This window comes from Myotis nattereri (genome assembly GCF_964212035.1).
Source record: "Myotis nattereri genome assembly, chromosome: 14".
Taxonomy (NCBI): domain Eukaryota; kingdom Metazoa; phylum Chordata; class Mammalia; order Chiroptera; family Vespertilionidae; genus Myotis; species Myotis nattereri.
This window is the reverse complement of record NC_138089.1, coordinates 32,009,225-32,129,949: the sequence shown is the minus strand read 5'-3', so window position 1 is coordinate 32,129,949 and position 120,725 is coordinate 32,009,225. Positions and strand designations below refer to the sequence as shown.

The 120,725-nt window shown below is 46.1% G+C and overlaps 2 protein-coding genes across 5 annotated transcripts; one reads left to right on the top strand and one right to left on the bottom strand.

Annotated features, from left to right (window-relative positions):
• Nucleotides 1–14,768: 14,768 nt before the first annotated feature.
• Nucleotides 14,769–55,919, top strand: ESYT3 (extended synaptotagmin 3; the record flags this gene model as incomplete). Its single annotated transcript, XM_081106165.1, has 23 exons — nt 14,769–15,158; nt 28,169–28,210; nt 30,708–30,842; nt 36,420–36,496; nt 37,985–38,051; nt 38,717–38,806; nt 39,208–39,263; nt 40,493–40,613; nt 42,457–42,627; nt 43,288–43,370; nt 45,029–45,077; nt 45,520–45,609; nt 46,211–46,273; nt 46,368–46,430; nt 46,946–47,014; nt 47,528–47,614; nt 48,266–48,415; nt 50,227–50,723; nt 51,337–51,435; nt 51,897–52,028; nt 54,648–54,753; nt 55,532–55,581; nt 55,883–55,919. The coding sequence occupies 23 exons, from the start codon at nt 14,769–14,771 to the stop codon at nt 55,917–55,919; spliced, it is 2,724 nt and encodes a 907-aa protein (XP_080962291.1).
• A 7,879-nt stretch (nt 55,920–63,798) lies between these two features.
• Nucleotides 63,799–117,927, bottom strand: CEP70 (centrosomal protein 70). Of its 4 annotated transcripts, XM_081106161.1 has the most exons (19): nt 117,853–117,927; nt 115,813–115,896; nt 107,985–108,073; nt 105,564–105,689; nt 98,977–99,067; nt 98,726–98,849; nt 98,122–98,302; nt 96,581–96,750; nt 94,683–94,739; nt 93,136–93,217; nt 92,956–93,044; nt 91,419–91,493; nt 83,298–83,400; nt 76,332–76,502; nt 71,312–71,458; nt 70,639–70,807; nt 69,841–69,955; nt 67,607–67,686; nt 63,799–65,307 (listed from the first exon to the last, which is right to left on the bottom strand). In XM_081106161.1, exons 4-19 carry the CDS (start codon nt 105,576–105,578, stop codon nt 65,246–65,248), a joined length of 1,731 nt encoding a protein of 576 aa, XP_080962287.1. In that variant the 5' UTR covers nt 105,579–105,689; nt 107,985–108,073; nt 115,813–115,896; nt 117,853–117,927; the 3' UTR covers nt 63,799–65,245. The 4 variants fall into 4 exon arrangements, with proteins under 4 accessions (XP_080962287.1, XP_080962288.1, XP_080962289.1 ...); XM_081106162.1 differs by lacking the exon at nt 115,813–115,896 and having other exon boundaries at nt 117,853–117,919; XM_081106163.1 differs by lacking the exons at nt 107,985–108,073; nt 115,813–115,896 and having other exon boundaries at nt 117,853–117,913.
• Between the last annotated feature and the right edge of the window lie 2,798 nt (nt 117,928–120,725).

Here is a 120,725-nt window from a genome sequence, read left to right as displayed (position 1 = left end):
AGAGTCTCGGAAGCAGATAAGCTGACCTCGAGTGAAGCCCTTGGCTGTGAAGATAACAAAGGGGTTCCAACCGCTCCCGGGCCCCCCCACCCAACGGGCAGTGCATCTGCTCTGCCTGACCCCATCTTCCAGGGCATCCATCCTGCACCCAGCCCACAGCTCCACTCCTCAGTGCCCGATAGGGAACCTGGGTCAGGGATGGCTTTCACGGCCTCTGCCGTGGAGCCGGTGGTCAGCCTCCATCTCCCATGACCTCCTCCTTTTCCTCCAGGTGCGATGGGTAAATAACACTTTTAAAAGACAGGTCTTTGGGTTTGAGAGAACCGTGAGCCCACCTGGCCGCGAAGGCTGCCAGATAGGCCAGAGTGGCGTGTGCCCTGGGGCAGCCCCAGCACAACATTTTCTCCATGGCCTCCTGGCAGGTCCGTCTTGGAACCAGCTGGCCCTGTTACCAGGTCGGTGACTGAGGAGCCCAACGGGACTTGTGTCTTTTGTGACATCCCGGTGTTTCCACTGTTTTTCCAGACGAGCTGCATAGCACAGCCCCTGAGCACACCCTTCCTGAAACCCCACCCTATGCCTTCGCCACTGTGTGCTCTCAGCCTTCCTTCTAAAATCGACACCCTCCCCCTGCAAGGGCTCCTTTCTCCCCCACTGGTAATCCTGGCCGCTCTCCCACCCCCACCGCCTGGGGCCCGGCCACGGACTTCCCCTGCACTTTGCCACGCAGGGGACGTTTGGATGGTTTTTCTTAGGACTTTGCCTCCCGCCTCGCTGTGGAGCGTGGCTGGTGGCCTGTCTCGCTAACACGTGGCAGCTCTGACTCAAAGGACCTTCACGTGTGACGACAGTCAACCCAGAGCCATAGACGGGCTGCCTCCATTCGCAGCCCATTGGATTAGAAACCCCATGTCGGTTTACTGAGAACGAAAGATACTTGAATAACGGAGCGCCCGTGCGCGCCCCGCTTCTGTTACGCAGTATTAACAGGTGGCCGTTGTCGTGAGACGAGAGCGATGCCTGGAGATCTCGACGATGCGTGAGCCTTTTATGTAACTTTTTATTAAGTCTTTGTGTATCTCAACTCATTAATAAAGAAATGAAGAGGAACACGTGTCATATTTCCTCTTATTCGAACATTCCTGAAGTTTTGCTGACAACACTGTCCGTTGACAGTGTCTGGCTCAGAACACCCATCTCTCACGGGCGAACCTGAAGTAAGGAGACCCCTGGGGGCCTGGGAGGCGTCTCCTTCCTCACGGAGCCCGAGGAGGAAGGCAGGTGTGCGGAGACACAGCCCCTTGATGTTCGGCAGCCCTGGATTGGAGCTTTGCCCCCGGCCTGTCTGGGCCCCTGAGCACGGTTCCTGCTTCAGTGCTCAGCTGCCCGCCTGGGAATGGGGCAGGAGTGTGCTCCTCCGAAGTAGGCGGAGGGAGCTCACAGCAAGGAGCCCAGGAGTGGCGCTCTCTGTAAGGCCACCTGCGGGGTTGTCTGACGTGCTTTCCATGGAAACTGCCCCCGGCCCTGTGATTTCATTTTTCTATTGATTGCACCTGGTGGGCACTTGACCAAGCTGCTCCTCTCTCTCCTGTATCATCGGAGCCCTCTCTCCATGGGATCTTTCCCATCTTAACACAAACAAGAACAAAACCTTCCTTTGACCCACGTCCTCTGCCAGATACGACCCGCTGCTTCTCTGCCATCTTTTGTAGAAAGGGATCTTAAAAGAGTAGCCTGTGCTTACTCTCAGGAACCCCCTCATTCCTTTCTCTTTAAACTGCTCCAAAGAGGCGTCCACCCCTCGTCCTCCCACCGCCTTTGTCAAGGTCTCCAGTGGCTCCCATCACGTGGAATTCAGTGGCGGGCTCAGTCTTCTCATCATTGATCTGCTTACCGCGTTGGCACAGCTGACGATCCCTCTTCCTGGTTAAACTGTCTCCCTCTGGCCTCTGGGGTGCCGCCATATCTGGTGGTTCTTCCTTGCGGTCCCTCCCTAACCTCCTTTGCTGGTTCCCCCTCTTCCACCACCTACGGATAGAAGCCAGGGGGTGCCCCCAGTCAGCACCGCAGCGTCAGCATCACTCAGAATGCTGGAAACCCATGCTCGTGGGCTCTGTCCCGACCTTCTCAACCAGCATCTGCATTTTCGGGAGAACCCCAGGTGACTCAGGTACACTGAAGTGTGAGTGCCACTGGCCTAACTTCAGCTCAGCATCAGTGGAACCCAGCCCCGACTCCCTGTGCTCCGCGGCCCCGTTCAACCACGTGCAACCAGAAGAAGCCGCCTGGGCATCCATCGCAACAATTCGAGTTTGCGCCTCTGTCTGCCACAGCGGCAAGATTCTGCCTGGCGAAGGCAGCGAGCTCGGAAGCGTCCCGCAGTCAGCACGTGGTTCCCTTAACTGTGGGAAGCTTTTCTGCAAAGGCATGTGGGCTCCAGGTTTGCTTCTCAAACCCTCTAGCGTTTTTCTTAAAATGTGGACAACTGCCCACCTGGGGACATGGTTCCTCGACCTAGGAACCATGAGGTCACGGTTCGATTCCCGGTCAGGGCACATGCCGGGGTTGCCGGCTCGATCCCCAGGGTGGGGTGTGCAGGAGGCAGCCAATCAGTGAGTCTCTCTCATCACTGATGTGTCTATCTACCTCTTTCTCCCTTCCTCTCTGAAATCAATTTTTAAAAATAATTTTTTTTTAAAAAAAAAAGGGGAGGAAAAAATGTGGACAAGGATGCTCACTGTAAAGAACAAGAGAACACGAACAATCGGAGCTGGAAACGGGTAAAGGCCCTGTTCTTCGGGCACACGGAGGTGAGCTGCTCTGTGCCAACCACTCTCGTGCCCCGGGACTTGCACTTTCTAGGCTCGAACAGCGAACATCGTGCCAAATAGCTCATTACATGTTAATGTGGGAAGTAAGGAAAAGAAGGCTGAGTTAGCAGGGATCCAAGAACTGATGGGTGCTCTCAGGAGAATGTGCACCCGGCAGCGATGCGTAAGCCGTGCACTCTGGCTCACGCCAGCTTCCTGGCCAGGCGGGCACCGGCGCCTGCGCTGAGGGACGGAGGGGAAACACCTGGATGAGTGGTTCTCCAGGTCTGGTCCCCAGTCAGCAGCTTCAGCGTCACTGAGAACTTATAGGAAAAACAAATGACCTGGCCCCGCCGCAGGCCCCCCGAGGGTTGGTCAGCCCTGCAGGAGATTCCGGTGCTCCCTCGGGTCTGAGAGCCCCCGAGTTACAATGAAAACCCCATCGCACGCAGGTCAATGGCAGCTGGTTCGTTCTCCCCTGCAAGGCAGCAGCTGGCTGTCTGGACCAAGTGGCCCAGGTCCTGCCTGCATCTGAACCCCAGGGGCCCCCGCACATGCGGAATGGTGTGTTTCCTGGGGGGACAATCATTTTCTCGGTCCTCACTGTGCCACCCACCGTGTGTTACCCAGAGGAACGATGAGCTGACCCCTTGACCCTCCTTTTCCAACTTTAGGCCCTGCCGGTAGTTTCAACGGCCGCTGAGAGAGGGAAGAGGAAATGAAAGGAGTGGAGATCCGTCTCCCCTTCTAAGGAGCCGGACAGAGCTCTTCACTTGGTTGACACATCCCTGCACACGCCCCCACGGCATCCTGAGGGAGGGGCCCGCCTCCCTTCTCCCAGTTCCCCCGGGTGACTCAGTGTGCGACCCACGCATGACTCACCCACCGCCTCCCTGCCGTGGTTAGCAGCACCTGCCACTCAGAATTGACAAAAGAGGAGAGGAAATTGGATGCTGTGGCAGCCGGGGAAGACTTGGTTGGGTCCGGAACCCTGCTGGGAAACACAGGCAGGTGAGGGGTGTGAGGCAGGGAGCAGAGCCGCCTCAAGTCCGACGCCATCACCTGGGATTCCTAACCACCTATGCCAGTGGCTCGGAAAGGACTGTGTGTTAGTATTAGGGTCACTCGGGAGGTTTCGGGGGGGAATCTCGAGGTCCAGGTCACACCCCCAGAGAATCTGGAGCCATTGGCCTGGGTAGAGGCCCGGGTATGAAGACTTGTTGAAGCTCCCCAGGTGACTCGGCGGCACAGCCAGCGTCCGTGGGGTTCAGGCCCCTTGAATACTGTGCTTCTCAGTGATGATTGGTTAACACCAGAAGCAGCTGCCTGCGGGAGCCCGTGCCTGAGGGTTACGCAGGACGCCGGTTTCCCGCCTTTGTAAACACACCTACCACGGGCATCTTCTCTCCTCACTGGTGCTCCCAGAGCCTGGCTTGACCTGCCGACTCATCTGCTCACAGTCCGCCCCAACGCCTCATTCCTCACGTCCCTTCCAAGTTTATGGAAGGCCTGGCGGCACAAAGTTCACACGTGTCTACTAAAGGAGTGGATAATTACTACAGATACCAGCAGGGGCCTCCAGCCTTAACACCTCAGTCAGACAGGCTCCTACCGCCCTTCTCCGCTCGCAGCCCCATGGCCCATGGCTCCCCAAGGCCAGGTGCAGACTTCAGATCGTTCCCAAGGGTCAGGTGCTCAGGGATGTCCACGTCTGTCTGTTCCACAGCCCCCCCTGCCTCAGTTTCCACAAAGAAACCCCACTCTCAGTCACCATCCCTGCGCTTTGCTGAGGACTCCGGGGTCCCAGGCCTGGTCCCTCTGCTGTCTGGGCCTCTCAATTGGCCACCAGCCCATGCTCCACAAGACCCTCCACCACCCCCTGTGCTCCCCCACCGCCAGCCCCCTCCCTCAGATCCGCTCACCTTCCTTTGCTGTGATCCCATAATCCCTTCCTGGGCTCAAGTGCGGTTCTGGTTGTTACTAGGTGACCAAGGTTTCCAGTTTGCTCAGGACTGAGGGCTTTTCTGGGATATGGATCTTCAGTGCTAACACCAGCACAGTCCCGGCAAAACAATACTCATATAACAGCTTCTCCCTTCTCCCCTCCCCCAAAATAAGTCCAATAGGTGGTCACCCTACTAGTAAGAATAAAACTTTCACCTTGTTCTAGAGCAGTGGTTCTCAACCTTCTGGCCCTTTAAATACAGTTCCTCATGTTGTGACCCAACCATAAAATTATTTTCGTTGCTACTTCATAACTGTAATGTTGCTACTGTTATGAATCGTAATGTAAACATCTGATATGCAGGATGGTCTTAGGCGACCCCTGTGAAAGGGTTGTTCGACCGCCAAAGGGGTCGCGACCCACAGGTTGAGAACCACTGATCTAGAACAATATGAATCAGGATAAATTAGGTGGCAGTTCTCAAACTTTATCAACCATCACCATCATCTAGGACAGTGGTTCTCAACCTCCCTAATGCCGCAACCCTTTAATACAGTTCCTCATGCTGTGGTGGCCCCCAATTTCATTGTTACAAATGGAACATAATTAAAGCATAGTGATTAATCACAAAAACAATATGTAATTATATATGTGTTTTCCAATGGTCTTAGGCGACCCCTGTGAAAGGGTCGTTTGACCCCCAAAGGGGTCTCGACCCACAGGTTGAGAACCGCTGATCTAGGAGCTGGATAAAATGCAGGCTTTTCTTCTGAATCAGCCGGCCTGGGGTGGGGCCCCAGAATTTGTCCTTACGGCAGCGTCTTGCGAATGCGATGCCGCTGGTCTGGTACCACACGTTGTGCGCCCTGAATTAGCGCATGCATGTCACACATTCACAACGCGCACTGCAGGCACTAGTGACAGCGAACATTTTGCTGAGCCCCTCCTGTGAGCCGGCACTGTGCTACTGATACGCAGCATCTCGTGTAATCCCCGCGGGGGGACCCTGTGGTGGGTGATGTGGCGCTTGTTTCATCGAGAGGAACCCTGTAGTCCAGGGAAACCCAGGAGTGACTGAGCCTGAACTTGCACCCAGTTCCCTCCTTCTCGATTTGCCACCACCCCCGCCATGTGGAGCACGAGCTCGTCCCAGCTGGCTACCCCACCCTTTCCATTTTCACTTGTTTCAGGAAAATCTCTCGATGCATCTCCCACATCCCCGCCTTCTTCCGAGTGAACTGAATGCAGCTCAACTTCCCCTGGTGACTCAGCAGCAGCACTCTGAACCTAGTTAGGTCACTGCCACTTTCCTGAGCATCTGCACCGGGCTTCCTCCCAGGGCCCAGCCGCAAGTCCTTGATGCAGGGCACTACAATGTTAATAGAACACCCCGCTCCCAAAAAATAAGTCCAGGTTTTTTGTTTTGCCTTCGTGGTTGGCATTGCTGAGCTTCTGACGTGTTTGGTGCACAGAGGGTGTGTGGGGCAGTGCCCAGGTCTAGCCCAGCTTTGCTGTGGCCCAGCCTCTCTATGCCTCAACTTCCTCATCTGTCAAATGGGGTTGATGATAATAATTGTACTTTTAGTGCGATTGGACTATTGTTGGGTTTGAATTAGAGATATACTTCCTGAAGAAATGGCTGGCATATAGAATCTCTAATTCAATGTTAGCCAAGATCCCAGAATCAGATCATTAAATGCTTTGGGAGTGCCTACCAGTAAGTACAGCCACCACTTATTGAACACTTGGCAAGTACCAGTCGTTGTGCTTTGCAAGGGTCACCTCACTTAAGGTTTGGAGGAGCTGGGTGCCTTGCCCAAGCACTCGGCCCAGTAAGTGGGGTGCCAGGATCCCACCCAGGCCAATATAGCATCCCCTCTGCCACCCTTGCAGGGCGGTCCTAGGCCAGGCATGAGCAAGGAGGCTCAGCCTCACTCCATCACCACTCTCCCTTGGATCACCGGCCTGGAAGGCTCTGCCCTGCACCCCCATCCTCTGGCCACAGCTCCCGGCCCCCAGCCACTCCCCTGTTTGCCTCACCCCCGTGCCTCAATGCGCTTCCCCTGAAAGGCAGCCTCCACACTCCACTCGCTCTGCCTGTTGCCCTCTCTTCTCGTGGGACCCAGGGCTACTCGGAGCTTTGCTTTCACCAGGCTCCTCTTGTCAAACAATACAGTCCACCCACATGGCAGGCAGGTTGGCATCAGGCATCAAGAGGCTTAAAATTCTCTATCCTAAAAATTCCACTCTCCTACAGATATCATCAAAGATGCACAGAATGATGGACAAAGCTGATCTCTGCATTCATAAGACAAACAATTGGAAATGATCTAAGTGAACAATAATTGGGGAAGGTTAAGGAAATAATGTTATACCCATAAAGTGGGATGTTGTCCAGCTATTAAGAGAAGATGTGTGAATCAGCAGAGGAACTCTACATTTCCTGTACTTTCATGATCCCTGGGTGTTATAATCATTTCTTAAATCCTCACTTAGTGGAAATGTGGAGAAAATGGCATCAACTTCTATTTATTTTCATTATTTGACCAGTAAGACTGGACTCTTTATGGTTTGTCCAGTTTTACTCCTTATGGGATGCCTATGTATGCCCTCTCTTCAATTGCCATTGAGGATTTTCTTTTTCTTATTTATTAGCTTTTACATATTAAGTTTACTGACCACTTATATTTATCCTCAAATTTCCCAATGTAATTTCTTTCTTAATTTTATTTATAATTTATTTTTACACTATATATTTTTTATTTTAAATATTCAAAGCTCTCATTTTATCATTTATGGTTTTTGTCTTTGGTGTAATGCTAATGAGGTCTTTTCATATATATAATACCTTTATACCTTTTTCCCCCAGATAACTTTCTAGCCATTAAATAATACAATGGAATTGTTCACACTCCATACCTTTATAGTGAAGATTAAATGTGTGAATTCTTGAAAGCTCTGGAAACAATCACTGGCACATAGTAGGTGCTGTATTATTAATGTAAACATTCATTCATTGGAGATTTATTCTGGAGTCAGATGGGAAATAGGTTTTAGCTTTGCGTTAAGCCAGTTGTCCCAACATTATTTATTCATAATGCACCCTGTCCTCATCAAAAAGCTTGTGCTGGCCTCGCTGGCATGGCTCAGGGATTGAGCATCAACCTATGAACCAGAAGGTCATGGTTCGATTCCTGGTCAGAGCGCATGCCCGGGTTGCAGGCTCAGTCCCCAGTGTGGGGCCTGCAGGAGGCAGCCAGTCAATGATTCTCTCTCATCATTGATGTTTCTCTCTCTCTCTCCCTCTCCCTTCCTCTCGGAAATCAATAAAAATATATATATTTTAAAAAGCTTGTGCTGGAATGGGCCGAGCTCTGAGCTGGGGGAGAGGCTACTCCAAACTCCCTGCTCACTTCTCCCGGTGCCAAGTTCAAGAGCTTTGCCCCAAGAGGTTTCCTAAGGATGGGGTGCAGAACCCCTGCTGGCTCCATTCCCAGCCCAGGTGCAGTGCCTCTTAGCCTCAGTCTGTCTACAGGTCCTTCCCTTTGACCTCTGGAGGCAGCGAGAGTCCCGTTTTCTCTAACATCCCTCCCCCCGCCCCCTCCAGCCCACTGAACCTTCTCGGCCAAGGTCCCCAACTGCCCCCCAACCTAGTCAGCATGGCCAGGCAGAGCCCTTTGTTTTGCACGGGACAGTAGTGAGGGGTGAGGGGTTCTCTATCCACTGGGGGTCACCCAGCCAGGCTATCTGGCCATTGCTGGTTCCTGGGTCCAATAAGGGCCAGATTTCCATGGTCTGAAGCGCAAAAATGTTCATTGCTCTTCCCTCTTCTTCTTCACCCCTGTGAGGAAGTTTTTCAGAAGCGACACATCTTCTCTGAGGGCCATGGTATCAAAGGTTAGGGAGGAGATGGAGCTAGTGGCAGAGATGCCTCTTTGTTAGGCTAAGCGCTGAAGGTCACTTCTGAGGGCCCCTCTGTGCTGGCCCGGCCTATCTGGCACTATGCACAGAGCATTCGTGCCAGTGGCGCCCCCTGGCCCGCACAGCTGCCAAGACACGTGCCAGGAGTTTTCCTCAAGTCACTTCTCATGGAGTCTGAGGAGGAGCGAACCGCCCCTCAGGTGAGCGAACTGAGCTTCGCAGAAGTTAAATACAGTGGGGCCTTGACTTACAAGTGTCCCGACTAACGAGTTTTTTGAGATACCAGCTGCCTCTTGCTGATTTTTTGCATTGAGTTGACGGAGTAATTTGAGTTAACGAGCTCCTTAATGAGCTCGGTCTCCGAACGAATTAAACTCGTAAGTCAAGGCCCCACTGTAACTCCCCCAGGTCTCACAGGCCTGAGGGGGCACAGCGGGGACTCTGCCAGAGCTCCCACCTGAAAAACAGGGCTCATGCGAGCACTTACCTCTGTGTTGGTTGTGAGGATGCAATGAGCTGATGCATTCAAAGAGCTTAGAAATACTGCCTGTCAGACACACAGAAAGTTCTCAATGCCCGGGAGTTGCCATTTCAGCATTATTACTGCAGCAGCTGCAGCTGGTATTGTTACCCCCATTTGAGGTTCCCCGCCCTGCAGCCGGCTGGGCGTCCGGCTGGGAAGTGTGACGCGTGTCATTCTTGTCCACCAGGTGGCAGCACTGCAGAGCCAGCGGGTCCATTTCCAGCCTCTCAGTGTGGTTCCCAGGGAAGCCCTGCGCTCCCAGAGGCCCCGGGAGATCAAAGGCCAGACCCTTCTGCTCCCTGCCCCAGCTCCACCTCCACCCTCTGGGGCAGTGGTTCTCAACCTTCTGCCCCTTTAAATACAGTTCCTCATGTTGTGACCCAACCATAAAATTATTTTCGTTGCTACTTCATAACTGTAATGTTGCTACTGTTATGAATCGTAATGTAAATATCTGATAGGCAGGATGGTCTTAGGCGACCCCTGTGAAAGGGTCGTTGGACCACCAAAGGGGTCGCGACCCACAGGTTGAGAACCGCTGCTCTGGGGCTTCCTGCCCTCCAGGTCTGCTTGTACCCAGATAAACGTGCACCCTGGGGACTCAGAGTCTGGACCGAAACACGTTCACAGTATAGGCTGCCAGTGGTTCACACAGGGGCAGGAAGCCCTCTGGGTCTCAGCTCTCCCGCAGGCCAGGCTGGTTCCTTGTGGACACTCCAAACCCTTACGGCTGATCTCAATTGTCTTCTGGGGCTGGATGGCTCCACCTGCTTCAAGCTTCCCAGGTCAATACAAGGAAACGTGGGTCCCAGGAAGGAGTTTCAGACAGGCTCCACACACATTCACCGTTCCACCCTGCAAACACCTCAAACACCTCGGGAGACCCCAGTCCCTGCCCCCTGGCCTGTGTGACCACCTCGGGAGACCCCAGTCCCTGCCCCCTGGCCTGTTCGCTGGGCAGCCAGCATTTCACAGCACGTTGTGGGAGGGCCTCAGTCACAGATGGAGCCTATTAACAGGCAGATTCCAAAGCCCCACTTTGGCCAGTGGTTCTCCAGGTGAGGTCCCAGGACCACTGCTACACATCACCTGGGAACTTGTAAAAAATGCAAATTCTGCCCAATCAGAAACTGGGACGGGGGCAGCAATCTGTGGCTAACAAGCCCTCCGGGGACTGGGCAGCATTAAGGTTTGAGGCACACTGGCCTGCACTTCCCCCTCGTCTGTGGCTGCAGGAACCTGCTCCACAGACACCGCCAAGTCGCTCTCGCCAGAGGTCCGGTAGGTCTAATTCATTATTTCTACGGGGCCAAGTGTTGTGTCAATAGTGCGGTTAGTGGGCTGTGTGGTATGCCACCAGGCATGGTTGTGATGGATATTTTCCCATATGAAGGTGCTCAAAGCTATTGCGGTTTTAGTTTTTATCTTGATGAAAATGTGTAATGTTTTCATTACAGTTGCTTAGCAAACAGAACTCTGACTTGTGACAGGGGACTTCACAGATGATCAGATTTCATGGTCTATCTTGTTTCCGACAGCTTTACAATTTTCCTCCCTGAGGCAAGGGGAGGTGGCCCGAGGCATTGATGCGTTACCGTGTGAAGGGGAGGAGATGCAGGCTCAGGCCCCGCACCCCCCCTCCCCCCATAATGTTGATGAGAGCCCCTGGCCCTGGGAGGGACCAGGCTTGGGATGGGGCAGCATGGTTCCTGGAGGAGCGAGAGGTGCCAGCCCCACACACAAGCTCCCAATCTCAAGTAGATGATAGACGTTTGACAGGAAGTGTGACCTGTTCATTCCTTTCCCTGCCCGTCACCTCCCAGAGAGGCACTTCATAGAACTCAGCATTGCCATCCAGATCACCCGACACATGCAGTGAGAGAGAAAAGATGGACGCGTTTCCTCTGAAAATGGAGCTGGTAGCATCATGTAAACAAGGCTCTCTCAGTGATGCTGGAAGCTGTCAGAACGTAGATTTTTATTTTCTAATTACAAATAAACGTGTATGTTTCTCAGAAACCCTCAACCCACTTCTTATGATTCTATGGAGAGAAGTGTAGTGAGTCGAATAGTGGCCCCCCAAAAATAACCCCCAGTCCTAACCCCCAGAACCTATGAATGCAACTTTATTTGGAATTCGGATCTTTGGAAATATGATTCAGTTAAAGATCTCATGATAAGGTTCTCATGAGCTTTAGAGTGGGTCCTGAGTCCATTGTCTGAAGGCTAACAAGAATGTGTATTAGGTTCATGGCACAGATTCAGATCGCTAGCCCCCTAAAAATGTCTCATTTTCCCCATCAGAGACACCGATCATTGGCTTTAGCTTTTTCTTCTTTCTAACATAAGCATTTAAAGCTGGACTTTTCCTTTTAGCATTGCTTTAGCTGCATCTCACAAAATGTGATGTGTTGTATTTTATCATTAGAAAAATATTTTCCATTTTTTCTTGTGTTTTTTTTTTTTATTTTGACCCATGGAGTAGATAGAAGTGTTTTAATTTCCAAATATTTCAGGTTTTTCTAGTTATCTTATTATTGAGCTCTAATTCAATATCACTGTGGTAGGAGGATTTACTCTGTATAATTTCAATCCTTTTACTTTAATGGCTTAGCATATGGGGCACCATGTACACTTGAAAAGTAGAGTTGGCCATTTGTGGTACAGTCCTCCTATAAGTGTCATTTAAGTCAGTGTGATGGTGTCATTCAGATTTTCTAAATCTTTGTTGATTTTATGTCCAGGTCTACCTATACTGAGGAAGAAGTGTTAAAACCCCCAATTATGATGGGAGAATTGTTGGTCCTCCCTTTGCTTGATTTTTTTTAATGGTAGAAGGAGGAAAAGGAAACAGCAGATGGAACAAAGAGCAGACAGCAGAGTTAAACCCCAATATGCCACTTGCTACCTTAAATACAAGAGGATTAAACATGACAATTAAAGACAGAAATGGTCTGACTAGTTTTTAAAAATACCCAACTTTATGCATACGAGACACTTTAATATAAGAACACAGATGAGTTGACAATAAAAGGATGGAAAGAGATATTGTCATACACACAGTAAGCACCAAAAAGCTGGAGTGATTATATTCAGATCTGGCAAAATAGACGTCAAGACAAGGAGAACTATCAGAGATAAGCAGTGACATTTTATATAAATGGTGAATTTAGTAGGGAAACATTCTATAAATGTGTATGCGCCCAATTTCTGCTTTAAAACACACGAAGCAATATTTGACAGAACTAAAAGAAGAAACAGACAAATCAAACCCTGTTCTTAGTAAGTTGTAGAATAGCTAGTCCAAAAAATGTGAAACTATGTGGAAATTCTGAACAATACTATCAATCTTCTTGATCTAAATGGCACATAAAATATTATACCCAACAACTACAGACTACACCATTTTTAAATTTTTTTCTTGATTGTTGACAGTATTACAGTAGTCTCCCATTTTCTCCCCTTTACCTCCCTCCACCCAACCCCCACCCCACCCCAGGCCTTCCCCATACTATTGTCTGTGTCCATGGGTTATGCACATACACATATATGTTTTTGGGTAATCTCTTCCTATTCCTCCCCACCCCCCACCCCCACTGAGATCTGTTATTCTGTTCCATGCATCCATACTTCTGGCCCTATTTTGTCATTTTATTTTGTTCATTAGATTGACATGTAAGTGAGATCATGTGATACTTGTCTTTCTCTAACTGGCTTACTTCACTTAGCATAATAGTCTCCAGGTCCATCCATGCTGTTTCAAAGGGTGAGAGAGCCTTCTCTCTTTTTTTAACAGCTGCATAGTATTCCATTGTGAAAGGCACCACAGCGTTTTTATCCACTCATCTATTGATGAGCACTTGGGTTGTTTCCAGATCTCAGCTATTGTAATAATGCTGCTATGAGCATATGGTGCGGATATCCTTTCTGATTGGTGTTTTGGGATTCTTGGGATATATTCCTAGAAGTGGGATTGCTGGGTCAAATGGGAGTTCCATTTTTAATTTTTTGAGGAACGTCCATACTGTTTTCCACAGTGGCTGCACAGCCTGCATTCCCACCAACAATACACTAGCGTTCTCTTTTTTCCACATCCTTACCAGCGCCTGTTGTTTGTTGGTTTATTGACATAGCCATTCTGGCAGGCGTGAAGTGATACTTCATTGTTGTTTTATTTATTTTATTTTTATTTTTGTAATCCTCACCCAAGGATATTTTTCCATTGATTTTTAGAGAGAGTGGAAGAGAGAGGGAAAGACAGAGAAAAATATCCATGTGAGAAAAACACATTGATTGTTGCCTCCTGCATGAGCCCTGGCCTGGGTCCGCTCTGGGGAGGAGCCTGCAACTGAGGTACATACCCTTGACTGGAACCGAACCCCAACCCTTCAATCTGCAGGCACTCTATCCACTGAGCAAAATGGTTAGACCCTTATCGTAGTTTTAATTTGCATTTCTCTGATGGTTAGTGATGTTGCGCATTTTTTTATATGTCCACTAGTACCCTGCGCACTAATCCCTGCTCAGTAGCTTGCTGCTGCCCCACCCCCCCCTCATAGCTTGCTGCCCTGCCCACTCCTGTAGCTCTCCCCTGCCGGCTTGTAGCTCGCTGCCCCACCCTCCTGCTGATCCATGATCCGGTCATTACCTGTCATGGCGTAATGACCATTTGCATATTACATCTCTATTATATAGGATATTATATAGGATTGGCCATCAATCATGTGTCCTCTTTGGAGAAGTGTTTATTCAGGTCCTTTGCCCATTTTTAAATTGGATTGTTTGTCTTCCTGGTGTTGAGTTGTATGAGTTCTTTATATATTTTGGAAATTAACTTTTTATCAGTCAATAAGGGTGTTGTGGTCACAGGAGGATCTCTGAGCTCGGCCAGGTGGGCTGGGGGCTAGGTCTAAGCTTTATAGATGCTAGAAAAGGGGATGCAGGGTTCTAGGGGCCACTTGGAGGGCTCAGACACAAGCTCAGGTCCGCGCTGGGCCGGGAGGCCCTGGAATGCCCAACCAAGAGTCTACACTAGAGTGGATAGATGGGGTGTAGGAGACAGCTCTTAGGTGATGTTTATCTATGACAAGACATTTGTCCACGTGTCTCGGTGAGTCATATACTGCCCCGGGCAGCACCTGGTCCACCCAGGGTGTTCTAATCGGGTGTTGCAACTGCACCCGCCTCTGACGCCTGCGCGGGGTGTTGATGTTGGAGGAAGCCCTTGCAAAAAAAAAAAAAAAAAAAAAAAAAAAGGATCATTTTTACACCCAGGCCAACTCCCGACCCCGCCCCCTCCGCCTGGACCCGCCCCTGGAGGCGGAGCCATCCTCGGCGGCGGGCTAGGAACCGAGAGGCGCTGGCCGGCGCGCACTCCCAGGCCCGGCGCGAGTGCCGCCGCCGGGAACCGCGAGCTCCGAGCGCCCAGACGGCGCCGGCCAGTCCCGCAGGGCAGGTGAGGCTTGGCAGTCCGGTTCCTGCGCCTGGAGGACAGATGTGTCCGGGCGTCGGCGCTCACGGACCTGAGCCCAAGTGAAGCTTTCGGAAAAGGCAAGACGGCGGCCGGGAGATGTCCGCGGAGAACCCCTGCGCCTCCGGCGCGCCCGATGCTCCCTGCGCCCCCGGCGCGTCCGATGCTCCCTGCGCCCCCGGCGCGCCCGATGCTCCCTGTGCCCAGGGACCGCCGCGCGCGCCCGGCCCGGAGCCGCGCCTGGCCCGCCAGCTGCTGCCCGAGCTCTACAGCTTCCTGGCACGCGTGCTGTTCTACCTGGCGCCCGTCTACCTGGCCGGCTACCTGGGGCTCAGCATCACCTGGCTGCTGCTCGGCGCGCTGCTGTGGCTGTGGTGGCGCAGGAACCGCCGCGGGAAGCTCGGGCGCCTGGCGGCCGCCTTCGAGTTCCTCGACAACGAGCGCCAGTTCATCAGCCGCGAGCTGCTGGGCCAGCACCTGCCGGCCTGGGTGAGCCGACCTGGCGGGCAGGGGTCAGGGTGGGGTGGAGGCCCTGGGAGGTTCGGAAGGAGCCTGCGGGGCGCCGGGGAGCCGGGACGCGGGGACCCGAGGGAGGGCAGGAGCCAGGTGGCCCCGCACGCCTAGTCCCCCACGGGCCCGGCTCGGATGCCCTGGGGGCGGGACCGTGCCCCTCGCCCTCCTCATGCTCATCCCCACCTCTGTTTCGGCTGCGCTGGGAGAGGGACCTGGATTTCATGTAAGGGCCCAGAGCCTGGGAGAGAAGTCACGGGCGGGCCACACCCAGGAGGAAAACAAGGGCGGCCGCGCCTCCGCAGTTACTCAGGAGGGAATCAGCCCGCCTGTTGAGTCAAAGAGGGAACGCGGGGCGCCGCGCTGATGGGCAAATGCAGTGACAAACTGCGGACTAGCTGCCTTCGGCTGAGGTCGGGACAGAGCGGGAGGCAGGGCCAGAGATGGCTGTGCGGGGAGGGGGCTGAGAGGGCCGGGGAGAGGCTGGCGGGGCTGGGTCAGGCCTCCTCCTCCCTCTGCCTGGCAGCGAGGCTTCTGATTGGGGTAGTTGGGCGCCCGTTCCTGGGATTAGGAATCCGGATGAGAAGCAGGTCTGCATGAACACCGGTGAAGAGTATGCAAATAGATGTAGATGTGAACCCCTGTGAAGAGTTTGCAAATAGATGTAGATATGAACCCCTGTGAAGAGTATGCAACTAGATGTAAATGTGAACTCCTGTGAAGAGTATGCAAATAGATGTAGATGTGAACCCCTGTGAAGAGTTTGCAAATAGTTGTAAATGTGAACTCCTGTGAAGAGTATGCAAATAGATGTAGATGTGGGCTTTCTGACCCGACTCGGGAAGGTTTACTAGCTGGGGGGAGAGGCGAAATGTGGAAAACCTGGGAACTACTCCGTCGAATATTCTTCTCCCTCTACCTCCTGAGGAGCTCGTACTGTTTATGAAGACGGAGAGACAGGGCTCTGGGAACGGTGCGGGCAGCGTGCCCCTTGCCCGCGGTGCTGGAGCAAAAGTGCCTCTATCTTTACCTGCTGCCGGCACCGTGCCTGCCGCCTTGCCCATCTTGAGACCTGGTCTCCTCGCATGGAAGTGGGGCTGATGGCTTAGGGCCCCGTTGATATCAAGACATATTTTCCAAATTAACACGGCAAACCCGTAGCTGGAGTTTGAAGAAAAGCTGAGGGTCTCGGTGGCCTTGGATGTGGCTGCCACCTGGTCCCGTAGAGGGGCACCCAGGGAGTGCGATGGGTGCCCGCCCGCTGCTGCTCTCACCTCCTCTGACTTACACCCGCCCTGTGAGGGGTAGAGGCCAAGGCCAGGTGGGGCTGAGCAGACACCGTCCCTCTCCCCTGCCGGGACTTGGAGCTCAGTTCTCAATCCAGCAGCCTTTCCTGCCTGTGAGACACCTCACCACCGGGCTCCGGGTGACCTCAGTCATTGTTCGCCCTGTGGGGCTCTGGGCTCATTGTCCCCACCTGTGAAAACTTCCGCCAGCCCCCTGGGCCTCGCCTGGTTCCCTTCCCTGGAGGATACAGAGCGAAGGGCTGCTTCTGCCTGAGAAGGGTTGAGTGAAGAACCTGTGGACCCCTTGTCTTGTGACTGTGGCCGGGGCACAGGGAGAGAGCAGGCGGGGGCTCCCTGGCTCAGCCCCTGGACAGGAGTGGCTGCCGTGTGGACGTGTGAGTGCTCCTCGCACAGCTTTTAGGGCTGTTTTTGGAGGAATGGAGAGCTGCCTCGGTCAGCCCTCCCTGCCAGGCTGCGGACTGGGGGACAGCGGAGTGACAGGAGTGGGGTCCTTGGTGCTGCAGAGCTGGTGACAGCCAGCGCACCCTCATGCAGCTGCAGCCTGGAACGCGTTTCCGCAGCAGTTGTGTGAGCCGAGTGTCTGAAAGCTGCCTGTTCAGAGCCAGCAGTGAGGGCTCGTGGGGGCTGTCGTGTATTCTCAATCTCCCTGGCCTCCTGACCCTACCTTCCTAATAGGAAACTCGTTCCCAAGGGTCCGAGCAGCACATGAGCTGGGTGACCGCAGCGGGTGGAGCAGTAGGAGGGATGTGCAGAGTGGGGCTGTCCAGGCTCCCCCTGCTCCCGGCTCTGCTGGGCCCGGCCTGTAGGTTCAGGGACTCCAGCATCCACCTCCCTTCTGCTCCTCAGTGTCTCTCCTTCATGCTCTGGGCTCCTCAAGACCCACCTGGGGGAACCTTGGCTGCTGCTCTGCTCCCCCCCAACCCCCACCTCCCTTGGCAGGATCCTGGTGGGAGCTGGCCAGGCCGAACTCCTGGGTTCATGCAGGGGGCCCCTCCGCAGCTGCGAGCAATGATGCTTATTCATCCAGCCCTTGCCCAGAGCTCAGGTGGTTTGATACTTGTTTTGCTCCTTCCATGATGGGCCAGTGTGAGGAGGGAGGTGTTTGGGGGATGAGGGCCTGAGGCCAGGTGGAGAGAGGAAAAAACTGTCAGAAAACATGGCAGTTTGTCCGCCTGTGGTCTCAGGCCTGGCCGGGCTAGCTCTTCTGCCGGCTGATAGCAACCAGTTGGCAGCCTTGTTAGGCACAGTGCACCCTGTGTACCTGCTGGGGTGGGGCGAGCTGATGTGATTGGTGGCAGGTCTGGACTTGTCTCTGCTCATTCATTGGGGGCCTTGCGGAGGTCCCCTGTCTTCTCTGGGTCCCCGACTTCTCTCTGGACATGATGAGGACTTAGGAGCCTGCCATGATTAATCCACCCTCAGTTGGCTTTTCTCTGGTGCCCCCTGCCCACAGGACCCTGTTCCCCAAACTTTCTGCCTACCTCCCCCCCCCCCCCCCCACCTAATTGGGTGCATCTGATGGATGACGGCTGGCAGGTGAGCCATTCCCCTAAAGTGGTGAGCGTCCCAAGGCTCACGGTAGCATCCCTGGGATGTTGGTCCCCTGGGATGGTCCCTCGAAGCCCCGGTGCCAGCCGCCCAGGCAGACAACCAAGCTGAGTGCTTCTCTTTCCTGGGAGCTCGGCATTCCTCCTTCGGGTGGAGCCCCAGTTTTCCAGGGCCCAGGCTCTCACGGTCCCGTCCGTCCTGCACTGAGACTTTTGTTAATTAGGGAAGAAAATGCGATGACAGCTCTGAGCTTAGGCCGGGCGCTCTCAGATTACATTGCAAAGCTCACTTCTTGGAGCTCATGTGTGGAACCTGGTTTTGAACATCAGGACTGGCTGGGGGCCACTTGGAACTGGGGGACTTCCTACCCATGAGGCCCCCGAAGGCCCGGCGAGGTCATTCATGTGGCTTGGAGTCAGGCCTGCCCTCAGGAAGCAGGAGGCAGGCAGGTTGGTTTAGCCATGCCCCAGGGTCTCTGCCCCATGTCTTCGCGATGCTTCATGGACTTCCCAGGCCCTGGGCCAGGATTGGGCAAGAGAGGAGCAGAATGTGGGCCTCCCTCCTTCCAAGCCCCGCACAGGGATCCAAGGCATCCTTTACTCAGTTGGCAAACATCTACTGTGGGCTTGCAGGATGCCAGGCTCGGTGCCACAGGCTGGCCCACAGCACGAGTGACACAAGGTCCCGCCCTTGAGGAAGCCTGGGCTAGAGGGGTGTCAGAGCCCCGAGAACAGCCTTTCCTGATACAGGGTGAGGAGTCTACAAGGCAGCTGTGCAAGGACTCGGGGAGGGGCTCCAGCCCAGGCCGGAAGTGGCCCAGGCAGCCTCCTTGGAGGAAGTGGCACTGAGGTGCTCCTGGCTGCCGTAGGGGTGGGAGTGGCTCCGCTGTCAGGGGGAAGGGCAGTCCCTAGAGCTCAGTGGAATCATGATGTTACGGGGGTTTTTTCTGCCTGCTCGCTCTTTCCTCCCCTTTCTTGTAGTGGCACAAATGATAATAACCCCTTGGTAAAAGAATTGGGGTCGATAGGCTACTGGTAAGAATTTGTACTCCCAGGAGTGACAGCTGTGACTTCCGAGCCCAGCCAGGAACCCCCTGGGGCACAGGAGCCACATTCTTCCAGGGCCTGAGCAGGTCGTCCAGCCTGGAGCCCCGCGCACGCATCTCCCACACTTTCCTCCTCCAAGATCAGAACCGCCTGGGAGCTTGTTAAACATGCAGGTTTCCAGGCCCTGCCCCAGTCCTGACGCAACATTTCTGGGGCTCTAACCAAGAACCCATGCTTCTCTGAGCTCGCCAGGAGGTGGTTTTATGCAGAAAAGTTTGAGAGCCACTGCCCGCGTCTAGCCCTTTGCATTGCCAGGTGCTGTGGGTGTCTCCCCGTCAGCCTCGTGGGCAATTGGAGCAAAAGCTCAGTGACGTTGGGGCTCAGCCCGAGAGCGAGGCACCTGTCTTCTGCTGCCTTCCCTTCAGTGGCCTGGTGAGGGGAAGACACAAGACAGAGGCCCTGGCCGGGCCCCTTTGCCGCACCTCACTGTGGAGCGCCCCTCGTGGGCAGACTTTCTCAGGGCGCCTCACAGGCTTTGGGCCCACTGTCCGTGGCCGCTTTGGGGGCACAGCTCCCTCAGCCAGTCAGCCGAGGCCAGGGAAACAAGTCAGCTGTGGTCCCTCCTCTGTGGCCTCAACCCAGGTGACTGAACTTTCGCTGTGTCAGCCTCTCCCCACGTGTTACTCTCCCATCTCGGTGGCCTCTCACCGTGCAGAGCTGGAGGCACCGAGAGCCCCGGTAGAGAACTCGCTGGGCTTTGGGTGAAGCAGAAATGGGCACAGAGCCCGGTGACCTAATTCTTGGCATGCACCTGAGCTCAGAGGTGTCTGCGCCTCCAGGGTCTGTACAACTTCCAACAAGTGACCACGTCTGAGCCAGGAAGGGTACGGAGCACCTTACATGCACCGTCGAGTCGCATTTAGTTTTCTCGGGAAGTCTGTAGAGTGGGCAGTGCTGTGCCCATCTTGTGGATGAGGAAACTGAGGTTAACAGAGGCTAACTTTTAAATGTGCCAAGAATAGGTTAGCAAGACACTAATAAATGGACTTTAAGTGCTGACGTCTCAGGTGGAAGAGGGGGAGAGGAAAGCAACGAGAAAAATATGTGAAGGCTGGGCTCCAATCAAATGCAGGTGGGAAGGTCTGAGTTCTGATCTTGGCAAGTGCACACCAGTCCCTTAGTCTTTTATCTGTAAAATGGGCACAATTGTATTTTTGCTGTTCACCTCATACAGCTCTAGGAAGCACAAATAAAAATGTCTGAGGGCAGGCCCTCTGCTAGATTAGACTTTCTATCTAAGTCAGTGGTTCTCCACCTTCCTAATGCTGCGACCCTTTAATACAGTTCCTCATGTTGTGGTGGCCCCCAATGTCATTGTTACAAATTGGACATAATTAGAGCATAGTGATTAATCACAAAAACAGTATGTAATTATGTATGTGTTTTCCAATGGTCTTAGGCGGCCCCTGTGAAAGGGTCGTTCGACCCCCAAAGGGGTCGCGGCCCACAGGTTGAGAACCGCTGCTCTAAGAGGAAACAGTGTGTAAAGTAAAGACGAGGAGCGAGTGGGTGCGGGGCCACAGCACAGCCCGCACGCGGCTCCGGCGCTCCACAGCTGGCGATTTTAAGTAGCCACTGAGACTTAGTTTCCGTATCTATAAAATGGAACTTGTTAACCTAAAAATAAAAGGCCTCTCAAAGGAAGAGGCATCAGGCATTTATTTGAGATCAGAGAGTAGCTTTTGGGAAGCACTGATTCAGGCAGAAGCCCAAAGCATGTGTGGACGAGGAGACAAAGCCAGTAGCACCTATGAGAAGGGGAAGGGGAACCGTTACATCGACAGGCGGCCTTTCCGTGGGTGCAGGTAACAGCACAGTGACGCTAATTCTAAATAAGGTTTTGAATTTTCAGTCTGGTAGTCATCAGTTCGCTAGTCATAATATCTACTTTCTTGTTATCTTTGCAAACAGTTTTTGGGGTCATACTGTTGCTTTAGACCAGGGGTCCTCAAACTTTTTAAACAGGGGGCCAGTTCACTGTCCCTCAGACCGTTGGAGGGCCGGACTATAGTTTAAAAAAAACTATGAACAAATTCCTATGCACACTGCACATATCTTATTTTGAAGTAAAAAAACAAAACGGGAACAAATACAATATTTGTATTTGCATGTGGCCCGCAGGCCGTAGTTTGAGGACCCCTGCTTTAGGCCAAGTCCAACGGTGATTTTTGCCCGTTTTAACGTTCCAAAGGTTTGAGGTATAAGGTGTGCAAGGCCATTCCTCTGGAATGGCAGCTCTGGCTCCATTTACTTATTTAATTAATTTTTATAATCTAATAAGGAATTAAGGTGAGTATTAAATAACATGAGATAACAGGAACTCAAAAAGGTTGAAAACAGGATTGGAGAAAGATATAACTGGGCAATTTTGAAACAAAAAAAGCAATTTCATATTAGATAAAATAGAATATAACTCAAATATATCATAAAGACAAAGAAAGATATTATCTATAATAATAAAAGTGCAATATGCTAATTAGACCAGACAGCCGAACAACCTTCTGGACATCATTCTGAATGTCCTTCCGGATGAAGGAGCGGGGGCCAAGGCAGAGGCAGTTAGGGGCAATCAGGCAGGCAGGCAGAGTGGTTAGGGGCAATCAGACAGGCAGGCAGACAAGTGGTTAGGAGCCAGCGGTCCCAGGTTGTGAGAGGGACAGCCCCCGAGGGGTCCCAGATTGCGAGAGGGTGCAGGCAGGGCTGAGAGACCATCCCCCCCACCCCGTGCATGAATTTCGTGCACCAGGCCTCTAGTAGTCTCATAAGAGTAGCCATAACTAAGAAGATATAATCATGGCCATATATATTGTATAAAATAAACTTGAAATATAAACCAACAACTGACAGACTGCATGGAGGAGATAAGTCAATAGTTGGGTTTAAAAGTTTTCACACATTCTGCTCTGAAAATAAAAAAAGTAGACAAAGAGGAAATAAGAATAAAGAATATTAAAAGGACATGATTAATAACTTGGTCACACATGGAACAGTCATAGGAATTAATCACGCACTAAGCCACAAGGGCATTATCAATATATTCCAATGAATTGTCACCCTATGGACTGTCCAGACCACAAAGACATGAAATTAGAAAACAATAATGAATGGATTGCTGTAGAAATCTCATGTTTAGATTTCTAAAAACATTACTATTTTAAAAAGTCATTGTTTAAGAGGAAGTGATAGTGGAAATTATAAAAGAAAAACAATGAAACCACTATGTCAAAAATTTTAGGGGAATTTATAACGAATTATTCAACTCTAAGATTCATAGAGTTCTACTCTAAGAACATAGAAAAACAACAGTTTTATTTTTTAAATTACAGTTTACATTCAATATTAATTTGTATTAGTTTCCAGTGTACAGCCCAGTGGTCAGATAGTCATACACTCCACAAAGTAAGATTTAGATCAAATAAGAAGGAAGGAAATAAAAAAGATAAGGATGAAAATAGAAAATTTAAAATAAAGGAAAAGGGGACAAAATTAACAAAAGTTAGTTTTCTGAAAAGATAAATACAATAGGCAAAATATTTGTCAGAGTTTGATTATGAAAAAGAAAAGATGAAAATATGGAATGAAAAAGGAATAAATACAGACATAACATAACGATACAGATTTACTAGTAAAATAATAAAATATTATAAACAACTACATATCAATACATTTGAAAACCTAGATGAAACACACTTCTAGAAAAAAATGTGAATACCTCAATTACCGCGATAAGAGATAAGGAGACCTTGAATACATTGCTAAGCACTAAAGAGAACAGTGGTAACTTACCACCCCCTGAGGCGAAGATGGTTTTCTGGGTAAGACATCCTAAACTTCATGGATCAGTTAGTTTCTATAGTTTTAAATTGTTCCAGAAAAGAGAAAGATAAGGAAACAGCTATCTCACTCATTTTCCGATTTATAGTAAAATCTTTATATCAAAACCAGATATGAACTGAACCAGAACAGAAGTTGTAGGTATCATTTCAAATCCTGAGTGTATCAAACCTCAGCGAACTATCAGCCGACTAAACATACTACGAAAAGGGGGGTTAACCCAGGAACTTGAGATGGTCCTGCTTTGGAAAGAAACGCCAGGTAAGCTGACCACATTAGTGAACAAAAGGGAAAAAATAATGCATCTCACTAGATATGAGAAAATGTTGAATGGAGCTCAAACCCTTAAATAATGAAGCTCTCGGGAGCATAGGATTTGAAGGAACTTCCTCCTCCTGACAGGCCGTCCTCTAAAAATGTTCAGCAAAAATCGTGCTCAACACCTTGCGGACGGGTCACGAGAATTCTCGTGTTTTCTGTTCGAAGGCTTGTGGCCAATCACGAGAATTCTTTAAAAAGCTATAAGCTTGTAAGAACATGCGATAACTTCAAAATGCAATAGGTGTTTAATTTTAAATCGTGCCTTTAACATTTATGTAAACGTTTTTTTGTACTCACTCGTTCAGTAGAAACTGGCCACTGGGTAAAGCTAGCAATAAAACGACCGGCCCGCAGTGTGTTAGAAAGTTCTCTTTGAGGTCAGGGACAAGGTAGAGATGCTCGCTACCACCCTGCTAGTCACCCAAGAGAAACAAATAATAAAGATAAGGGCAGGGAGCAAAGAACAACAGTTGTTATTTTTGGAGATTATAAATGTATGTAAATAACCTCTGAGAATCAGTGAGTGATTACAGCTAGTAACAGGTTTCAACCAAGTAGCCCAGAAAATGAAATTTCTAATAACCGTAAAACCGGCAAAGTCAGCTAACAAAAATGTCCAGGACTTTCATAGAATGCAGTTTGTGATCCTGTGTGAATACAGCCATGTGAATTAATAAAGGGAGATATTCTGTTCATGGATGCAGACTTAATATTGTAAAGATGTCAGTTCTCTTACAATTTATCTATAAATTAAAAAATAGAGCAATCAAAATCCCAGGAGGATTTTTTTTTTTTTTGAGACTGATAAGATGATGCTAAGGTTCATATGGAAGTATAAATACCTACAGTTTTCGGAATCAGCCTAAAAAAGAAAAGCAAAAAGAGGGGCTTCACCCTACCCAGGTGATACTGCAAAGCCAGGGAGATTAAAACAGAATGGTAATGGCGCAGGAGCAGACCATGCTAAGTTCAGCACCAAGTTCAGCAACACATGAAAATGCACACGACTTATGAGGGAAGTAGCCTCACAAGTTAGGAGAAAAGTGGACTTTTTTTTTTTTTTAGTATGTGATGTTAGAAAATTGCCTGAGAGTGTAGAGAGAAATGAAATGATAAGCCTATCTCACCCACTATTTAAAAATTCCAGATTGTAGAGGTAGATGTAAGTGCAACAGCTAAAAAATAAAGCCAGTAGATAAAAACAGAGAGTAACTGAGAATTTGGAGTAGAGAAAGATCCCCTAAAGACCAATGATAATGAAAAAATAGACTAATTTGTCTACGTCGGGCTGAGTCCTGGGTACTAGGAGCTGCTCCATAAACGTCAGTCTCTTCATTTCATTTCCTGGTCCAGTCCTAGTCAGGGGCAAAGAAGGCAGCCCGACTGATGTATGGCTCCCTGGGGAGAGATGGCAGGGCCGAGTGGCCGAGGAGGGCCTTGAGAGTGCCCGAGGCAGAACCTGAGGGTCTCTTCTTTTCTCGGTCTGAATTGCTGCTCTGTCTGGGGGTTCAGGCGCGCTGTCTGGAGGAATGTCTTAGCAAGAAGCCTCCAGTGCAGCCGTGGGCGGCCCAGAGACACCAGGCACAAGTCATCAGTGCGGGTCCTGGGCATCCCGTGGCCGTCCTCACCGTCAGGGTGAGCGTGGGTCACGCTAAAGCAAGAGATGGGCTGGCCACTGGCACCTCCCAGCCACCCCTGCTGAACTCCAGAGTCATGCCAGGAGCTTGTTAAAAATAAAATGGAAGGCCCCACCCTGCCGCACCGATCCAGCAGCTGTGGGGCAGCTCAGGATCTTTGACTTAGTTCCCAAGTGTGGCCAATCTGGGTCACCTCTCCAGGGTCCAGGAGATGAGAATGGCTCAGCTCCCAGGGGTGCAGAACTGCCTGGGGAGAAAGGGGTATACATCTGTGTAAGTTTGCCTGGGGCAGGATGAGTGGGAAGTGCAGTGGTTAGGATGGGAGGAGCGTGAGGAGTCCAGCCTGAAGGTGCCAGTGAGAGCCCAGCTGTAAACAAACTCTCCTCTGTGATGCCCCCTCCGCCTGCCCCCTCGGTTCTGAATCCTGACTTGCCTGCTTCCTTCACTAGCCTGGGAGCCCCTTGAAGGCAAGCACATTGCATTCATTCATTCATTCATTCATTCATTCCTCAAATATGTATGAAGACATTCGCATGCCAGGGGCAGGCCCATTATAATGGGGACCCAGGCTGAGTCAGCCCACTAGAACTTCCAGTCCGGTCAGGAGGCAGGCAGGGAGAGCGAGCAGTCCCAACGTGTGCTAAATGCTGCGGGGGAGAATCAGCAGCCACGCAATAGGGACACTCATCCCCCACTTGCGAGGGCTGGATGGTGATGAACGGGGTAATTAAAGGAGAACAGGGAAGTGCTGCAGACCCACAGAGAGGTATATGCGGCCTTGGCTGGAGACAGAAAAGGTCAAGGTGACTGCACTTCACATGGGAGGGCTGATCTGGGGGCTGAGGCCAGGGTATGGGCTGGGGCCCTCGCAGAGCCCTCGTGCAGGCGTTGTTACTTCAGTGCCGGGCCTTGTGGTAGGGACAGGGAGAGGTCCCCCCCTCCACTCCCCAGGTACCCAGCGTGGGACCTGCCCGGGACAGCTGCCGGGAATGTGTGGTGAACAGGCTGCTCTTCTCCATGCAGACTGGGGAGCCCGACCCCAGCTCCTGCCACTTCCTCCCCGTCATCCCCTTCTGTTCTGGGGCCTGGGCCAGCTCTCCTTCTGGGAACCAGGAAGTATTCCTTCAGCACCTGAGCCTCAGGAGGACTGGGCTCCCCTGACCTCGCACGTTAAGAGCTGTGTCCGCTGTGTCCGAGAGAAGCCAGTGCTCCGCCTCCCGGGGACTGGCTCTCCCCTGGGCAGGTGGTCTGCCAGGGTCTGGGCCTTGAGGGCATCCTGGGGCTTGGTGGGTGTGCACTGGTGTGAGGGCTGCATGGGCCCCTCTGCTCAGCCCCTGGACAGTGAGCCTCGAGCTCTGATGGAAGGGCAGGCCCTTTCTCCACCTGGGGAGGCCGCGGGCCCTGGTGGGTCTGTCCGAGCCGGCCTCGCGCTCTGGGACTCGGGGCGTGGAGACAGCAGTGGCCATGTTATCGATCCGTGTTTTGTGCCGGCCGCCCCGTACACTCTGCCCTCTGTCCATCCCAGAAACCCCGGGGGAGGGGGTGAGAAGCTCAGCAGATACACGTGGAGACAGACCCCTGTGGGAGGGTAGTAAGCTCCCTGCTTCCCAGCAGGTCGGTAAAGGTTAGCCAACAGGATTTTCACTTCATCTTGGGGACCTGCCCTCTCCCGGGATGTGCAGGACTCAGCAGCAGGCACTGGCTGGGGCTGTGACCCGGAGAGAGCTCTGCTGTGGGACGGCCGCCCCCCCGCCCCCCTGCCCTCGCCACCCCCCCCACCAGCCCCCGTGGGGGGCCTCCTTCCTGGGGAAGGGGTGGGGCTCCTGGAAGCTGAGGGTGGTCCCCCTCAGCAGCCCATCCCCCACTTGCTAGTGTAATAAGCAACAGGATGCCCTTTCTGGCTTTTCAAATTGGTAGCAGTTACCATTAGAGTCTGCACCATCAGAATACATGGTTAAGTGAAAAAAAGCCCTGTGACCTCCATTTCTGTGAAAACTGCGCATACTTGCTTCTGGAAAAGACTGAAAGGAAATGTATCAACCTGCTAAGGCGACTGCGGCCTTACCACTGGTGGCATTCTCTGATAAAATATTTTCCCTTTTGCTTAGCTGTATCTTCTAGTTTTTCTACCGAGTATTGGGCCATTAAAAGGAACAGGGGGACAGTATTTGCCAGGAGCAAACTCAGTGTTACGTGGGGAGAGGCTCAGGTGGGGGCTCCTGGCTTCACCAGGAGGGTGGGCCTTGTTTGCACAAGTGAATGAGGGGGTTCCAGCCTGTGGGCCAAGGGGAGGCGGGGGAGAAGAGGGAGGGGTCTCCCCAGAGCCACCCAGGAGGGCACCCCAGCCTGGGACTGGCAGAGCTGGTGTCTGGTGCCCGGTCAGTGTCAGCCGTGCGTGGGCGCTGCCTGGTTCTCGCAGCCTGCCCCACTGGCCGGGCTGCCCCACTGGCCGGGCTGCCCCACTGGCCGGGCTGCCCACTGGCCGGGCTGCCCCACTGGCCGGCCTGCCCCACTGGCCGGGCTGCCCACTGGCTGGGCTGCCCCACTGGCCGGCCTGCCCCACTGCCCAGGCTGCCCCACTGGCCGGGCTGCCCCACTGACCAGCCTGCCCCACTGGCCGGCCTGCCCCACTGGCCGGCCTGCCCCACTGGCCGGGCTGCCCCACTGGCCGGCCTGCCCCACTGGCCGGGCTGCCCCACTGGCCGGCCTGTCCCACTGGCCGGCCTGCCCCACTGCCCGGGCTGCCCCACTGGCCGGGCTGCCCCACTGGCCGGGCTGCCCCACTGCCCGGGCTGCCCCACTGGCCGGCCTGCCCCACTGGCCGGCCTGCCCCACTGGCCGGCCTGCCCCACTGCCCGGGCTGCCCCACTGGCCGGGCTGCCCCACTGGCCGGCCTGCCCCACTGGCCGGGCTGCCCCACTGGCCGGGCTGCCCCACTGCCCGGACTGCCCCACTGGCCGGGCTGCCCCACTGGCCGGGCTGCCCCACTGGCCGGGCTGCCCCACTGCCCGGGCTGCCCCACTGGCCGGCCTGCCCCACTGCCCGGGCTGCCCCACTGGCCGGGCTGCCCCACTGGCCAGGCTGCCCCACTGGCCGGGCTGCTCCTTGAGGGCAGGGCCGGCTGAGTCGCTGGCCAGGCGCCTGCGGGAGGGAGGGGACCTGCCCAGGCAGCCTGTCCGGTTCCAGGAGCGTGCAGGTCTCCAGTCTAACTTCCCCTCGGGCCTTCTTTTTTCTAGATCCACTTCCCAGACGTGGAGCGGGTCGAGTGGGCCAACAAGGTAAGGCCAGGGCACCGTGCGTGGGACTGACCTCACTCCAGGGCCGCCCCTGCCCTCTGCTGAGTCACCTGCAGGGATGGGGCGGAGGGAGGGGCGGGCAGCATGTGGGCCAAGGCCCTGCCTGCCCCAGGGGTGGTGGCCTTCTCCTGTCTCTCCCCTTAGCCCTTACCTCCCTCCCGGTTCTTCTCGTCACCAACGACTTGCTTTTCTTTGAAAAACCATGCTTTTCCCTGTGTCAGTCATGCATGGGTGCAGCGGGAAAGTTAGGAAATACAGAGCAGACAGAAAAGTGCCGCCTCCAGAGGCCCTGCTTCCCCGGAGAGGAGGGGGCTGATTGCGCAGCTGCCTCTGGCTTTGGCCGGGTTCCCAGCCCAGATCTGCCAACACTGGCCGGGTGAGCTCGGGCAGGTTGCTGAGCGCCTCAGAGCTGGCTCCCTCCTCTGTGCAATGGAGTGATTATGGTCCCTGCCCGTGCGCTTGGTGCGAGGATTAGTGAGGCGATTAATGCACCACAGTGCCTGGCGCATTGTGGGTGCTGGGTGCCAGGATGGCTGTCATCACAGGTGTGACTGCTGCAGGGTCGCAGGGAGCGCCTGTGGGCTCGGCTGCAGGTGCCCAGGGTGGGCTCTGAGGCTCCCTCCCCTTACAGTGAGAAATCAGACTCTGTTCCTCCCTGGCCTGCCCAAAGCTGTCCCTGTATGTGAAGGCGCGTGCAGTCACCCTTGAGACTTTAACACAAACCTCGCCTCTGTTCTGGACAGGAATGACTTGGGTTAAATATAAAAAAGGATTTCCTGATTGTGTTTTTTGTTAATCCTCACCTGAGGATATTTTCCCCTTGATTTTTAGGGAGAGAGGAAGAGAGAGGGAGAGACAAAAAGAAACGTCAATGTGAGAAAAACACATTGATTGGTTGCCTCCTGCACACGCCCCAACCAGACCGGGGAGGAGCCTGCAACCTAGGTACATACCCTTGACTGGAATCGAACCAGAAATCCTTTGGTTCGCAGGCTGACGCTCTGTCCACTGAGCCAAACCACGTAGGGCCCGATTGTTTTTTATCTAAGGCTGCCATTCTCATATTACCCCAATGTCTTTGCCGAGTTTTCCGCCCAGCCAGCGTGGCTCAGTGGTTGAGCGTTGACCTATGAACCAGGAGGCCACTGTTCGACTCCCGGTCAGGGCACATGCCTGGGTTGCAGGCTCGATCCCCAGTGTCGGGTGTGCAGGAGGCAGCCAATCAATGATTCTCTCTCATTACTGATGTTTCTCTCTCTCTCCCTCTCCCTCCCTCTCTGAAATCAATAAAAATATATTTTTTAAAAAAAACCTGGGTAAAATTTGGAGAAAGTAGTTTGCTGCTTTAGGAGGAGGGAACAGATTTCTGCGGATTAATTTCTGTAAATTAATTAATTTCTGTGGGCCCAGGGCCTCTGGGACAAACCGTGTCCTATGCCCCCCGGTAGTGTGTTTCTGTGTGCTTGCGAGTCCACAGGCCCTGCATGCACGGTATCTTCTTGCATCAACACACACAGACCAGAGGAGTAAGGCTCCCGGATGGGAAACAGTTTCGTAGACGAACCACACACTAGGGCAGCAAGTGCATCCCAAAGAGCTTAGTGCTCCAGAGGCACTTGGCAAAGGACAGAGCAGTGAGACGGGAGGATGGGACCAGCCCCTAGAGAAGCCCCTGAAAGAAGGGGGGACAAGCCTCCCACCTCCAGGCTGGGGAGGCGCATCTGTAAACGGAGGCCCCAGCCTGAGAGAAGGAAGAGGAAGACGCCTTTGCGAGGAGCCTACAGCTGCCTGGCCCTCCCTCCGCTCTCCTCTCTGATCACCCTCTCCGGGCACCAGGCCCGTCTCTGCTGCCTTCCCCTCCCCGGCCCTGCACGGGGTGCCCAGACCAGCCGTGGGTCATTCTGCATAGAAATCTGCCAGAGAAGGCAGCCTGTTCTGATAGAAAAAGCCTAAACCCACAGGAAACAATTTGATTCTCTTCTGTGATTTTTTTTCCTTAAACTTCTAGCCAGCTGCTACTCACTTATCCCACAGTGAGGATTCAGATCATTTATGTGTTAGCACAGGACCAGAGGGCTTCACATCATTGGGTGTAGCGCATGCCTGTGTGTCTCACGGGGTTCTGCAAACAGCACCAGATCGTGGGGGCCTGCTGCCTGCACCAGAGTGAGAACCAGTGCTGCTGTTACCCGCTGTGCGGCGCACAGACGGCGGCTGGGCGGGCAGATGGGCGGGCAGGCAGATGGGCAGTGCAGAGTAAGGAGCCCGTGGCCCTTATATGCATATATTTAAAATAGAATTTTAAAATATAAAATTTTGTTACATTTTGGAAGTGAAACTTCAAGTTAGGTTTTTAGTGCGGGCTGGGATTAGACCAGAGAGGGCCAGCTCCAAGGCCTGAAAGCGTCATTCAGGCAGCCGAGGGTCTGGGGTGGGGGACACAGACCTGACCACCGAGGGCCTCTTCCTGTCCCCACAGATCATCTCCCAGATCTGGCCCTACCTGAGCTTAATTATGGAAAACAAGGTCCGGGAGAAACTCGAGCCCAAGATCCGGGAGAAGAGCGTCCACCTGAGGACCTTCACCTTCACCAAGCTCGACTTCGGACGGAAGGTCAGTGCTGTCTCGGGAAGGGCGGCCTGGGCCTTTTCTCTGTCCCCCGCCCCCGTCACGGCTGGCAGAAAGGATCCCACTGGGCTTTACCGGGGCCCGGCCCCCACCGGCATGCCCAGTCCCTGGGCCTCCGTCTAGACCCCTGGCTCCGGGTCCCAGCACCATCTATGCAGATCTGAGCAAGCCCCACTCGGATCAGAGCTGGGGTGGGAAACAATTCCAGATTTCTTCAGCCAAAGTTTGAAAGGATGTCATGCAGGGTGGAAACCAGCCAGATACAAGATGTCCAAGTCACACTGGCTACCCCCGGGCACCAGCTGGGGAGAACACGGCCTCTGGGAGTGGATAGCGCCTTGGAGCAGGGCGTGATGCTGTACCAGTCCATTGATTCTGACGGTCGGTGTCCAGAGCGCAGACTCGGGGTGAAAGAAGCTTCTGTTTAACATACCTAACACCACATCCCTATTCTCGACTGCACTTCCGATGCCGCCTCCTGCCCCACCCCTCCTGCCCCAAAGGGCCCCTGGATGTGAGTCTTACTTTGGTCACCTGAAAACGCATCCTCAGGCAGAGGACGGTGGGGTGTCATCGCCCAGTAAACCGGAGGCCTGGGCCTCTAATCTGCTCTGGAATAAGCAGGTGTCTGAGTGAGGCCAGTCTGCTAAGAGCTGTCTGCCAGCCCCAGGGCAAGGACCCAGCTTGGATGCCCCCCCCCCCGCCCCCCCGAGTGGGGGCTGGATCAGGCTTGCCTGAGCCCTGGAGATTCTGGCTCATGCCACTCAGACTCTGCCAGGCCTGGCTCGTCCCAGAATCTGGTGGTTCATTTGTTCATTCCGTGTTCACTCACGTATGACATGGAGCATGGCTGTGTGCGAGGCACCCACTGTAGACAGAGGTGGGTGTGGCTGTGTCCCTGCCTTCAGGAAGGTCCCATATACAGGTGGGTGACGGCATGGCAGCGTACGCACCGTGGTGGAGGAATGCGTGAGTTCAGGAGTGGGGGCCGTGGTAGTCAGGGAAGGCTTCCCGGAGGGGTGATAGCTCAGTTGGCATTTGAAGAATTCAGCAGGCGGAGAGAACCTGCTCAGCCAGGTGGGTAGTCTGGTGGTGCCAGTGGGATGCGGCACTGCTGGAGAGCGCCCCCTGCTGGCAGCAGGAGCAGGCCTAGAGCTGGCTGATCCCGAGGATGCTTTTTAGCACCTCAGGGGAACCTGGCCAGGGACCTGCAGGAGAAGTACCTGACTCCTGGTATTCCAAGCCCTTCCCTTCCCGTCTCCTCCCCGACCTAGCTTCTTCCCCCCCCCCCCGGCCCCCCCTAACTCCTCTCCGTTTGGGGGCTCACAGAGGACTCGTCAGTGACCCTCGTGGGCTCGGCCAGGACCAGTGCACTCACCACAGCCCCTCCTCATGCCCCTGAGTGTTTACAGCTCCTCCGATTCCTGTGTCCACGCCCAACTGCGCTCTGTGCTGTGAGGACCTTGGGTCAGTGGCGTAACCTCTCTGAGCTTGTTTCCTCATCTGTAAGGAAAGGGCCTGCCTCTAAGGGTGGTTGTGAGTGAGGCTGAGGGGCCTGGCCTCACACTCTGCCTGGCTGTGTGCGTGGTAGTGCTTAGGCCCCTGGAGAGAACGCCAGGGGGGCCCAACCCAGCCTTGAGCCCTCGCCTGCTGTGAGCCCTGGGCTAGGACCGCCCTGCAGCGCAGAGCAGATGCGCACAGGATGGCTCTCCTTCCTCCCTGTGGGGGGGGGGGGGGGGCTCAGGAGGGCAGCCGTCCTCAGACGGGGTTCTGGGGCTGCTGAGCTTTCACAGGTGTCCGCACACCGACCTGCTGGGAGCAGCAGGCTCCAGGCTGTGGGAAGTCAGTTATGTCGCCCCCCCTCCCCCCCCCGCCCCTCCCTCCCCCTACAGCCCAGGCTTCCACTGGCTGTTCTGGTCTTTAACCCCAAAGCCCTGGAGGCCAGGGTAGAGCCAGGGGCTGAGTGCCTGAAACTTCTACAATTCTGGGAACTCCCTTAAAGAAAAAGAATGTAAAATGAGGACAAAAATGAATGTTAAATAAATACGAGAATGAGAAAATAAACCACAGCAACTTATACATTTGACATATCACGCAAATCAAACACTCCGGAAAAACTACATAATTTTAATTAACTGCTCAACGTGGCCCTATAGTCCTGTTTTCCCTGCATGTTTGGCTCTGTGCTCTTTGATAACTTTTCATGGGACAGTGCATATGTAAACATCACTTTCTAGGAGAATAGAGAGATGATGAAGTATTTCCTCTAGTCTGATCACATTTTTTCTTTAATATTTTATTATGAAACTTTTCAAAAACAAAATTGAGAGAACCATCTGGATGACACAGTGAGCCGTTTGCTGTGATGCTTTAGCACATGCCCATGCCTCTGTCCCTCTTGTCATCTTTTCTAAAGCGCATTTCACACTAAATTCCAGACATCAGTGAGTCTCACACCATCTGCTTCAGTATGTGTATCAAATTCAAATGAAATTTATTTTTGATTCTTTTTAAAAAATCTTTATTCGGATTATTATGGATGTTCCTCTCCATCCCCTCCCCCCCCCCGCCATAGCTCCCCTCCACCCGGTTCCCACCCCACCCCAGGCCCTCGCCCCTCCACTGTCCTCGTCCATAGGTGTAAGATCTTCGTCCAATCTCTTCCTGCACCCCCCACCCCCTTCCCCCTGAGAATTGTCAGTCCGCTCCCTCTCTATGCCCCTGATTCCATTACATTCACCAGTTTATTCTGTTCATGGGATTTTTTATTCGTTTGATTTTTAGATTCACTTGTTGATAGATATGTATTTGTTGTCACTTTGTTGTTCATAGTTTTTTCTTTACCTTTTTCTTCTTCTTCCTCTTCTTAAAGAATACCCTTCAGCCTTTCATATAATACTGGTTTGGTGGTGATGAACTCCTTTAGCTTCTTCTTGTCTGTGAAACTCTTTATCTGACCTTCAATTCTGAATGATAGTTTTGCTGGGTAGAGTAATCTTGGTTGTAGGTTCTTGCTATTCATCACTTTGAATATTTCTTGCCACTTCCTTCTGGCCTGCATAGTTTCTGTTGAGAAATCAGCTGACTGTCATATGGGTACCTTGTAGGTAACTGAGTTTCTTTCTCTTGCTGCTTTTAAGATTCTCTCTTTGTCTTTTGCTCTTGGCATTTTAATTATGATGTGTCTTGGTGTGGTCCTCTTTGGATTCCTCTTGTTTGGGGTTCTCTGCGATTCCTGGACATGTAAGTCTATTTATTTCACCAGGTGGGGGAAGTTATCTGTCATTATTTATTCAAATAGATTTTCAATATCTTGCTCTCTCTCTTCTTCTGGCACCCCTATAATTCTGATGTTGGTACGCTTGAAGCTGTCCCAGAGGCTCCTTACACTATCTTTGTATTTTTGGATTCTTTTTTCTTTTTGCTTTTCTGGTTGGGTGTGTTTTTTTTTTGCTTCCTCATATTTTAAATCTTTGAATTGATTCTTGGAATCCTCTAATCTACTGTTGAATCTCCGTATATTAGTCTTTATTTCAGTCAGTGTATGCTTAATTTCTGATTGGTCCTTTTCCACTTTTTTGGCATTCTCACTAAGATCCTTGAAGATCTCAATAAGTTTCTTGGAGGTTTCTAGAAGATGTTTGAGTAATAACTGTGGTTTTGAACTCTATATCCAGTATTTTGCTTTCTTCCATTTCTTTCATTTATGACATGTTTCTTTGTCTCTGCATTTTGGCTGCTTCCCTGTGTTTTTTTCTATGTATTGGGTAGAGCTGCTAAGTCTCCTTGAGTTGATAGAGTGGCCTTGTGTGGTAGGTGTCCTATAGGGCCCAGTAGCTCAGCCTCCCCAGTCACCTGAGGTGGACACTCTTGGTGCACCCCTTTGTGGGCTGTGTGCACCGTCTTGTTGTAGTTAAGACTTGATTGCTGTTGGTATCACTGGGAGGAATTGACCTCCAGGCCAATTGGCTGTGTCTACAATGGAAGAGCTGCTGTGCAGGAAATACCCTTATGGGGCAGGACTTGCTTCAGTGGGGCTTTGGTGCTCACTGAGTCTGCCCCTTGAGTGTGTTGCTTATGGATGTCTAGAGTTGTCTGGTATGGTCTCACACTGACCACTGGGTACACTGGCTCTTGGGTCCGCAGGGAGGTGCAAAGTCAGCCACTGCCTGGGGCCTCCCAGCAGGAGCTACAGAGAGATCTGCAGATTCCTCCTCTTTGTATTGGGTTTGGAAGTGCCCAGACAAGGCCCAGCTGTGAAGCAAGGCAGGCTGCTGCTGCCGGCCTTGGGCCTTCTTTTATTAGCTTTGGGGCTCCCTGATCCCGCTGCTGCCTGTTTGACAGGTTTTAGGCTGATAAAGGACAGGCCATTCATATGCAAAAGCAACTGTGCACAGCTTGGGTGGAGTTGTAAATTGGGTGGGGCAGGGTCTCAGGGAATCACCAGGGTGGAGCAAATGGCTGCCAGTCAGCCCTGCACCAGAGAGGTCCCAGCGCAGGAACAATGACTGCTGTGAGCACCTCCATCTGAAAGAAAGCTGCCCTCGCATTCCTGCCCTAATTCCAGACAGTCCAGTTTCTCTCCATGTGTGTCTGGGTCCCCCAGAGTCTCACCCGGAACTAGAGTTCAAAGCAAGCGGGAGCTTCTATCTCTCTCCTGATTAAAAAAACAGTGCACCTGGGTGCCAGCCCATTCCGCACCTCTGCACCTCCTACCAGTCTCAATGCGCTTTCTTCTTTACCTCTCTAGTGGTAGTACTTCCACTCAGCCAGCCTTCCCGTGGTTCTGGATGATAGTTGCTCTGTCTTTTAGTTGTAATTTTGATGTGATTGTGAGAAGCAGCAGGTACAAGTGTTTACCTGTGCCGCCATCTTGGTTCTCCTATTTTTGATTCTTGCTAAATAATAACCAGACCCTCCTCCAGTGCCACTGACAGGAGGAGGAGAGTGGGCAGAGGGGGAAGAAAGGTGATCTAGGAGCTCAGCCCTTGGCCCAGAGCCTGGGGACTGTGGTCCTGGCGTGGGGCTCTTACATTCCGAGGGTCAGATCACTTAGCCGGGGACCCTGCATCTTCCTTTGCCCTTAGGGGCCAACTCCTACTCATCTGCCCAAACTGCTTAAATGCCACCTCCAGGAAGCCTTCTCTAACCTCTGCCCACCCCAAGCTGGGTTGGGAGGTGCTCCTGAAGTCTCCAGATGGCGACGTGACAGCACAGGCTGCACCTCACCTCCCTCCCCACATCCCTCCCACCACCACCGTCTCCTCTGCTGGGCTGTGAGGACAGGCCTGGCCACCTTACTTTTCACCTGCTCCCAGGCCAGCGCCTGTTGCAGCGCGGGTGCTCAATAAATATCTGTGGAGGAGAGAGAGAAACAAGGGTGCACATTCTAGGGAGGGAAGTATCAGGGTGACCACGGCAGATGGGACCATGGGGAGGGTTTCTGTGTTTATGCCTCAGGAGAGCAGTGGTCATGTTATTTTGGGCAAAACCCGGTGCCGGGAGGGGAACAGCCTCCCTGCTGCAAGACCTCTGCTGACCCAGCCCCGGCCTCTCTTCCAGTGCCCCAGGGTCAACGGGGTCCAGGCGCACATCAGCAAGCACAACCGGAGGCAGGTGGTCCTGGACCTGCAGATCTGGTGAGCCTCTTGCCTGGGGGCAGGGGTGGGTCCGGGGCACATTCTGTGGGAACAGCAGTTTGAAGATGGGGTAGCATATAGACACTCATTTGCCCCTCAGAGCAGATATACCTCCAACTGCCCTGGGCTGGAGCCTGGGCTGGAGCCTGGGATGGGGAACAGTTTCAGCAGAAGGGTGATCCTGGGGAGCCACCACCATCTGACCCCTCAGCCCAGGCCTGGCTTCTCCATCAGACCAGGCACTAGGCATGTTCTGGGTACCAAGGCCCAGGAGCTGAGCTTTCCTAGAGGCAAGGGCCAGGTCTGACCTCGAGGGTCAGAGCAGCTGCCTCAGAGAGGATGTAGCAAGAGGGAGCATGGGTGACAAGATGCTGGGACGTGGGGTGAGTCCCAGGGTGCTCCGCATAGGCTGTGAGACGCCAGCAGGAGAGCTGGGCCCTGCGGCTCCTCGGAAAACGAAAGGATGCAAAGACACACGAGCGACTAGCTGAGCGGGAGGGGCAAAGGCACTGTTTTTGAATGAGGTTTGTAATAGGCTTGAGTTGGTGAGAAGGGAGATTGAACCCAGGAAGTCTTCCTGGAGGTGGTGAGATTGGAATTGTGTTTTAAAGGAACCAGGATTGTCTCCTGAGGTCCAGAATGTTGCTTTTCCTTTTCAGTGTCCTTATCCCAGAGGCTGCACTGAGGGCACATTGGGAAGACAGGGTCAGCTCTGGGAATGCCCTTCCCCAGTTGGGGGCTGTTCTCAAGTGTGTTGGGATGGTGACAGCTTTGGGGTCTGGCCCCAGAGCACTGCTGCAGAGCCTTGTGTGAACAGTTAGGGCCCATCAGGATCATCAAGCTCCCCCACCCAGCTTCCTGGGCAGCTCCCGGAGTCCCCAGGCTTTACCCTGACCTTCCAGGGGATACTAGCTCCCCTGCCTGTGCCCTGCAGATATTTGATGGCCACCGCCTCGCTCCCCTTAGTCTCGAGTCCTTTCACAGGGTCTCCGGACCGTTAGCCTCTGAGGCACTCATTCTGAGCTCCCTGTGCCCATCACTTGGCAGGAGCCACCAGCAGGACTCAGCTCCTGAGAACATTGCCTTTTCCCTCCACCACCCCCAGCAACTGCCTGGTGAGGGCTGGATGTAGGCAGTGTGGCTGCTCTGTCCATGGGGAAGACACCTGGGCGGGGGGGGGGAGCATAGTCGAGGCAGAGGGCTGGGCCCTGTGTTCCCCAAAAGCCCCTCCTTCACATCCATGGGGTCATGGGACAAGGTGATACTCAGAGTCATGGTCATCATGGGCAGAGGTGGGGATATGCATGGGACTCCTGGGTGCAGGGGCCTGGGTCAGTGTCTGTGCAGAGCCGAGAAAAGCCGAGGCTGTGAGGGTGACCCTATCTGGGTGAGGCGGGGCTCGGGCTGGGTGGCGCTGGGCAAGTTTCCCACCCCTCTGAGAGGTGGGCCTACCCCTCTTCCCGACCTTCCTTCTCCCTCCCCTTTCAGCTACATCGGGGACTGCGAGATCAGCGTGGAGCTGCAGAAGATACAGGCTGGTGTGAACGGGATCCAGGTGAGTGGGGCCCGATGGTACTGCCCCCACTCCTGTCCCTAGGGTGGGGTGGGAGGGTCAGGGCGGGGAAAAACAGGCTCATACTGGAGCAGGCTGCAAAAGGGGGTGGTGACACCAAACAGGCAGGTCACGATTGAGGGATTCCGTGCCCAAGGTCACACGGCCAGGAAGTGACTGCTGGGCCCCCAACCTGCGGCTCAGCCCGGGAGCCCCTCAGCCCATGCCTGTCTCTGTCTGTAAAGTCCCCCAGAGAGACGTCCGTGGCTCAGGGAAGCAGAGGTTCTGTAGATGGGGCGATGCAGACCCCGTGCTTGCAAACGGGCAGATGGAGGAGGAGGCGGCGAGGAGGGAGTGGGAGCGGCGCCTGGGCCCCGCTGGCTGGGCCGGCCGGGAATGTGGGCAGCTGCAGGCCCTCAGCCCAGCGCCCCCCTGGAAGGCCGTGGGGGCCAGCTCATGGCCCCTGGGGAGCTGGCCGAAGGTGGCAGGTTTCTGTTTCTGAGCGTGGTCCCCGTGGTGACCACACTCCCCGCAGGTCGGGGGCAGCTGCCCACGCCGGGCGAGCCAGCGGTGCGTGCCCTGGGCATCTGTGTGTGGCATGGGCTCAGTGAGACAGCGGGTGTGGGAAGAAGGGAGGCATCCCTCATGGAGCCCTCGGTGCCATCCAGTTGCAGGGCACGCTGCGGGTCATCCTGGACCCCCTCCTGGTGGACAAGCCCTTCGTGGGAGCTGTGACTGTGTTCTTCCTTCAGAAGCCGGTGAGCCCCGGGATGCAGGCCTGCCCCTCCCCGGGCGGGAGCTCGTGCCTGCCGGGCCCCAGGCGCTGGGCTTGAGCCACGGACGGAGATGCCTAAGCCCGCCTAGGCCCAGGCACTCCACATGCCCGTCCCGTGAAGTCTAAGGCAGCCTGAGGTACCCGGCTCCGCTCTCCCCCAGACCAGAAGCAGCTCGGGGAAGCTGCAGGGCCACTCAGGGCCCACGTGCCCTGGCCACGCCTGCGTGATCCTGGCAGGAAGCAGCAGGCCTGACAGCCTGCCCATCCCGAGCGGGCGCCCTCAGCAGGCTGGGTTCTCCCTGTGGTGGGTGTGGGGCGCTGGGCAGAGGGCTCTCGGTCCTGGGCTTCTGGCTTCTTCCAGACTAGCAGCCCCTCTGCCCGCAGCACCTGCAGATCAACTGGACGGGCCTGACCAACCTGCTGGACGCGCCGGGAATCAAGTGAGTGCCTGCGAGAGCCGCCCGCAGAGCCAGGCGGGGCCTGGGGCTGTGGTCAGTGCCGGGCGCACAGTGGTTGCCCTCCCTCCTGGCTCCCTGTGAGGAGTGGGGCAGGCACCGAGCTCCCCTCCCTCTGGGGGAAACGTTGGGGTGTGGGAGTGGGAGGCTGACAGCATTGTTTGGCCTCTGCGGGCAGGCACTGTGCTCAGAACACACACACACACACATCACGTATGTGCACACACACGTGTGTGAGAGCAGGGAGAGTGGCTCTGATCCGATGGGATGTCCTAGAGGAGGCGTGTGGACTGAGGCTCCTGGCGCTGTTGGGTAGCAACTGTGACTTTAGACAAATTACGTCACCTCTCTGGGCTCCTCCTCAGTAAAAGTGGAGCCCAGTTCCTCTATCGTGGGGCCCCTGGGAGCACACAGGTGTGCGTGGTGGTGGCCGAGTGGGTGTGGACGCACTTGAGTGGTGAGAAGTGTGTGGAGAGAAGCCCATGAGGCCGCCCCCACCATGGCCACAAGACAGGCTGGGCGCGGGCGGTGCTTAAAGGGGCACCAGTGAGGAGGAGCTGGTCTGGGAAATCCCTCCTTCCCGGGGCCGGCAGGGAGGGTGCTGCACCCAGAGCCGCAGGCCCCCCCAGCAGGGAAGGGCTCCAGCCCTGTGTGGACACAGCCCCAGCAGGGAGGGCCAGCTGGGCCGGCCAGGGCACGCACCCTGGCTCGCCAGGCGTGGGCAGCTGCCCCCCACCTGCGGGGAGGAATCCTCTTCTAGGGACCGTCCCTGCTCCCTCTCTGGGGGAGGGAGTCAGCCAGCAGAGGAAGAGAATGTGGATGTGATGTCAGGGACCAGAGGGCTAAGGTAGCGACCACTCACCCAGCATTTACTGGGCGCCAGGCACTGTCCTCAGCCCTTCACACATGTAAGTCATCCTCGTAAAATGCTAAGGGGCAGGTGGAATTATCCTCGGGTTAGGGATGAGGAAACTGAGGTTCAGAGAGGTTAGCAGGTTCCCCAAGGTCACACAGCCCCTGCGATGCCAACACGGCGTCAGGTCGGCACTCTTAGCTACCATGCTGGGGCGGCAGGCCGGGCTCAGGCTGCCCGCTCCCGGGCAGGGCCCACCCTGGCGCTCTGCTCCCGTGCCGGCTCCGGGGATGGGTGGAGGGACAGGCGGCCTGGGGGAGGCAGTGCCACCTCTCACAGCTGGCCGTGCCCCCTGTCCCAGTGAGATGTCAGACAGCCTGCTGGAGGACCTCATCGCCGCCCACCTGGTGCTGCCCAACCGCGTGACTGTGCCCGTGAAGAAGGGCTTGGATGTGACCAACCTGCGCTTCCCTCTGCCCTGCGTGAGTACCCGCACCAGCCAGGGCCCAGGGCCCAGAGCTGGGGACAGATGGCTGGAGGGGAATGCATTCTCACGGGGGTGGGGGGCGCGTGGCACCTCCAGTTTACAGGGCGAAGACTGAGTCTTGGGATTGACTTGTCCAGTCACCCATCCAGGGTCGGGCGAAGCCCAGGGGGCTTCCTTCCCGGATCCTGGTACCGTGCGGCCTGGGCTGGGGCTGGGCAGTCAGCCCGGCCCCAGGAGCCTCCAGGAGCTCCCAGCCTCCTTCAGGGACATGAGGCTCCGGCTCCATCCTTGGGGTCTACTGGGAAGGAGAATGGCGGAGCCAGCCGGGAGCTTCCTTGGGTGCTCAGCCCCACTGCCCCCTCTATCCTGGGCCCAGCTAGGGAGGCCCTGAGGACAGCCGTGGGGCTCCCTGCAGAAGGGGCCCTGAGCCCTCAGGGCTGGGAGCTGGGGCCTCAGGAAAGGGGAAAGTGCCCACTTCACCATCAGCACCAGGTGGGGCATTAGCCTCCTCAGGCCGTGAGGGCGAGGGACCGGCTCCTGTCGGCCTTCCCACGGGGAGTGTGGCTCCATCCCACCCGGTGAGGCCGGCGCAGACTAACAGTGCGACGCCACCACCTGCGCCACAGCCACTCACTCCTCAGGGGTGTCCCACGCCAGGGTGTCCCACGCCAGGGGTGTCCCACGCCAGGGGTGCTGTCAAGCGGCCGCGACTTAGACTCATGGGGAACCGTGCCTGTGTGTGTGGGACACCAGCTGCCCACGAATGTTTATATCGATTTGTTTCACTCCATTTCCTATTTTTAGGGTTTTTTACCTTAACTTTACAATCATAAAAGCATGTGCATGCTTCCAACGTGCAATATAAAGACCAAGTTATAGTTGAAGGAGTCGGGCTTCTAGCCCTTGTCCCTCCACCTACTCTGCCCCTTCTCCCTGGAAGCAGTGGTCCCCCCCGCCCCCGCCCCGATTTCTCAGTTTGTTTTCTACGAGGCAGATACGCCCCGGTGTTGGTGTGTGCATATCTGTCCTCAGGTCCCCCGTTCCTCGGCGGACGGCCGCATAGCACTCCCCCCGCCTTGCTGCGTCAGGCCGTCTCCCTGACCGTGTGGGTGGAGCCCTCATTCTGGGGCCACCGGTTGCTCCACGTGTGGGCGTGCTGCACCTATTTCACCGGTTCCCCACCGACACACAGTTGCGTCTTGTGTTTTGCTGGGACAAACAGGCTGTCAGGACATTCTCACAGTATGGCTTTAGGGCTAGAAAGTGGGAAGGCTGGGTCCAAGGGAAAAGACATACGTACTTACTGGTATTTAAAAAGAAATAGTTCCAGGCGGGAAGGCTACTCTTCCCAGGCCTTGGCTCTGTTCTGCCTTGAGACATGGCCCGGGGAGGGGGGTCGGGTGAGACAGGGCTGGGCTTCTAGGAGGCAGGGACCCAGCAGCAAGCAGTGCCCACGGGTTGTATCCACCTGGGCACTGGGCAGAAATGACGCTGGAGGTCAGTCTGCTTGCCGGTTACAGACAGGAAACCTCAGGGGGCTTGGTTTGCCCTGGTTGTTGGCATAGCTGAAATGGCTGCCGTGGAAGAAGCCATTCCTAGGGCAGGGTGGGAAGGCCAGGAGTGTGGGCGGGGCACTGCGGTGCAGTGGACAGAGCTCTGGGCCTGCCATCACGTGCTGCATGGCCTTGGCCAGGAGGCTGCCGTCTCCCCATCCCGACCCAGGAGAAGGTGGGGTGGGGTGGGCTGGGTGGTGTCTGAGGCTCTGGCCTGATGGTGTGGGCCTCGAGGGCTGGTACTGCCCAGGAAGCAGCGGTGATCCCTGCGCTGGGCGTTTCTAGGGGGTGATCAGAGTCCACTTGCTGGAGGCGGAGAAGCTGGCTCAGATGGACCACTTCCTGGGGATCCGAGGCAAGTCAGACCCCTACGCCAAGGTGAGCATCGGCCTGCAGCACTTCCGCAGCAAGACCGTCTACAAGAACCTGAACCCCACCTGGAACGAGGTGTTCGAGGTGAGGGGCTCCTCGGCCGCAACTGGCTCCGCTCTGGGTCGTGCTGGGACAGGCGGCCCCTTGCCCTCACGGGCCTCACCTGCCTGTGGGGCAACACTGGCCAAAGGAGTGGGCCTTGGGGGCCGGCAGGATGGGCTGCGTATCCCTCTTCCCAAACCCCCGTGCTCCCGGAGGTGGGCTGCGGTGGCCCCGGAGGGACAGCTTATAGATGCGCTTCCTGTCCTTTCCCCCAGCAGCTGTGCTGGAGGCTTTCAAATCAAAGTAAAAGGGAAAACATCAAGGTAGTCCTGCCCCCTCCTCTCAGCCAGAGCCAGACACCAGGGGCTGAAGTTCTCCCTTGAGCTTAACCACCCCCCGCTACTCCCTGAAGGGGGCCCCACGGCCTGTGAAGTGCCCTGGAGGCTGCAAAGCCTGCCAAGCACACCTGCAGCTGCTGTGCCCTGAGCACCCCCATGGGTTGCACTTGCCTCTCCTCTCCCCACCTGCCCCCACCTGCCGGGAGGGCCTCTCCCAGGAGGGCTTCCCGGGCACTGAGAAGGCCGGCGCCTGCCTGGGCTCCAGCTGGCAGCTGTGGAGCTGAACCTGGCTCCCAGGGGTCACGGGTGAGTCTGCTTCACCCGCTGCCGTGGCCTGCGGGTCACGTCCGCTCTTTCCTTCCAGTTCTTAGTGTACGAAGTCCCTGGGCAGGACCTGGAGGTGGACCTGTATGACGAGGATACTGACAGGGACGACTTCCTGGGCAGGTGAGGAGGGCTGAGCTGGGCCTGGGCGCTGGGCTTTCGGTCTCAGGGCCGTCCACACCTCTCTCCATTCTCCTGAGTGTTCCACCCTGGACTCTGGGCCCAAGGGATACAGAGAGGACCCAAGGTTTATGTGCCGTAGGCCCTGCTTTCTGATCTCTTAATGTACCCAGGGTCCCCATTTGGGGCAGGGGGCAGGGGGCAGGGGCAAAGCTGACACGCATGGCCGGTCCCCATTGTCAGGGAAACCTGGCCACTCGGGCGGCAGCACACAGAAACCCAGGGTGTGTGCAGACTGACACGACCGGGCTGGGGCTGCCGGTCCCAACGGCCCACTTCCCGGTCCTTTGAAAGCCTTAACCGGAAGTGTTCAGTGGAGAACTGAGGTGGCAAAGCAAGTTTCCCTGTCCCGTGCCCTCTAAATGCCATGGCTCCACTTCCCGCAGTCACTGTAACAACCCCAAATGCCTCCATTTCCAGAACTGCCCCCAATGCCTTCCACAGGATCAGTTGGCACGTGTGTGCAAAGAGGTGACACCCACATTCTCAGCGTGCCTCCCACCTTCCCACAGTGTGGACTCCCACAGTGTGTCCAGCCTCAGAGGCACTGGCTGAGTGTTTGAGTAAATTTGCCGTCGCCAAACTAGAGGGTGTTCTGCAGCTTTAAACAGCAGGACCCACACGTGGACCTGGAGGACGTCCGCTACGTAGTCGGCAGAGGGGCAGGTGGGCGTGACACTCAGTTCGATTTGCCTTCCCAGGGGGGCCCTGTGTGTGTGTTCGTACGTGTTCACGTACACAGCAGGCTGCTCACCCTGCTCGACTCCGAGGGCTGGGACTGGGAGGCTGAAACGAATTTTACACAACGCTTCATACTCCCGTGTTGTTTAGCCCGTTCCCTGAACACAGAATTTTAGAAAGAACGAACAAAACCAAGTGGGAGGGGCACAGCCTGACAGCCTGAGAACCAGCTCGCAAGCCAATGCTGCTTACCTTTTTTCTCATCTTAGTAATTTTCATAATATTGCAGGTTTGAAGTGTGGCTTGTGATTCATATTTTGTGTAACTGATTTCAAGTGTGTTTGGAGCTCAAACACACTTCTAATAGTTACATGCAGTTAATTTCCCCCCTGGCTTGAGTCAGGGAAGGTGGGAGGCACGCTGAGAATGTGGGTGTCACCTCTTTGCACACACGTGCCAGCTGATCCTGTGGAAGGCATTGGGGGCAGTTCTGGAAATGGAGGCATTTGGGGTTGTTACAGTGACTGCGGGAAGTGGAGCCATGGCATTTAGAGGGCACGGGACAGGGACACTGAATTCCTGCAACGCATGGGCAGTTTTGCACCATGAAAAACCATTCCACTCCAATGCCAGTAGCACCATCACTGGTAAGTCAGAGCCGATGTGTCCAGCATTACCTGCTTATTCCCCTCTGGGGGTGGAAGCCACCTGCCTCTGGGCAGCATGCCCAGAGCAGCCCTGATGGCTAAGACAGTCCTTCCTCCTCGAGCTGAGCGTGGCTTCCCACTGGTTCCCTGGCATGAATAAGGTCCTGGGTCTTGAGGGCCCGCTCAGGTATTTGAGCCTAGATCAGGGTGGGCGGCCACACCGTCCGCTGCTGCCTCCTGGGAGCCGAGCTGACCCCTCCCTGTGTATTCCAGCCTGCAGATCTGCCTCGGGGATGTCAGGACCAACAGAGTGGTGGATGAGGTAGAGTTGTGCGTGCAGCCCTCCCTGTGGACAGCCCGCGCAGGATGCTTCAGCCCAGCTGGTCTATGAAATGGGCCCCTCCCATGCTGAGCCACACATACTGGTCTCCAGGGCCAAGCGCTGGGCGAGACACAGATGGGTCCCAGGACCTTCCAAGGCCTCGGTGGGAAGAAGCTTCCCTGGCAGGCCCCGACCAAGGACCTCCAGCGGGGGGTGGTCACACTGCAGGGCTGGGCCTGGGCAGGAGGGTTTGTCCATCCCAACTGTAGCACTTCCTCCTAACCCACATCCCAGTCCCTCAGCCCGGAGTCTGCGCTGCTTCCCCCTTTCCCTGAGCCTCTATTGGGGCCCCACAGGGTCCCAGGACTGAGCTGCCTGTGGAGGGTCAGTAGCACCTCCCTGGCCCTGGCCCCAAGCTTTCCTTTCCCTCGTCTCCCCGCAGTGGTTTGTCCTGAATGACACAACCAGTGGGCGGCTGCACCTGCGGCTGGAGTGGCTTTCACTGATCGCTGACCCTGAGGCTCTGACTGAGGTAAGTGCAAGGTGTTGGGGCTCCCGAGCAGAAAGCAGGGCTGGTCACGTGTGGGCTGAGCCCCCAGACCTTGCTTAATCTTCGGGCCAGCCCCGCCTTTTAGAGAACCTGTCCCTCAGCCCTGTCTCCACCAGGGCAGCTCCTGGTTTCTCTCTGTCTCTCCTCTGAGCATCTCAGTCTCCTTCAGGGAAGCTGGGATCCTTAAACGCTGCTGGTGCCTGTCAGCCTAGACCAGTGGTCGGCCAACTGCGGCTCGGGAGCCACATGCGGCTCTTTGGCCCCTTGCGTGTGCCTCTTCCACAAAATACGTGCGGGTGCGCGTACAGTGCGATTGAAACTTTATGGCCGATGCGCAGAAGTCAGTTTTCAGCCGGGGCGAGTCTACTTTGAAGAAGTACTGTTGATATTTGGCTCTGTTGGCTGAGTTTGCCGACCACTGGCCTAGGCCACAGGGAAAATCCACCGTGTCTGACCTGCACCTGTCGTGCTGCCGTTGGGTCTCGGCGCTGCAGAAAAGCTAGGCTGAGGGATCTTCCCAGCAGCCTGGAGGGCAGGGGCTGGCTTCCCTCCAGGGGACCTAACGAGGTCTGTCTGCTTGCAGGACCACGCGGGCCTTTCCAGTGCCATCCTCGTGGTCTTCTTGGACAGCGCCTGCAACCTGCCGGTGAGTGGTGACATGGTCAGGGTCACACACCCACCTGCCTTGTGCCCCCCTTTCTAATGCTCACTTGAAACGGAGATGTCTTCTTGTGCTGCAGAGAAACCCCTTTGACTACCTGAATGGTGAATATCGAGCCAAGAAACTCTCCAGATTTGCCAAGGTGAGAGTGTGTGTGCGGCTGAAAACCCGAGAGCAAGTCAGAACTCCTTTTCCCCAGAGTAACCCCAGGCCCATGTTTTCCGGGCGAGTCTGCGCACATAGCCTGGGCTTGGCAAGAGCTGTCCTTGTCAAATTTCCTGGTGCCGGGCACTGGGCTTGGCAACTCATCCCCCACATTCATTGTGCCCGTGAGACACGATGACCGTGTCCGATTTTATTGCCGTTTACAAATAGGACCTGGAAGGTTAAGGCCTGGGTCACACACCTAAGGGAGGAGCTGGAACTTGGACCCACCCTGTGTGTCTCCATAATGCCAGGGAGCCAGAGCCTGTACCCAGCCAGCTCACTGTTCACTGTTCACAGGGGGTCAGCCCTGTCCAGGTGCTTGCACAGTGACGGCAGCAGCTGGCTGGCCACAAGTCCCACTGATGCTCCTGAGGCTGGGAGTGGGGTGAGGGTGTGCATCTTAGGCTGACACTGATGATGCCACCCTCATTGTGATTTGCCCCCTCACAGAATAAGGTGAGCAGAGACCCTTCTTCCTATGTCAAGCTATCTGTAGGCAAGAAGACATATGTGAGCAAGGTAAGGCAGCTTGGTGTGTGGCCATGGGGTGCGGAAATGGGGGCCCCAGCCCTTCTCAGTGAGAGAAGCAAAAGACGAGGGAATTAGCTTACACTGAATGCCAAGTAGGTGCCAGGACACATTCCAGACACTTTATATTTTATTTAGTCTCCAAAGTAACCTCACACATAGTGTCATAGTTCACGAATCTGAGGGTGAGAGATCAGTGACTTACCCCAGGGCACATGCTAGAAAGCAGCAGAGCTGGGGTTCAAGTTTAGGCGTGACTCTAAGTCCTTTCCACCACCCCGTCTCCAGTCCAGCAGGAACCTCCCTCCCAAGTGAGCACTACGCTCACATGACTCTCAGCCCCTTTAAGTCTGGCTGCTCCGCCCTAATGCCTCCCACAAGCATGTGTGGATCTGACCATGGGCAGAGATGGCCACCAGAGGTCCCTGGGGGCTGGAGTGAGCGCACAGGAATCCTGCTCTGCCAAACCAGACCCTTTAATGGCCTCTCTCCCTCTGTCCCCAGACCTGTCCCCGCAGCAAGGACCCCGTGTGGAGCCAGGTGTTCTCTTTCTTTGTGTGCAGTGTGGCATCTGAGCAGCTGCGCCTCAAGGTTTGCTGGCAGTTGGGCTGTTGGATCAGAGCTGAGAGGTGTCTCGGCCAGGAGGGTGGGAGCTCGAAGTGCACCTCGAGCAGGTTCCCCTGGCCAGTCAGCCCCGCCCCAAGGCCTCCCACATCTCAGGGAGGCTGGTGCCCAAGGTCACTGGGTAAAGGCTGTGGGCACACCCCTCAGATCCCTTGGCTCTCCCTGTGAAAGCCTTTCTGGCTGTTACACAGCACCCAGAGTGGCCTGTGTTGAAATCTACTCAGGACATTTCTGATGTATTTATTTTAAAATGTTAATTTTCACAAAAGATCTGTGGAAGAGCAAATGGAGGATTAAATAATGACGTGTCTGAGACCTTGGGGATCTGGGGCCTCAGCCTGGTGTCCGGTCATGGAACAGCAGTGCTCACTAGCCCTGAAAGCCCCAGGCTCTTTGTCACCGATACACTTGCCTTATAGAGACCCTAACTGCCTCTACCCTGAGTCCCTCTCTTCTTGACGGAGGCTGGAAGCAGGACTGATCCCATTCCCGGTTTTCAGAACAGGACCAGGGGCCAGTAGCAGCACAGTACATGCTGACAGAAGCGAATTAGACGTGGCCAGGCCCAGAGGGTGGTGGTGGTGATGGTTCTCGTTTTGTGGCTGGCCCACTGCTCAGGTCCTGGATGACGACCAGGAGTGTGCTCTGGGAGTGCTGGAGTTACCCCTGTGCCAGATTCTCCCCTATGCAGACCTGACCCTCGAGCAGCGCTTCCAGCTGGACCACTCGGGCCTGGACAGCCTCATCTCCATGAGGCTGGTGCTTCGGGTAACTCCCCCCGCCCCCCCCACGAGGTAGCGGGTGGAGCTCTGGTACAAGGTAGATGGCCCCAACACTTAAGTACTTGCTCTATGTTGGGAAGAAGCTAGGAGATGGATTCATATTTTCCATAGTTTTGGAATATTATTAGCCAATTACCTCTTCAAATATTGCCTTTCCCATTCTTTCAATCCTTCCAGAGCCCCTTCCATGCTGAACCTTCTCATCATCTTCATATTTTCTACTTTTTTGTCTCTTGGTGCTATATTCGAATTTTTTCAGACCTTCCAGTCCACTAAATCCTTCTTTGGCTATGCCTAATCTGCTCTTTAACCTGTTCATGGTCTTTATTTCAAAGGCTATTTTTCATCTCTAACTTTATTTCATCTTTAGTCATTTGAAAATACTTTTAAGGCATATTATCTGAATTCTATTACCTGAAGATCTTATGATTTGAATTTTGTTTCTGGTGATGCTTTTTCATGATGACTCATTTCTGTGTTTGGCAACTTGGGCTGAAACATGGTCAGTGTTCCTTTGTGAGCTGGACTGAGGTGGTTCACTTCCAAAGAGACTCTACTATTGCTGCAGCCAAGAACCTCAGGGGAACTACAAATATGGGTTCCTTTTTGTTAATTTAGGTGTGGATTTTTAGAGAAAGAGGGAAAGAGAAACATCGATTTGTTGTTCCACTTATTTATGCATTCATTGGTTGACTCTTGTATGTGCCCCGACTGGGGATTGAACCTGCAGCCCTGGCATATTGGAACAACACTCCAACCAACTAAGCTACCCTGCCAGGGCCTATGTTAATTTTTAACTTTGGGTTTCAAGACACCACAGAGAGTGTAAATTCATATGAGAGGCCTACAGGTGCCCTGTTGTTAGAAAAGACTTAATTTCCCCCGACCGGATTCAGGCGGAGGCAGACACGTGTCTGTCACTGGGTTTGCTGGTGGGCAGACTGTGTATCCGAGGCTACTTTTTCACTAAAGAGACCCACCTTCATAGGTCCTACGTCAACTCCCAGTCTCACACTGACCAAAGCCTCTTTTCCCAATCCCTTGGATTCCACGGTTGATAAATGACCCTCAGAAAGCTTAACCTTTATTTTTTAGTTTTCTCCTCTTCCCTCCCCCCTTTTTTTTAAGCCCTAGGGACTTTCTTTGGGATTTTGGCTACTTAAAAGGATGTTTATTTTATTGGGGCATTCCTAACAAGACGTTTTTCAGAATATGTTAACCACCATATTGCTAGAAATGGAAACCCTTAGCAAGGGCCCTGATAAATAATGAAGGGAAAAGAGGAAATGCAATGGCTGAAGTTTGAAAATCTGGTGTTAAGGCTACAGAGGTATGTCTGGATAGAAAACACATTTTAGGGACAGTAATGGTGAATAGGTGACAGTTGGAAAACAACCATATCCAGAAGGTAGCTGGTGATATGTGTGAAGATTAAGGTGAGGGAAGACTGAAGGTATAGGTCTGGGAATTGCATGCTGAGAGTGCAACTCTCGTGCAGCCAGTATGACTATAGCAAGGAGGGACAAGGACTGAGTCTTCATGAAAACCCCCAAGTGAGGCAGGAGGAAGAGGGAAGATAGGGAAGTACTGGTCAGAGGGGGAAAGGCCGAGAGAGGTTAAGGAAAACATGGTCTGGAGGGAAAATTGTATTGCGTAGTCAGGAAGGAATTGGGAGTTTTGAGAAAACTGTTCCTCCCAGGAAAAAAGAAGAGAAGGAACCATTTTCTAGAGGTTAAGGTGAGAGGGAAATGGAAGTGGTGGGCTCAAGCCATAAACAACCCTGTCATTTGCTTGCAGTTCCTACGTGTGGAAGAACGAGAGATGGGGAGCCCATACACAGGACCTGAAGCCCTAAAGAAAGGCCCTCTGTTCATTAAGAAGGTGGCCACCAATCAAGGTCCCAAAGATCCACCCCAGGGAGAGGGTCCTGCAGACTTGCCCTGCCCCCCAGACCCTGCTTCTGGTACCAAGGAAGCCTCCAAGAGCACCATGACAGCCACCAGCGCCACCACGGCTGCCACCGAGCCCACACCCCAAGCGACAGGCCCAGAGCCGAAAGGCAAGGACAGTGCCAAAGGTTTCTGTGAGCCCATGGGGGAGAAGAAGAGTTCGACCTCCATCTTCCTGACTGTCCCAGGCTCCCACTCTCCAGGGCCCATCAAGTCACCCAGACCCATGAAATGCCTTGCCTCCCCATTCGCATGGCCGCCCGCGAGGCTGGCTCCCAGCATGTCCTCGCTCAACTCCCTGGCCACCTCCTGCTTTGACCTGACAGATATCAGCCTCACCATTGAGTATGCACTTCTTTGCTTAATCTTTTCTAAGATCACCTGCCTGAAAAATAACTCCCTGGAGGGAAAAGTAGACATGAACTTACTTTCTGTTCAAGTTCTGGTTTTTCACAGAATGGCGTGGTAGAAAGAACCCGGGGGTGGGGTGGAGGGGAGAGCAAGTGAGCACGTACACCAAGCAGTCTGTATACAAAACTGTGAACAGACCCTGGACTTTGGCTGTTACAGCACAAATCTTTCCAGAATTCTGAAGAGTTACACAGGGATAATATGGAATTGTGTAATTAATGACTGCCACGTAAGCGCTTATTATGGAGATAGTGCATTATTTAATTCCATTTTCACAATAACCCTCTGAAATAGAACTTACTATCCTAAAAGTCAACTTACCCAAGGTCCCACAAGCAATCACGCTGTAAGGCAGGTCCCACTCCAGGGCTCATGCTCTTCCTATGGTAAAGCAGGATCATTACACGTGAATGTGGGATGGAACTGACGTCCAACTGAAGAATTTTTAAATTAACCCATGTTCCGAAAGCAGGACATGCTTTGTCTTGGGGGTAGGGAGAGAGGCCAACACTTGTAAAGGCAGAAGTGACAAGCCCTTTCTTTACAGGGGCGGGGATTTCAGGCCGCGGAGGCTGGGCGAGATTCAGCTCACGGTGCGTTATGTGTGTCTGCGGCGCTGCCTCAGCGTGCTAATCAACGGCTGCAGGTAAAGACCCAAAATGGAGGGGGGCACTTGGCAGAGAGGGGCAGCCCCAAGATACTAGTAGACAATACAGTGGGAACCAGTGAGGTTTGAAGGCTGTCTTGCTGTGAGTGACAAGGTCCTCAAATGGTGTTGATGGGCTCAAGCCAAAGGCTTTGCTCAGAAGCAAGCGCTGCCAAACTGTCTGGGGTAGTGGGAGTCAGTACATTTTCTCAAATTCCTTGAGATGGAAAGTATTTAGCTGTACTCCAAACTACGAAAACTCATGTTGTCAAAACCACGCATCAGATGTTCTGTCCTCCCAATTCTACAGACTTTTGCTTTGTTGGGCATCTAGACTCCTGGGCATTTTTATCCTCAAGGCCACCTAAAGCTCAATAGCTAGTACAGCTTTCTCCACATGAGTGATTTCAATGTTTGAAAATCAGGACCTTTTTTCTTTAATGTCTTTGAAACCAAATCAGAAACCTGACACGCTGTACCAGCAGTGGAGTTGATCCTTATGTCCGTATCTACTTGTTGCCAGAAAGGAGGTGGGCAAGTCGTAAGAAGACCTCAGTGAAGCGGAAGACCGTGGAACCCTGGTTTGATGAGACGTAAGTGGTCCAGTCGGCCTGCCCAGAGTGCCTCACCCACTCAGGTACTTGCTGAGCACCTGTTGTGTGCCTGGCAGTCTGCCAGATCATGTGAACGGCTAGGGTTGAACAGGACAACATGGTCTATGCCTTCATGAAGCTTCTATATACTTTAGTGGAAGAAAAAGCTGACTACTTACTTGGTCATAGGAGCTAAAGTATTCCTGATTATGTAATGTTCCATACCTTTAAATGAAGCCTCTCTGGCAGAAAAAGGATTTTAATCTGGTTAAATATATTTTCTTTGAATCTGTGTTAGAGCAGAAGTTAAAAATAAACCTAAAATTTTCTCTAAAGCAAGTCCTTTGGGCTCTCTTCCCTCCTACAACAAAGCATAGGTGACAGATACCCTCAATACCTTGTCCACCCATGTCCTTGGGGGACATTGCTTGTTTTCGATGGCTTTGTGGTGGTAAATCTTATCCATTTTTTATTTCAAGTGGGCCTCAAGGTACAGAAATAAAAATCTCATAATTGCTTCCTTCTTCAGAATCCTGAGAAGACATTTCTAGCCAGCCAAGGAAGATATACCTGATAATTTTGGTTTCCTCTTATCTTAGAATAACTACCCATTTTAGCTTTTACTTCCCTTGACTATGGGACCAGACAGAAAATCAATAAGGCAACACTGACCTTAACAAGTATATACAGAACATTCCATCCAAAGCAGCTGAATATAGGTACATTCTCAAATGCATATGGAACACTCCTCAGGATAGATCATGTTAGACCACAAAAGTCTTAATTTAGGAAGACTGGAAAAGATGCTCGATATGATTTCAATCAACTGGCATGAAATCAGAAATTAATTAAAGGAGGAAAACTGGACAGTTCACAATTATGTGGAGATTAAACAACATGCTATTGAACAACCAATGGGTCAACAAAGAAATCAAGAGAAATGAAAATGGAATGCAACAAAAGCAGTTCTAAGTGGGAAGTTCATAGTGATAAATCTCTAAATGAATAAACGAGATCAAAGCCCAAAGTTAGAAGGAAAGAAAAAGATCAGAGTGGAAATAAATGAAATAAACTAAAAGGACAATAGAAAAGATAAAACTAAGAGCTGGTTCTTTGAAAAGATAAAGTTGATAAACCTTTAGCTAGACGTAACAAGGAAAAAAGACAAAATAAAATCAGAAAAAAGAAACATTACAAATGATACCACAGAAATATATATATTATTGATTTCAGAGAGATAGAAATATCAATGATGAGAGAGAATCACTGATCAGCTGCATGCCCCCGCACTGGGGATTTGAGCCGTGAACTCCTGGTTCGTAGGTCAGTGCTCAACCACTGAGCCAGGCTGATACCACAGAAATAGAAAGGATCATAAAAGACTACAATTATATACCAACAGATTTAACAACCTAGAAGAAATGGATAAATTCCTAGATACATACAACCTACCAAGGCAATCATGAAGAAATAGAAAATCTGAATAGACCAATTACTAGTAAGGATTTTGAATCAGTAATATCATCTCAATAGAAGCATACAAAGCATTTCACATTCATTCATAATAAAAGCTCTCAACATAACAAAGGCCATATATGACAAGCCCACAACTGATATCATGTTCAATGATAAAAAGCTTAAAACCTTCTAAGATCAGGAACAAGACAAGTATGCTATGCCCATTCATGAACTTTTATTCAACATAGTACTGGAAGTCCTAGCCAAAGCAATCAGGCAACAAAAAGAAATAAAAGGCCCCCAAATTGGAGAGAAGTAAAATTGTTACTGATGACATAGAAAATCCTAAAGAATCCACACAAAAAACTGTTGAAACTAATCAACAAATGTAAGAAAGTTACAGGATACAAAGTCAATATACAAAAATATGTTGCATTTCTGTACACTAATGAACAGGGGATAAATTAATCCCATTTAAAATATTATAAAGAATAAAATACCTAGGAATAAATTTAACCAAGAAAGTGAAAGACCTGTAGATTGAAAACTATAAGACATTAAAGAAATTGAAGGGGACATAAATAAATGGAAAGATAGTTTGTGCTCATGAATTGAAAAAAATTAATACTATCCACACAATCTACAGATTCAACAGAATCCCTATCAAAATCCCAGGTATATTTCACAGAGATAGAACAAACAATCCTAAAATTTGCATCAAACTATAAAAAACCCAAAGCAACCTTGAGAAAGAACAAAGCCAGAGGCATCACACTCCTCAATTTCAACTACTAGTATATTACAAAGCTACAGTAATCAAATAGAATGTTACTGGCATAAAAACACACACACAGATCAATGGAACAGAATAGAGAACCCAGAAATAAACCCACACCTATATGATCAACTAATGTTCAACAACAGCACCAAGACCACAAAGCACAGTAGTCCAATGACTTAAGAGAGGCAAACAGGCTCTTGACACTTCCAGGACATTGATTATGCATCCCAGTGATGCACTGAGTATCTGCTATGAGCCAAACTGTTCTATAAGCTATTCTCAATAGTCTATATATCTTCTGTTTCAAAAGTAGGAAAATGGATGACACACTTTCAATGAAAATATGTAACTTTGATTTCCTGACTTTTTGCTTCTTAAAGATTTGAGTTTTTTGTTCCCTTGGAAGAAGTACAGAAGAGGTCGCTGGATGTCGCAGTGAAAAACAGCAGGCCACTGGGCTCACACAGGAGGAAGGAGCTAGGGAAAGTAAGTGCAGGAACGGGAGCTCCCTGGGAAGGGCGCCCTTGTAGAAATCCTGATTGGATCATTTAACTGTTACCAGAACTGAATTCAAGGAAGTTATGGCCTCATTAGGAGGTTTTGGGTGTGTTTCTTAAAATATTCTTGAAACTAAATGATGTAGATGAATAAATTAATATGGTAAATCCTACTGTAAAAAACTCAAGAATATCCCAATTCATTATTGCATAAGTATTTGAACATCTACTATGGTATTAAGTATTGTTTCTGTATTTATTTCTACATATATAGCACTGTTTGCTGTAAAGCTAGGATCTTATTACGTCAATATTTTTGTGATGATAGGATTTTGCTTAAAGTAGTAGAGGAAATAGAATCTTCAGAAAGATGCTAAGGGGAGGCAAAGAAGAATTATATTTGTACAATACTTCATAGTTGTATTCTAATAAACATTTCCTTATGCTCATCTTTTTAAAGCCCACTTCTATGAAGTAGGTGATATTATCCCCATTTTTACAGTTGAGGCAACTATGGTGTCTTGCTTTAAATTATGATCAGTTAGTGAGTAAAGGCAAGCTGTTCTCTCTTTCTGTAACATTCATACAGACATTCCTGGGGTATACAGCAATTCACCTCCCCAGGACATTGAGGTCACTGTCCTTCTGGAGAGGTTCCATGTTGAAAGCCAAATAGACCTTTTTTATGATCAATTTCATTTATCCCAGTATGTTTCCATATAGTGCAACATTTTTTAAAGGGAACTGATTTATTTGTGATTTTTTAGGTGCTGATTGATTTATCAAAAGAAGATCTGATTATGGGCTTCTCACAATGGTAAGTGAGCCCTTTCATTTTATCACATTAATAGTCTCATTTGCCCATATTCTCTCTCCAAAGTTTTTCTCTTCTCAGAACATTTCAGTTCCTTTGGTTGAGGAGGAAGGCTGATTATCAATCACCTTTACTATCTGCAGATCTCACTTACCTAGAGGATCTGTCAGCTCTAGCCTTAATCCTGGCTTATAAAGAGATGGGTTCTGCTGGTCCCATACAGACCCATGCAGGCTAGACTGTCCTGATGCTATCACAACACACTCTCAATACTAACATAAATCCAAACCCAATTGTCTTACAGGTATGAGCTCACTCCAGATGGACAGCCCAGAAGTTGATGAGCAACATAATCACCTTTATATTAAAATGTGTACATATGTATAGTCTGTAATTTAATTCAGAACCATTTGAAAATATATATACATACATTCTTGTGTGAATTTAACTGGATAGTATTAGGAAGAGGTAAACATAAGTAAAAGCCAGAACTACTCTCTCTTGGTTGGATTTAATTGTTCAAATCCCAAAAGAAATGTGGTATTCATGGCTAATCAATTATTAGAACCTCAGTAGTGATTTTTTTCACTTTTGATAGGTAATTATAGACCATCTGACTTAGGCCTTGCCTGAATGTATGTGTCAAAAGTGCCCTATCTCAGACATAGGGGGTGGGGAGGAGGCTGCTTTTATGAGACTAAAAGGTGACCCACCTCCAAATTGCCAAAAGATAATACTACCTAAGCCCACTGCCACCTCTGGTACTCCTCTGCCTGGGGATTTATTCCTGTATCTGAATTGGAACTAAAATGTATTTTTTTCTGATGGGGGGAACAAAGAGACAATGATATACCTAAACACCTTGAGTTAAATACTCCAGTGTGGATGGCCTGGGACCAAACTCCAGCATGTGGCCTTATTTCCAGAGGAAATGCAGGCCAGGTTCCAGACTCAGGTCTATGTCTGCACTCCCCTAGCAGAGCTGGACTCTGCTGCAGTCAGTGCCAGAGGGGCTTTCTGTATCCTCTCAGACAGATGTGGAAATTCAGCTCCACTTTTCTGAGACAGCTGGTTCCTCTAATAACATGTAAAAAGCAAACCATGTAAACTGTATATTTAAATAAGTGCCTCTTTTGCATTTCAGACTATAAAACCAAATATTCTTGTTCTCAGCTGTGCCTAGAGCTGTTATGAAGGTCACGTCCTTGTCTCTTTTATCCACTCAGACAATGCCCCGTTGCCATCAGGTTTCTCTCCCCACTACTGCATTCGATGCAGCTTTTCTACGAATAGTAACATCTTAAAGCAGTTTACTCTGTTATTCTCACTTATAAATTATCTATGATTTTCTCTTTTCTATAAGGTTAAAGCCCATTTGCCTTTTAAACCTAACATAATCTAATCTCCAATTTTTTGCTACTTTATTTGCTCTATTCTAGAATAGTCCAAATATTACCTCCTGCTTATTAAAATCCTACTCAGCTCTTAAAGGCCTATCTCAAATCCACCTCCTCCACTAGGCCAATCCACACTGAAATGGCCTCTCCCCACCACCTATAGTATAGCAATACTGTCAATACTGTGCATTTTTCATTTTAACAATTCCCTGCTTGTATTGTGTTTGGTATTTTTTGTTTCCATTTACTCTCCAATTGAACTATAGTGGAACCTCGGTTCTTGAACTTAATTCATTCTGGAAGGCTGTTAAAGGAGTGATTTGTTCGAAAACCGAATCATTTTTCCCATTAGAAATAATGTAAATTCAATTAATCCATTCCAGACCCCCAAATGATTCACTGCTTTAATCTTTCTTATATACAGTACACGTCTAATGTACTTTTTAATCTATAAATAAGCACTTATTTTCTTAAATGAATCACTTTCAGGTCAGCATGCAGCATCTTTATTTGTTCATTTATCACTGCCTCCGAAATGGCTGTCACTGACTGCTTTTTGTTTATCCAAATCAACCGTTTTTCTACCTCTTGGCCTCCTTTATGTCTTAAAATTGTGCAAATCAATGACTTCCCCAGCAACAAAAGTATTATCTCTTTGTTGCCTGAGCCTTTCATGCTGAGATATCAGCATGAAAGGGTTGTCAGGTTGAAAACCGAAGTTTGGTTCCACAACCTAGACATTTTTTCTGTGAGCAACCTGGTCAAGAGCAGAATTGTTGGAGTTGGGAGACATTGGAGAAATGAGTTTTGACTATATAAGCTATTTGAATTGATTTTCACCTCCATCATCCAAGATTATGCTAAATACATGGTAGATGTGTAATTTGTTTCTGCTGAGATTTCTATCTTGAATGACAAATTCTCATAATAAAATGGGGCAACTGATGCCTGTCCTATCTACCTCACAATGGCATTGTCATGTTCATTAAGTAGACAAAGGTATTGAAAATGGTGAAGTAAAAGGGAATGTTACCAGATATCATATCCTGAAATCTGGTAACCCTAAAACAACAGATCAAATGGGCAAAGCAGACAAGTGAAAACCTATCTTTCCTCTCCCAAACACATAGAAAACCTAGTTCAGTGGTTCTCAACCTTCTGGCCCTTTATATACAGTTCCTCATGTGGTGACCCAACCATAAAATTATTTTTGTTGCTACTTCCTAACTGTAATGTTGCTACTATTATGAATTGTAATGTAAATATCTGATATGCAGGATGGTCTCAGGCGACCCCTGTGAAAGGGTCGTTCGACTGCTAGAGGGGTGGCGACCCACAGGTTGAGATCCGCTGACCTAAAGCATGAACATTTATTTTAAACATGGTTGATTAAAAAGTAACACAGGTAAGGTTAAAGAGGCACTCTAAAGCAATGTATAGGAGTCGAAGGGTGTTGAAGTGTTGAAGGGAACCTGAATTGTAGCGTACACTAGCCAGGAGACAAGGCTACTTACTATGTGAGGGACAAGGAGCCTGAAAAATTTAGTGTCATCAAGAAAAGACCTTTTCAATAAAGACAAGGAATTGGTTGTCAGCAATGGGTGAAAACAGTCAGCTAATCTCCCTTATGGGTTCACAGGGTCTAAAGTTAACACAACTGACTTGGTATGGGAATCCCCCAAACTTGAAACAAGTGAAAATTGGTTTGGAACCTGGAACCATGTGAAGCCCTGTAAGAGACAACCGCAAACTGGCCCTTAGGGTTGCCTTTCCCATCCAGGGCACGTGTGGGCCACTGCAGCAGATAATTCCCCTAAAGCAGTGGTTCTCCACCTTCCTAATGCCGCGACCCTTTAATACAGTTCCTTATGTTGTGGTGACCCCCAATTTCATTGTTACAAATTGAACATAATTAAAGCATAGTGATTAATCACAAAAACAATATGTAATTATATATGTGTTTTCCGATGGTCTTAGGCGACCCCTGTGAAAGGGTCATTCCCTTTGGGGGTCGAGACCCACAGATTGAGAACCGCTGCCCTAAAGGGAAGCTCACTGAATAAATTATAAAAAGTATAATTTACAAATATGAAGCAGATTAAACAAAAATGGCCAGATGTATTTCAGCAAGAAGTCAGAAGTGGTGTGTGGGAAACAGTAGAGAGTAAAGAAATCTGCAAAATATGTTGGTAACCCTCAGTAAGTCTTGATTGTTTAAAAACATACACAAGTCAAACAACTTGGGGTATATTAGACTAAATGTGAAAGGCAAAACTGTATAGCTATAAGATAATATAGGAAAATAACATTACAACTTGTGACTATGGAAAGATTTCCTAAGACATGAAGAGCACTAACTATAACTATCAAAATTAGATTCTGCAGTTCATAAAAAGAAACTATAGGAAAATGGAAAGACACAAAATGGAAGAAAACATTTGCAACACATGTAACTGTCAAATCGCTCATGTCCAGAATATACAAATAATTCTTACAAACCAATAGAAAGACAGTCCAATAGAAAAATTAAGATACATAAATGCACTTAAAAAAATATATAAATGGCCAATAACCAAATAAAAAGATGCTTACCTTTATTAGTAACAACAGAAATAAACATTAAAATAACAGCTCTATACACTAGTCTGGAAAAAACGTTTAAAAACTGATTTACTTGGTATTGGTTAGGATATGGAAAAGTAGGAACTCCTTTACAGATGTTGGGAGTATAAACTGGTGCAACAACTTTGGAAAATAGCTTGGCGTTTTCTTCTAAAACTGCAGATACACAGTCCCTATTAAAAGTAGTCACACTATCATCCCAGAGGCTCCATTCACATTGTTACCTATAGAAATGGTACTACCTCCATTGTACAGTACACAGCCTCTGTGGCTACATATAGAAGTGTTTTCCCCTAAGATCCAGCAGTTTTACTTCTTGGATATTGATTCTAGAAAACTTGCACACAAGTGTACAAAGTTCCATGTACAAGAACTTTCATAGTGGCAGTTCATAGTAGCTAAGAACTAGAAACAACCTAAATATCAATCTCCAGTAGAACAAATGGACTGTAGAATATTCATAGAGGAATACTAGACAGCAATGAAAACAGGAGTGGATGAGAACCAAGATGGCGGCATAGGTTAACGCTGGAGTTTGCTGCTTTGAACAACTACTTCAAAAGTGAAACTAAAAGACGGAAAGGACATCACCCAGAACCACTGGAACGCTGGCTGAGTGGAAGTCCTACAACTAGGAGGAAAGAGAAACGCATACGGACACTCAGAGGAGGCGCAGTGCTGAAGTCAGATTCTGAGGTGCGGAGTGCGCGGAGCGGGCTGGCGGCGGAGGGCGCGGTTGGCGTTTTCAATCGGGAGGGAGTCGCAGACTCTGAGCTCCAGATCCGGGCGAGTCTTTAGGGACCCAGACTCAAACGGGAGAAGCGGGTCTGTCTGGCTTCGGTCAGAGCGAGTGCAGATTTCTCTCTGAGCTTTGCAGCGGGTGCTGGGACTCAGAGAGGCAGAGCCCCTGGGGACAGGACTGAGAGCGGCCATAACTGCTCTCTCCGGCCCACCCTGTTGATCCTGTGCGACCCGCTCCGCCCAAGCCCTGCACAGAGGCATTTGCCGGATAGCCTCAGGCAAACGCCAGATTAGCACCTCCCTAGAGGGCAGAAGTTCTCTCACAGCTGATTCTCATAGCCACTTGGCCTGGAGGTCAAACCCTCCCTGGAATTAGCTACAACAATCAAGATTTAACTATAAGACCACGAACAAAGACCACTAGGGGGTGCACCAAGGAAGCATAACAAAATGCGGAGACAAAGAAACAGGACAAAATTGTCAATGGAAGATCTAGAGTTCAGAACCACACTTTTAAGGTCTCTCAAGAACTGTTTAGAAGCCGCCGATAAACTTAATGAGATCTACAAGAAAACTAATGAGACCCTCGATGTTATATTGGGGAACCAACTAGAAATTAAGCATACACTAACTGAAATAAAGAATATTATACAGACTCCCGACAGCAGACCAGAGGAGCGCAAGAATCAAGTCAATGATTTGAAATGCGAGGAAGCAAAAAACACCCAACCGGAAAAGCAAAATGAAAAAAGAATCCAAAAATGCGAGGATAGTGTAAGGAGCCTCTGGGACAGCTTTAGGCGTACCAACATCAGAATTATAGGGGTGCCAGAAGATGAGAGAGAGCAAGATATTGAAAACCTATTTGAAGAAATAATGACAGAAAACTTCCCTCACCTGGTGAAAGAAATGGACTTACAGGTCCAAGAAGCGCGGAGAACCCCAAACAAAAGGAATCCAAAGAGGACCACACCAAGACACATCATAATTAAAATGCCAAGAGCAAAAGATAAAGAGAGAATCTTAAAAACAGCAAGAGAAAGAAACTCAGTTACCTACAAGGGAATACCCATACGACTGTCAGCTGATTTCTCAACAGAAACTTTGCAGGCCAGAAGGGAGTGGCAAGAAATATTCAAAGTGATGAATACCAAGAACCTACAACCAAGATTACTTTATCCAGCAAAGCTATCATTCAGAATTGAAGGTCAGATAAAGAGCTTCACAGATAAGGAAAAGCTAAAGGAGTTCATCACCACCAAACCAGGATTATATGAAATGCTGAAAGGTATCCTTTAAGAAGAGGAAGAGGAAGAAAAAGGTAAAGATACAAATTATGAACAACAAATATGCATCTATCAACAAGTGAATCTAAGAATCAAGTGAATAAATAATCCGATGAACAGAATGAACTGGTGATTATAATAGAATCAGGGACATAGAAAGGGAATGGACTGACTATTCTTGCGGGGGAAAGGGGTGTGGGAGATGCGGGAAGAGACTGGACAAAAATCGTGCACCTATGGATGAGGACAGTGGGTGGGGAGTGAGGGTGGATGGTGGGGCGGGAACTGGGAGGAGGGGAGTTATGGGGGGAAAAAAGAGGAACAAATGTAATAAGCTGAACAATAAAGATTTAATTAAAAAAAAAAAAAAGGCCTAGACTTACACAACAACATGGATGTACAGTAAAAACATAGTACTAACCAAAATAAGAAATGTTAAAAATACACTTGATTCCATTTTTATAAAGTTCAAAAACAGGCAAAATTCAACTACCTTGGTTAGGCATACACACAAAAATGACCAAACTATTTTTACAAAATAAACACTTCCTTACCTCTAATGGTGGGTGGGGAGGCCTTTTGGAGTGCTTGTGATGTTCTACTTCTTGGTTGTTGCATGGTGTTCACTTTATAATCATTTGTTATACTTGACATTTATGGTTTTTAGCATTTTTAACATATATTTTACAATAAATAAAAGTTTAGTGAAATAAATGAAAAATATCCAGCAACTATTAATTAAAAGGACAAGATTGCATTCAAGGCAAAATGCATTAGGAGCAATAAATAGAGATATTAATCAAGAGGATATTATCTACTATGAATTTGTAAATACTTGGATTCAAAATATATAAAACAAAATTTGAAAAATTCAAGATACAGAGGCAGAGCTGCCTCAAACAGATTGTCAAACTGCGGTGGGAAGGCCGGGGAGGGTTGGAGGGCAGGAGGGAGGCGGGTAAGAGATCAACTGAAGGACTTGTATGCATGCATATAAGCATGACCAATGGACATAAGACACTGGGGGGTAGGGGAGGCCAGGGGATTGTCTGGGGGGGGTGGGGGGGAAGGACACATATGTAATACCCTTTGTAATACTTTAAGCAATAAAATAAAAAAAATTTTTGAAAAATTCAGAGATTTTAGTATCGCCCATAAACTAACAAGTCCAGCAGACAAAAAGTAGATTTAAACAACATAGTAGCTATATGTGTGTGTGTATATGAAATTAGACTTTTTTAAAGCACATGTAGAACAGGTATATAATTTATCACATAGTCAACAAATTTCCAAATACTTAATATCCAAAAGACCATGTTCTCTGACTACAATGCAATAAAATTAGAAAAAAATAAAGAGACAACCCTGAATTATTTTCTTCTAAACTTCCACTTTTAACCAGAATGGACTGACAGAAACCAAATTTACCCTTCCACCTATACCAACCAAAATCAAAATAACAAAAAGACAAATACATGAAAACAATAGTTTTCAAGACACTGAATATCAGGTATGTGTCCACAAAAAGACCTGAACATGAATATTCATAGGAGTTTTATTTGTAGAAATAGTAAAAAACTGGAAATAACCCAGATTTCCAACAACAAATGAGTGGACAAATTATGGTCTATTCAGACAGTGAAATACTGAACAGCAATAAAAAGGAACAAACTTAATAAATGCAATAACATGCAAAAATCTCAAAATAATTATTTCAAGTGAGACTACAAAAGAAGAGAACACAGACCTAACCGGTTTGGCTCAGTGGATAGAGCGTCGGCCTGCGGACTCAAAGGGCCCAGGTTCGATTCCAGTTAAGGGCATGTACCTTGGTTGCGGGCATACCCAGTAGGGAGTGTGGAGGCAGCTGATCGATGTTTCTAACTCTCTATTCCTCTCCCTTCCTCTCTGTAAAAAAATCAATAAAATATATAAAAAAAAATATTTTCCCTTAAAAAAAAAAGAAAAAAGAAAGAAGAGAACACATTGTATGACTCCATTTACATAAAATCCTATCAAATGCAAACTATAATGACTAAAAGCAGATTACTTGTTACCAGGGCAAAGAAACAACTTTTGGAGTGATGGTATGTTTATTATTTTGAATGTGGTGCTGGTTTCACAGGTGTATAAGAACTTATCAAACTATATACTTTATTATTTTTTTTTTTTTTACTCACACACACCCATATATACTTTAAATATGTATAATTCATAGGTCAATTATACATCAATAAAATTGTAAGAAAATCAAGAGCTAAATATTTGCAGAACTTTACTTATATTTTAACTAATTATCTGATAAAGAGGACTTAACATTTTTACTAGTGGCATTGTCCCTCTCAGCCCTCCAAAAAAATTCCTAGGCCTCTGAAGAAGAGTCTGAAAAACCTTTGTTTTAAGCCAGCGGTACAGGATAACACTCCAACCAAGTGAGCTACACTGGCTAGGTCCCAAATATTTTTTCTATCCAACCCTCAGATACAGGTTCTTTCACAGGGCTAGTGTTTGGAAATGTAATTGCAGGCTAACAAAACAATTTTAAATCTAGAAAGAACTATGTCTAATCCCTAAGGTCACAACACCAAGGACCTGGATGCTTATCTACTGACATTACTCTCTCCACTCCAGCCTGCTGCTTCCTGGAAATTCTTTATAATATTCTACACAACCACAAACAAGAATAACTAAGAACTCTTCCTAGGCCTACTACTTATGAAAGTGAGGGGGGAGGGGATACAGGACTGTGGTAGGGGGGAAGCAGCAGTAACTCAAAGTCGCTTATACTTATAGATGTGAGGCAGAACACTAGTCCTTTAAGAAAATAAAGACTTGGAATATTGAAAATAAAGAATAAGTAGATGACAGCCAAGGGTGAACCTGCTGCCCAAGGAAGGCTCAGCCTAGTAAGAGAATATGACTCATTATTCGTGAGTGATACAAGTAAGTCACTGAGGACGCTTATGTTTGAAAATTCTTCATAAAAATTTTATTTAAGATCTCATGCCCTTATAAAAAGTACATTACATCAAGATTGCAAAAAAAAAAGACACTTTTTTATGAGAAAGTTTTATCTACTCATCTATGTTACCTCGTAATTCATTTCCTACCCTAACACATTTCCTCCTCCTTCCTTTTCTTACTCTTGCTTTGAAAGGATAAGTGCCATGAGGGATATCTTAATAGAAGGTGCCATTTTCTTGCCAGGAAAGCAATATCTTCCTACTGGACTTAAGAGAGCCATTGGCATTCCTTGTTCCCAGAACCAGAAAGGTCACTAAATCCTGAACTTAACTGTGACCTTTCTATTATTTTCAATCTCTCCCTGAGTTTCTCTTGTACTTACACACTATACTTTAAATCAATCTTAAATTTTAAGCACTCAAGAATTGCTTAAGAAATGATTAAAGGGTCTAAAGTTAACTGACTACTTTAACTTAATTGTTTTCTACATAAGAATCTCAAAGTTAAAAAAAAAATGTGAGTGAGAACCCAATACAAAGAAGGGGATGAAGTCTGAAAGTAAACACTTTTTATAACTCTTGTCTCAATGGTAAGTTCAATTGTACAAAATAATTAGAATGTTAAGAATGCAATTTACACAGTAAAAATGATTTGTTTTCAGTATGAAAGTACTTTTAATTTCTTTACTGCAGGTACAATGGCATCCAAGTTATCAATTTCTGTAATAAAAAACACACAGTAATAATAAAAGAGTAGCACTGTCTAGTGATAGGATCAGATGAAATGAGAATTTCTATGCAAAAGCAAACCTCAAACAAAAAAGCAACAACACTGGTGCTTTCATGTACATGACATTTTTCTCCAATAGTGGTAAGAGTTATCAATAATTAAGACACAGATGCTTCACAGGGCATCTTGTTTGTAAAAGCTACCACATACCGACAAGCATTCACTGACTTTGATATTAAATTCATTAGCAGTATGCTTTTATTAATAGATCTTTCTGGCCACATTTATGATATTACTGCCTCTTTAAGTCTGTACAATTACGTGAGTGAGCCTACATGGTGAAATCCCAGGTAGAGACCATCTCTCTCCTGGGTCCCTAAGGATTTCTTTGCATGAAACATAGTCCTATCCTTAATTCTTTTGGAAAAATTTCTCATTAGGATCGCTCTTAAGTATACTTTTTAGGATGAAACCTATCTATCTAATAAAAGATGTGAAGCTTCCCAAAGTACAAATATCAGATGCAATGTATTATAGAGGTTAGCCTGCTCCAGCTTCCCAGATAAATCAGTTCAGGTTTTTCTCCACCAGCTTCTTTCTGAATCTGATTTTTCTTCCTAAAACGATCTTTTCCCAATCAGCCTAAATCAGACTCTGTCTGAAATCTCCTGGCTACTGAGGAAGCACAGTCCTTTCTCTGATTATCTAAACTCCATGCCCTACCTGGTTTGGCTCAGTGGGTAGAGTGTCAGCCTGTCGACTGAAGGGTCCAAGGTTCGATTCAGTCCAGGGCACGTACCTTGGTTACAGGTTCCCTGATTAAGGTATATGCAGGCGGCAACCAATTGATGTGTCTTTCTCACATCGATGTTTCTCTGTCTCTCCCTCTCCCTTCCACTCTCTCTAAAAATCAATGGAAAAATATCCTCAACTGAGAATTAACAACAAAAAATAAAAAAAATAAAACTCCAACCCTACTTAAAGTAAGCCCCAATGGCAGGTTCTCTAGATTCTCACCACTTCTTCTAGATTATTCTGCTAGGCCACTGTTCATAAACCTTACATAAAACATGCTTCCTTAGTATCCACCTTTCTCCCTCAATGTTTAGCTGGATTTGGGTCGTTCTTCCTTTTGCCTAAACACATGACCCATGTTGCTTAAGCTTCTGACTTCAGTCAGAATACTTGTCTGGATCCACTTACAAAGAATCGAGATAAAAGAAAGGAAAAAATATAAGCAAATTTACAACATAGAATTTGGTTCACACATTACATCCTGGTAAAGTATAAGAGCACGCTATTATCTAACCCCATTCTGAAATCGCACATATTTTCTCACTAAATGGGAAATCTACCTGATAAATGAACCTCACAGAGAAGAATCTTGGCTGATACGAAAATTTTCTCAGATTATATGAAAGGAAGAAAGTCCTTCTCCATACCGGATATTCAGTACATCACTCTGTAGGAGTAGATGCTTAATATAACATCTAGTAATAAAAAAAGTCATGCTTGCCAAAACAGATTTAACTTTCCCAATGTTATATATATTTAACTCCAGAATTCCAACTGTGACTAAAATGCAGACTTCACCTGCAGGGAGACTTGGCTTCTTGAAGCAAATGATCTCACATGAACCATGCTGATAACATCTGAGAGGAAGTTTGTATAGAAGGATTCTAAAATAAGTGTTACCAGTACATCCATTAAAATATTTATTAATAATGAGAACTTCACTATTTAAGTTAACTATGCAGAAGCAAGTAAAATCATATTATTCTATACTAGGGATCAAACCCACAACCTGAGTATGTGCCCTGACAAGAAATCAAACCTACCACCTTTTGGTGGAAGGGACACTGCTCGACCCAACTGAGCCACACCAGCCAGGAATCATTTGTATATTTAAAAAACACAGTAGATAAGTACTATCTTCTAAAAGGAGCAAGAGGAGGAGGAGGAAGAGAAAAAACACTACCCAAGGTCATAAATTCTATCACAGTGTCAGGACCTAGCCAGAGTAAATTGTCACTTCTCATCTTAAGGTCCCTGGACAAAGGCAGCCCCTTACTCCTTAAAGGATATGTGCTTCTTTGTTCTGTAGGCTAATCCCAAACACCTCTAACTGCAAGCTAAGAGTGTTTTGCAGAACTACTCATGGTTTCCAGACACTTTCTACCAAACACTCTAGGTGAAAACACTAATTCAGTGGCTAAGGAGAACGATCTTCGCTCAAACCCAATGACATCTTCAGACTTGAAATTTAAACACCATTAACAGAGATCTTACCTAAGATTTCAAGTAGATCATTAGTGAATGCCTGAAACGCTGGAAAAAATTCCTCGTGTTCTTGCAATTTGATGATAATGCTTAAAAAAACACACAAAAAAAACCACGCAGTTTACACTGAATTTCCAACTTAAAGTTCTTGCATCTGATTGAATATAGAACATTTTCAAAATAGAAATTGTCCTGCTAACTTAAATATAAATTTAATAATTTACTGTAATAATTTCTTTTGAGCTCTTCGTTCATCAAACATCACTTTTCTAAAATATATATATCTTATTATCAGTATAAATATCTGTTCTAAGGTTAAATTTAGGTAAATTCATATAAAGTTTCCCTACCATGTAGCTCAAGGATTCTTAAGAGACCATGTTCTATAATATATTAAAAAATAATTGGCTTTCCCCTAACCGGTTTGGCTCAGTGGATAGAGCGTTGGTCTGCGGACTCAAGGGTCCCAGGTTCGATTCCGGTCAAGGGCATGTACCTTGGTTGCGAACACAGCCCCAGTGGGGAGTATGCAGGAGGCAGCTGATCGATAGTTCTCTCTCATTGATGTTTCTTTTTTTTTTTTTAATATATTTTATTGATTTTTTACAGAGAGGAAGGGAGAGGGATAGAGAGTTAGAAACATCGATGAGAGAGAAACATCGATCAGCTTCCTCCTGCACGCCCCCTACTGGGGATGTGCCCGCAACCAATGTACATGCCCTTGACCGGAATCGAACCTGGGACCCTTTAGTCTGCAGGCCAATGCTCTATCCACTGAGTCAAACCGGTGAGGGCTCTCATCCATATTTCTAACTCTCTATCCCTCTCCCTTCTTCTCTGTAAAAAATCAATAAAATATATTTTTAAAAAATAGTAATTGGCTTTTATAGCCAGTATTCTCTTAAACATGAAGTATTAGTAGCCAGTAAAATGGTGGGAAGGGGAAAAAGATCAGTAGTGAGATAAATGATCCTTTTAAAAGCATCAAGTAGCCTAGCCCGTGTGGCTCAGTGGTTGAGTGTTGTCCTATGAACCAGGAGATCATGGTTCGATTCCTGGTCAGGGCACAAGCCTTGGTTGTGGGCTTGGTCCAGGTCCCTGGTGGGGGACATGCAGGAGGCAGCCTATCAGTGATTCACTCTCATCATTGATGTTTCTGTCTCTCCCTTTCCCTTCCTCTATGAAATCAATAAAAATATATTTAAAAATAAAAGCATCAAGAATCAGAAAACTAAAGTGTCAGGTTAGGAAAAGGTTCTTCTTAGAAAATTTATAGAACATATGGAATAGTGTGTGTTTCCATTCCAATATGTTATAATATAAAGTTTGTGTGGGGGGTGGGGAGGAAAGATTTTATAATAGAGATGCCTAGCTTTAAAAAAAAAAAAAAAATCCTTGCCCTAACTGGTTTGGCTCAGTGGATAGAATGTCGGCATGCGGACTGAAGGGTCCCAGGTTCAATTCCGGTCAAGGGCATATACCTTGGTTGCGGGCACATCCCCAGTAAGGAGTGTGCAGGAGGCAGCTGAATTGATGTTTCTTTCTCATCAATGTTTCTAACTCTCTATCCCTCTCCCTTTCTCTCTGTAAAAAATCAATAAAATTTAAAAAAAAACAACTCCTTAACATTTTATCTTCTAATCAAATATGTAGTGTACTAAAAATAGAACTTGTTTATACATTCTAAACTCACATGAAGTTGCTAACAAGGTTTGAATTTCTCCACATATAATTTCCCCTGGGAACAGGCTTATAGCAATAATGCTAAATTATGTAAACATATACACCTTATGTAAGCCTATAGGCCAGTGATGGTGAACCTATGACACGCGTGTCAGAGGTGACACGCGAACTCATTTTTTTGGTTGATTTTTCTGTGTTAAATGGCATTTAAATATATAAAATAAATACCAAAAATATACATCTTTGTTTTACTATGGTTGCAAATATCAAAAAATTTCTATATGTGACACAGCACCAGAGTTAAGTTAGGGTTTTTCAAAATGCTGACACGCCGACCTCAAGAGGTTCACCATCACTGCTATGGGCTCTACAATCTATTTTTATCTTGAAAATACTTGACATTCTCTCCATCCCTAAGGTGTGAGATTATTTTAGATTTTCAACTTATTTAAAGGATGCTATTCTAAACAGGAAAGGTAAAGAACTTAAAAAGTTGTGTCTTTAATTTCACCACTCTAATGATTCTGAATGATATTTTGCAAGCTTTTTAAAACAAATACCTTTGGAGGTCCTCAGGTCCCAATACCTGCATAACCTGTTCATTCATATCCTCATTAATCATCCTACACAATTTTCCAACTGTGCTTACTAGCACACACAATGAGGATGAACTATCTGCAAAAAAATAAAATAAAAGAATAAGGTATTTTAAGCTAAGATTAGGAAACAGCCTAAATGCCCATCAACAGATGACTGGATTAGAAAACTGTGGTACATCTACACAATGGAATACAACACTGCTATAAAAAAGAAGGAATTCTTACTATTTTCAACAGTATGGATGGAACTGGAGAGCATTATGCTAAGCAAAATAAGCCAGTCAGTGAAAGATAAATACCACATGATCTCACTCATTTGTAGAATATAAAGAACATTATAAACTGGTGAACAAAAATAGATACAGAGGCAAAGAAGCATCAAACAGACTGTTAAACTATTGCAGGAAGGTGGGGGAGGGTTGGGGGGGGATAAGACATAAACTGAAGGACTTGCATGCATATAAACATAACCAATGGACAAATGGACACAAGACACTGGGGGAAGGAGGGGGAGGGCATGTGCCGGGGGGGGGGGGGGTCAATGGAGAAAAAGGAGACACATATACTACTATTTGTAATACTTTAAACAATAAAATAAAAGAACAAGGTATTTTTAAAAGAGAATTCTCAAAATCATTATCAAACCAATTATCCTTCACTTATCGTGAATTTTTTTACTTTAAATTTTTTTACCTACTTTTTGTTGATTTGTTAGGAATAATTCTTAAATGGGGGCCCAAAATGACTAAGGGTCATCACCTAATTCTAAGAGTTCTTGGAGGTTTCTCACAGCACTGTTCAGTTCTCCAAGCCTAGTATAAACTTCATTCATTCGGGGATAGACTCCATTTAAAGAAGGCACATCAAATAATTTTTGGAAATGAGAAACAATAGCTTGCAAAGTTTTAAAGTTTGGTTTGTTCCTGTCCTGTCCAAAAGAGGGAGAAAAAGGAAGTTCACATGTTAAAAATAATCCCAAATCTTTAAAAAAATAATAAAAACTTTAAAAAGAGAAATAAAGTCCTAGTAGACTATCAATATCCATATTGTTACCAATTTTAAGATTACATCCTATATAATCTATATAATAAAAGGCTAATAATGCAAATTGACCAAACTGTGCAATGACCGGTCACTATTACACACACTGACTGCCAGGGGGAAGACAGTCAACGCAGGAGCTGCCCATGGCCGGGCTCAAGGCTGGAGAGCGCAGTGGTGGTGGCAGGACTAAGGATGTGTGTGTGTTTAAGAGAATATAAGTATTTCCTGCCTCGTGGCAGCACTAAGGATGTCCAACTACTGGCTTAGGCCTGCTCCCGGACTGCAAGAGGGCGCAGGCCAGGCTGAGGGACCCCCCCCCCAGTGCACAAAATTTGTGCACTGGGCCTCTAGTTAAAATATAAACATTTTCATAAATATTAAGTATTACCTTTTCCTTATTTTCAACTTCTTCCAACATAGTATCTACTATAAACAACAGATCTTCAACTCTGATACCTTCCTTTTCATCCTGCTTCTTTAAATTATGCCAAGGCACCAATTCTGCAGATAGTGTTTTCAAGGACTTATACAAATCCTTTATAACAAAAGAAATAACAAGATTTTATTGGTTTAAAAATAAGTTTCCATAAAAATACTAATAAAATATAATTATGTTTCAATGTCTTTTTAAAAATCAAGATTTAGTCCTAACCAGTTTGGCTCAGTGGATAGAGCGTTGGCCTGTAGACTCAAGGGTCCCAGGTTCGATTTTGGTCAAGGGCATGTACCTTGGTTGCGGGCACATCCCCAGTAGGGAGTGTGCAGGAGGCAGCTGATCGATGTGTCTCTCTCATTGATGTTTCTGGCTCTCTATCCCTCTAATAAAAAATATATATTTTTTTAAATCAGTATTTATGTTAGGATTTACTAAGTACATTAATTATTATCAGTATTGTTTTTAAATACCATTACCAGTTTAGGAAAGCCTATTAAAATAGTTTTTTCCAGGTAAACATAGGCCTTACATAAAACATTCTATATTAATTGTCTTTGAACTGGATGTTTTAAGCAATTATATATTATTTTATTATTAGCTTATGTAATTTAAGTAATTGGTTTGATTATTGATGGATAAAAAATAAGCTTGTTCTTTATATTTTGGCCTTGAATTTTTCATAACAGACTTAAGATGTAATTCACACAGCATAAAATTCACCCTCTTTAAGTGTACAATTATTTTAATATATTTACAGAGATATGAAGCCATTATTTAATTTCCGAGCATTATTATCAGCACAAAAATAAACCTGCACCTACTTGAAGTCATTCCCCATTCTGTCCTGACCCTAGGCCCTGGGTAACTACTAATCTGCTTTCTTTTTCTATGGATTTGCCTCTTCTGGGCATTTCACATAAAATGGAATCATATAACAAATGGCCTTTTGTGACTGGCCTCTTTGATTTAGGATAATATTTTCCAGCTTCACCCATACTATAGCATATATCTCCAAGCAGGTTTTAATTTGAAAGGATGACTAAATTAATTATATTTAATCTTGATGGTGGCCTACTTAGTTTTCCTGGTCTAGACACGTTGCCCTAATCTATTTTAAACTGTATGGGGGCAAGGTTACTGAAAGTTTAGAACTTTAGGACTGGCCAACTGCTAAACAGATATTTACTGAACGTCCACACGTGCACGGCCCCGTACTCGGCCCTTTAGAACAATGCTGTCCAAAAGAAATGTGAGTCAGAGTAATTTTAAATTGTCTAGTAGCCACACTTTAAAAAGAGAAACACTTGACATTAATGATTTATTTAACCCAATATATCTGAACTATTATCATTTAATATTTTTTTCCACACTAAGTCTTCTAAATGGTGTATTTTATACTTATAGCACATCTCAATTTCAATGATCAAGGCTGTGTGTGGCAGGTGCTTACCGTAGTAGTGCAATTCAGAATACAGAAAGAAGTACCAGGTATATAGGAAATTCCTTTTCCAACTCTTTTAGTCCACCACTTATTTAACATTTTCCAATTAATGCCCAGACTTCACATATTGATATCTTTAACCTTTCATTTGGTAAGAAGGTAATTACCTATTGTAGCAATTCAAGGCAATACATTCAGTGTCAAATGAATGTTTTAAACATTAGGTGACACCAGAATATTTTAAAAAGTCCAAAAGTTGCAGCGTAATGAAATCTTCATTAACCAACGTTCCAACAACAAGATGCAGTCATAAACAAATGGCCTATGGTACAAACCACACCAATTATAAAATTTTGCTTGAGAATAAAAGTCTTAGCAAGATTAAGCAGGGGAAGATGTCTGATGTACTTAGCAGTGCAGGATGGCTGTAAGCGGTCCATCAAGCAAGCCCTGAAAAACCTAAAAGAGGGTCTTCTAGATTCTCCACACTGCTCAGCTAAGGGATATAGAAGTACAGGTCATGACTGACTTTGGATGGCTGGCCTCTGGAGCACTAGGGGATGGGAAGGCTACAGCACACCACAGCATTGGGCTGGGAAAGCTACAGAGTCTGTAGCTCAACTTTCCGGGAAATGTGGGTGGTGGAAAGACGGCAGGAAGGAGACAGCTAGCTAGCTAGCTCACGCTTTTTCTATCCTTCTCTTTTACGCCAAATCTAACTTGAGAAATAAACTAAGTTGGGAAAATGGCTGTTCCAAACTGAGAGGCTGCTACAGTATAGCAAACCTTTCATATGAGGAGACCTCAAAGAACCTCATGTACTTCCTCAATTTGGATCCCGATTCTGCAGTATAAGGTAAATACCTGACACACGGCCCCAAATCTCTGAGTTACTTCAGTGGCAAGGCCACTAAGTTCCTGTTGGGGGTCCTCAGGATATTCTAATTATAAAACTAACTCTCCTTGTCTCCTTCTAGTGGGAAAAATATACAGTAGCAAGAACTCACCACCACTGTAAAGCTTTTCCTGGGAGCTCCTTCCTCCTCCAGAATTTGGAGTACAAATTATTTGCATCATTCACTTGGCACTTCATGGCCTATCTGTTTTCATTTCTTCCTATGGTAAATTTTATTTCATATATTTTAGCATGTTTTCTCTCTCTAATTAATCTGAACCTGTGTTCACATTTTCTGATACCTCCCACAATGAACACAGTAAATAACCAGTAACTATCCATTTCTTTGATTCTTCCTTTGCCTCCTTTCTCTTCTAATCTTTCCCTTGTCTTGGGAAGGCTGGGGCATTTTTTTAGCCCATCTACCCTGAGAAGGAGTAAAGTAATAGTAAAGTAATAGTCAGCACTATTCTCTACTACCGGAAGAATCCCCTGACAAGTAATAATTTGGAAAATGCCATGATTTACATAAGTAATCACTAATTATTTCACTCTCTTCTAAGATATAAACTGGAGGAACTCAAGCCTATAAAATAGGTATATTAATTCAACACTGTCACTCAATTAAAAATTTTCCTTTTTTATAGCTCTACTGAGGCCTAGTTAAAATGGGAAGAAAAAATTAGGATGAAATGTGAAGATTCTTTCATCAGTTACAGGTGTGTTTTCATTAAAAACTTTTAAAATTCAGTACTATCTTCTCTATTTTGTTGCCTTGGAATGTGTTATTCTGCTTTATTCTTTTGACAAATATTGAGCATTTATTATATATCAGGAGATTCCTTGGAACACGCCAGAGGACAAAGACAAAACCCCTGGAGCTTATACATTCTTACTCGTATCTTCTGAACCGTTTATACTTCCTGTGATAAGGCTTCTACTGACAAATACTATTACTGAATCACACCTTCATGAACAGAGGAATGCTATATATGTATTAGTTATTGAAAAATCTAAAATTTATTTATTTATTTATTTTAAAATATATTTTATTGATTTTTTACAGAGAGGAAGGGAGAGAGATAGAGAGTCAGAAACATCGATCAGCTGTCTCCTGGGGATGTGCCCGCAACCCAGGTACATGCCCTTGACCGGAATCGAACCTGGGACCTTGCAGTCCGCAGGCCGACGCTCTATCCACTGAGCCAAACCAGTTTCGGCGAAAAATCTAAAATTTAAAGGGTACAGCCCTAACTGGTTTGGCTCAGTGGATAGAGCATTGGCCCGTGGACTGAAGGGTCCCAGGTTCAATTCCAGTCAAGGGCACATACTTTGGTTGCAGGCTCAATCCCCAGTGGGGGGTGTGCAGGAGGCAGCCAATCAATGATTCTCTCATTCATGTTTCTATCTCTGTTTCCCGCTCCCTTCCTCTCTGAAATTAATAAAAAAATATATTAAAATATATATCTATATAATTAAAAAAATAAAAATTTAAAGGGTACAGAAATTAAATACTATGACTTTAGCAATTCACCTTTCAGTGAGCTACTCAACAAAAACTGGAAAAACCTGAAGTTAATAAAAAATATACAACTCTTGCCCTGACCAGTTTGGCTCAGTGGATAGAGCATCGGCCTGCGGACTGAAGGGTCCCAGGTTCGATTCCGGTCAAGGGCATGTACCTGGGTTGCGGGCACATCCCCAGTAGGAGATGTGCAGGAGGCAGCTGATCGATGTTTCTCTCTCATCGATGTTTCTAACTATCTCTCTCCCTTCCTCTCTGTGAAAAATCAATAAAATATATTTTTTTTAAAAAAAGAATATACAACTCTTGCCCTGACCAGTTTGGCTCAGTGGATAGAGCATCGGCCTGCGGACTGAAGTGTCCTAGGTTCGATTCCGGTCAAGGGCATGTACCTTGTTTGGGGGCACATCCCCAGTAGGGGGTGTGCAGGAGGCAGCTGATCGATGTTTCTCTCTCATCGATGTTTCTAACTCTCTATCCCTCTCCCTTCCTCTCTGTAAAAAAAAAAAAATCAATATATATTTTTTAAAAAAACACAAAAACAAACAAACAAAAATATACAACTCTCTAAAGTGAAGGAAATTTCATCTTCCATGGATAAAAAGAATAAGTAATAGCAGTATTGGTTAGGTATCTGACCAAAATCTGCTCCACAGAATAGACATGGAGATAAACTTTAAAAGAAAAAATAATAATTTTAAATATGAAGAGAAAAGGAACATTCCCAATTAAAATGGAATGAAGGATAAGACATTACATTTAAAGAGGATTAAGGGCCAGGAAAATCTGTACCATGGGGATACCAAAAAGAGGGAGATGAAGGTAGAACAGGGAAGCACCTAGAAGTCAAAGTGGATCTACTATAGATTTCCAACAAGGCAATGAGCCTAAAAATGTCTTGTTTGGTAGAACCTTACAGGAGGCAGCTTATAGTAATGACAACATCAAGCAGGCAGTACTTACAATGGATATGTAAGTAGCAAGATTAACATTTAATACGATAAGCTGTTTCAGCTTTACAATCAAACAAAACAAATTACGCCTAGCCTATTAATAAAGTCCACAACGCCAATAGATTTTCTAAGCATGTAAAGACTATACAACCCCTTACCTTTAGGGAAGTCAGTTGATCTGCCCACATTTCTAGGATAGGAACAAGATGCTCAAATCCACAATCTTGATCAAAATTTTTATTAAAATGTTGGACTCCTCCTTTGCTCTGTTTATAAAGTATTACTGGAGCTCTTGGATTGTGAATAATTGAATTGATGCTACTCAGTACCTTTAAAAAAAAAGGCTGTTTTTAGTTGAAATTTTTACCATAATCCTTTAAAAGTGACATAAGTAAAAGGAGTGCTTTATATGTCAATGTAACATCATTTTCAAATTTAATTTGAGGCGGTCATTAAGAAGGTCTTTAATAAGACTGACACTTGTAATATTCAAAAGTACAATAGTTTCATCAACATGATTAAACGTAAGTTCTAATAAGAACCACAGATTTCACAAAAAAACTAAAATGTATTTTTAACTGATGTAGACTTGAAAGTAGTTATGTAGTTATGGCCTATTTTAATCCACATAGAGAAGAAACGTCATCCAGCTATCCTTAGCTAGAGTTCCACATTTCCCTATTCCTATCTTCTCATATTTAAGCTAATTTGGATATTAAATGGGAGCAGTTCTTGATGTTTCACAGCTTCAGCTGAAGTTCCGAGTAAAGACAATGAATTACAAAGCCCAACACATTCTAAAGAGAAATCCTTAAAAGCATCATGCAGGTCTTGCTAAAAGGTGATCAAACTGATCCTGGATAGTGACCAGACTAAGAAAATGTTAGCGATTCTTTGGACAGGATTTACCAAGATTAATGTATTTTAAAGGAGTGACAGAACTAGTGAGTGAAAAATGCTGTGCTATTTTTCTTTTCTCCCCATAAAAGCTATAGGTCTCTTGAGAATTTGGCTTCTGATGCTTACTTACAAGCAGTTTGGTTTATTGCTTATTTTAGTGCATTTCAGTATGTCACTTCTATTATATTTAAATTATTTTAATACAATTTTAATGGGAAAATATTTCCCTCCACTAAATTATCAATGAGAGCAAGATCTTTAATAAGACTGACGCTTGTAATGTTTTGGAAGTACAATAGTTTCATCAACATGATTAAACATAAGTTCTAATGAGAACCATAAACTTCACAAAAAACCTAAAATGTCTTTTTAAATGATGTAGACTTGAAAGTAGTTATGACATATAGAATCCACATAGTCCTTCTCCTCCTGCCTCAGACCAAAAGTAAGGAGGGCAATAGCACTCCTAAAAGAGACCAGGGAACTGATGCTAGCTGAGCTTCAGAAGTTCATAGGAGAGGGAAAGAGGGGAGTAAGGGAGAAAGAGAGACTGACAGACAGAGGCAGACATAGCGACATTGCTCAGTTGCCTCCATATGTACCATGACAAAGATTCGAACCCACAACCTTGGTACGTGCCCTGACCGGAATCGAACCCATGACTCTTTGATACCTAGGACGACGCTCCAACCAACTGAGCCACACTAGCCAGGCTGCCAGATTCACTTTTTAAGAGAAGCTACAAATAAGAAGTTAATAAGCAAAATCCCTTAATTTAAAATATATCAGTAATTAATTTAAAATTTTTTAAAACCCTGGGTAGGGCCAATAAAATAAAAATGCAGGCCCAGTTAAGTCAGTAAATAATCAGGCTTAACTACACATCTAGTCAATAAATGCTCATCTACCTATTCTATAAAATCAGTAAGGTAAGATCTCTATATCACACCGCATAGAACATTAAATTTCAGATGAACTAAATAACTAAATTTAAAAAAAGAACCATACAGCCCTAACCGGTTTGGCTCAGTGGATAGAGCATCGGCCTGTGGACTGAATGGTCCCAGGTTTGATTCTGGTCAAGGGCATGTACCTTGTTTGCAGGCACATCCCCAGTAGGGGGCGTGCAGAAGGCAGCTTATTGACATTTCTCTCTCACCGATGCTTCTAACTTTCTATCCCTCTCCCCTCCTCTCTGTAAAAAATCACTAAAATATATTCAAAAAAAGAACCATACAAAGACCTTAAGAAAATTTACGCCCTCACCGGTTTGGCTCAGTGGATAGAGCGTCGGCCTGCGGATTCAAGGGTCCCGGGTTCGATTCTGGTCAAGGGCATGTGCCTTGGTTGCGGGCACATCCCCAGTGGGGAGTGTGCAGGAGGCAGCTGATCGATGTTTCCCTCTCATTGATGTTTCTAGCTCTCTATCCCTCTCCCTTCCTCTCTGTAAAAAATCAATAAAATATATTTTTAAAAAAGTTACTTATATAATAGTCCTATCTAATAAAAGAGAAACATGGTAATTAGCATACGACCGCTACCCTTCCCATTGGCTAATCAGCGAGATATGCAATTAACTGCCAGCCAAGATGGCGGCCGGCAGCCAGGCAGCTTGAAACTAACATGAGGCTTGCTTGCTTTAGTGACGGAGGACTGCAACGTTCCCCGCCTGCCTTGCCGGCCTCTGAGCTTGCAGTTTAAGAAACATTGTAACAAATATAGAAGCTAAACAAAACCCCAGAAACCTACTTTCAGCGAGCCCGGGATCTCAGAGCTGGAGTTATACATTGTTTCAATTATAGAACCCAAACAAACCAGATACCTGCTTTCAGCAACAGAGGCCTCAGAGCTGGAGCCAGAGCTAAAGCTGGCCCAGAATAAAAAAAGAAAAAGAAAAAAAGGAGCAGTTGGGAGCTTCAGTTGGCCTGAAAACAGCCCTCAGCCCCTCACCCAGACTGGCCAGGCACCTCAGTGGGTACCCCCACCCTGAAGGGTGTATGACCAGCTGCAAACAGCCATCATCCACTCATCCAGGCTGGCCAGGCACCCCAATGGGGACCCCCACCCTGATCCAGGACACCCTTCAGGGCAAACCAGCCAGCCCCACCCATGCACCAGGCCTCTATCCTATATAGTAAAAGGGTAATATGCCTCCCAGCACCGGGATCAGCGGAGCCGTGAGGCCTCCCAGCACCGGGATCAGCGGAGCTGAGAGGCATCCCGGCACCAGGATCAGCATGACAGGGGGCAGTGCCCAAACCCCCTGATCGCCCTGCGGCTCTGTGTGTGACAGGGGGCGGGGCCACAACCTCCCTATCCGCCCTGCTCTGTTTGTGATAGGGGAAGGCGCCCCAATCTCCTGATCAGCCCTGCTCTGTGCCTGATACGGAGGAGCCCCCCAACCCCCTGATCGCCCTGCGGCTCTGTGTGTGACAGGGTGCAGCGCCCCAACCCCCCCCGCCCCCGCCCACGGGCCCTGCTCTGTGTGTGACAGTGTAGAGCCATAACCTCCCCATCAGCCCTGCCCTGAGTGTGAGAGTGGCGGCGCCCCAACCCCCTGATATGCCCTGCTCTGTGAGTGATAGAGGGCGGTGACCCAACCCCCACCCCCCCTCACGGGCCCTGCTCTGTGTGTGATGGGGTAGAGCCATAACCTCCCCATCGGCCCTTCCCTGAGTGTGAGAGTGGCGGCACCCCATCCCCCTGATCGGCCCTGCTCTGTGGGTGATAGAGGGCGGCGCCCCAACCCCCTGATCCGCCCTGCTCTGTGTGTGACAGGGGGTGGTGCCCCAACTCCCCTATCAGCCCTACTCTGTGAGTGACAGGGGGAAGCTCCTCAACCCCCTGATGGGCCCTGCTCTGTGCATGACAGGGGGGAGCTCCCCAACCCCGATTGACCCTGCACTGTGCGTGACAGGGTAAGGAGCCCCCACCCCCCTGATGGGCCCTGCTCTGTGCGTGACAGGGGGCAGCGCCCCAACCCTCTGATTGGCCCTGCTCTGTGCGTGACAGGGGGTGGCGCCGCAACCTCCCCATCGACCCTGCCTTGAGTGTGACAGGGGCGGTGCCCCAACCCCCCAATCGGCCCTACCCTGAGCGTGACTGAGGGTGGCATCGCAACCTCCCAATCCGCCCTGCTCTGTGCATGTCAGAGGGTGGTGCCCCAACTCCCCAATCAGCCCTGCTCTGAGCCCGACCAGGGGCGGCACCTAGGGACTGGGCCTGCCCTCTGCCAGGCCTAAGCCAGCAGGGCGTTATCTCCCGAGGGGTCCCAGACTGCGAGAGGGCACAGGCCAGGCTGAGAGACCCCCCTCCCCTCCATAGTGCACAAATTTTTGTGCACCGGGCCTCTAGTAATCTACACTAATAAGAGAAAAATGATAATTGGCGTACGACGCTAACCTTTTCATTGGTTAATCAGGGCTATATGCAAATTAACTGCCAACAAGATGGCGGTTAATTTGCATATGTAGGCACAATGCAGGGAGGCGAAAGGGAAAGCAGGAAGAAGCCCCCTGCCACTGACAGTGATCAGAAACCCAGGGGGGAGCTAAGAGCTGGGGGGCAGGGCAAAGGTGGCCCCAGCCCCCCAGCCATGATCAGAGAATCAGGTGCCTTTTCCGCCCTGGCTAGTGATAGCAGGAAGTAGGGGTGGAACCAGCGATGGGAGCTGGGCACGGTTGAAGCTGGCAGTCCCAGGAGCTAGGGGTCCCTTGCCTGGGCCTAAAGCGAAGCCCACGATCGTGGGACCGCTGCAGCTGCGGGTCCCCGCTGCCCGGGCTGGACACCTAGGCCAGAGGCGTTAGGCCTGGGCAGGGGCGGAGCCTGCAACCAAGGGGAGCTGGGGGTCCCCTGCCCAGGCCTGACACCTCTGCCGGAGGCCTCAGGCCTGGTCAAGGGGCCGATCCGGTGATTGGTGATCGGAGGGTGATGAGGGTCAACTCCTCTGGCCGAGGCAGCAGGCCTGGGCGGGGGGCTGGGGGTCCCCTGCCCAGGCCTGATGCCTGGGCCAGAGGCATCAGGCCTGGGTGGGGGGCGGAGCCGGGGATTGGGGGGATATGATGGTCCCCTTGCCCAGGCCTAAAGCCTGGGTCAGAGGCGTCAGGCTTGGGCGGGGGATGGAGCAAGCGATCAGAGGGAGATGGGGGTCCCCTGCCCAGGCATGATTCCTGGGCCAGAGGCCTCAGGCCTGGGCGGGGGCCAGAGCCAGTGATCGGGGGGAGATGGGGGTCCCCTGTCCAAGCCTGACACCTCTGGCAGAGGCGTCAGGCCTGGGAAAGGGGCCGATCAGGCGATCGGAGGGTGATGGGGGTCTACGCCTCTGGCCGAGGCATCAGGCCTGGGCAAGGGGCAGAGCCAGCAATCGGAGGGGTCTTGGGGTCCCCTGCCCAGGCCTAATGCCTAGGCCAGAGGCATCAGGCCTGGGCTGGGGGCAGAACCAGTGATGGGGGGAAATGAGGGTCCCCTGCCCAGGCCTGACGCCTCTATCAGAGGCGTCAGGCCTGGGCAAGGGGCCGATCATGCGATTGGAGGGTGATGAGGTCAACGCCTGAGGGCTCCCAGTATGTGAGAGGGGGCAGGCTGGGCTGAGGGACACTACCCCCCACACACACACCCAGTGCACGAATTTCGTGCACCGGGCCCCTAGTAATCTAATAAAAGAGAAACATGCAAATTGACCATACCTCTGCTACACCCACCAGCCACACCCACCAGCGCCCACCAGCCAATCAGGAGCAAATATGCAAATTAACCCAACTAAGATGGCGGTGGTCATGGAGCTGGAGCAAGCAGGAGGCTTGGAGGCAATGGAGGAAGCCAAGCTTACCACTTGCCTTGCTGGCCCTGAGCTCCGCTCAAGGCTACAAAGTTTCAATTATAGAAGATAAATAAATCCCAGATACCAGCTTCCAGCCGCCGTGGTCACAGAGCTGAGCGAGCAGGAGGCTTGGGTTGCCCCCAGCAATGGAGGAAGCCAAGCTTCCCACCTGCCCTGGCCGGGCCTGGGTTCCACTCAAGGCTACAAAGTTTCAATTATAGAAGATAAATAAACCCCAGAATAAGAAAAAAAAAAAAAGGAGAGGCTAGGAGCTTCCGTCGCCTGGGGGCTTGGCCAGCCTGAAAACAGCCATCAGCCCCTCACCCAGACTAGCCAGGCACCCCAGTAGAGCCCCCCACCCTGAAGGGGCTGTGGCCAGCCTGAAAACAGCCCTCAGCCTCTCACCCAGGCTGGCCAAACCCCCATGTGGTGAGGGTCCCCACTGGGGGGCTTGACCAGCCTGCAAACAGCCATCAGCCCCTCACCCAGGCTGGCCAGGCACTCCAGTAGGGACCCCCACCCTGAAGGGGGTGTGACCAGCCTGCAAACACCCATCAGCCCCTCACCCAGGCTGGCCAGGCACCCCAGCGGGACCCCCACCCTGATCCAGGACACCCTTCAGGGCAAACCAGCCAGCCCCCACCCGTGCACCAGGCCTCTATCCTATATAATAAAAGGGTAATATGCAAATTGACCCTAACAGCAGAAAGACTGGGAATGACTGGTCACTATGATACACACTGGCCACCAGGGGGCAGACGCTCAATGCAGGAGCTGCCCCCTGGTGGTCAGTGAGCTCCCACAGGGGGAGCTCTGCTCAGCCACAAGCCATGCTGATGGCTGCCAGTACAGTGGTGGTGGTGGGAGCCTCTCCCGCCTCCTCAGCAGTGCTAAGGCTGTCAGACTGCAGCTTAGGTCTGCTCCCCGCTGGCAAGTGGACATCCCCTAAGGGCTCCCGGGCTGCGAGAGGGATGTCTAAGCCAGCAGGTGGACATCCCCCAAGGGGTCCCAGACTGCAAGAGGGCATAGGCCGGGCTGAGGGACCACCCCTCAAGTGCACAAATATTTTTGCACCAGGCCTCTAGTAATAATAATAATACCAAAAACAATAAAAAGGGGAATGGCTTAAGGATGGAGAGCAAAGGATAAAATCTTTCTAAAATCTTACCAGCTTTTTACTACCCTGCTTTGAACTAGGCCAAAGTCTCTTTTAAGGGTAAAGACAAATTCTAAGTCAAGCTAACTATAATGTTTTTAGCCAAACAGGTATGTCATGGCAAGACATGACAGGATAAGCACAACAAATACCGGATACAAATATTCCTTACCAACTGATAATTTATAACATTGCAATTAAAACCAAGGTTGACTACAAACACTAGTCTCTTTGCTAGCTATTCCATACCTGAAAGCATCTCTGGTCGATTAGGGCCTGCTGCTGGTTATCTTTGCGGGGGTCATCTTTTTTCTCTGTGTCCTCAGTCTTTTGACTGAGACACTCTTGTAATCTAGAGGGGGGAAAAAATCAAGATAATACAAAATGCTTTCCTACATACTGGATTAAGATAACAAACTCAGTCAATGATCCTGCTACCTTCTCAACAGCTTTATAACATTTTATGTATGTGTGTGTGTACATGTGCTCACACACATGCATACATGCATTTTTTAAAATTTAAACCATATTGTCACTGGAAATAAGAAGGTCCTCTCAATAGACCACAAATTAGAAGGAATTGCTGATAACAAAAGGGATCAGACTGAAGAAGAAAGTTCTAACCACTCCCCAACACTTGCAAAAAATATAGAATAGGAAAGAACTACAGTAAAGAATGGAAGCAGCTTCCGAGGGATCCAAGCTTGGAAGCTACAGAGAAAGGAAGCAAGAAGCAATGGGTAGGACAACTGGTTTGGGCACTGAATCAGCAAGAGCTAGAGCAGTGGTCACCAACCTTTTGGACCTCACGGACCACCGGTTGGCAACCACTGAGCTAGAGAGTATATAGTTCTTCCTTCTTCATGCTCCACAGATAACATGATGCATGGGCCAGTCAAGAGGGCATGAAAACCCAAGAGAACATTCATTATTCCAGGTGGCTACTAGAACGCTGGGGGAATCTCTTTGCCCAGAAACCTAACTATGTATGAATGTATCTACCTAGAAGCCAACCATTGCCCTTCTCCAAAAATTTCTGAAGTCAAACTGTAGTAGACATTCCTCCTTCCATCCTACCTTTGAAAAAACAGGTCAATTTATACCCACTTCAAATTAACTATCTTTAACTTTGAGTATGCCTATCAGTTTCCTATAGAACCTTGACTCATCAAACTGATTCCATGACTCATCTGTAAAATAGGATAGCAATATGCATCATGTCATTTGCCTGCTAAAAAACAATCAATTGCTTACCACTGCTTTGAGAATTAAATCTAATCTCCTTGGGTTAGCATTTGAATCTCTCCGTGCCGTTAGTCCTAATCCAATATTCCTACAGACTTCTTTCTTACCTCATCTCTTACTACTATCCTACAATTATCTACTCCAGTCACATGTATTGCCCTTGATCTTCACTCAATTGCTCTTCTCTGCTCTCTGGTGAGTATATGACAAAATAAAAATAAATTTAATTAATGGATTAGCTCTAGGCAAAAAGTCAGTCTCTTTCCTCTAGTAGGCACAAAGACCTCATAATCCATTTTCCAGTTGATTTCCCACCTATTTTCCATATTCACATACTTCACAGCTTTGCCTATAGGCAGTCAAGAGCATATTATCTAGAATACAAGAGACAGAAAAGCCAATATGCTCTCTAGTGGGAATACAAGTAAACCAATATATCTGAATTTAAATGTTAGTTAACTTTACAGTCTTGCTCCTTGAATTTAAATGTTAGTTAACTTTACAGTCTTGCTCCTTAAACCTCTGGAATGTTCAAACTGAGCAAAACAACCTTTGGAGTAGGCCTAAAACATCACTGTATTTCAAACAACTAAAGCTAACAGGAAAGCTAATTTTCAGACACTCTGGACTGAAAATTAAAGACATTCTTTAGAATAAGCACCACCATATGTAGCTAAACAATAACCTAGCTTACGTGCCCCTATAGAAATTCCTTCCTTTACTTACTAACATCAATAGAAACTCCTACCTTCTATTCATGTAATTATTCCCCTTCCCTTTCTCATAAACCATTTGCCATTACCCCAATTGGAACACTTTGGGTTTCCGCCTGAATCAGTGCTTCCTGATTAACTATTCTGTTGGATTTCAAACAAATGCTTGTCGCTCACTGTGGCTTTTTTTTTAAATTAACACTTCTATTCACATAATTGTTTCCTTCCTTTTCTCATAAAAACCCGTTTTCACCCTGTAATTGGGACACTGAGTTTCTGTCTCAATCTGTATTAAATTCTTTTTTATCCCACCAAAAATGCTGTTGTGTCTCATTTTGGCCTTTTTTTTTTTAAGTTCTTAGTTTACTAATCCTCTCATGAAAAATCTGCACAATTACCACAGAGAGTCACTGAAGAGTCTTGACTCGTTTTTGCCAGCACCAACATTGGCCTTTGTAGTTGCCGACTTTCTTCATTCTGTTCTTGCATTCCTTTCACTGTTTTCTTGAAGTCGTCTCTTTTCAGAGACCTTGTCTGACAAGTCTATGTTTGAGTTCATTTTTCTTTACATAATCCAAGGACTCATAAATCATCCCGAAACCAGTTTTGCCATCCCCAAAGTGAGCTCTAAATCCAAATACAAAGATAACATCTGGTGTGGTCTTATCCATTTTGGCTAGCTTTTCCCCAATTTCTGTCTGAGGTACTATTGCCTTGCAGGGTGAAGGACATCAATGACCATTTGTTTCAGCACAAGCAGTCAACTGGTCGTGAACTTTCTGGTCCAGCTAGTTACTGTGTCATTCATGATGGTGGCTGACCTTCAAGCAGTCAAGGAAAAGCTTTTTTTTTCCAATTAAGTTAATGTTTGAGAAACCTATATTGTAGCAGAATAGGCTGTACTCAGAAATATGCTAGGGTTGTTTTGTAGTTTCCAAAGCAGTGAGCAGGGCCTGAAGGCCATAAAAATCCCTAGGAGTGACTAAGGGATATTTTGCGTACTTAGCAGACACTCATTCCACATAGACAACTGCTTCTTTGTGGAGTCTGGGAAAACCAGAAAACTGCACTTCCAACTTAAAATATGCTGTGTTATCTCCATAAAATAACTTTCTGTGTGCAGGCACTTCAGAGCTTTCTATCTGTTGAAGCCTTTCCATGATCTCATGTGATTCCATTCCGAAGATGAGGAATGAGTTGAAAAGTAGAAAGCCAATTTTATTTTTAAAATCACGCTAATTTAGCCACAATGATACAAAACACATCTGCATCAATGTGAACCTCTCAAAGTTGTATGCTCCCTAAGTCCTTTTCCCTAAACTCCTACGATTTTGTAAATGATCAGGATGAAAAGGATTGTTCTCTTCAGTCTAGCAGTTACAACTCTAAAGGCAACTGTTTCTCTAGGAGGGGAGTCCAGCTCCAGCCCCCAATCCTATGTGTTATCTTTCAGGCCCAAACTGTAGGCAATTATACAGGCTGCCTGGAAAGCCTCATGGAGTAAAGCTGCCCCTTCCCCCACCAGACTGGGTGTACAGCCTTTGTGCATCACAATCTTTGAAGGGAGTTGCTGTCAAGAATTCAGTCCCCCTAACCTTTCCCCTCCCGGCTGGCCATGCTCATATGCATTTCTGCATTCCTAGCCCAAGTGTCTCCTTTCTGAGCCCTTATTATTGGGGGACTCTGAGAGAGGGAACTTTCACTTCTCCTTAACTGAAACACTTTTCTCCAGTCTGACTCTATTTTTCTACTCCTGGGCCGCCTCCTAGGCCCATGAAACAACAGGGGTCTTTTGTGCCAGGCCCCTAAGGCACTGAGATGCTTCCTCCCATCTGTCCTACATGTCACTGATGACCCTTGCCTGGGGCCATTCGCTGGGAAAACGGAACACCGAGGGCCCAGCCTTTTCCTTTTTGAGCCCTTGCTAACACTATTGCAGTAAGTGAATAATACCTACACTGTTAATGTCACTTGGGCTGGTTGGTGTACCTGACCACCTCAGTGGCTGTCATCTCAACTCTAGGTGATGAGACTCTTACTTTGTTTCCTCCTCGCAAAATACAAATACCACTGAAAAATGAAATGGAACTGTGCTTTGGTTATCTTGCAATGGCAAACCTATTTGATCACTTCCTAGCAACAGAATTTTATAATTAACTTGTTCATAATATTAACTCAAGCAAGAGGAGTCCATGTTTCCCCATGTTAAATTAATCACCTTCTCTGATATTGAAGGTTGGTTAGTTGAAAGGTAACTACAATTTTAAATGGAAAAACAACTGAATCTTCTTTGATTCTAAAAGGGAAAGAGACTTTCCCCTCCTTCTCTTGTAGTAATTCCTTTGGAAAACTTGTAGCTATAAATCCTGTCTCTGTCTCTTTAAGAATAATGTAAATCACCAACAAAAAGCCATCTCAGAGAAATCAACAAAAAACACACACACACACAAAAAAAAGAAGAGTGGCAACTGTGATAACAAGAAGGATGCTGTGGCTCAGTTAGTTGGGCATCCTGTGCACCAGGAGGTTGCCAGTTCAATTCCCAGTCAAGGGCACAAGCCCAGGTTGAGAGCTCAATCGCTGGTAGGGGGCATGGAGGAGGTGACGATCAATGTTGCGCTCTTGCATCAATGTTTTTCTCTCTTCTCCCTTCCTCACTCTATATTTAAAAAAATGTAAATTTGTAAGATTTACATAAGCCTCTTGCCAACTTTACATCTCTGTAATGCCTGCCGTCAAAGCTTTGGAACCATCTCTCTGAATGTGGACATCAGGGAGGGCTGTCCCTTGTCTCCGTCCTGTTGGAGGTTATCAAAGGCTCCTGGCTCTGAATTGTAACTTCTTGCTTGGCTAAGGTTATGAAAAGTTTTCTTTTCCCTTTGGATAAAGACAATTCACATGTATGTAATGGATAGCATCTGTTTGGCTGTACAAAAGGGTGAGATCTCTTTCTGTCTTTGCCATCTCTTTAGCAGACTGCCTATAGCACACATCAGTCTGGTTGAATGTTTATTCAATAATGAAACAATTTCTTTTTTTCTATTTATGTAGAAAGGATTCACTGGATTGACAGATTATATTTTTAATTATTTCTCCAACATCAGTTGTTTGAAAAATATTTTACCCCTGCCACTTAAAATAAAAATTTGAAATGTTTTACCTTAAAAAATTTTTTTCATTGGGTGTTTTGTTTGGTTCTAATTATTAGTATGGTGGTTAGGAGTGTGTGCAGAGATCTGATTTCTTCTACTTACCACCCATGTGATGCAAGTTATCTAACATTCCAAATTCTGTTTCCACATGTAGGTACTCAAAAAACAAAAAAATAGATTTTTAAGCCCTAGCCACTGTGGCTCAGTTGGTTGCAGCACTGTCCCATATGCCAAAAACAGTTTTAACTTCCAAATTTAAATTAATAAAAAATATAATTTCTTCAAATTTAGCAGAAAAATATGGCAGGGATTGGTTCTGAATCATAATTTAAAAGCTAATTGTGAAAAGTCAATCTAAAGACCAGAGCCTAGCCCTAACTGGCTTGGCTCAGTGGATAGAGTGTTAGCCTGCGGACTCAAGGGTCCCAGGTTCGAGTCCAATCAGGGGCGTGTGCCTTGGTTGCGGGCACATCCCCAGTAGGGAGTGTGCAGGAGGCAGCTGATCGATGTTTCTCTCTCATTGATGTTTCTAACTCTCTATCCCTCTCCCTTTCTCTCTGTAAAAAACCAATAAAATATATATTTTAAAGACCAGAGCCTAAATGAACAACACAAAACATATTTAGTTCATTCCTATTTGTGGTAGCTATATTCTATAAAGTCATAGATATGCTTATTAAACAATATACACTAAATTAGCAAAGATTAAACCACTGCTCCGAGGGGAAACACAGGTCAGGTTCCTGCATGCATCTGGTCACACTTTCTCAACTGTGTGTGAATGTTTAAAGACAGGGCTAACAGCACTATAACTCATGCCTAAATGAAGTTTACCTAGCGCGTGTATATTTTCTGTAAGGCACATCACAGCCTTCTTGTGTATACAGAAGAGTATGAGCTAAGGGTAGTAAACTGGGGGAAACACAGATTCTTCTTGGTGTCCCTCTATCTTCAGAGATAAGTTGCTCCTTTCCTCCTGGTACAGGGAGGGTACCTGTCACATGAGGGCTTGGGAGCCATCTCAGAGAAATCACCAATAAAAAGCCCAAAAATGAAAAAAAAAAAAAAAAAGAGTGGCATTGTGATAACAAGAAGGATGCTTGTTTACAGTATATAAGGGCTGAAACAAGAGGGCAGAACATCATCTTGTTCAACAGCTAGAAACATTTGTGTTGGGCATGTCCATGAGTGATTATGAAAGTGCGGCAAATACTGATTTGAGGATTAAAAATAAAATTTAGCAGGTAGGCAAGTTCACAAATATGCTATCTGCAAATAATAAGGATTGACTCTTATCTCTGTATATATAAATACATGCATGTGTGTGGGTATGTGTCTTCACTATTATACTTGCCTTGAAGTCAGTAAGATTCTTTTGTAGGGGATCAAGATATAGCACTACAAAATATGCCACATTGACATAAGAAATGTTTTAAGCTGAAGGAATTTTAAAATGGCAGGTGCAGGGCATGCAGGAGGCAGCCCATCAATGATTCTCTCGCATCACTGACCTCTCTCTCTCTCTCATCCTCTCTGAAAACGGCAGGTGCAGGAAGGTCTGTCTGACCTCCCTCTTCTTTCCTGAAGCAGATCATAAAGCCCTCCTGTGACAGGTACCTCCCTATAATAATACATATGTAATAATACATATATTAATTCATAGTTTTCAAAATATTTCATCCCAATGATCCCAGGAGGAAAGGAGCAACTTTATCTCTGAAGACAGAGGGACACCAAGAAGAATCTGAGTTTCCCCCAGTTTACTACCCTTAGCTCATACTCTTTTGTCCTATCACATTTTCCCACAACTTTCCACTTCATCAAACCTGGTATAAAAACACTCAGGTTTAACTGCATATTCAAATCTTCATTTCCTTAAGGATGCTCCTATGTCATATAAAACTTATATTCAATAAATTTGTATGCTTTTCTCATGTTAATCTGTCCTTGTCAGTTTAGTTTTCAGGCCCAGACAGAGACTCTAAGAGGGCTAATGAAAAGCTTTTCCTCTCTTACACTCTCTCCTCTGACTTATTACCCCCCTATAGCCTCCTTTTACTAGTTGTTTCTCAACCCAGTTTCCCATCTTGGCTAATTACCAATTACCTAGTTATTCAGGCCTAAAACTTAGAAGTCTTGATTCCCCTCTGCCCCCCAGCTGCCTATATTCAATCTATCACAATCTATCCATTCTAGTACTCCAAACACTTTAACACCTCCACCACTGCCACCTTTGATCGTGTCCAAAACTCACACAATAGCAACTCTTACACTATTTTACATTTAGTACTTTTACATAAAACTGTCATTTTTACTGGCCTTCTCCCGTTGTGTAATCTCCATGAGAGCAGGACCCTTTTCTATTTGGTTTACCACTGTAATTCCAGTACCCAGATGCCAAGCAGATAGTAGGAGGTTATCATAGGTACCCAAAATGTCAAGCAATAGTAGGAAGGGAAAAAATATTAATGGAATGAATGAATGAATGCAGCTTTCCCAAACCTTCACTTCTCTCTTTATTTAGTTTTCCTTCTGTACTATTTTATTTAATTCAATATATAATTCTTGGATATCCAGAATACTTGCCTTTCACTGTGGCATGTGTTGCCACAGGAAGAAGGGAATACAGCTGTCACTAAAAACTGAATCAACTTATATACAGTTGATATAATACTTCTAATACATATATTAATTCATAGTTTTCAAAATATTTCATCCCAATGATCCCTTAAGTCCCTTTCCCTTGAGTCAAAGAGTACACATAGATAACCTTCAGAAAATATTACCACTAGTAGAGGAAAAATTTTTGAAACTCCTCTGAGTACGTGCTTTTCAAAGTCAAGAAAGATACAAATGGTGAATATAAATGGATCACTGCATTCATTCTGGTACTTTTAAAGTATGATGAGGCTATATATTCTTCAGGTCATGGCTACCCCCATGATTTGGGGCTTGCCATTTCTAATTTCAATGATTCTCTTATAATCCTTCCATGATTTCCAAAGACAATTTTCTAGTTAAAATCTTGTCCATATTAAATTAGGCAAATTCTGTTTTCTTGTTCTTATTTAAGATGAATATACAGCCAAATCCAAAACAGTAGAAATTGTTTTTAAACTGTGGAACCAGAAATACCCCTTTTTAATGTCATTTCCCTCCATCAGCCTGGTAATTTTAAGCCAAGCTCACTATGAGGGAAAATGAGAGTTAATTAAATACAAAAGCCTAATAAATTTGTAACTTTCATAAAATATAATTACTTGATGCTTTTCTTTAGGGCTTTCTCCAGTTTCTTCACCTGCTGTTTATAAAGTATTAATTCATGCTGTGTGGGCCTGTAGAAAATAAATCATATTAAATATATTCAATTTATTAAAAAACATGTAAGAATATTTAATAATAAACAATAGTGTATACTTTGTTACTTGTCACAAATATGCTTATTAAAATTCTTAAAATATCACATGACTGCTAGTGAGGGTTCATTGGCCATTGGATTTCTTCTCTATTATTTTCTATTCAAAACTTTTTACCCATTTTTATCATTGTAAACCTATTATCTGTTTATATATGAAATATTTCAAATGTACAGACAAGAATAAATAGTAAAACAAATAGTATTTTACAAATAGTATTTTACCATATTATAATTAAATATTAACAGATTTGGTTCAAATCTCTTAACTCAGTGGTTCTCAACCTTCCTAATGCCGCAACCCTTTAATACAGTTCCTCATGTTCTGGTGACCCCCAACCTTAAAATTATTTTCATTGCTACTTCATAACTGTAATTTTGCTACTGTTATGAATCATAATGTAAATATCTGATATGCAGGATGTATTTCATTGTTACAAATTGAACATAATTAAAGCATAGTGATTAATCACAAAAGCAATATGTAATTATATATGTGTTTTCCGATGGTCTTAGGCGATCCCTGGGAAAGGGTGGTTCGACCCCCAAAGGGGTCGCGATCCACAGGTTGAGAACTGCTGTCTTAACTAAAACATTATACATATACTTAACACTGCATGTGTGTCCCTTATTAATGTCATTCCTCTCTTTTGCATAACACAAGTAACCACTATTCAGAATTCACTGTTCATGATTCCCATACATGTTTTAAAATTTTTATTATTTATATTATCATAATTTTCCATATTATTATGTGGCAGGTTGTTAAAATTTATATAAGAGGTTTATACTACAGGTGTCAGTGCCCTCTCCATTAAAGTATAAGCTTTATGAGAACAAGGTATTTGTTTTGGTCATTATATTATACTAGAGCTTAGGAAAGTGTCTAACTTATAATAGATGTTCAACAAATATTTGTTGAATTAAATGTCTCATTCCTTACTAATCACTGTACACATGTAGAGTCTCATTCTTTTGTGGTAGTATGCTGTATATAAATATACCTTTCTATAGTATGCCATTTAAACTTTTCATCTTATTCTTCTCCCATAACATAAGGATAAGATGAAATAATATGTCCTGGAGGAATTTGGGGATGGGAAACCTACTAGTATAAGAATCTACTACTGAATCAATTCTGAGCTCCTACCCAGTTTTATCTTTTCAATGTAGACTCCTATTTTCTCACTTCCCTTGCCTACCTATGTGTTCTTATTCCTTCCATCATATGACAGACAACTGACTAAAATGAATATGAGAGTATGAATTTCCTCAAGATTAGTTTTAGAGTAAAAGGGCTAGAATGACTCATTTAACATTCTAAATTCCAATATGTGTTTACTTTTCAAAGGTTACATAAAAATTACTTAAATTTCTCTCACCTGGTTTCCAAATCTTTTTGGAGATTCAGCTTTTCACTTAAAAGTGCATCAATCTTAAATGTTGATTCCTTCAGTTGATTCTGTAATGACTGCAACATATTTCATAAAAAAAAAGTTAACTTTCCTACATGACTACTTCACTTTATAAATAAGTAGGTATGAGTCAGGTAGTCTCTGTACCAGTAGAAGGCCTTTATAAGTTGGTGAGGCATCAAGGCTGCTGTAGTCTTCTTCCGACTGACTTTCATCTTCTTTATATTGCCTATGAAAAAATAGATGCAGTACACTTATGAAAAAATCTATCTTCAAAGGAACAATTCAGCTAACAAAAATTAAATCAATCTAGTAACATTTTGATAACCCAAATATGAGTTGAAATTTAAGCCAAATTTCCTACTTGTCCTTATAGAGAATGGTATTAGGTATTAGGTACTACTACCTAATCGTAATATATCTGCTATCATCTTAATTAAAATATAAGATCAGTGGAAACCAGAACTTTGTCTTGTTTGCCATGGTATCTCATTTTCTAGAAGAGTATGGAGCCTAAGAGTGAATGAAAAGCACTTGTTGAATGAGTAAACAAACAAAGCATACTGTTTTTTTCCTTCTAGTACTTTTATGTCACCAAAATAACTATATGAAAAAATGTAAAGTATAAGTGGACATTTTATTTCCCTTAACAGACTGCAAAATCCTAGAATGTAAGGATCCTACCTAAAACTCTGTCCTATCTCTGTAGAAGCTAACACCATGCCTACCATCTAAAACACAAGTTTCATTTGAAAACCAGAAGGTCCCTGAAGTTACTTATAATACTGCTTTCTGAATAGAATGAAGCAAGGAGTTACTCTACCATGAGCTGTTCTTTTCTTGTCTTCCCTTCCTTTCACTTTTTTCCACTTCTTCCCTCCATCTGCTCTCTTTTTTAAAGTCTCAAGGGGCTAGAAGGAATCAGCAACCAGCACAGCTCTGTCACTGGTCCTGCTGAGTTTCTGGAAAGTTATTTTTCTTAAGAATACTAGAATGTATGCTTGATGAAAGTGGAGATTTATCTGCTTAGTTCATCATGGTATCCTTAGTCCCTAAACCAAACCATGGCACAAAGAAGGTGCTCAAATAAGTATCTGTTAAAAGAACTGTCCCATCTATAAATGATGAAATAGAATAGCTACTATTTTAATGACCGTATATGAAAGCACTTTAGGTCATTTGGCCTTAGATTATTCAGCTATTTTAGGTTAATTGAAGACCATTATTTTTATCTTTACCTTTAATTTCTTTAATCAGAGGTAAACTATGTTTTAGTCTATATGCTTGATTTTTCTCTATGACATTTTATCTTTAGCTCATATAAATCTGTACACTAATTAGACTGTACTTTGGTAGATAACTAATCTAATTATATCACTTTGTGAATATACTCAGTATCTGATGGCTTGATGACATCAAATAGAATAAATTATAATACTTTAAAATATACAGTAAATCCTATTTCTTCTGTAACCAATATTTTGGTGAAATAAATATATATATTTAATATAAATGCAACAATAGACTTTAACATAAGTAGTAAAATACAGTGTTCAAGAGCTTTATTAAAAAATTCATAGTTAGATATTAGGTAGATTTCCAAAGCATATTTTAGGTTTCAAAAGGCTGACTACTTTTGGTGTGATTCACAACTGGATAGTATTTTAAAAACTGCCATACAGGATTAGCTATACCTTTGTCTATGAAGTTTTCTAATTTTGGATTCATAGTAGTCAATTAGGCAAAGCAACCTAGAAAACAGGAAATAAATTATTTCAAAATGTGATACTGTAGCATTTACTATTCTTTCTACATAATTTCAAATTATAGTGATAAGTGTACAGATAATCTAGCAAGTTTATAAAAAATTTAAGTGGTTTTGCCAGAAGTATTATAGTAAATCATATATTACTTTCAAAGTATAGTTTTAAAAATAACCACAATCATTATATTTCAGCATATTAAATGTATATTCTCATAGTCCCAACAGTTCTACCTGTAGCAATCACTCTCACAGAAATATATGCCCCAAGGTTGTAGTCAAGATGAACAAAGTTGCTCACTGCACCATTATTTAGAAAGGTGAAAACACAGAAACAATTTACTCTTCAACAAGGAAAAAGTTAAATAATGGCACATCCATACTATAGAAAATGATGAAGCGTTAGAAAAACAATGTATATTTGTATGTCCTAATAAGGAGTAAAGGAAAAATTAATGTTGCATAGCCAAATGTATACCACTACTATTTTTTAAAGAAATAATTGTATGTGATTTTGTATGTGTATTGAAAAATAACTCTATAGGTTCTTAACTGGGGGATAATACTATAATCTAGGGAACAGAGTTGGGGCTGCAGACTGGTTGGGGAGAAGGCAAGATATTAAAATTTCATCAATGAGCATGACAGCCCTACACAATAAATTGTCCCACCCAAAATACCAAGAGCCCTCCTGTTGTGAAACACTAGGAAGGGCACAAACCAAACGATTAACGTGGTTATCTCTAAGGTGTGGTAATTAGGAGGGACAGGCAGGTCTATAACATTTTACTTTAAACACTTCTATATTATTTGAATTTTTATAAGCATGTACTGCTTTTTTAATTTAAAAAAATCCTCAAAGAAAAATAAAATAACACTATACTTTCACATGTTATTCTTTTTAAAATAAGAATTCATACTATTTCTCTCCTATCTTGGGAAACTTACCAATCTCCTGCCTTTAAATCTAATTCAGCTAATTGTGCTTTTAATACTATAACTTTATGGATTAGTCTTTCTTTTCAACCTTTCCCCATACCCACACATACTAGCTTACATATCATCCTTTCTATCCTTCACAAATCCTCTCATCCCCACACTTCCCTCTTAAGCTACCATTCCATTTTTATCTTTTCCTCCTTAGCAAACTTCATTCATTCTGGGTGACTGCTACCGGCTATCTTCAATAAACTTGTAGTGAGGAGTTATTTGTGTCAAATGGGAGTTCTGAGCAAATAAGACAGGAAGAAGGTAAACATATACACGGATGAGGCAGCATGTAACACTTCGTACCACCTTCTCCTTGAAACATTCTGTTCCTTGGTTATCCTGACTCCCAAACATAACTTCTCTTCTGCCTCTCTTTTGTCTATCTGAAATCTGGAAGTTCTCTGGAGTTCAGTCCTTCTAACTGCAGCCCTGCTATTTCTACATAGCTGGCATAAGGTGCTTAGGCACATGTTCAAAAATGAATTTGTCATCTTTCCTCTCCATTCCCCAAATCTAACTTGAAATCTAATAATCTTTGACTCCTCTCCTCCTCTCAACAACGACAGCCAGTCAGTCTAGACAATTTCTGTCCATCTCTGCCATCTCTCTTTTAGCCCTAACACAGGCGTTGATTATCTCCCACCTAGACTATTACAGCTCATCATTAACTTGTCTTTCTGTCTCTGGGCTTAATTTCTTTGCTCAAAAATCCTGGGGATTTTTATCCTGCTATATAGAAAGCAGAACCCAATTTATAAGAGATATATGTAACCACTCCCAAGATAAAATTAGTTTTAAAAAATGATGAATCTATCCACATATCAATAAAGTAAACATTACTGTCTATCCAAGATGGTATGAGGAACTCTTTTGCAGAGATAAGAAAATACTCTGTTTTGAGTGGCAATGCGCTCTTCCTCCTCCTTTGATAATCTACAGATATCCTTTTGCAAAAAAGCAATAGCCTCTTGTTGTTCCATTTGTTTTCTCTTATAATGCTGACATTTTGCCTAGAAGAAATTTTAAAAAAACATAATTATAACATGTACATCTAGGACATGCAGTTCTAACAGTATTGTACACAAAGCCATCTTCACAGTTTCTATCAAACTGCTTCATTCAAGAACTTCAGTACTGAGGCTGTTTTTAAATAGGTACTAGCTCCAGAAACACTGTCATAAATGTAAACATGTAACAAGCAAAATAGGTATAAAATAGAGGAATTGTAGCTTATAACTGCTTGCATTCAAGGTTTCATAACAGTAAAGGAAACCGAGAATCTCCCTAACACTAAAGAAAAAGGAAAGACATTGGAAAGTATCGAGCTACTATCTTGAGAGCACATTAAAAAGGCAAGGCTCAGTGGTTGAGAGTATCGACCTATGAACAGGAGGTCAGAGGTTTGATTCCTGGTCAGGGCATATGCCCAGGTTGCTGGCTCCATCCCCTGTGTGGGGCGTGCAGAAGGCAGCCAATCAATGATTCTCTTTCATCATTGATGTTTCTCTCTCTCTCTCTCCCCCCCTCTTCCTCTCTGAAATCAATAAAAATGTTAAAAAACAAAACAAAAACAAAAACAAAAAAACCAAGGGGACCACTAGCTGCTTTGGCTCAGTAGGTAGAGTGACGGCCTTCCTGAAGGGTCTCAGGTTCGATTCCAGTCAAGGGCGTGTCCCTTGGTTACAGGCTCAATCCCTGGCTCTGGTTGGGGTGCATGCAGGAGGCAACCAATAGATGTGTCTCTCTCACCTCAATGTTTCTCTCTTTCTGTCTCTCCCTCTCCCTTCCATTCTTTCTAAAAATCAATGGAAAAGCATCCTCAGTGAGGATTAACAAAAAAAAAAAGAAAAAGAAAAAGAAAGAAGGCAAGGTGAGAAGCAGCAAAGCCAAGAGAGAAGCAGGGGATAAGTGAAGGTGACTTGGACCAGAGTGGAGACTAAAAGAAGAAAGTTTTGGAGAGGAAATACAGGAACTCAGTTTTAGACATGTGAAGTTCTAGATGCCTATCAGTGATGTCAAGTGGGTAGTGGGAAATGAGTCAGGAAGTAAGGGAAGAGGTTTGGACTGTAGATTTAAATTAGGTGCTAAGAAAGACTGAGCATCACCAAGGGAGTTAGAGTATATAGGGAAGAAAAAAGGACTAAGGAATTACTACTAGGGAATCCCAACACTGAGAGGTTAGGGAGATAAGAAGAATCAGCAGTGGGGTTAGAGGGAAACCAAAGGAGAAAATATTCTAGAAACAAGGGAAGAATCTCAAGAAGAAACAGTAATAGGCCAAGTAAGGTAAAGACCACTGAATTAAGCAACATGGAAGTCACCTGTAACCTTGATGAGCTGTTTTATACTACTATTATGTAAGAAAATATATAACTCAGTACCTGTAAAGCTTTATGCTCCTTTTGAAGATCTTTCATTTTATTCTGCTGCTGGCAAGCTCTATTTATGGATTCATCCTCCAATTCACCAATTTTAGATTTCACACCCTCCATTATTTCTTCCAAGTCATTAGCTCGTTGTTCCTGATCTACTGCTCGGCATTTTTCTAGTTGAAGTTCTTTTCTAATGATAGACACACAAGTCCTTCCTTAGTAATAAACATAAATCACATCAACAAATCTACTCATCTAATAACATAATGAATTTCTAAAATTTCTTTGCTAAGCTATCACCAAAAGATTACCTATTAAAAATATTTATATTTGTGCCCTATCTGGTTTGGCTCAGTGGATAGAACATCGGCCTGCGGACTAAAGAGTCCTGGGTTCAATTCCAGTGAAGGGCACATGCCCGGGTTGCAGGCTCAATCCCCTGTGGGGGATGTGCAGGAGGCAGCCAATCAAGGATTCTCTCTCATCATTGATATTTCTCTCTCTCCCTTCCTCTCTGATATCAATAAAAATATATTTTAAAAATATATATTTGTATTTGCATCCACCTAGATACAAAAAATTCAAGAGAGGTCCCCCTACCCCATTTTCTTACTTAAGCTGCTGATTAGTTTCTATGAGCTCCTGGATCACATTCTGTTGACGCGCTGTTTCTTCCATCAACGTTTGCAAATTCTGTCTCATCCTTTGTGATGACTGTTTGTCAAAAACGATGAGATCTATATTTTTTTAAAAATAGAATACAAATAGTAAAAATAAAGGTAAGGCAAAAAAATTTTAAGAAAAAAATATTGTAAAGGAAAAAACAGCTTTTTACCATCAGGGGCAAGAATAGGGTCTGGTTACCTTTAAGATCTGTTCTTTTGACTAGAACTAAAGGTTTTAAGCCATGCGTCATCAACAGCACATTTATGCTCTCCCATTCTGCTTCTTCCTGCTACAATCACAAAGGAGAGAAAAGGATCAAGTTTATAAGTGAAAAAATACCTTCTTGTACATAATTTCCTTCATTTTCAGAATAACAGAACTTTTTCTCCAAAAAATTTTAATATTAAGTTTTGTGTACATACAATAATTAAAATTAAAACAAAACAACTAAAAAACACCTTGTAATTGCAGTTAATCAAACAGACCTTGGGTTTTTCATTTAACTGAACCAGATCAGGGCCCATTCAAAAGAAACAACTGCAAACTGAGTTACATTAATTGAATAGTAAAGAGAAGGTGAGTCACTTGGAAATAGTGTCATTTTAACAATGATTAAGGACACACACACACAATAAAACCATATCTGAATGGTTGGAGCCAATAATTTAAGTAGATCATATCCATTATATAAGAAACTAACTATAAAAAGGAGTCTGTCCATTCAGGTAACTGATTTGAGTAGAGTCATTCTGAGTGATTCTCTCTTTTTTTTTTTTGGTTTTTGGTTTTTGTTTTTGTTTTTCTGAGTGATTCTAAGTATGTCATTATGCCATAAAGCTGAGAGGGGAACTCTCTCTAGATTAAGTGAATAAAAACATAATGGGGCCCTGGTTGGTTTGGCTCAGTAGATGGAGTGTTGGCCTGCAGACTGAAGGATCCTGGGTTCAATTCCAGTCAAGGGCGCTTGACCCAGTTGCGGGCTTGATCCCCAGTGAGGGCATGCGTGAGGCAGCCGATCTACGATTCTCTCTCATCACTGATGTTTCTGTCTCTCTCTCTCCCTCTCCCTTCCTCTCTGAAATCAATAAAAAAATAAAATAAGAAACATAACAATGGGAAGAAAAATGAAATAAGGACATAAAAGATGGATCAGGCCTGGCAGATGTGGCTCACTAGTTGAGCATCGACCTATGAACCAACATGTCATGATTCGATTCGCAGTCAGGGCATGTGCCTGGGTTGCAGGCTCAATTCCCAGTGAGCAACTGACCGGTGATTCTCTCTCATCATTGATGTTTCTCTCTCTCTCTCCCTCTCCCTTCCTCTCTGAAATCAATAAAAATATATTTTAAAAAAGATGGATCGGAATAATAGAGATAATTTTTTAATGACACATTTAAATCCCTGATATTAACATAGTTTTATAATGGGCTTTTAATGTTACGTACAATAATCAATTTTGAAATCACTGTGTGAGGTGCTCTGCATGCTCTTTACGGTATTAAAGAATATTTGTGGAAAACCAAGATGGCGGCATAGGTAAAAACCGGAAATTGCTGCCTCCCACAACAACTTTAAAAATACAAAGACAAGACAAAACGGACATCATCCAGAACTACAGGAAGGCTGGCTGAGTGGAAATTCTACAACTAGAAGGAAAAAGAAAAGCACACGCAGGCTCAGAGGTGCGGCAGTAAAGTGCAGAGGTACGGAGACTCGAGCGCACGCGGAAAGGGGCGGCACCAGAGGACGCGGCCGTCTTTTTGAATCAGGAGGGAGTCACAAGCTCCCGACTGCTCTGAACTCCGGTCCCGGGAAGTCTCTGGGGACCCAGGACTCATACGGGAGAAACTGGACTGTCTGGCAGCAGGCAGAACTCGGAACTTGAGGGCGGCTTTCTCTCAGAGGTGCTTGCAGCAATTATCGGGACACTGAGACTTGCGGGCCGCTTAGGGCAGGGCTGAGGATCAGCCATAGCTGCTTGCTCTGCCCTTTGATTCCCTGAGTCCCCGCCCCACCCAGGCTATGGCAGAGGCTTTTGCATATGAATGCCCTGGCCCTTTGCAACCTGAAAATTACCTAACAAATTGCAGCAGGGCCAGACAGACCCAGAACTTCCAAGAGAAGGCCCAAGGCCCCACATCAGCTTGCACTGCTTCACAGTTGGGCCTCATCTGGGCACCTCCAAACTCCAAAAGAGGAAGGGGAATCTGCAGTTCTCTTCGTAACTCCTGCTGGGTAACCTCAGGAATAAATTAGCACCTCCTTAGATCCAAGAGCCAGTGTACCCAGTGGTCAAAGTGGGACCATCCAGATTACAACTCCTCAGATCCATAAGGGACACACTCAGGGGGCAGACTCAGTGAGCACCAAAGCCCCACTGAAGCAAGTCTTGCCCCAGAAGGGTGTCTTCAGCACAGAAGTTCTCCCACTGCAGACACAGCTGATTCTCACTGCCAATTGGCCTGGAGGTCAATTCCTCCCAGTGATACCAACAGCAATCAATGCATAACTACAACAAGATTGTGCACAAAGCCCACAAAGGGGGTGCACCAAGAGTGTCCACCTCAGGTAACTGGGGAGGCTGAGCCACTGGGCCCTACAGGACACCTAGCACACAAAGCCACGCTATCAACACAGGGAAGCAAAAAAATGCGGAGACAAAGAAACAGGTCACAAATGACAGAAATGGAGGAAAGCAAACGACTGGATATAGAGTTCAAGGCCTCGTTTATAAGGTTTTTCAAGAATTTTATGGAAACCGCCGATAAATTTAGTGAGACCCTGGAGGATATGAAAAAAGACCAACTAGAAATTAAGCATACACTGACTGAAATAAAGAATAATATACAGAGATCCAACAGCAGACAAGAGGATCCCAAGAATCAAGTCAAAGATTTGAAATACGAAGAAACAAAAAATACCCAACCGAAAAAGAACAAAGAAAAAAAAAATCCAAAAATATGAAGATAGTGTAAGGAGCCTCTGGGACAACTTCAAGCGTACCAACATCAGAATTATAGGGGTACCAGAAGAAGAGATAGGGCAAGATATTGAAACCTATTTGAAGAAATAATGACAGAAAACTTCCCCTACCTGATGAAAGAAATAGACTTACAAGTCCAGGAAGCGCAGAGAACCCCAAACAAAAGGAATCCAAAGAGGACCACACCAAGACACATCATCATTAAAATGCCAAGGGCTAAAGACAAAGAGAGAATCTTAAAAGCATCAAGAGAAAGACAGACAGTTACCTACAAGGGAGTACCCATACGACTGTCAGCTGATTTCTCAACAGAAACCATGCAGGCCAGAAGAGAGTGGCAAGAAATATTCAAAGTGATGAACAGCAAGAACCTACAACCAAGATTACTTTATCCAGCAAAGCTATCATTCAAAATTGAAGGTCAGATAAAGAACTTCACAGATAAGAAAAAGCTAAAGGAGTTCATCACCACCAAACCAGCATTATATGAAATGCTGAAAGGTATTCTTTAAGAAGAGGAAGAAGAAAAAGGAACTCTTACCATTTACCACAGCATGGATGGAACTGGAGAGCATTGTGCTAAGTGAAATAAGCCAGTCAGAGAAGGATAAACACCACATGATCTCACTCATTTGTGGAATATAATGAACACTATAAACTGATGAACAAGGACTGATCCAGAGACGGAGAGGCATTGATTGGACTGTCAGGCCTTGGAGGATAGGTGAGGGTGGGGGTAAGGGGGAAAGATCAATCAAAGGACTTATATGCAAGCACATAGGCCTAACCAATGGACACGGACAACAGGGGGGTGAGGGCATGAGTGGGGGTGGGGGGGGTAGGGAGGTAACGTGGGGATAAGGACACATATGTAATATCTTAATCAATAAAAAATGTATTTTAAAAAAATAAAGAATATTTGTAAAAAGCCAATTTGAGTGACTTTTCAATGTTTAAATGCTTGAAAAAATATAATTTATACAATAAGTACATTTTTATTACTGGTATAGTATGTAAATACTGAAATAGCTTAAAGGTTAATAATTTAGACAGACAAAGTACAAATAAAAGCATTACTCTTCACATCCAAATGCTCCTCTGACATTAAAGATTCTATCAAGACAAAAAAGGAACAAATTACCCTAATCACTCTTTGACAGCATTATGACCCACAGCACCAAATAAATCTTTCCTTTTGATTGCTGACTTTCTTTCCCTTCTTTATCTTTTCTACACTTCTCCTCCTTCCCCAAACCTTTCCTCTTATTTATGCTTAGGTCTTCTGGTCACAAAAATTAATGACACAGAACTAGAATTATTACTGATAGCCTGGCTGGTTAGCTCAGTTGGTTACAGTGTTGTTCTGATAAGCTCCCCGGTCAGGGTATATACAAGAAGCAACCAATAGCCCTAGCCGGTTTAGCTCTGTGGATAGAGCATCAGCCTGTGGACTGAAGGGTCCTGGGTTCGATTCCAGCCCAGGTCACATGCCCGGGTTGTGCGCTCTATCCCCAGTTGGGGGCATGAAGGAGGCAGCCAATCAATGATTCTCTCTCATCATTGATGTTTCTATCTCTTTCTCCCTTTCCCTTTCTCTCTGAAATCAATAAAATTTTTTAAAAAGCAACCAATAAATGCATAAATAAGTGGAACAACAAATTGATGTTTCTGTCCCACCCCCCTCTCAAATCAGTAAATAAAAAAAAGTATTACTGATATCTGTTTTAGTAGCCAAAAGCTCTGTGTGGATATCTCAGTGGAGGTCTAGCTAGTATGACTCATAATGACAAAATGCTTTGTAAATAATAATTGTCATGAATTTTGAATGATCAAGTTATACATGTTGCTCCTTATCTTTTCAACTGATTTTTTTTTAAGAGTGAGAAAGAGAGAGAGAGAGAGAAACATTGATCGGTTGCTTCCTGCATGCACCCCAATAGGGAATCAAACCTGCAACCTGGTATGTTCCCTGACCAGGAACTGAATCTGCAATCTTTGGTGTATGGGACAACACTCCAACCAAGTGAGTTACACTGGCCAGGGCCTCTAATACCTTTTAAGAGAAAGAATAACATTAACTGTTTGCAAATTCTGAGAAGAGCTAAGAATAGCATTTTCCAAAGTTATGTGCTGCAGAACACTTTATACTTGAGTCTCCTTTTAGAGACTGATATCTTAGAGTAATGAAATCATGTAATAGTCTTTAACCTGGCATTTCCCAAAATTATCCTAACTAATAATCGAGAAACATGGTAATTGACCATATGATCTCACTCATTTATGAATAAAGACCATTATAAACTGATGAACAAAAATAGATACAAAGGCAGAGCAACATCGAACAGACTGTCAAACTACAGTGGGAAGGCCGGGGAGGGTTTGGCGGCGGGGGGCGGGGGGGTAAGAGATCAACCGAATGACTTGTATGCATGCATATAAGCATAACCAATGGACATAAGCCACAGGGGGGTAGGGGAAGCCGGGGGAATGTCAAGGGGGGGCGGGCGGGAAGGAGACATATGTAATACTCTTTGTAATACTTTAAGCAATAAAAAAAAAAAAAAGAAATCATGTAATAGTCTTTAACCCGGCATTTCCCAAAATTATCCTAATAATAGACAAACATGGTAATTGACCGTACCTTCGCTATGCCTCCCATTGGCTAATCAGCATAATATGCAAATTAACCAACAAAGATGGCGGCTAATTTGCATACTGCAGGCAGGGCAGGCCAGCACAAGCTGCCATCCGGGCCCCCGTGTGCCACCTAAGCCCCACCGACAGCCGGGACCCCCGTGTGCGGCCCTGGGCTGCGGGGCTTGGGGGCACAATCAGCCCGAGGAAGCCCTATTCTTGCAGGAATCTTCCTGCAACAGGCTTCTAGTCCTATATAATAAAAGGCTAATATGCAAAACAACTGAATGGTGGAACAACCGGTCGTTATGACGCATAATGACTACCAGGGGGCAAACGCTCAATGCAAGAGCTGCCCCCTGGTGGTCAGTGCACTCCCACAGGGGGAACGCCACTCTGCCAGAAGCTGGGCTCATGGCTGGTGAGCACAGAGGCAGTGGTGGGAGCCTCTCTCACCTCCGCAGCAGTGCTGGTGGAAACCTTTTGAGCTCAGTGTGTCAGCATTTTGAAAAACCCTAACTTAACTCTGGTGCCGTGTCACATATAGAAATTTTTTGATATTTGCAACCATAGTAAAACAAAGATGTATATTTTTAATATTTATTTTATATATTTAAATGCCATTTAACAAAGAAAAATCAACCAAAAAAATGAGTTCATGTGTCACCTCTGACATGCGTGTCATAGGTTCGCCATCACTGGCTTAGGCCCACTATCAGTCAGATATCCCCCAAGGGCTCCTGGAGGGCACAGGCCAGGCTGAGGAACTCTCCGCCCCCCCCACCCCCCCCACCCCCACACACATGCACGCACGCACGCACGCGCTACAGTGCACAAATTTCTTGCACTGGGCCTCTAGTTTTACTAAATAAAAGAATCTTTTTACTTTATTTTTCAATTACAGTTTACATTTAATATTATTTTGTATCAGTTTCAGGTGTACAGCATAGTGGTTAGATCATCTACTTTACAAAGTGTTCACCCAATATTTCCAGTACCCACTTGGCACCATACATAGTTATTACAATATTATTGACTATACTCCCTATGCTGTACACCTGAAATCTTTTAAATTAAGAATTTAAGATTTTTCACATTTGTAGATGTACTATTATTTGCCACCACATACTTTGAAAAACACTAGTTTCAAATATTTCCCATTTACCTGTTTTTCAGTCATGAGTCTGTTTGATGATTTACTGGACTGCTGGACTTGAGGGGTTGCTGGAGATACAGTTTTCCTTTGCAGAACCAAAGAAGTAGAGACTGGCAGTGAAAAATTTTGATTTGCCTAAATTAAAACAGAAAAAAGTGCAAGAGGTGTTAAATGAAATTATACTTAAAAGAACCACTACTCTTGAGCAATTTAAGCCATTCCTGTGTCAAAATTTTTGTTACTTCTTAGAAAGCTAATTTAAAGAATGATTAGAATAAACCCTATCTTACAATGTTCTCATCTAGTCTAGATATAAAACAATATGGGGTTTTACACACATACCAGCACAAAGAAAAATATTTTTGTTTTAACTGGATATGAAAAGCACATGATGCTAATAAACTGTTATCTTTTAGAAGCTGCTTTTCAAAAAAACTAAAAGAATTGTGCCTGACCCAAAAGTTACGGGCCAGTCTAACAATTCACTGGACTGACTCCAAGGATGAATGGAATGCCACTTTCTTAGGTGGACTTTATTTCTAAGTAAATCAGAGGTTAGCAACAAAATATTCTGTTTGACAGGCACACACCAAAGTTTATATTCAGTCTAACCTACCATCACTTGCTCTCATTATCTAAGATTGTACCATTCTATAGAAAAAAAATTCTTTGGGTTGTTTGATATATAGGTATAATTCCTCCCCTCCAGAGGCACAATCCCACATATTCATTAGTATCATGGAATTTTAGAACTTGAGAGGACCTTGAAAATTGTTTAATACGAAATCTCTGGCTGTTCATAGCTGGCAGAAAAGAGTGTAGGGAGAGCTGTACCAATATATCAGGTACCAGAACCATCTGAGGCCCAAAGATGTGCAATAATTTTCCAGGACTGACTAGGGGTAGGCCTCCTTCCTGGCAGTTCAATGTTTCATCCAAAGCACCCTTCTGCTTCAGATAGTGAAATCCAACTAAACAATTTATTGGTCACTAATAATTTATTTTTAGCTAAACCTAGTAACATATTACAGTTTCTCAAATGCTGCCATTTTTGCAGTTTCACATCAGTCCTTTCTCCCTTTAAACTCTGGTCTCTTTCAATAACTCAATCACCTACTACATTAAACCCTTCTGCCTTTATTTTAAATAAAGATCCTTTTGACCCTAACTGGTTTGGCTCAGTGGAGAGAGCGTCGCCCTGAGGACTGAAGGGTCCCAGGTTTGATTACGGTCAAGAGCATGTACCTTGGTTGCAGGCACATCCCCAGTTAGGGGGTGTGCAGGAGGCAGCTGGTCGATGTTTCTAACTCTCAATCCCTCTCCCTTCCGCTCTGTAAAAAATCAATAAAATGTATATATTTTTTAATAAAAAGATCCTTTTAAAAAATGTCAGCCAACTTCAGTTACTAGCTTTTTAACTTTTCATTCGAGAAATTTTTTTATTTTTTATTTTATTTTTTATTATTATTTTTTTAATATATTTTATTGATTTTATACAGAGAGGAAGGGAGAGAGATAGAGAGTTAGAAACATCGATGGGAGAGAAACATCGATCAGCCACCTCCTGCACATCTCCTACTGGGGATGTGCCCACAACCCAGGTACATGCCCTTGACCGGAATCGAACCTGGGACCTTTCAGTCCGCAGGCCGACGCTCTATCCACTGAGCCAAACCGGTTTCGGCAAGAGAAATTTTTTTAAAACTACACAAAAGTAGAGAAAGACTATAATGAACTCATGTAGTCATCAATCCAGCTCCAATAACATTCTTCTATTCTTGTTACATTTCTTCCTTACCCACTTATATTTCGGTATACATGTTTAACAAATATAGACTCATTATCACACCCAATAAAAATAACAGTAATTCTTTACTATTACCTAATATCTAATCCATGTTCAACTTCCCCAAATATCTTGTGATTTTTTTTCAAAATTCCATATATAGCACACACATTTCTTTTAGTTTTTAAGTCCCAGTCTCCTTTTTAATATGGCATTTGTTAAAGAAACAGGCCATTTGTCTTCAGAGTTACCCGCATTTCAGATTTAGCTTATTGCATTCTCATCATTTAACATATTTATCCATCTCCTATATTTCTTGTAAACTGGTTATATCTAGAAGCTTTATTAAATTTCAGTTCAGTATTTTATGGTAAGAATAATTCAGAGGTAGTGCTTTGTTCTTCCTACTGCATCACCATTAGTAATCAGCCAAAGTTTAAAGTGGGAAGAATACACCATGTAAACCAGACATAAGGTTAGTAGACATCAATGTAAGAGAATCCCCAAAAAGCATGGAGCCACATATTCTAACAGTCTTCCAACATCCACCCTGGACCTCTCTCTAATCTTCAAAGTGCCATCTCCCTCCATGTTCAAGACCTAGGAGTTCAATCTCTTCTTCACTTAGTTAACTCATACTTGACCTTCTGATGTCAGCTCAAATTTCCTTCTTCAGGGAAATCTCCCCTGATTCCATGACTAGATCAGGTTCTCGTTATATGCTCTTGTAGCACTATAAAGAATAAAGTATAGAGGTTTAGAGTTCAGAGACAAATGGCCTGAGTGACTACCAGCTTAACCATTTATTAAACTGTGTGACATGGACAAACTCATTAACATCTTTGATCCTTGATACCTTCATTTGTAAAAGAGTAATAATAATATCTACACCTCAGAGGTTGAATTACGTCAGACAACATATAGAAAGTATTTAATATAAGTGTGTGACACATAGAAATGTATAGATAATTGGTAGTTGTTATATACAAGTATGCTGAACAAAATGGAACTTACCTAAGCATACAATCATATTATCTTAGACCTTTTTCTACAAATTACTCAGCTGTTATAAGTTGTTTTACATAATATCTCTAGGTAAAACTAAATTCCAAGACATTAGTAGTCTTATTTTTTTTTTTTTTTGTAATAGTCAAATAGGCAATCTGCCTCTAAGAAAGCCAAATAAAACTTTTTTTTTTCTTAAAAGCATTGAAGAACTAACAAGATAATGAGGAATTACCAGGACAAAAAAAAATTACTAAAATGAGAACACAGTTTTTCCCTGAAAGCATTTGCAAATCCAAAGAAAAAACTGTGAGAATGAGTGATAAAAAGCAAAGTCAACTACCATCAACCAATGACAAGTGCTGGCCAGGATGTGGAGAAAAGGGAACCCTAATACAATGCTGGTGGGAATGCAGACTGGTGCAGCCACTGTGGAAAACAGTATGGCTCAGCTGGGTGTAGCTCAGTGGTTGAGCATCAGCAAGGAACCAAGAGGCCAATGACTGGATTCCCAGTCAGGGCACTGTCCGGGTTGCAGGCTCGATCCCCTGTGGTGGGTGTGCAGGCGGCAGCTGATCGATGATATTTCTCTCTCATCGATGTTTTTATCTCTCTATCCCTCTCCTTTCCTCTCTGAAAAGTCAATAAAAACATATTTAAAAAAAAAAAACAGTATGGAGTTTCCTCAAAAAATTAAAAATAGAACTGCCATTTGACCCAACAGTCCAACTTCTAGGAAGATATCCTAAGAATCCCAAAAAACCAATCAGATAGAATATATGCACACCTATGTTCATAGCAGCACAATTTACAATAGCTAAGCTCTGGAAACAGCCCAAGTGCCCATCACCAGAAGAGTAGATAAAAAAGCTATGGTACATTTATACCATGGAATACTATGCAGCAGTAAAAAAGAATCTCTTACCCTTTGAGACAGCATGGAGAGACCTAGAAAGCATTATGCTAAGTGAAATAAGTCAGTCAGAGAAAGACAAGTATCACATGATCTCACTCATATGTGGAATCTAATGAACAGAATAAACTGATGAACAAAATAGATCCAGAGACACAGAAGCATGGAACAGACTGACGAATCTCAGAAGAACTTATATGACCCATGAACACAGGCAATAGTGTGGCAAAGGTATAGAATGGGTGTGGAGGGGGGGGAAAGGAGGGGACACCTGTAATACTTGCAAATATAAAGATAATTTTTTTTTAAATAAGTAAATATATAATACATTTTTTTAAAAAAGAGCAAAGCCACCCTATTTAAAATTGCTACCTGGAACTGCTACAACTCTCCGGAGAAAGGTGAGCAAGAAGTAAACCATCTAGGCCATGAACTGAAACCTGGCTTCCACTTCTCTATTTCATTCCAGTATCTCAACAAGGTCCCAAATTAATAGTGCCTCCAAATAACAATAGTGCTGGCAGAGCAAATGAAATCTCTGGAAAAGGGCCTCAAATTATTCCCACAGCCCTAACCGGTTTGGCTCAGTGGATAGAGCGTCGGCCTGCGGACTGAAAGGTCCCAGGTTCGATTCCAGTCAAGGGCATGTACCTTGGTTGCGGGCACATCCCCAGTGGGAGGTGTGCAGGAGGCAGCTGATCGATGTTTCTAACTCTCTATCCCTCTCCCTTCCTCTCTGTAAAAAATCAGTAAAATATATATTTTTTAAAATTATTCCCACAAAAACAGTTTCAAGTACAATATCCAGAAAACAGCCAAAGATAACCAAGACATATAGGAAACAAGACATAAGGGGAAGAGAACCAATAGTCAAACGAAACTAACCCACAAAGAAAGACTTCTAATATTGTAATTGTTAGGCACAGACCATAAAATAACTACGCTGACAATGTTCATAAAAATAAAAACTTGAAACTTCTGGCAGAGAACTAAAACTGAAAAGAGATAAAACATATTTGAAAAAGAATGAAAACTTAAGAACAAAAAAGTTACAGTAACTGAAATTAAGATCTTAAATCACATGCTTTAGAGTAGATTAGAAAGAACAAGAGAAAATTTAATTAACTAGATGGAAAGTTTGAAGAGACTACCACCTTTTTAGTTCTCTATGCTGCATTCAGGAAAACACAGAAGACATTCAACTTCAAATGAAGGAACACTGGCACATTCAAGAAAGAGGAAAAAAATGGAGCAGCAACAGCATTTGGAGATAAAACTAAGAAGCTGTGAGAGCCAATAAAATAAAAGTCCACAGATTCTAGAAGCTCAACATAATCTTGCATCAGGATAGAAAAAAAAAATCACTCCTAGACATATATTAAAGTATAAAAAAAATCTCAAAAGCAATTAGAGAAAAAAAGACTATCATTAAAGGAGTGACAGAACATCAGTTAACTGTTTAGCAGTAACAATGGAAACTAAGAGTAGACTAATATCATAAATGTGCTGGGGAAAAAATAATTGCCAATCTAAAATTCTAAACCCAGTGAAAATATCCATTAATAATAAAGACAAAGGGCCGAAACCGGTTTGGCTCAGTGGATAGAGCGTCAGCCTGCGGACTGAAAGGTCCCAGGTTCGATTCCGGTCAAGGGCATGTACCTGGGTTGCGGGCACATCCCCGGTAGGAGATGTGCAGGAGGCAGCTGATCGATGTTTCTCTCTCATCGATGTTTCTAACTCTCTATCTCTCTCCCTTCCTCTCTGTAAAAAATCAATAAAATATATTTAAAAAAAAAATAATAATAATAAAGACAAAGGATATTTTCAAACAAAACAAATAGGACAAATCTGCTCTATAAAAAATCCTAAAGATGCTTCATGCAGAAGATTCCTTGATAGAAAGAAAGAGCTGTAGAAAGGAATAAAGATCAAGGAGCCCAGCTGGTGTGGCTCATGGGTTGAGCACGACCTAGGAACCAGGAGGTCATGGCTTGATTCCCAGTCAGGGCACATACCTGGCTTGTGGGCTCAATTCCCAGTGTGGGACATGCAGGAGGCAGCCAATTAATGATTCTCTCTCATCATTGATGTTTCTATCTCTCTTACCCTCTCTGAAATCAATAAAAATATTTTTGAAAAGAAATAAAGAATAAAGCCCAGAAACAAACCCACAAATATAAGATAAAGGTGAGAAAGTGATTCAGCAGAGAAAGGATAGTCTTTTTAAAAATAGTGCAACTGGACATCTATGTGCCAAAAAATAGACTTTGATTCATACCTCACACCATAAACAAAAATTTACTCAAAATGAATCATAGACATAACTCTAAAAACCTAAAAATACAAAGTGCCTAGAAAAAAAGCATAGAAAACCTTTCTGACCTTGGAATAGGCAAAAATTTCTTTTTCTTTTTTTTTAAAAATATATTTTATTGATTTTTCACAGAGAGAAAGGGAGAGAGATAGAGAGCCAGAAACATCGATGAGAGAGAAACATCGATCAGCTGCCTCCTGCACATCCCCCACTGGGGATGTGCCCGCAACCCAGGTACATGCCCTTAACCGGAATCGAACCTGGGACCTTTCAGTCCGCAAGCCGACGCTCTATCCACTGCACCAAACCGGTTTCGGCGGCAAAAATTTCTTAACTATATCATCAAAAGCGTGATCCATAAACAAAACTGGCTTCATAAAAATGAGAACTGGCCCTGACCGGTTTGGCTTAGTGGATAGAGTGTCAGCCTGAGGACTCAGGGATCCCAGGTTCGATTCCAGTCAAGGGCATGTACATTGGTTGCCGGCACATCCCCACTGGGGGCGTGTGCAGGAGGCAGCTGATCGATGTTTCTCTCTCATCGATGTTTCTAGCTCTCTATCACTCTCCCTTCCTCTCTGTGAAAAATCAATAAAATATATATTTTAAAAAAAAATGTTGCCGAAACCGGTTTGGCTCGGTGGATAGAGCGTCAGCCTGCGGACTGAGAGGTCCCGGGTTCGATTCCAGTCAAGGGCATGTACCTGGGTTGCGGGCACATCCCTGGTGGGGGATGTGCAAGAGGCATCTGATCGATGTTTCTCTCTCATCGATGTTTCTAACTCTATCTCTCTCCCTTCCTCTCTGTGAAAAATCAATAAAATATATTAAAAAAAAAAAAATGAGAACTGGCCCTGGCTGGTTTGGCTCACTGGATAGAACATCAGCCCACATGATTATAGCAACTGCTTCAGAAAAAATCATTCAACTAAATCCAATACCCTTTTTTGATAACAACTCTCAGCAAAGTGAGAATAGAAGGATCATACACAATAAAAGCCATAAATGACAAAACGATAGCCAACATCATACTCAATGGGCAAAAACTAAAACCATTTCCCCTAAGAACAGGAACAAGACAGGGATGCCCACTTTCACCACTCTTGTTTAACAGTACTGAAAGTCTTAGCCATAACAATCAGACAAGTGGAAGAATATACCGTGTTCATGAATTAGTAGAATCAACATCATTAAAATGTCCATACGACCCAAAGCAATCTACAGATTCAAAGCAATCCCTAGTAAAATACAAATGTCATATTTCACAGATCTAGAACAAGCACTCCAAAAATTTATATGGAACCAAAATAGACCCCAAATGGCCACAGCAATCTTGAGAAAGAAGAACAAAGTTGGAGATACCAAGTTATACTACAAAGACACTGTACTCAAAACAGCCTGGTACTGGCATAAGAACAGGCATATAGATCAATGGAACAGAACAGAGAACCCAGAAGTCGACCACTATGCTCAAAATAATATTTGACACTATGCTCAATTAATATTTGACAATGGAGTAAGGACAGTCTCTTCAGTAAATGGGGTTGGGAAAATTGGACAATGCAAAAAATGAAACTAGACTACCAACTTACACCATACACAAGAATAAAGACAAAATGGATAAAAGACTTAAATGTAAGACATGAAACCATAAAAATCTTAGAAACCATAGGCAGCAAAATCTCAGACATCTCAGTAATATGTTTACCAATACATCTCCAAGAGCAAAGAAAACTGAGAAAACAAAACAAAAAATGGGACTACATAAAAAAAAAAAAGCTTCTGCATAGCAAAAGAAACCATCAACAAAATGGCATTATTTACTACAATGTTATTTATAAAAAAAAATAAAAGCAAACTAGATATTCATCAATTAGGAACTGGTAAATAAATTCTGGTAACATACAATGTACCAGGATAGACAAATGAAATATTATGTAGAAGTAAATATAAACAATAATGCTCTTCATGTACTGGTTATGAATTATCTCAAAGACATATTTGTATATTAAAAATCAAGTAGAGGACAATTCATAATTTTCACTGGGAAAAGTATAAATGCACACAATTTCTTGTTTATGCATAAATGCTTTCCTAAGAAGAAATACAATAAACAAAAAATATTTGTTGACTTTAGGGAAGGACCAGAATTATTAAAGTTAAGTGAATATGTTCAATATATATACATTTAAATAGGAAAATTCAACTTTGTGAATGTCTAACAGTATCAATATTTACATTAAAGTGTAAATTCAATAATATCTAAAATGAAAAAAAAGGAAATAAAGAACCAATTTATAATCTTGAAAACTGGTAAGTAAATGGTAGGAATCAAGAATAAATGCTGCCTTTCCTGAAGGAATTATACTGCTGCCTATTTAAATAATAGATAAGGGACTAGTATTCCAACCAATAAGTGAAAAAGATATGATAGAAATACAATACCACTATTTTGCAACCTTCGGTGAATAGATATATAGGCATCGAGTAGCACCAGGAAGAGAGAGATCAGGAAGAGAGAAACAAGGACACATTATGCACTTCCTATGGTCTTGCCAACCACCATTTAGACAACTGCCAAGGGGATGACTAAGTCTGATCCAGTCTGCAACCCAACTACTAATGTGCAGGAACTACCCGAGGCAGATGAACATATGAACTAGACCTGATTATACAATCCAGACTGTAAAATACACAGGTCAATTGACTCAGGTTCTTTATCAGAAAACAAAATTGCAAAAAAAAGAAAGGAACAGAGAAAAACTACAAATTAAACATTTTTTAAAATGTTTAATGGGCCCTGACTGGTTTGGCTCAGTGGATAGAGCGTCGGTCTGCAGACTCAAGGGTCCCAGGTTCGATTCCGGTCAAGGGCATGTACCTGGGTTGCGGGCACATCCCCAGTGGGGGGTGTGCAGGAGGCAGCTGATCGATGTTTCTCTCTCATCGATGTTTCTAACTCTCTATCCCTCTCCCTTCCTCTCTGTAAAAAATCAATAAAATATATTTTTAAAAAAATGTTTAATGGGCAAAACTACATAATATCTAGGAATATGCATTTATGAAAAAAATGTTTTTTAAAACACAAGGAAGCAATTACTATAAAAGTAAGAATGGCTACTAATGGAAGTAGTTGTGCTTGGGATGGGCCAACAGAGCAGTTGTGGCATGGCTAGTACTGTTCTACACCCTGACCTACATGGTACTGTCTTTCAATAATTCATTAAGCTATGCATCTGGAATGTGTGTTCTACTTGATTTCATAATAAAACTCATTTTACTATTTAAAAAATTTTTTAAGTAATAATAAAAGTAAAGGAAATACCAAAAGAAAGCCTGGTATAATTTGATAGCCAAACTGCCTGCGTTTGAATTGTGGATTCTGCCACACAGCCAGGAAAAGTACTAATCTCTCTGTGCCTCATTTCTTTATCATGAAGTGAGAATAGTAAGTGTTTAGCTATTAGGGTAGTTGTGAAGATTAGGGGAGTTAATATACAGGCACACCTCAAGAGATATTGCAGGTTTGGCTCCAGACCACCACAATAAAGCAAGTCATATAAATTTTTTGGTTTCCCAGCATATATAAAAGTTATGCTTACACTATATTAAATGTGCAATAGCATTATGTCTAAAAAAATGTACATACCTTAATTTAAAATACATTATTGCTAAAAAAATACTAACCATCATTTGAGCCTTCAGAGAGTTGTAATCTTTTTGCTGATAAAGGCCCTTATTTTCAATTTGTAAAAAATACAATATCTGTGAAGTGCAGAAAGATTAAGTGCAATAAAAAAATAGTTTTGCCTGTAGAAAGGAAACAGATCAGTGCCTGGCACATAGCAGGACAGAAGTGGTCATTAGAGTTAGTGGGTGATCAGCTGTGTTAACTTAGATATTTAACCTCTCTGGGCTTCAATTTCCTTAACTGAATTTAAAATATCTACCTGATAGGATTATCAGGAGGTCAAAAGGAAATATATGTATTATACCCAGTATGGTAGTCAATAAACAATAGATTTGCCCTGGCCTGTGTGCTCAGTGATTAGAGCATCAGCCCCTATACTGGGTTCGATTCCCAATCAATGGCACATACCTGGGTTTTTGGTTGGTTCCCTGGCCTAAAAGCAATGGGAAAATATCCTCCGTTGAGGATTAAAACAAAACAAAACACACCAATAGATTCTTTCCATGGTCTCCCAACATCCAGAGAGTTATGTCACATTAGGCGTACCTCAGTCACAGCACATTCCTCCTGCACTTTTTATCTGGTCATTCAAGTTGATTTCGAATCTCACGTTTGAAACTGGATCTTCATCTAGGTTTCAAAAAAATAAACAGGCCAAAATCTTAAAATGTCCGACCTCCTAGTAAGAATGGTCTTATGTTATACTCCCAGAGCAGGAGTTCATGTTACTGGTAACCACTAAACTGAGGCTGAACAACTGAAGTCATCCGCTAATGGCCTCCGATGCTCACCACCCCTTCTTAGCTTTCCTCTCCCTGCTGGGGTCCAAATCTATCTTTCATCAATTCTGACTCCTGGCTTCACAGGTAGGATGTTCTCATTTGCAAGGGTACTAAAAAGAAGCATGCTCAGAGATAAATACCACTGAACACAAAAGGCAAAGGCATCAATTCCCCCTGTAACCAAATGCTCCTTTTTAGAGATCATACGGTGAAATTAATGTCAATAGTTTGCAGCGGCCTTCCCTACTCCAGCTGTGCCAGGAAGAGACCTGGGCCTTTCTGATACCTCACCTCAAGGAAGACTTTGGGCACAGGGTTGCAGGGTAGGAGCTGGTTCGTCTGGGGCACAGAAAGCCAAGTGCAAAACACAGCTGTATTTTCTGGCTCTGTCCCGGTTTCCCCAGAGCCCTTTGGTGACTTACCTGTGACAGGTCTGAAAAGCCTGCAACGTGCACCGTACATTAAAATGTAAATATTTTTCACCATTTGGGGGTGAGAGGGTGGGGGAAGAAGCTGGAAATAACCCTGGCGAGTCACTGCTCTTTCTCAGGTGGGTCGCGTTAAAATCTGGGATTAGCTTTCTCATTAGCTTCACATTATTGCCATAAATGGACCACGCACTGTTTTCAAAGTCTCTACTGTCTATCAAATGCAAAAGCTCTATTCCAAAAAAAAACATGCCAACACGCTGTTTAATAACGTTCCTGAAAAGAACGGAATCTACCACAAATAAGGCCATGGAGTTAGGACTGGGTATCATCTCAGTCCAACCATCCTGCCCCAGGAGAGGTTACATACATAAGGGGCCCCAACACACCTCCTCCCCCTCCCCCTTGGAAGCCCAAGCTGAGGCCAAACCCCAGTGGGGCCCCCTGCCCCCCAAAGTGGAGCTGGGGAGGCCCGGGCCGTCTTGGCAACACGGAAAGTAAAACAACAGCAGCAGCTGGGTGATGCCTGCGCGGCGTTTAACACAATATATTACAGCCTGGAAACAAGTGGCGGCAGAAACCCTTTCCGGTTGGTCTCTCCGCCTCCGAGGTTTCCACCTCACGGATTTCCTTCACGGAATCCAACTAGACGCCCCCAAAAAGTCCGGTGCACCCCGAGTCGGGACAGAGCATGGAGAACCGGAGAAGAGGACACCTAGAGCCCCCCTCGCACACACGGCCCCCGGCTTCGCCCCGAGCGCCCACCAGCCACGCACCCTCCTCAGGCTCCCGACGACCTACAATGCACCCCGAGCCCAGCGGGCGCGGGCATCACTCAACGCCGCGGTTGTCAGCCGGTGTGCCGCGGCACCGCTGACACGTGCAGCCCGTTTACGCGGGGCACCGACCTCTGTTCCCTGCCACTGCCCAACACAACAACAGCACCCGGGGTGAATGAGTCAAAATTATACCTTTTTTTTGTTTTATTATATCAGCAAAAAATACATATTTTTTTGGTGTGCCGCAGAATTTTCGTTATTAGTTGATGTGCCCTGAGAGGAAAGGGGTGGGAAGTAATTGCTCTAAGATTTATACGTATCGCCCGCCCTTGGCCTCCTCAACCACCGCGCCGGGCAAGAGGGACCAGCTGTGCTCGGTAAACGCAGAAACCGCGGCGCCGAGACGCCGAGGATCACAAAGCGGGGGAGGGACCCGGGTTCCTCGGGGACCCGATCCCAACACACGACTGAGATTTTCAATCGGCGCGAACCAGTCCCCACGACAAGCGTCAGTTTGCTCACTCGCAGGGCCCCGAGGAAGCCGATTCTGGGGGTGCTGCAGCCCCCGCCTCCGCGAACCCCGAGTGCCGCACTCACCTTCCGCGGCCGCCTGTCTCCCACCAGCAGCGCGCCCAGCTGGGCCGGCTCCGCTGCCTGGGGCCCCGCCTCTGCGACCGTTACGGCGCCGCGGAAGGCCGACCAATCGAGCCCGAGCGCATCGAGGTGTCTCCTTCCGCTCCGCTTCCGGACGCCCGCGAGCGATTTCTCGGGCCGCGCGGGGGAGGCTGGAACCGCCCCGCGCCCTCTGGTTGGCTCCGCTGCTGGGGGCGGGGCTTACATCAAAACAGTTGTAAGCATGGGCACGGCGTTGCCATCTGCGCCTGCGCGCTTCCTCCGCACTTGTCATTCGCTCTTGGCTCGCAGGTGTTTTACCTCCTACCGCAGTGGTTCTCAACCTTGGCTGCACATTAGAATCACCGGGGAATCTTCCTAAAATCCTTATTTCTGGGCCTCATCCTCCGGAAATTCTGTTTATTTGCTATGGGGTGGGGCCACAACATTAGTAGCAAAGAAAGAGAATTTCCGGAGGACGAGGCCCAGAAATCGGGATTTTAAAGATTTCCAGGTGATTCTAATGTGCAGCCAAGGTTGAGAACCCCTGACCTACCAGGAGCTCTACTTTGCCCGGGCGACTTACTGGTAAGAAACACACATTTAAGGCTATCGGTGAAAGGGAGGCCCGGGGCACGTGGCCGCCACAGATTGCCCGCCCGACACCTACACCCGCTCTCGCTGCGAGTTCTTGCTGCAGGACCCATCAGCTGTTCTCTATGTTCCAGACCTGGCTGAGCGCTGCGGCGCCTGGCATTTGGAGGACCCTAAAAGCGTTTGTTGGTGACATTTTACCCTCCCATTTGTCATTTTCCAGATCTCCACAAAATGTCAGGACCTCCGTCGGGCTCCAGAGGTGCAGAGGTGGCTGACTGGAGATACTCAACGTCTAGTTAAGGAGAATGGGTATGCACTCTGAAATTAGGAGACATTGTGATCTGATCAGAGAAGGCTGTGACGGGCGCAAGAGGGACAGAGACGGAGGCTTCCCTAAGTCAGTCACTGAAGTCTTCCTAAACCAGTGGTCTTCAACCTGGCTGCACATTAGAATTAACCGGGGAGCTTTGAAACCCTTGTTGCTCAGGCCTGAGACCAATTAAATCAGAATCTCCAGGGTGGGACCCAGGTGTCCATGGTTTGGAAAGCTCCCCAAGTGATTCTGATGTGCAGCCATACTCGAGAATGGCAAACCTGGAGAAATACTTAAGAATGATTCTGAATGATGAATAAGAATTCCCCAGCAATACAGGAAGAAAGGTTAGAGAAAACTTCATGTGCACATTAATAACTCAAAAGCACATTACAATGCCTATTTCACAAGTGCTTAGCAAACCTTGCCGTTTTGTTGTTGTTTTTTGTAATTAAGCCCGGCTAGGTCCCTTCTGTGCAGCTCATATCTGCCCTCCCTAAAAACCTAACTCCCCAAACACGTACAAATATTGTGGGACTTACTGAGGGCTTCCTGAGAAAGTTGAAGAATGTGTTGCATCATTAGAGAGGCTGAGGAGGAAAGCCTCAGGAAGTATGCTAAGAAGCTGGGACTTTATCTTGGAGTGATAGGGAACTAGACAAGTTTTCAAAAGAGGCATGAAATGGAAAGTTGTTGTTTTTTGTCTGGGTGTCTTCAGGCCTAATTTTCTTGCATCCTCTTATATATGTGAAAACTGTAAAAACAGCAACAACAACAAAAACACAAAACAGCTCCAACAGTGTACAAATATGATTGCTGCTTTATTTTTTTTTTCACAAAAGGAAGTCAGCTCAATCCTTTAGTTCTCAGTTTAATAAGCTGAGGATATATAAGTAGGGTCCATACCCATTTTTAAAAAATTCATAGGTAGTTGAGTGATCCAAAAATTCCTAAGGGAAAATCCAACTTCCTTCCACGCACCTGAAGAGAAGGCCAGGCAGCTCATCTGCCCACCGCTGTCATTGCATCATGTAGCCACATGATGTCGCTGTTAACAACCTGTATTTTCCAACTGGTTAAAAGATGCAGGTCTGCAGCGATGCAGGTCCCACAATGGCCAACAAGGTTTCTCCCACACAAGACATTGGCCATGGTACCTCTCACAGGAAGGTCTTAGGTTCATAGCTCAATACTTTCGGGCCCATACACAGCCTTATTCCAGGCAGCTGGGACCACTGTGAGTTTGATCTCTGTGCCTGGCCCCCATGCAAAAGGGGATTACCATAACTGGAATTGGCAGTGGGGTGGGTGTTCCTTAAATCACACGGGTTGGAAGGTGGAGGCAACGTAAGTGAAACAGAAGTCCTGTAAGCAGTGAGAGGACAGTGGGTGCTAGATGAACAGATCACCAGTACTCACAATCTTCAAGCACAAGAAGCCTGATTGCTCTCTATTTCCTAACAATAGAGCCCCCTTTTGCAGGGTAGGAGCCCCCTTTCTCATCCTGGATTTTGTGTGTAGCAAGTGGAGGGGAGGAAGCTCTATCTCATTGTCCTCCAAAGAAATCCCCTTCTTATGGGCCACCAAGGCATAGCTCAGGCAAATATATTATTAACAAATGCTCAAGAACCTATACAGAATAACCATAGTTACATTAATTGAGCCCTTAAAATGTGCCAGGCTCTGGGACATTTTCATCTTCTAACCTGTTGACTCTTCACAACAACTGTAGTGTAAATACTGTTATTATCTTATGTTACAAATTATCAAATTAGAAAATAGAATGAAAAAAACAAACCAGACTTACTCAGGTCTCACAACAAGTATGTGACAGAGTCAGGATCTGAAATTAAAATTCTGGCTCCAGTACCTATTTCGTTAATCATGTGATCATACCACTTCTCATGATGGGCATCTGCTCTGCTGTAAGTTGGTGTATGCACTTATT

Excerpts from the sequence above, each read along its gene's own strand:
- CEP70 (XM_081106161.1), bottom strand. Across the intron at positions 98,303-98,725 it reads GAAACTAATCAGCAGCTTAA|AAAAGAACTTCAACTAGAAA; the intron begins GTAAGAAAATGG and ends GTCTATCATTAG. Across the intron at positions 83,401-91,418 it reads GCCCTAAAGAAAAGCATCAA|ATTACAAGAGTGTCTCAGTC; the intron begins GTAATTATATTT and ends TCCCCCCTCTAG.